Source organism: Chenopodium album, chromosome 2, assembly GCF_948465745.1.
Source record: "Chenopodium album chromosome 2, dcCheAlbu1.1, whole genome shotgun sequence".
In the NCBI taxonomy this organism is placed as follows: domain Eukaryota; kingdom Viridiplantae; phylum Streptophyta; class Magnoliopsida; order Caryophyllales; family Amaranthaceae; genus Chenopodium; species Chenopodium album.
Window position 1 is genome coordinate 62,241,572 of NC_137835.1, and position 144,179 is coordinate 62,385,750.

A 144,179-nucleotide genomic window follows, 5' to 3' on the forward strand; every position below is an offset into this window, starting at 1 on the left:
TATGTGCGCCACACTCTGTTTTGATATTTTATCTTTTTGGCTGATTTTCTCTATAAATAACGTATTAAAAACTCCGTTTTCAATAACCAGTTTTAATGAATTCTCTCTCATTCTCTTCAATAATCGCTCACCACCTCTCATCAAGATTCTCTAGATTACTCTCTCTCTCTCTTTTTTCTAAACTAGCTTCACTCAAATATAAAAATTCCGCATTCATTAGATTTAGAAACACCTAGCCATATTCGAAGTTGCCTTCGCCCTAGACGTGAAAGGTTTAATTTCTGAGGGTTTAGTCCCAAATCTCTCTTTCCATTATTTAATTTAATTGTTTGTTTATTATTTTCCTTGAAGTTACTAACGCATGTATTTTGTTATTAGAAAGAGGTACGAGGCATCAAAGTAAGTACTTTAATGGTTTTTATTGATGTTATGATATAGAAATCATGCTTAGATTGTTATTAGGATTCTTAGTATCATGTCTAGGGTAATTTTAATATCAAGTATGATTAAAATTACGATGATTCTTATGTTCTTCCTAATATTTATGATTGTTAGTATCATGTTAGGGTTAAAGGTTTGATTTTTATTGCTTAGTGACATGCTAGGGTTTGTTATTAATCTCGTTAGTATCATGCCTAGGATCTTGCTATTATTATGCTTTAACATTATTATATTATTTTTTTTATTATCATTATGTTGCTTGATGCTTATTTATTTTTTATTGCTTGATCACGCCTTTTATGCATGTTTAAAGGGAATTGGTACTTGTAATCACACTTAATAAGATAATTAATAATCTTGTTAGGTTTAATATGATTATAATTCAAGTGATCGCCAATAATAGATTTATTTGTGCATTATATTCAACCAACATAGATAAACAGGTTTAGGGTTAAACTTATTGATTGCATGTTAGTCAAAAAGCGCACATGAATACGATCAGAATAAAGTAGAGGCCTATTATTAGGGCATGTTCAATCTCTTTTAGGTTGGATTTATACCTTCATCCCCGAACCCTTATTTGGTTCAAGACCTTATGGAGTTGACGATCTCTTGGATCTTTAAGGGGTGTAACCTTCACCCTGTGAACGGTTTACAAGTTCCTAAAAAAACTTGTTGGCGACTCTTTTGCTCTATCTTCTTCTCTTTTAGACGCCACCGTACTTTAGTGTATGATCACAGTGGGGTTCAAGCTAGGGGATTAACGCTTGAAATTATTCCCTACAGATGATGAGTCGTTTCACCAACAATGACACATGTTCCACCATTCATCCTCAGCATCGAGACCCTAGGGACGACCTGGGTAGTGGCGGAGCAGGCCAGGGTACCCCCTAGCGATTGTTTAGCGTAGCTTCACTCTAGGATAGCTTCACATACTCTAGCATTGTGTGTGTGTGTGTGTAAAAAAATATAATTTCTTAGGTCGTTAATGAATTTATTTTAAACAAAAACTTGCTGCAGGTGTTCAGATTTTAAATCAATTTATACAAAACAAAAATAAAAATCTGAAATTGTGTTTTTGAAGAATTTTCGTTGGATTTAAGCATGCTTCTGATGGAAATAATCCGTCGCAACCTGCACAATATTCCGTTGGAAATAACAGCCGTTGTAAAATAGCGACAGAATTTGTCCCTCACAATTTTTCGACGGAAAAAATTCTATCGGAATTCTTACTGTTTCCAACGGAATATTCTGTCGGAAAAATATAAAATGATGTTTCTGGTGCTATATCAGGTTGTTTTGTCACTATATTGTTGTTGCTGCTATATTTGCTGCCATTTTTTTTTTCAGATGTTGTTATCCTAGTGTTTTTGCTGCCATCTTTTTTTTCTTTTTTAGATTATGAAGGAAATGTGCAATTATCGAGTGGGTTTATACAGCCACATGAAGTATTGTTTATTGAAACTGGTGTTAGATTTGAGGTAACATATACTACCAACCAATTCGAAAGGTATCATGAATGGCTTTTGATTTAACAAAATAAATCTATGTTTGTTATGATAATGTCAAAAATATGCTAAAATTGGAAGAGAAGCTCGTGCTTCTTTGGGTCATTTTCACACAAACGGTGCTACAAGCTTTGCTAATTCAATAGATTAATTTGTATGATACACAGGGCCGTAGCTGACCTAGGGTAACCGGGGCACCTGCCCAGGGCCCACGAATTGAGAGGCCCCAATTTTTAGGTTTTAATTCAATAAGAGTATGAATGTATGATATATATATATATGTATATATATATATATATGTATATATATATGTATATATATGTATATATATGTATATATATATGTATATATACATATATATATATATATACATATATATATATATATACATATATATATATATATACATATATATATATATATATATATATATATATATATATATATATATATATATATCTTTGTGATTTCTTTTGTGGCCTGGTGGTTGAATAACCTGCATGCAACTTGGCAGCTCAAGGGTTCGAAACTCAATACTTGTATTTTTTTCCTTTTTTTTTTTTTTTTTTTTTTTTTAAAATAACCCTTTTCCCTCATTACATACTCTAGTTATTTTTGTTGTTTAATATCAAACCAACCTCGTATCATTAATTCATTATAAACCATAAAAAAATGTATATACTTAAGTTTTAATTTTATTTATTCTTCATTTTATTGACAGGAGCACATTTTTTCTTCTTGTCTTATGAAATAGACATAGACCTAACTTATACTACCAAAGACCTACTAAAATTGGATATGAACTACAAAATATATTTTATAAACATTTGAGTTTATAAGGTAATTAAATTCATATTTCAAAACTACTTCTTTTCATATATTTTTCATTTAATAATTCATCATTTAAATACCGAAGAAAAATATAATTATAATTTTTCGCTCTATCATTTTAAATTGTTTGTATCACAATTTATTTTGGTTATAGAAAGTAGTAAGAATACTAAGATATTGGATCATGAAGAAGTTAGCGATCAATTCATTTATGGGAGAGGTACTTAATGTTATTTTATTTTTGGTAGATGAGGCATGTGTATCTACATAAAGTTGTTTGCAATAATAGATATTATGTATTTTACAACACTTAAATTTTTTACAAAATTGGTTATTACTATACTTTTAGTACTACAACATGTAAAATTAGATTATTTGTTCAAAAGCAATAAAAAATTAATATATTTCTTTTAAAAATTAAGTTACTATATAGGGCCCCAAAAATTTTTTTCGCCCCGGGCCTCCGAAATCTCAGAAACGACCCTGATGATACATATGCTTAAATCTTGTCTTTATATGTTATATGTGATCTTACAAACACTAATTGAAAATTATAATATGGTAGGAGGTTGAGCATGGAAGGGAGACCGGTGCTTTTGAGTTTTTTGATAAAACTCACAAACCAAAGGATGGATCTTATCCAAACAACACAAACACTGCAGAATTCATTGTATTCCTTCGTAACATATTTTATTCTACACCTTTAATTAGGGCTGGCAAAAGCTGACCCGACCCGACATTCTGACCCGAACCCAACCTTAAATAAATGGGTTTTAAAAGAGATTTTCAACCCGTTTATGTAATTGGGTCAACCCGAACCTAACCTGAAGTTAAATAGGTCGGGTTCAGGTTGGAAATCCAAACCCGAAACCAACCCGCCTAAACCCATTTAATTAATTGGGTTGGTTTCAGGTCGGGTCAACCCGAACCCAACCCACCTAAACCTGTTTACCAACCCTAATTTTAGTTATTTTACACCCTAACTTTTAAATATGGGCTAAGCCCAAATCATCTAACCACAAAATGAAAACCCTAAGCTCTGTTCTTTATTCACGCCGCTTCCCCAATTCCCGTCTTTAACTCATTCTGTTTCTCTCTCCTCTCTCTCTCTCTCTTTCATCTCTCTTCTCTCTTGTAGTCTTGTTTTCATATTTTTTCCATGAAAATTGTTGATTAAAGCTCCTGAATTTTCATCTCAACATTGTCAAAGGTAATTTGCTTGCTAATTAATTCTCTTTACTTAATTGTTCTATTTTTTATGCATTTTAGTTCTTCAATTTCATCTCAACATTCATTTGTTTTTATGTGTTTACTTGTTAGCGATTTAATTTCTTCAATTCACTTTTTTAATCTGATTTAAGCTCGTTTGTTATGAGTGTGTTTTGTGCATGTGATTTTTTTTACCGTCTAATTATGAGTGAGATTACTTGTTTATACAACTGTTTTTCATGAGTTTATGAGTGTGATTAAGTGATTTTGTTTGATTTTTTCATTTGATTATGCGATGCTAAGTCTGCATTTGACATTTGGTATTTTGATAAAGTTAGCCTACAGGTTAAGACGGGTCGGGCTCAGGTCAACCCGCTTAAAACCGGGTCCGGGTTGAATTTTCTTAACTGTTTAAGTAAACAGGTCAACCTGAACCCGACCCAACCCGACCTGTTTGCCAGCCCTACCTTTAATTATCTAACGTTATTACTATTATAATGCTTTTATGTAGAATACAGAAAAATCCAAGATAGAGTCAGCTATTACAAATTCATCATCGCTTGCTTTCATGTAGAATACAGCAAAATCCAAGATAGAGTCAACTATTACAAAATCATCATCATCAATGCCTCAAGTAGAGATAGAGAATGAAATCTTCAGTGAATTGATGTATGAAAAGGATAAAACCAACTAGAGACCGATAGTTCATGGAATTGGTGTGAAGCGAAATTATGTGTTTGGAGTACATGCATTATTGCGGAAAAGAGGGGTGACGACTGATAATGGAAACAATGAAGATTAAAATCTGAAAGTTGAGTTTGCAATGTATAAGAAGCATACCACAAAACTCCTTATGAGATGATGTTAGGTGCCGCGCGAAGTGGTAATATCTCAAATGAAATATTAGATGCTACTTGCTCAGCATTATGCTCGATAAGTGCTCAGGTCAGTGAATTTCTTGTTATTGATTTTATATAATTAATTCTTTTACATGCTCATGACCAATCAATATTTGGCAATGCTGCTTTCTTCCATCCTCCCTTCCTTGGACCTAGCAGGCCAATTGTTCCTAGCCCTCCCATACTCTGTTTATATCACACGAATTGAAGACATTTGTTTAAGCTTTCCCCATCTCTTCTTTTACGGGTTATAAGTTGACATTTAGGGACTGTTCTTTTTTAGTCTTTCATGTCAAGTCAATGGTTATTCACATGCTTTGTTCCACTTTATTATAGAATTCAATAGATTTTTTTTTAACAGCTCAGGTGGCTGCTACAAAAGTGATTTATATGTATATGGAAGTTTGTCCCTTTTTTTTTTTTGTTTATTTACAAAAATTATTTGCGTTTTTTTTTTTTATAGAATGGCGGGGCTTCAAATGAAGATATTGGCGATGAGGAAGACTCTGATGATTGACTTGGCTAACATGGAAAAATACTAGCACATATTTTGTTCATCTAATTGTTGTTGGCTATTGTATAAATAGATAGAGATGAAACAAAATTAGTTTTTGTTTAGACTTTTACTAAATCTCAATTACGTATATTTTACCTTTGGATATAATGGTACTTTGGATGACTTTTGGATGTAATGCTACTTTTGATGATTTTATAATATTATTATTCTATATTATATTATTATTATTTTAAGCAAAATGCATGTGACAAATAATTATTATCATTTATTTATTTTATTACAAGGTGATGATCTCTCAACATATAGTTCTTGACTAGACATGCAAAGGAAACTTTCCGACACTTCAAAATGTCATAAAAATTAGCGCCATATGTCTGGAAATTATCAACACTTTAAAGTGACAAAAAAAAATGAGGGAAATATATTTGGAATTTTCCTCCAAAATTTATCGACACTAAAAGTGTCGCTATGTTGTTTTCCGATTCTTTAATGCATAGGTACTGCCGATACATTAAAGTGTCGGTATTATTGACAAATTAAAGCGTTGAAAAATCTCGACGGGTGAAATTCCGATACTTTAGTAAAGCGTCGGTTCTAAATTTTTCGACGCTTTTATGTGTCGAAAAAACACGGAAAAAGTGTGGTAAAAGCAAGGGTTTTGTAGTAGTGATTAGGATTTTCTAATTTTGATTGTAACTCTTATAAGTCGACGAGGTCGTCGACAACTTGAGTAGAGGAGGATGTTAGAATCCAATTCCTTTTGATGTATTAGTTTACCTTTAGATGCTTTCTTAGAGTTTACTTTGTGTTTTCTAGGCCTAAGGTCCCACTGTTGTGTTACTATTAGTGCAATGTTCACTAATGATTCTCCTTGTGATCAAATTAAATCTCTTAAGAGGGTGAATGATTGAATGAAATTTTAAGCCTTCTACCAAGTGTTGCCTTGTTTTTATGCTTGTTTGTTGTTGACCTTTATAGATATTATGTCTTACTTGCATATTAGCTCCCCTCCAAACCAACTTGATTCACTAAGGACTCGTGGATCGGACCCACTTGTGCTCGCCTTGAACTACCGGTCGTCATAAGCCCCAACCACCCGCACTCCGTCGCCCAAATAGACGCGAGTGCTCCTAAGATTCTATTGTTCGCATGTGTTGCTTCGTGCTCACAAGACCCTCTTCCACTCAAGGCTAGCGTTCGTGCCACCAAAAGGCTAGAGTGCACCGCATGTTTCAGGGCCCAAACTCCTGGACCGTGACACCAAGGCTGGTGGCTATAAATTGAGCCTAACTTGTAATCAAAGCAGGCTACACATATATCTCAAGCATATTTGGTTTGAATTCAGTTTTCGGTTTTGAGAAGCCCGAGTCGACTTTAGACCGAAAAACCGAAATTTCAAAATTCTCAATCCAAACCACACCAAAATTTTTAAAAATATCTAAACCGAATTAATAATTCGATTTGGTTTGATATGGTTTTTAGTTTAAAAAAACTGCTCTCATTAATCTAAACTTTTCCTCGTCCGCCTATAATAATCCCTACTTTGGATTATTCACCATCACTCCCAACTTTAGGGGTATTAATTTCTATTGCACCTAAATGATCATCTAACTTAATGTAGTAGGTTACCTAGACACGTGCCAAGGTATGATTGGCTTAATTTTAAAAATAAAAAAAAACCCACAAACCACCCATGCCCAGCAGCCACCACCACAACCCCACCCCCACCCCTGCCCCCGCTAGAAAATCAGCCCTATCCCCGAAAACCCCTCCCCTGCTGTCGGAAACCGCCGCCCTGCCACCCCCTTCCTCGAAACCCATCCCTTCCCTTCCCCCACCCCAAAAAACCCCTCCCACGCTCCCAGAAACCGCCGCCTAACCCTCCACCTTCCCTCGAAACTCACCCATTCCCTTCCCCCACCCCCGAATACCCCTCCCCGTCGTTTCCATTACTGCCGTTTCCCCTCCCCGCCATTTATGCCCTCTTCTCCTTCGTTTCGGCCGCGAATCCGGCCTCTCTTCCTTTATCCTCCCCGAATCCGACTGCCATTAACGGTGGCTGCCGTTTTAGTTAGCTAGGTGTTATTATTTTTTTTTTTTACCATTCACGTAGTGACACTTGTACAAAAAATCTAATGCACACATGTTGATCGGATTAACCGGTTGCAGGTAAGTTGGGTGCAATAGAAATTAATGGGAGGCAAAGTTGGGAGTGATGGTGAATAATCAAAAGTATGGATTATTATGTTATACTACTAAGCAATAAAACAAAAATTACTTATCTCTTGATGCGTGAACCAAACTGACAATAGCCTCGTCGAGGAGAACCATTGACCTAAAAGACGAATCCGCGCTACCTCCCGCTGTAGTAGACTAGAAGCGGTCGCCCTCAAGGATAAGCACGGCGCCGGAGTTTATGTGCACTCACAAACCCGACTGGAATTCATAATACTTGCCCAGAAAACAAGAACAGTGTTTAGTATTTGAGAGAAGAGAGAAAGGTACGAATTGTTGTATGTTTTGGTTGAGAAAACCACTGAGTATATATAGGCAAAAGGGGGAAAATGGATAGCATAAAACGTGGGAAGAATGTGGCTAAGAAAGTGACCAGATTTATTTAGCCAGTCAAGCAGTAATTAAGGAATTGAATCAGTTAGCTGTAATCAAGGGATTAATAGTTGATTTAATTCCGTGATCCCAACAGTAAAAAAAAAAAATATATATATATTTTTTCTAACAAAGAAAGGAAATAAAATTTCTCCAAAAAGATAACAAGGACCTACGCCAACGCATCGCATTCCCCAAGACCCCAAGTCCCGAGGCCTAAGCCCGACCCGACTCAGCTCGGCGTGCGCGCATGTGTGTGTGGAGTAACACATACCTCCACTCACCTAACTAAGTAGTGTTAAGGAACTACAATATAAAAACAAGGCAAAACCTTTCCCCCCAACCAATGTAGGACTTCTCCCCTTTCATTTGTTTTTCTCTCTCTTGATTTTCCCCTACTCTCTTGTTTTATATCAAGAACTTCCAACAATCTCCCACAGGTTCGATGATATGAAAAAGAAAGGAAGGAAAAATGAATTCCAGGCAAAATAAAACAATTGCATAAGTGTCAATGTCTCGCGACTTGAATTAACACATAGTGGGCATCAAGATATGATCCCTCACCTACCAAGTGATTTTCGTCTTGAACTCAATAGGGAGTTAGGGACCCGTCACTTTGAGCCACATAATTGAACATGTATAATATTATGAAATTTCGCGAATAAAGATGACGCATTATACTGGCCATACATCCAGCCTGGATGCTCATAGGTTCTCTAGAGTATAAGCCCACGAAATACTCATAGGAAGCGACCACACTTCCACACTTAAGTAGGTTAACTCCATCAAGTGTGAGCTACAACACACCTCAAAAAATATGGATATGGATTCATTAAGAGCCGTTGCTCAACCTCCTTCTCATTTGTAGCTAAGCATAAACAAACATATAGAGATGGACAAATAAAATAAAAATGTGCTTCCGAATTATTACATAATGTTCCCCTTTGAACTCATGGTGAGTAGGAGTTCACTATTTCACAATTCATACAACGGGCTTTAGCCCCATCTCTTCCGATGTTTCCAAAACTAATTTTTTACATAGGCCTTTTGTTAACGGATCTACAATGTTCTTTTCGGACTTAGCATAGTCAAGTTATATCACCCCTTCAGACAACAAATTTCTGACGGCTTTATGCCTCAGACAGATATGTCTCTTCTTCCCATTGTAGGCATGGTTGTGTGCAACAGCAATTGCAGCTTGCGAATAACAATGAAGTGCAACAGAAAGAGCTGGCTTCCCCCACAGTGGGATATCTGCAAGCATGTTCCTCAACCATTCTGCCTCATGACCTACAAATTCACGAGCAATAAACTCAGATTCCATAGAAGACATAGCAGTACAAGATTGCTTACAAGATTTCCAGGATATGGCTCCACCCCCAAGGGTGAAGACATAGTCACTAGTGGAGTTAACTTCATCATTATCGGGTACCCAGTTGGCATCAAAAAAACCCTCCAAAACTCCAGGAAATTTGGCGTAGTGCAAACCCCAATCTGAAGTACCCTTAAGGTACCTAAGCAACCTCCTTAGAGCAATCCAATGATCATTGCTTGGGTTATGAGTGTACCTGCTCAACCTGCTAACATAATAAGCAATGTTAGGTCTAGTTGTAGTTCATTAAAAACATAACACTACCAATAATTCTAGCATACTCAGACTGATTAACTAGATCACCATTATTTTTCTTTAGGTGGAAACTTGGGTCATATGGAGTCTTAATTGGATCAACATTAAATGAGTCAAAATTTTTAAGAAATTTTTCAACATAGTGTGACAGATTAAGATAGATGCCTTTTGGAGTCCTTTTGATTTTTACTCCCAAAATCACATCTGCCTTTCCCATGTCTTCATTTCAAAATTCGAACTCAAAAACTGTTTTGTCTCATTTACTCGATCCAAGTCAGTCCCAAAAATCAACATATCATCCACATAAAGACAAATAATTACACAACCATGACTATCATGCTTAGAATAAACACAAGAGTCACCTTCATTAACATGAAAAACATTACCAGACATAGTCTTATCAAATTTGTCATGCCATTGCTTTGGAGCTTACTTAAGCCCATACAATGACTTACTAACTTACAAACCTTGTTCTCTTGGCCTAGAACAGCAAACCCTTCAGTGTAGACCAGATAAATCTCCTCATCCAAATCACCATTCAAAAATGCATTTTTAACATCCATTTGATGTTGAACAAGATCAAAACTGCAAGCAAGAGCAATTAAAGTCCTAATGGTTGCAATTTTAGTAATAGGGGAGTAAGTATCAAAATAATTAATGCCAAACTTTTGTGTAAAACCCCTTACCACTATTCTTGCCTTATACTTGTCTATGGATCCATCGGCCTTTAATTTTTTCCGAAAGATCCATTTACAAGTAATGGGCTTACAACCTCTAGGAAGTTCAACCAATTCCCAAGTGTTATTACTGAGAATTAATTGTAATTCACTATCAATTGCTTCTTTCCAAAAAAAAGGCATCAACTGATCTCATTGCCTCATCATAGGTCCCTGGATCATCTTCTAAAACAAATACATGCACAAAATCATCATCAATTAAGGAAGATTCATATAAATGAGAAGTAATAAAATCAGGACCAAAACTGTTTTCCTTTCATGCCCTTTTGCTTCTCCTTGGCTCCAAAACATAATCATTGTTAGTAATAGGAGCATTAGCAATAGGTAAACTAACAGAACTACTAGCAAGTAATTCACTATCATTAGAGGGAGATATTTTCCAAGGAAAAATGTTCTCAAAAAGTTCACCATCTCTAGCCTCAATGATATGGCCACCTGCATAAGAGTTGTTAGTACCTTTGACAAAGAAACGATAAGCTGCACTTTGATAAGCAAAGTGTAGGCGTCGTTTGAAGTGCGCCTACGTTAAAGCATGTTGTGAATATGCTTGGCACTCATAGGAAGTGGGAATTGACATATACGATTAGGGACAAAGCAAAGTAGGGAGCCGCCAACAAGTTTTAAGGAAATTGTAAACCGTTCACGGATCATTTAAGGCAACCACGATAAAAGGGACAACAAAAGGCAACAACGATTGACCCGTGAAGGTTACACCCCATTCATAATCCATGAGATTACTAACTCCATATGGTTCGGAACCACGAAAGGAGGATCGAGGATGATGGTACGAAGTGAGTCATGGAGTCACATTCGCCCGTATTGGCCTCTATTTGATTCTTATAGTGAAAAGTGAGTCCTGCGATCTCAAAGGCATACGAATAAAATATTCAATTTGCTCCAAATTATTATTAAGATAAATTGATTGAATATTAATGCAACATATAATTCTAAAATATTAGTGATCACTTTAATTAATAACAAGATTAAAAAGGAACCTAAACCGGTTGTTCAAATTATCTTAATAGGCGTGATTTTCAGTTACATATTCCCTTTAAACATGCAATATGGTGATCATAATAACAATAGAATAAACATTAATATTGGAAGCAACTTAACAATAATAGCATTAGTTAAATCAAATATAAAATAACCTAATCATGATACTAGCAATATTAAAATAAAATAAGTAATTAAATTAATTAATTACTCACATCTCGCGCTTTCCTTAAAATTTCTACATCATGAATAAATTGTTAGTAACTTCAATAAAAAATATAAAGCAAATTATAATTAAATTAAACAAATTTATATTTGATTTGGTCCAAACCCTCAGTTAATTATCACTTTCATGCCTTGGTTTAAGTATAGAACTTCAGGTATTGTATGGACTCCTTGGAATGCTTAGGGGAAATATTATGGAAGAATAGGGAGGCTAGTGTTTAGCCTAAAGAGGGAGAAGAGAGAATTATTATATGATCAAGATTGTTGATGATTGAAAAAAAGGGGAGATATGACCTTTATTTATAGAGAAAAAAGAAGGGTCGAAAAAACAAGATAATATCCGAATTAAATCGGAATAAAACTCGATAGACTGCAGTTTTGTGGTTTTTGTTTTTATCATATCTTTTGATCCAGAAATCAGAATAAGATAAATAAGATATCTTTGGAAATATCTTGAAGTCTAATTTCTACCCCAATTAGAATAAGATTTAAATATTTTGTAGAATAAAAGATATGGCCGAAATAGTGAGACGGTGTCAGTTTTGGATAGAGTTTGATATTTTAATCATATCTTTTCCGTTATAGCTCGGAATTGATATTATAATATATCATTGGAAAGATAATTTCAAGGGATATTCAACCATATAATATTTGGATAAAAACTATGAGGCACGAAAATAATATCTGTCTATCTTTGAACGTCTTTCAATTTGAATAGAATTAGAACTTTCAAAGAGAAAAGTTTTATTCAATTTTAAATTCTTTAATCTTATCTTTTCAAAAAGGATAATTAATATCTTTTAGAAACTTATAGAAGCTTCCAATTAATCTAATTGATTTAAGAATGGGATTAAATAATTTGCACCCTCCACATGATCATTGGGTCGTAGGTAAGATGGGCTTAGGTTCGGTTTGGGCTCAATTTAGTATTTTGGCCATAACTTATTCGATATAACTCGGATTTGGGCTTATAATATATCATTGGAAATCTCTTTTCAAACCCCATCCAAATATTCAATCATTGGACCTAGATTATAGACCAAAATAAAATGGACTAAACGTTTTTGTAAAAAGGACACGAGATGAATTATTTTGGGTTTAAAAGCACGAAAAGAGGAAAATAAGTTATGGTTTGGAGAAATGGGATAGGAGTTGGGTTGTTTTATGAAATGGAAATATGGATTTAAGCACTCCAAGATTAAATACTCAACCCGACCAATAATGGCGGTGAAAGGTTGTTCATCATCGGGTATGGTTTTGGGGAGACATTTTTAGGTGTCTACACATAGCCAATAAAAATATCATCAACAGTTTTAGGACCAATTTTTATCCCTCTTGAAACTGGGTATGCCTGAAGGATTTATGTCTTCGTCGTCTGCAATTACTAGATATATCAATGGATCAAATTATGGAGATAATTAAGTTCGGACATTTGGGTCATCGTTTTATCATAACTAGAGGTACTAACGATCTTTGGGCTAGTAAAATAGCCCAAATCCCAATCGGATGGATCCTATAAGGTCACACAAAGGGTCTAGATCGGGCACGAGAGGGCAAGGCCCATGATGGGCCTCATCCTCTAGTATGGCCGGCTATATGGAGTGAGTTTGAGAATTTTGGGCTTCCTAACCCTAGTCTAGTTATAATGTGATTATAAATAGACTAGGTGCCTAAGGTTTGCAGTACTTGAATTCAGTTGATCAGTGAGATCAAACCCGAATTACCAAACACCAGACCAACCCCTTTCAAACTCTCCTCTCTCTCACGGCTCTCTCTCCCTCGGCGCCAGTGTGGTGGTTCGTGGTGGTGGTGGATCGTGGTGGTCGGTTAGTCCATTAAAGGCCGTGATCGCAGTTTTCCTCTTTCACTCGACCAATCTAGTATTGGTGGATGGCTCGTTCTAAGCTCGTGGACTAAGTAGAGGAGCAACGCTTGGGGCTCTATTCTCTCCCTGATTTGTCAATCAAATAGCTACATGGAATTCATGCTTTAAAGGTATGATTATGTGTCTTGTGTGTTATGCATGTGTTCTTGGGGTTAGGTACTTTTATGAATATAATTCATGTTTTTCCGCTGCGTAGTACCTATAAACTCCTACAATGGTATCAGTTAGCCTCTTGCATGAACGTTTTTTATCATAACAATACTATTATTTGATGTCCATGTTAGTTTTATAATTAATTAAGAGGGAGAAACTAATTTAATTATGGTTCAATTGTTATATTTTATGTGATTAAACTTTTGGAATTAGTTAAATGTGATTTAATTATGCTCAAAATAGCCATGAAGAGGACCGAATTAAGCCCTATATTATTCGAAAATTTCAAACCCTAAAACCCTAGTTTCGGATTTTCGAAAACCTTAACACTAATTTTGAATTATTTCAAAAATTCCTAGCCCTAAAATGTGATTTTTGTTTTTGATTTTGATTTAATTCGAATTTTTTTTTATATTTCATAATTTTAATCGGATTGATTTATGCATAAAAATATTTTGTGTATGATCATCGATTTAATTTTAAGAGTTAGAATTAAATTGGGATTAATTTTATGATGAACCCTAATTTTAAATTAAATGTTGATTTAATTTTTATTTTTTGACTGATTTGATTTAATTTTAATAAAAGTTATTTTAATTAAATTGAAAACCAAAAACAAAAAAAAATTTGAGGCCAGCAGCCGCGTCCGGGTGGCGCAGCCACGGCGGCTGTCGACCAGATGGTGGTCCAAGAGGGAGGGGAAGGGAGGGCGGCGATCCAGGGTAGCTGAAGCAGCAACTGTGCAAGCGTTACATGCAGCTACCGTGGCTGCTTCTGCTGCAAAGCATCCAACCACCGTGGCTAGCCTCGGCTAGCCAACCACGGTGGCCAGCAACCGTGCAGTCACGGTTTTTCAAAAAAAAAATATGTTTTTGAAAAATATTTCAAGATAAATATGATTTATTTTGGGATAAAATAAATATTTTGAAAGATAAAATCGATTTTATTTGGATAAAACCTTTTGTTTTAGTATAAAATCAAACATTCAAAAGTTGTTATATTTTATATTATCCATATTTAAAGTTCTTAAATTGGTAATTATCCATAATTAAAGTTGTTAATTTTGGATAAGATTGATTCGGATATTCTGAGCATATTCGAAAAGGATAATCATTGAGTTAAATAATTTGATTATCCCATGATTAGATTAGGATATAATTGATTTTAAAATTACTTAATTGGCTAATAATTAGGATAGAATCTCCTAAAGTTGTTAGGATAATCATGAAAGATTAAATATGATTTATCTTTCTAGATTAAAATAAGATTTGATTCTATCTTATGCCTAAATTAAAATATATGATATTTTATGATTGGTCATGAATAATATATGATATTATCTAAGTATGATTAGAATATGAGATATTTTAGGAAATGTGTTGCCTTAATTATGAACATTCGATGTTGTAGTTTAGACAAGCATGTTGAGTTATTTATTATATGGCACTTTTATAATATATGATATTATGTTGCTGTATATAGACTAGTATGGCCCATAGATTCTAAAATACGATCTGCGCATTGTGATGTATTTTTGTAATCTAAATACGATCTGTGTACCGTTAAGTATGTTTGTAACTTTTATTTAAAGTAAATAGATTAGTTACTTAAATTGTGTTAGTCCAAAGAAGCCCATGAAGTGAAGGCCCAAAGGAGCAAGGTGGATGGAGATCCATGATGATTCAAGTGGATGCTTTTCATTTCTAGTTTTCTTAGGACTAAGGGGCCATACTATTTCATGTTTTATTGCATTAGTAGATTATGCATGTTAGATTTTATTTATGTTGATTGATGATGCGCTAGAGTTCACTAAATAAATCACAACATAAATGAATCTAGGTCCCAGTAATATTGAGATTGCTTTTCCAATTAGATACCCAACAATCCTTTAATAGTGAATGATGGGTCGGCCTCAGCAGAATGTCACTTGTTATTTTAGGTAATTTGGGGTGGATCACGTTCTACATATTTAATTGGTTATGCTCAACAAGGTTACCTAAAGCGTTTAGGACCTTGAAGCAAAGGGTAATAATTAAGCATGTGATGGTTAATTATTCAACCAAGAGTTACAAGAGTTGTAATCAGTAAAGAGTTTACTCACCTTGAAAATGTTATGCTTGATGGTAGGGCCTCAGTCCGGTCAACTATTACACAAATAAAGGATCTTGGAATTACTTATAGTTCAATTGGGATCAATTAATATTGAATAAAGTGCTTTAAAGTTACCTATATAAATCGTTTATGGTACATTTAAATTAAACATAATTATTAAACTTTGCCTTATTTTGACATAGATGGGTAGCCGTAACAATGATGACAGTAATTCTTTACCACCAACAATGAAAGAGTTCAAAGAGTTGAAGAGAATGATTATATTGTTGCTCATACCTATTGTAGTAAAGTTATATATCGATGAGTTTGAGACGAGCAACAAATGGATGTGGATAACACTACATCAGAGATGAAGGCATATGAAATCAGCTAATTTGATAAACCATGTGTTGAAGCAAGCTAATTCCACTAGCAAGGATTCTGTCGTCCCACTTGAATGAAAGACTTCAAAGAGTTGAAGAGAATGATTCTATTGTTGCTCATACCTATTGTAGGTTACTTGGGATCAAAACAAACAATTTGTTAAAATTCTGAGAAAAAGGTGGGTTCTTAAATTTTCCTATTGGAATGGTTGGAATCCATGCCTACAATTAAGCTTTGGATAAGTGTCAACTCAGTAAGTGGCTTAAGGCCAAGAAATCCAATATGGACTCTATGTCTGTAAAGATGTGTTAGTCCATGATAGTCTTACAAATAGAGTCAAACCTATTAGTTGTGTGAGCCTATTCGGATTCTTCTAGTGATTGCTAATTTCGATTACGAAGTTTAGCAATGGAGATCAAAATCACCTTCTTGAAATGTTCTTGATGGAGGATATGTATATGATACAACCTAAGAATTTTGAAATCCAGAATTCACATAAAGTTTTTCAAACTTCAGAAATTCATTTAATGGATTGAAGTAAGCATCAGGGAGTTGGAACATTCGTTTCGATTAGGCAATCAAAACAGTTTGATTTCCTCAAAGAGCGAAAAGGAATCTTGTAGAGAAAAGAAGTTAAGTGGGACCAATTGGTCTTCTTAGTCATGTATGTAGATGACATACAGTTCCCATGAAATGACATATCAATGCTTGAATCAGTCAAGCAGTGATTAGAAAGTTGTTTCTATATGAAAGACTTAGGAGATGTTGAGTACATATTGGGAATCAAGATCCATGAAGTGAATCTTGAAGAATAATTGGAATGAATCAATAGACTTATGTTTATAAGGTTTTTGACAAGTTCATGAAGCAAAACTCTAAGAGATGATATCTTCCCATGTTTCATGGTATTACACTCAGTAAAACTCAATGCCTTCAAGAGCTAGTAGAGTTGAGTTGTATGGATAATGTACCTCATGCTTTTGCAAAAGGGTCCATTATATATGCCATGATATGTACAAAGCAAGATATTACATATGACTTGTGCATGTGTAGCAGTTTTCAATTAAATTCAGAACAAGCATACTAAAAGTTGCAAAGAGAAAATCCTTGAGTACTTGAGAAGGACTAAAGGAATATTTCTAGCTAATGGTGTTAAAAGTAAATAAGTTGTCAAAGGTGTAAGTTTACCAAACAGGAAAGATGACTCTAAATGTTGATCTAGATGCATATTCATGTCTTTATGAAGAAGGACAATAAGCTTGAAAGAGTTTAAAGAAGAATGTTGTTGCATACCTGTAGGGAATAATTTCAAGCCTTTAAATCCCACTAGCTTGAACCCCACTGTGATCATACACTAAAGTACGGTGGCGTCCAAAAGGGAAGAAGATAGAGCAAAAGAGTCGCCAACAAGTTTTTTAAGGAACTTGTAAACCGTTCACGAGGTGAAGGTTACACCCCTTAACGATCCAAGAGATCTTCAACTCCATAAGATCTAGAACCAAATAAGGGTTCGGGGATGAAGGTACAAATCCAACCTAAAAGAGATTGAACCTGCCCTAATAATAGGCCTCTACTTTATTCTGATCGTATTCATGTGCGCTTTCTGACTAACATACAATCAATAGGATTAACCCTAAACCTGTTTAATCTATGTTGGTTGAATATTAATGCACAAATAAACTATTATTGGCGATCACTTGAATTATAATCATAATTAACCCTAACAAGATTATTAATTATCTTATTAAGCGTGATTACAAGTACCAATTCCCTTTAAACATGCATAAAAGGTGATCAAGCAATAAAGAATAAAAATCAAGCAACATAAGAAATAATCAATATCATGAATAATAATTATATAATCATAAAAATAATAATAATAATAATCATCATAAATCATAACAATTATAATCATAATCATGTTCATGTTAATATTAAAGCATAATAATAGCAAGATCCTAGGCATGATACTAGCAAGATTAATAACAAACCTTAGCATGACACTAAGCAATAAAAATCAAATCTTTAACCCTAACATGATACTAACAATCATAAATATTAGGAAGAACATAGGAAGCATCGCAGGAATCATATTTAATATTAAAAATACCCTAGACATGATACTAGGAATATCATGATAGCAATATAAACATGATTTCTACATCATAATATCAATTAAAACCAATTAAAGTACTTACTTTGATGCCTCGTACCTCTTTCTAATAACAAAATACACACGTTAGTAACTTCAAGGAAAATAATAAACAAAACAACTAAATTAAATAATTGAAAGAGAGATTTGGGACCAAACCCTCAGAAATTAAAACCTTTCACGTCTAGGGGGAAGGCAACTTCGAATATGGCTAGGTGTTTCTAGATCTTGTGAATGCGGAATTTTGTATGAGAAAAAAAAGGTTAGAAAGAATTGAATGATGAAGAGAGATGAATGATTTAGAGAATGCTAAAGAATTAATGATTGTTGATAATTAATGAAAACAATTGGTGAATGAATGTAGATGATGATAATTGGTGAATGAAAACGGAGTTTTTAATACGATATTTATAGAGAAAATCAGCCAAAAGATAAATTAACAAAACAGAGTCTAACGCTCAGAAAACAGGGCTGGCGCCAACCATGGCTAGCTGGCGCCAGGCACCAACACTAGCGCCAGGCCTGGTTCCAGGCGCCAAGGCCTGGGGTTAGGCGCCAAGCCTGATTCCAACGCGTTTTCGAAAATCCGATAAGTTTACCGTACTGGAGGATAAAATAATATAATTTCCTCAAAAATGCTATTTGATTTTGATTAAAACTCTGAAAAGTCAACGAAAGTCAATTTATCAATGCTAATTAAATTAGGAATGAAAAGAACCTTCTAGAAGAATCTAGAAGACTAAAACCATTCCTAATTGCATTAGGAATGATAAATCATATTAGGCCCTCCCCTAGATCATTGGGCCGTATATAAAGCTCAAACTGGGCCCAGTTTAGTAAATTGGCCATAATTTCCTCAATATTCATCAGAATTGGGCTTATAATATATCGTTGGAAAGGTCTTTGCAAGCCCCATCCAACTACACTACTATTGGACCCATATCATGGACAAACCAAACTGGATTGGCTATTTTCTTAAAATAAGTTTTCAAAAACAGAGAGGAGAGAAAAGAAATTAAAACTTATCCGCAACACTAGACTTTCCACACTTTCGCTTCATTCGATTATGGTTCGACGTGAAAGGTACTCATCACTGGGTTTGGTTTTGGGGAGACACAAATGGGTGTCTACAATACCCAATGTCAGAATCTATGCATGTAGCTACAGTAAGAGTAGTTAAGGAGGAAGTTTGAATAAAAAATTGTCTTGTGACTAAAAGGATACCTTTGCCAAAGGATTCAGGGTCACATCACAAATCCAAACAAGTAGATATGAGATATCACCTCATTTATGAGATCAATGACAAGCGGGATGTCGCGATCTGCAAAGTTTTATTATGAGTGAGAAATCACTAAACCCCTTCCATGACTAAGATATGAGAGTCATATCAAAGACTTGGATTGAAGCAAGTTATGTAATTCAAGTTGTATATGTTTTTAGAAAACATGTTACATAAGGAATGCATCAATTTGCAGGATTATGTTTAAAATAGAAATCTCATTTCTCTTATTTAATTATGGTTTTGGAAATTAAATAAAATGTCTAAAATAATTATGAATTGTTGGGCTCATCAGATTGATGACCTGGTGAATGAAACCCCACAAGTGAACAAAAATCATATATTATTTAAGTTCCTAGTTCGAAATCATTAAAGTGGACATAAATGATTTCAATAAATGAACTAGCATGTAAGATTGATTGGATAGCGCAGTTTTATGGGCTATAGGGGCATAGTGATGCTCGGTCAATCACTTGGATATGCATGAATGATGCATTACTCGAACTTATGACCTACTTTGAAGTTCAAGTGTAGAGCTTCCGGATATATTAGTGGATTCTTTTGACATGAGTGGAACATTAATTTCATTCAATGGATATTGTGATTGTGGTACACTCAAACGTCTGCCCGTAACTGGAGATTATAAAGTGTGTTTCCCAGTTATTTCAAAAGTTGAGTGGGAGCCTTGGTTGCCACAAGATTGGATAGAGTCTACTTATTAAATTAGGGAATGTGTCATGGTTGCTTGAAGAGGGAGAATTCAGAAAATACGTGGCCGCGTTCAAATGCATTACTCAGTAATCATTTGGTTTTGTAATTCTAACTCAGTTTTCAAGAAACGATTTGTAGCACTAGTAGAAAAATGCTCATTTGCGTCGCCTCATTTGCGTCACTCGCAAAAACAAATGACGCAAATAATATATTTTGGCTTCAATATAAGTCATTTGCGTCGGACAATAGCTATAAAGCGAAGCAAATGTCTGATATATTCCGGCTTACTTATATTTGTGTCGCTTTCATAAAATGAAACAACACAAATGATAATGTTATTTGCGTCGCTCATTTATTAACGAGTGACGCAAATAACTTCATGAGTAAATTGCGTCACTTCATTCTTTATTGAGTGACGCAAATGACTACTCTATTTAACCCACTTAGCGCTTCTTCCCCTTAAGTACTCCGTATAAAAAAACCTCTAGCTACCTTGCCGCTATTTGAACTTCAAAACCCTAGCAAATTCTACAATAAACCCCCAAATTTCAACAGCAAAAGTGCAAAACCTCCGGAAATTCAACCAACCTTACCGGAATTCGACCTAAAATCAACAAATTTGGCCACTAAGATAAAAACCCCCATCAAATCCAAGCCCAAACCCTCCATTTTCGAGCAAAAATCAACCCGAAACCCCCCACGAAATTTTGAATTTGTATAAAAATTGCAGATGTTCGAGAAAAAATACCCTAAATCGAACAAATAACGACTGAAAATCAAATGAAAAGCTGATATTAATTTTTCCCCCAAAAAACTGAATAAATTTGAGCAATAACGACTCGGTTCTCTTGCATTTAGACTCTACATTTGGTGAATTTGTGAAGTCGATTTTACCCAAGGTATGAGTTCTTATAAATTTATTTCTTCACTATTTTCATAGTAGATATAATTTAGGGATTGTTCTTGGTGGTGGAGGAGGTTTGGGTGCCGTTGCGGCAGTATATATGCGAGGAAAATGGGTGGTGGTTTGTGGTGATTGGTGAGTGCGGCGGTGTGGGGTAATTGGGTGGAGTGGCTTGTGGCTGAGGTTGTTGGTTGAAAAGTTGATGGAGTTCTAGCTTGCTCTATTTTGTTGAGTTCGATGGGCGAAAGAGGAGGACATTGAAAAGAAGATGGAGGTTCAATTTGTGAGTGAGTTTTTGAATAAATCGTTTTATGTAAACCTTGATCTCACTAAATTTATCACAATTTCATGGTATTTTGAGCAATTGTTCTTGTTTAATCGAGTGTTTGTATCTAGATATAATGTTAGATAGAATATAATTAGGGTTACATTACTTACATATAGCATAGGCTTGATAACATTGGTTAATTAATTTTCATGTGGTGAAATACTTGGTGCAGGTACAGCAGATGGTTGGTGGTTAGTGGCGGTGGTGTGGCTTGGTACAGCGGCAATTTGTTGCGGAGAGATTTTTTGTTGTTGAGGTGTTTGTGAATTGCAGGGGAGAAGGTAAAGGTTTCTCTCTCACATAGTTACATATACATATTAACTCTAATTACATAGTAACAAAAATACTTTGATGTTTTTATAGTGATATTCTTTCAATACATGTATTGGGTTATGAAAGTGTATGACATGAAGTTCTTGAAGACTAAGGTACAATGAGTATTTTGTTACATGTATAGTGATAAATAAAAACAATGGAGCTTGTGAAATAAATTCTTAACTGGGATGTATTTTTCCTTAAAATATGGTGAGAATGATTAGTATTCTTATTTTTCATGCCAAGTTTGCATCTTTTTTGAAATAATTTGTATGAGTGTCAACTGACTTTGTTGCTATGATGCGTGTAGTGTCATAAAAAAAATTGGGAGGATGTGAGATATGGATACTATGCCGTGTGCTATACGTTTGAAATAGTTCAACATCATCGTAGTAGTGAGGATCTATACGTGTTGTCACATTTTTCATTACTAATTCAATATATTTTAGATTTGCTACACTCTTGAAATGATTATTTTTTTTGTTTTGTGTTGTGTTAACAGGTATTTTTAGAACAATATCTTATACTGGGGAGGAGATAAATGTGGTTCAAGATATTTGGTCAGACGATTTTATGAGCAATGTTGAAATTTAGAATTTAACTTAGCTAACTCCATTTATGTGTTAGACTTTTTTGTTTAGTTCTTAGGCTTGAAATGAATGTAATTGGGTTACCAACATTTTGGGTTTGTCTTTGTTCTTGTGTTGGTTAATGATACCAATAATTTTGAGGTGTAAACTTTTTGACAGGATATTAGTGTATACATTGCCGTCATTCCCAAATTTATGGGTTGGCCAAAATACAAAGGAAACTCTGTCGAAATGTATACGTGATTTGATTAATTTATCATAATATAATTCTCTTACATTATAACATTACAATATCTTGATGGAAAAGTATAATAATGTTCTTTTAATATATTTGAAAAAAAAAAATCATTTGCATCACTGTTGAATAAATCCTCAAACCAATCAGTTGCATCACTCATTTATAAAACAAGTGACGCAAATAACTCTATTTTATACATTAGTTGAGTCATTTGCATCACTTTTTTAGCAAAGGAGTGATGCAAATAACTCTGTTTTATAACATTAGTTAATTCATTTGCGTCACTCCTTTAACAAACGAGTGACACAAATAACTCTTATTTGCGTCACACATTTGTAAACAAGCGACGCAAATAACACTCATTTGCGTCATTTCTATGAGCGAAGCAAATGACTCAAAAGTCATTTGCGACGCAACCGCTCGCGATGCTCATAGAAGCGACGCAAATACACCCTAAATGAGCGACGCAAATGAATGTTTTTGTACTAGTGTAGATTAATATGATCGCGTCATGTGATACAATTAAATTATCAAATCGACACATATTGACTTAAAAGAATTTGAATATTGCACACTTGTCTCAGACAAGTGGGAGATTGAAGAATTTATGTCTTCGTCATGTGCAATTACTAGATATATCAATGGATCAAATTATGGAGATAATTAAGTTCGGACATTTGGGTCGTCGTTTTATCATAACTAGAGGTACTAACGATCTTTGGGCTAGTAAAATAGCCCAAATCCTAATTGGACGGATCCTATAAGGTCACACAAAGGGTCTATAACGGGCACGAGAGGACAAGGCCCATGTTGGGCCTCATCCTCTAGTATGGCCGGCCATATGGAGTGAGTTTGAGGGTTTTGGGCTTCCTAACCCTAGTCTAGTTATAATGTGATTATAAATAGACTAGGTGCCTAAGGTTTGTAGTAAGTAACTTGAATTCAGTTGATCAGTGAGATCAAACCCGAATTAGTAGACACGAGACCAACCCCTCTCAAACTCTCCTCTCTCTCACGGCTCTCTCACGGCTCTCTCTCTCTCCCTCGGCGCCAGTGTGGTGGTTTGTGGTGGTCGGTTAGTCCATTAAAGGTGGTGATCGCGGTTTTCCTCTTTCACTCGACCAATCTAGTATTGGTGGACGGCTTGTTCGAAGCTCGTGGACTAAGTAGAGGAGCAACGCTTGGGGCTCTATTCTCTCCCTGATTTGTCAATCAAATGGCTAAGTGGAATTCACGCTTCAAAGGTATGATTTTGTGTCTTGTGTATTATGCATGTGTTCTTGGGATTAGGTACTTTTATGAATATGATTCATGTTTATCCACTTCGTAGTACCTATAAACTCCTACAATGCCTACTTTTGCTAGGCACCCCCACACTTTCAAGTATTTCAGGTTTGGTGCTCGACCCTTCCATATTTCGTATAGAGTCTTGTCAAGCTTCTTGTGAGGAAACTTGTTCAAAACATAACAATTAGAAAGAATGGCCTCCCCCACATGTTTATAGGAATCCTAGACCTAATAAGCATAAAATTCATCATATTCTGTAAAGTTCTATTTTTTCTTTCAGCTATACCGTTTGTTCGAGTGTAAAGGGAGCCGCTATCTCATGAACAATGCCAAGTTGCTCACAAAATGCCTTAAGAGTGCCAGGGCTGTACTCACCACCCCTGTCACCCCTAACCCTCTTAGTCTTTTTGTCCAATTGGTTTTCTACTTCAAATTTATATTTGAGGAACATTTCCTCAGCTTCGTCCTTAGACTTAAGAAGATAAACCATGCAAAAACATGAGCAATCATCAACAAAAGTAATGTAATACTTTTTACCCCCTCTACTTTCGTGATTATGAAAATCACCCAAGTCACTATGAACAAGTTCTAGTACTTCAGTCTCTCTATCTACTGATTTTAATGGCTTCTTTGTAAATTTGGCTTCCACATAAATTTGACATTTCAAAAAATCAGTGTTAGAAAAACTTGGAATCAAATTTAAGTTTTTAAGCCTTTTAATTGAATCAATATTAACGTGGCCTAATCTAGCATGCCATAAATCAATAGACTCAGCGATATAAGCAGACAAAGTACTAGCATTCTTATTCATAGTGTCAATTTAAACATCAAGAGTAAAAAGCCCCCCATTACAAAAGCCCTTCCCCACAAATTCCCCATTGCGAGTAAGAACTAATCTATCAGAATCAAAAGAGAGGTTCAGTCCAGCTTTCATGAGCAAACTTTCAGAAATTAAATTCCTACGCATTTCTGGAACATGCAAAACCTTAGTGAGAGTAAGCAATTTTCCAGAAGTGAGAGTGAGAACGATCTTCCCTTTGCCTTGGATGGAAGCAGAAGCTGCGTTTCCCATGAAAACATTTTCACCTTCAACCTTGTAACAGGTAGTGAACATGTCCTTGTTGGTGCAAATGTGTCTGGTAGCTCCAGTGTCAACAATCCACTCAGCAGCATTACCTGTAAAGTTAGCTTCTAAAACAACAACAACAATAACGTCAGAATCCTCAATAAGATTTGCTTGACTTTGCCCATTCTTCTTCTTCTTAACCCTGCAATCCTTAGCCTTGTGACCAATCAAACCACACTGAAACACAGGTACCCTTAAACTTGTACTTCTGAACCTTCCCTTTAGGCTTAAGAGAACTGTTATTGGCTTTTGACTGGTTGTTGTGTTTGGGTTCAACAAGATTGGCTTTGGCAGAAAAAGAGGAAGGAAAAACAAAAGGGCCTTTGTCTTTGATACGGTTTTCCTCCTCAATTTTGAAGTGTCCTACAAGGTCCTCTAAGGTTAGGTCTTTCTTTTTGTGCATCAATTGGTTATGAAAATCCTTCCAAGAGGGAGGGAGTTTCTCAATCAAAGTAATAGCAAGGGTAATATCACAAATAGACATACCTTCAGCAGCCATATTAATACACACATTCTCATAAGCATGAATCTGATCAATAATAGGCTTTTCATCAACAACTTGAAAACTCAACCACTTACTAACACAATAGCGTTTAGTACCAGCATCATCAGTCCCATATTTTTTCTCTAAAGCATCCCAAATATCCTTAGCATGATAAAAACCCATATAAATATCCAACAAATTATTTGACATATAATGCAACAACATGCCCTTACAGGTTCTATCATCCTTAGCAAACTTAACATTAATTTCAGACAAATCATCCTCATCAACAAGTTCAACAATATCATCAAGAACATATGAAAAATCAATTTGCTCCAAATAAAAACGCATCTTAACAGCCCAACATTTATAATTCTTTCCATCAAGAGGTTTTAACTTAGACATATCAGGAATCAGAAATTTTGAAGCCATAATCGTCTTTTAGATTGTTATACTACTAAGCAATAAAACATAAATTACTTATCTCTTGATGCGTGAACCAAACAAACAATAGCCGCGCCGTGGAGAACTACTAACCTAAAAGACGATTACGCGCTACCTCCCGGTGCAGTAGACTAGAAGCGGTCGCCCTCCAGGATAAGCACGACGCCGGAGTTTATGTGCACTCACAAACCCGACTGGAATTCAAAATACTTGCCCAAAAAACAAGAACAGTTTTAGTATTAGAGAGAAGAGAGAAAGATACGAATTGTTATGTTTTTTGGCTGGGAAAACCACTGAGTATATATAGGCAGAAGGAGGAAAACGGATAGCATAAAACATGGGAAGAATCTAGCTAAGAAAGTGACCAGATTAATTTAGTCAGTCAAGTAGTAATTAAGGAATTGAATAAGTCAGCTGTAATCAAGGGATTAATGGCTGATTTAATTCCGTAATCCCAACAGTAAAAAAAGAATAATCCCAACAGTAAAAAAAAGAATATTATGTTTAACAAAGAAAGGAAATAAAATTTCTCCATAAAGATAACAAGGACCCGCGCATCGCATTCCCCAAGTCTCGAGCACGACACAGCTTGGCATGCGCTCATGTGTGTGGAGTAATGCTTGTCCCTAAGCAAAGATCTCATCAATGAATCAATAAATATGCTTCACCCCAAAAAGTAAAAATCAAGCACAGACGATTCAGGGTAAATCAAATAAACATGCTTCAAAGTCAACCAATCAAATCCATCTAATTACCAATCTCCCTAACAATTGTCAAATAGAGCAAACCACAAGAGCATATAGAATTCAAGACTAGTGCTCACACACTCAACTCTCATTTATGTGGCGAGTAAAATATGTACTCGATCGCTCTCCATCCAACCCCCTTTAGGTGAACAATGCCCTCCCAACTCACACTCTCGTGTGTATAAACAATGAACACTCAATCCTACTAGTCGACTTGAAATATGCCAAGTCATAACTTGCATTGATAAACAACACTTTCACATTCATACAATTCTATGCACAAAGGTCGGAAGGTCTTTAAAGCTTGTAATGTAAGGCTAGGGTAAAGGGTAGGATAAATTTGGGAATAAGTGAGAGAAAAGCTATGCTTAAAGGAGTCATATCCTAATAAAACCCATGATCAAAATAACTAATGATCATACATCTCCTACATAACCAACTCTAACATCAACCAAATATACTCCAATCATAATGAATAAACCCAACTTCTTACAATTTCACTCATAAGATATAATAATGAAGAAGTAGAGTGAATAAACAAACTTTATTTTCCAAACTTGAATTTTTCATTGAGGCTCAAAATTATATTCCTTTGATCAACCTCCAACTAGAACATTTGAACATTTTTTGTCTTTTGAAGTTCACTTATTTTTTCACACTTTTTTTTTTCTTGAACTTCTCTTTTTTTTCTTCATAATATCATGCTTTATTTTTCAAGAAAAAATAACTCTCAAACTCATCAAAAAATAAACATGAATAACAACAAAACAACTTCTCAAAGTCCCACCCAAGTTGTGCAAATAATAAGCACACTACAAATTCCCTCACCTCACTCACTAATAGCTCCCCCAAGCCAAGCTTGGGACTAGTAACCAATGGGGCAAAATAGGTTTGTAATGCAGCTAATAAACAACAAAAAGTCAAGGCAACAACATGGGTAGCAAGAAAGGAACAAATGTATCTACAATATATGGAGGCTACCTAAAAGAACAAATGTCTTCGTCCTCCTCAATGTGCATAATAATGAATCATATAAATATTACTAATAGTTGCAAACCAATACTCAAATTCATTGACATACCAGGAACTATGGAACTATCACACATTCCTTACCAAATCAACTAGTCAAGTACTATATTCACAAGTAGTTGGACAAAGTTGACGCATGTTAAGGTTTCAAGGCAATCAAACATCAAATCATGATCAACTAATCCACAATGCCTATCATCAAATACCAAGAATCAAAACAATTTTCTCAAGTAAGGGGCACAGGGAAGCATAATTTATAATTCATTGGAACGTATTTTTGGATTTTTTTTTTTTTCAAATTTTTTTTTTTTTTTTTTTTTTTTTTGTATTTTATAAATAAGAAAGCAATAAAAACTATACTAGGAAAGCAATAAATAGAGAAAAATGAAAGAGGATTACCATATATACAAGAAATCTCCCCCCCCCAAGCCAAATCAAACAATGCCCTCATTGACTTGGGAGGGTAGCTAGGAAGAGCTACTCCTCATCGCCATCCATCCTCTCATATCCTCCTCCATGACTCGAGCCGGCACCACCCTGGCTTGGTCCAGCACCACCATTACCCGAACCACCTGCAAAGTAGTTAGGGTCCACATTCCCCCCCATACCCCCAAAAGGAGCATCACCCCCATATCCGTGGACCGAAGAGTAGTCCACATAAGTACCATACGCACTGGGGTGAGAATACCCTCCTAGGGGGTATTGGAACCAATCGGGAGTAAGTGAATCGGGAGGAATAGCCCCCCGACGGGCATAATCGTCATACATGGGGTATAGACCCCTCCCGAGGTTCCTCTCTATGTAACCAACCCGCCCATCTAAGGTGCTTAACCTAGAATCTAGGTTTTGCATCATACCCTCAACTCTCCCTTGCCCCGTCTCGATGCAGTCTAATTGGCTCCTAAAAGCCGAAAAGTCATAAGGGGCATTGGGTCGACGTTATAGTCGACCGAGGAAGTGGGTATGCCATAGGTGAAGGGTGGAGGTGGTTGGTAGTGTGGTGAATGGTGAGTGGGGGAATGGTCTAGGGGGGATTGGTGGGGTTGTGGTGAAGGGTGAGGTGGTTGAACCTCACCTTGACCATTAATCTCGAAAGTATAAGAAGGCTTCCCCTTCTCAAATTTGGTCAAGGCGGGGTTGGGTAAGGTAAAGGCTTGATCCCTCCTACCCGATTGTCGGTAGACTATCCACCAAGTATCACTCCCCACGAGTTGCACCCAGTTCAAACTCCCTAAATAGGCTAGGTCCATGAGGTTTGATCCTACAACTTTCCTATGCCCATCCGGGTTCCAACCTAGGTGTTTTCTAGCAATGTGGGTCACTAACCCCCCAAAATAAATAGGTGTCCTAGACCTACTAGCCTCGGCCGCATTGGCCGCCCTTTGGAAGTGATTGGCTATCCTATGGGGTATGTTCAATTTTTCGGCGGTAGGAATTATATAGGATGCCAAAAGTTCCAATTCATCTCTCCTAACATTTGCCGGTTCATGCCTCCCAAAAATAGTGAGGCCGGCAAATCTTTGCCAAAGTTTTGGGACGGGATGTTGAATCCACGTCCCTTTGGCATGCTGGAGGTTAACTAAATCCTCCCCAGTTAGCCTCTTATAGACCACGGCAGTGTGGTCTTGAGAGGGTTCAATCGGTTTATTCGATTTTAAATCAAACAACTTTCCGAATTCTTTAAAAGTTAGTCTCACATTGTTGTTTAATAATCGAAATTGTACATGAGTAATTAGTGCATTCATTTTAATAACATTAAAACTTGAAATGAATTCTAATGTTAAGTAGTCATACGTATCATGGCACATTTGAAAGAAACCACTCATGCCTATACCTTTGAACAATTTTTCCAAATATTTATCTAAGCCTAACCTAACTAGTGTGGGATGATGAATAAAACGGGTAGAGATTACCTGGCGATCGATGAGGTTTAGCATCCTAGCCCGTTGCTCCTCCGAGGTAATGACAACCTCCTCCCATCCCGGAATTTGAAGATCCGGGTTGACCGTTGGTTGTGGTGCCCTCGAACTCTCACCCCTTTGTGTCCTTGAATGTTTTGAGGCCATTATATGTGGAAAAATTTGATGCTTGGAGCTTTCTCTCTCTAGGGGTTTGAAGGAAGTATGAGAGAAAGTGGGAGAAAATAGGTGGGAAATGTAGAGGAAGATGTGAGGATTAATAATATGTAAGAATTTTGAGGTTTTGATGGATGAATTTGAGAAGATCTTGAAAAAGAAGTGAGTTTGAAGGTGTAAATATGGAGGTTTTAGAGAGAGAAAGTAATGGAGAAGAAGATGAAATAAGAAGAAAGTGAGGAAAGAAAGAAGAGGAAAAGTTTAAAGGGACGATCAAAATAGGCGCGCCCGATCGGGCGGATAAACTTGATTTCCAGACTCTCAGTTGCGCGCCCGATCGGACGAGCTCCGCCTGATCGGGCGCGAACACGAACGAAATTTTCGCCCTCTTACTCGCCCGATCGGGCGAGATTCGCCCGACATATCTTTTCCTTCACTCGATTTGCGCCCGATCGGGCGAAATTTGCTCCAATTTCAAGCTCTCCTTGCGCGCCCGATCGGGTAGCCTCGCCCGATCGGGAGAATTTAAGGCTGGTAATATGCCCTGCTTTCGCGCCCGATCGGGCCCGTGCCCAGTCAGTTTTCCTTAACTTTTCTTCGTCTTCAAATTTTTCTAAGTCTTTCGACCTCTTAAACCTATACCTGTACAAAAACACTTATAAACGGTAAAATTTCACTCTCCTCGCCTCTCGAAAATAAAATAAAAAATAAAAATAAATGAAAAGGAAAAGTAGTCTAGAAAGCAAGAAATACGAGTTACCTCCCGCAAAGCGCTGGTTTATCTAGGTCCCGCACGACCTTCTTACCAAGTACAATATCTAGGACCCTTAGCCTAACGCTTGATCGGGTGGTTTCTCACCCGGTCTAGCGGTGTTCAGGCTGCGATGCGGCTTTCTGACATACCTTGTGGGACACCAAATCACCTTATCTGGTGGATCCTCCTTGACTTGGACTGGGGGATCTTTAATGCTACGCACTAAAAATCCTTCTTCGATCGGAGGTTGCTTCAAATTGTCATTGCGTTCAACACTTGCAACTCGATCTGGCGGAACACTTACTGTAGGCTCGATTTGCACAACTTGCTCGATCGGTTCCACTTGTTCATCCTCGAAACCAAGACCAACATTGTAGAGTGCTCTTTCTATTGCATCGACTTCCTTCTGCCATTTGTCTATCTCATCTGAAAATGATGCAACACAAGATACCGCCTCCAAGGGATCTTTTTCAAGAGCTTGGGGCTTGTTAGAATAATTTACAACCACATTAACATTGAAACATTTCTCCTCAGTCATACAGCTTTTAGGGGGATTATTCAGATTAAAAACAACTTTATCATCCCCTACTGATAATGTTAACTTACCACTTCTTACATATATGACTCCTCCTGCAGTGTTAAGAAATGGTCTACCCAAAATAATTGGGGTTTGCATATCCTCAACCATATCAAGAACAACAAAATCTACAGGTATATAAAATTTACCTACTCTAACGGGGACATCCTCTAAAACACCTAAGGGGTATTTGAAAGAACGGTCGGCCATTTGTAGAGTTATATTGGTAGCTTTTAATTTACCCATATTCAACTTAGAACACACATATAATGGCATGACGCTAACACTAGCACCCAAATCACATAATGCATTATCAATCAAGAGATTTCCAATATGACAAGGGATAGAAAAACTACCGGGATCTTTTAATTTAGGTGGAGACTTATTTTGAAGTACGGCACTACACTCTGCAGTGAAAGCTATTGTCTCTACCTCACTAATAGACCTTTTTCTCGTCAATATTTCTTTCATAAATTTTTCATACGAGGGGATTTGTGTGATCAATTCAGTAAAGGGAACTGTTACCTTCAAATCTTTTACCACCTCCAGGAACTTACCAAATTGCTTATCCAAGTTTGTCTTCAATTGACGATTGGGGAAAGGAAGTTTGATAATTGGCTTTGGAGAATTATTACTCTTATCTGGAGTAGCCACCTTTTCTGGAGTTGTACCCTTCAATGTAGAATGAGATATGTTAGTATTATCCTTTGGCCCTGCAGGGCTATCAACTACATTGTTTGGTTTAACGGAATCAAGATTAGCATTATTTAATAAAACAGGTTCATCAACTCTGGTCATAGAGGGTCCTTCATAGTTTGAACCGCTCCTCATAGTAATTGCAAATGCTTGATCCGTAGGCCTAGTCGGCTGAGCCGGCAAAGCTCCTTGTTGGCGGGCTTGTAGAGTAGCGGAGAGTTGCGCAATTTGATTATCTACAATTTTATTATGCGCTAGAATTTGATCAATTGTCGCATCTCTGCTCTCCATGTGCTTTTGCATATTGGCCAACATTGCTCTAATTTCCACCCGAGAAGGGTAAGAAGATGAGGAGGGTTGTTGTGGTTGGTTCTTCTGGCTAGCGTTGGGATGATAATATATCTGCTGTTGTTGCTGCGGCGCCTGTGGTTCTTGTGGTGGTTGATTTTGAACATTAGTGCTCCGGTAGGAAAGGTATGGATGATTCCGATACCCAGGATTGTAAGTGTTGGAGTATGGGTTATTCTGCCTATAAGCTTGGAAGGCATTAACTTGCTCCACGAAACTCCTGCAATCCTGCTCCCAATGACCTACAATACCACAATTTTCACAGAAGGCCTCATTAGAATTATTATTAATAGCAGAAACATTAGCTATATTAGCAGTGCTCAGATTATCCAATTTTTGGCAAATAGAGGTTAATTGAGCTTGCAAAAAGGATATAGAGTCGACACTATGCTTCCCCTTGTTAGCAAATCCTCTAGAGTTCCCATATTGGGAATTATGTATCGCCATGTCTTCAATAACCTGACCTGCATCTTCAACATCAAGATTCATAAACCTCCCACCAGCTGCAGAGTCTAAAATTATTCGAGAAGAATTTCCAAGGCCATTATAGAAGGCTTGGATTAACTGCCATTGCGCTAAATTATGGTGAGGGCAATCTCTTTGTAGATCTTTGAACCTCTCCTTAGCCTCATATAAGGATTCATCGGCTTCTTGGGCAAAGTTCTGGATCGCACTCCGTAGTACGGCTGTTCTCTCTGCAGGATAATACTTGTTATAGAAATTTAAAACAAGAGTTTCCCAGTCAGTTATACCAAGTGTAGTTCTATTTAAGCCATTAAACCACAATTTAGCTTTTCCAGTTAAAGAGAAGGGAAAGAGAATCTCCCTGATTTGGTCTTGAGTGACCCCGGCTTGCCTGATGGTGTTGCAATATTGACCCTTGGCTCCACTGAATTGCTTCCTCTCTATCATCGTTATAAATTGAGGTTTAATTTCAAATTGAACCCCATCAAGAGGCGGAGTAGGGGTGAGATGTGGAAAATCCGTAAGCTTTGGTTGTGAATAATCACTAAGCTTCTTTGGAGCCGTCATCTCTGATTCTGCGTCTGATGATGCCTCTAAATCGCTAGAACCAGTCGGAGGATCGCGGTGATTATTGTTATTATCACTAGAATCCGCCAGGATTTGCTTGTAGAGATTTTTCTATCTATGGAAGGAACGTTCGATCTCAGGATCGAATGGGATGTACCCTGATCTGGAACACCTGGTCATAAACAAAAACTAGAACAAATGTGAGATTTGTCTCAGAGAACTAATGCTCTCTGAGACAAAAGGGAAATAATCTAGACTACAAAAACAATCAGAAATAAAAATAAAACCGTTTCCCCGGCAACGACACCAAATTTTGACAGGGTAAAGTCGTATCCCCTAATAAAAAATAATTCCTAAGTCCTCTAACTAAAGTAGATAGGGAAGTAGGGTCGATCTCCATAGGGAAACAAGTCTTTTTACTCCTAATTAATTATTATAATCTAAATTATCTAAGTAACCAATATTAATATTCGAACAAGAAACTAAACTACTAAGATTGAGAATAGAGAGAAAACAATATATGAAAGGATCTAGGGTATAGGTTCACCAATAAATAATACTTCAGGGTAAAACATAGTAATCAATCATAGATCTAACAGGCTTTCGCAATTTACTAGATCTAAGTTCTTATTGAAAATAGCCTTTAGTATCAAACCAACATCTGCTCGGTTCATCAATTTAATATTGCTATACTTTTACAAGCCGCAATTATAAAGAGTTAAAACAATTCAATAAGAAATTATCATGCAATACCAATAATCAATAATAGTCAATCATCAATGCATCAATTAACAGGAATGTAAACGGCTTTCGCTACGTATTACAATCACACAATTAATTTACCGGTATTTAATCTCATCTCTCGAATCTCGACTTAACCATTTATTAATTAATCTGCCTATTGAAACTAGACCTAAACATTAATTCTCATCTGTCGAATCTCGAATCAATGTTGTCAAACTCATGCATAAAAGATCAGGCCTAATCTAGTCACAGAGCATTAGTTCAATCAATAGGAAATTAATCTAGCATTGATAATCAACAACAATAAATTACCCCTTCATATTATTTATGGATCCCCATAAACCCTAGAAATAAAACTACTCACACATAGTAGAAATTAAACCAATCAAAGCAATAAAGCAAGACATGATAAAAAGAATAAAGTAAATAACTAAGATTAAGAGAAGAGAAATTGTTACCAAACTAATCTGTATTAATGGAAAATAATTAAGAACAAGAGTTGAGAGAAAAGTTAAGAGAGAGAAAAGATCCTAAGTAGAGAGAGAAAGTCTAAGAAAGAAGATCCACAAAAATCCGTACAAAATCGTATATAAACGTTTCCTAAAACAAAAATTAAAACTAATTAATCAGGTATCTTAAAAACGTGCGCCCGATCGGGCGAAGGGCCGCCCGATCGGGCGCGCCTTTTTCTTCGCGTTCCTTGCCAGCAGCATCGCCCGATCGTGCTAGATGCTCGCACGATCGGGCGCGCTTATGCACGCACAGCACCTGGCCTTGCCGCGCCCGATCGGGCCCTTGCTCCACTTTGAGGCTCGAACTTTGATTGGGCTTGATTTCTCGGCCTAATCCGGATTTCCTCCTCAGGTCTTGAATACTTGGTCCGAATACCTCGGGATCCCAATTACCGAGCCCTTAATCACCGGCTCTCACCGATCCTGGGCTCCAAAAGTGGTCGTGTCCTTCTAGCTTCCGTAGTTGATCCATAAAGCCCGGGAAAATGCTCTAAGAGTGCAATTTCCTGTAAAATACAACTAAAACTACGAAAACACTAGAAAACAAAAATTAGTAATAAAAGTGGCTCTAAAGAGCCAAAAACACTACTAATAACGACCAAGGGATGGGGGTAAAACACTATATAAAATTGACATATCAAGTAACACATACCTCCCACTCACCCAACTAAGTAGTGTTAAGGTACTACAATATATAGATAAGGCAAAACCTTTCCCCCCAACCAATGTGGGACTTTTCCCCTTTCATTTGTTTTTATCGCTCTCTTGATGTTCCCAACTCTCTTGTTTTATATCAAGAACTTCCAATATATTATTGACGGATGAGACAAAGTTTGGATTTTTCCTTTTGTTTTTATCAAAAGGAAAAAGGGCAATTTTTCTTTTTATTTTTAAGAAAATTTAACATGAGTGAACAAACCTTTGGTCGGTTCTCCAATATTGGACCAACCTTTAAATCTGCCCAAATTAAACTGAAATTTTTAATTTTTCTCCCAAAATGGACTGAACAGGTAACGTAACCTGTTGTAACCGGTTTAGGGATGACGTGGCACTTACCGTTGGGATTTCTTTTAATTATTTATTTCTTTTTAATTGTTTTGATTTAAAAAGCAACGGCCTGCCTCTATTGTTGAACAAAATTGCTCAATTAAAAATCTGTAAAAATCAATCCCTTGAATTAGTCATCAATGGAGAGGTCAAAGCATCAATTTGCAACATCAGGGTCTTCTTCTTCATCAAGGGGAGGGTCAATTGGCAAGATTAAATGTAATTGTGGAAGAGAAGCGATTGTGAGATCGGTGAAGAATGGTCCAAATGTGGGGTTGAAGTTCCATGGCTGTCCATTATGGCCTGTAAGAACCTAATTGGGGCATTAACCATCAAAATTATCCAATTTAAGTACATTGAATTATGCTTTAATTAACTAAATGTGGTGTAATGTGCAGGATACGGATTGTGGTTTTTTTTAAGTGGATAGATGGTGTGAGGGATGAAGTTGATGATTTACGATTTCAATTGTTTGAAAAAGAAACAACCATTGCCGAGTTAGAGATGCACAAGCAGATGCTAGAAGATAAGGCGAAGAGGGTGCAGCTTAAAAAAGAGAACTTAGAAGAAGATGTTCTAGAACTGAAGGGGGAAGCCAGTCAAATGCGAATTGAGTTGATGAAGAGTGCAAGGAATGAGAGGAATTTTTCTTTGGCTTTGATTTTGTCTTGGGTTTTGTTTGGGATAGTGATTATGTCAATGAAGTAGGAGGAGCATGATGTTGCATTGTTGTTGTTTGTTTGTAGTTGTTATGTGATGATGTTAAGAATGATTATTCAATAAAAAAAAATGGGTTCCATTTCCTTATGCTAATTTGTTTGTGCAATAATTGAAACCAAACACAAATGTGGGCAAACAGCTGCTAAAATAATAAGTCAAAGTTGATTTAAAGTACATCAACTTGATTTAGTTCACAGTTGATAAAAAAAAACACCAAATTGTTCATCAAAATAAACACATTGTTCTTGCCAAAAGCAACATCAATAAACATGTTCTTGCTAAAAAAAAGGCTGCATTAGAGCAAATTGTAGTGTCATACATCAAATGTGGCTTGTCTGAGTGGGGAGAACAACCTAGCTGACTTGTGAAGGACCCTGGTGTACATCAGACTGAGAAGGACCCTGATTTAGTACGAAATCATTTGCACCAAACAGGATTCCCACACCTCTTGAGCCCCTGCCACCCCTTGAGCCCCTGCCTCCCCTTGAACCCCTGCCTCCTCTTGATCCCCTTCCTTGTCCTGTTGTAAATGCACTGCTGCTCTCTCCACCAGAAGCTGAACCAGTCCTCCCCCCTCTAGAACCCCTCCTTCCTCTAATCATTCTCCCACCCCTCCCAAGTTGGCTTGGCTGTGCTGTAGCCTCCTGATGTGACTGACCAGTAACAGGTGTAGCTGCAGTTGCTTGCTTCTTAATGGGAGGCTGAGTGGTAGTGGAATTTGGTGCACCACACTTCCTTTTGTTGTGGCCCTTCCGATGGCAATTACTTCATGTCATCTCCATCCCTATTCTAGTGAGGTGACCTGGCTTAGATGGATTTTCAGATGGGTCTTTGTTCCTGTTTTTCCTAGGTCTGCCAGGCCCTATCTTAATAGGGGGAGGGTCCATAACCAACTGTACTCTAGGCCAGTGTCTCTCCCCTTCACAAGGTGGAATTGACCCTGCATGAAAAAAAACAAGTTAGATTAACATAGGTATAACCTAAACTCAGTGTTGCATATACAACTAAAATTCTTACCTGCATATGCTTGCAAATACACCTCCTTCCAATAACATCTATCAGCATAAGACTCAGCTTCTTTGTGCAAGAAAAAAATGCATGCCACTGCATGACAGCATGGTATTCCAACCATGTCCCACTTTCTACATGTGCAAGTTTTTGCTTCTAAATTAACAACTAGGGAATCCAACTTGTAGCTGACATTAAACAATGTCTCTGATGAAGGCATAACATCACAGTATGCATCCTTATTCTTCTCATTTTCTAACCTTTTCTGAATGTTTGGACACAGAAAAGAGCTGCATTTCCAGCCTTTTCAACACAAGCCTCTACATCAAGTTGGTCCTTATCTCTTCAAGCATGTAAATCAGATGCTTTGTTCTTGCATTGTTGATGTAGCCATTGAAGGTTTCTTCCATGTTGCTAGTGATTGCATCTGTTTTGACTTTTGTATCTAAGTGGGATCTGTTTAGGGTAAAAATACCCTAGACACGTGGACCAATGAGAGGAGGCCACATGTCGAGTTCCGGATGGCCCATGAGGCTTAATATCCCCTTGACACATGGCCCCCTTGGATAAATCTATGAAATGGCGGCCTTCAAGGGCCCAAATCCCAAGAAGCGTCGTAAAACGGCGCAGCCCACTAAAATCTAGGTTAAGTGACCTAAATGGGGGAACATTCTCTAACGACCCTATAAATAAGGAGATATTTCCCCATTTTGGGGACACATTCAATCATTTATTACACACACATTCTCTCTCATCAGAGAAAGACCTGAGCTTGAAATCCAAGCAGATCCCCACCTAAAATTCTGCAATCTTTATTCCCTTTCAATTTACTAACTTGATCGTCAGAGGCGGAGCTCCAACCACCCGGAGTCTCCGTTGTTTTGCAGGTATAACTCAGCCGGACCAGACTTCGTGACGTTACTCTCCCGAGGGACAAAAACACCCAAAACATTTGGCTTCGTCTGTGGGGAGAGTACCTCAAAGATGGTTCAAGAGTCTATACCACCCCCTAAGCATCTAGGCGATGACTCGGAAGTTTTTACAGACAAGGAGGATGAAGATCCTCAGGTTGAAACCTATACAGCCGATGATGGCTCTCTAATAACTAAGCGCATCCGGCACAGAGAAACTCTGGAGCGGGGTGCCACCTAGGCGGGTACAAATCGACCCCCTGGGCAGCGGAAAGGGGAAACCCACACAGCTGCTGGATCAGCTCCTGTCACCCGAGACGAACTCATGAGGTTCATGACAAGTTTCAAGGGTGAAATCAAAGATCTGATCACTAAGAGCCAGGCTGGCCCAAGTAGGGGTCAGTCGGCGAAGAAGACTCCTCTGGAAAAGGGGAAGTCAGTCAGAGATCGGCAGCCAACTCCTCATCCAAAGGAGAAGGCAGCCGGGACCATTGATTGGTCCAAAATTCTTCTGCCTAAGAGGAATACCAACAACACCCGCCGGACTCAACAACCGATGGGAAGCAAAAAATCAACTCTTGATGCTCGGGAGATCATCACCCGCAAGAGAAATCAACAGTTGTCTAAGTCGGCTTCTACGTCGAATTTCCAAGACAGCTTCAACAACACTTTTGCAGGGAATGCACTTTCCTTGCATGAGAGTCAGACAGGCGGTAATACTGTCCATTTTGGCCCTCAGATGATTGGGACTGCACCGTATGTACCTTCTCAGGTCTACGGCTAGTATCCACCTTACTTCATGCAGCCTTCGGAGGTCAGGCGGCATTTAACATTGTACAGCCACTGCACTGGCAGCTTCGTCTGCTCCGCCTGGGTGAACAACCTTCTGTGTTCACCCGGGAGATAACCGAGGCGGCATAGCCGGCCAAGGTTAAAAATGTGTTGGTAGGTACCTATGACGGTACCACCAACCCGGAAGATCACCTCATGGCATACACCAACCTCATGTACTTACAAGGGTTGGATGATGTCACTTGGTGTCGATGCTTCCCGGCTATGTTGAAGGGCATTGCCCAACAATGGTTTGGCAACCTGCCAGCCAGGTCTATCGATAGTTTCAGGAAGCTTGCCTTCCTGTTTGATTCCAACTTCTCAATGAACATCCCTGCTAAGAAAACAAGTCTTGACTTGAGCACCATTAAGCAGGGGGAGAGAGAAGGGTTGCGCTCCTATGTTAGGCGGTTCAATCTAATTAGAATTCAGATCCAAGGACTGTCTGATGAGGTAGCTTTTACAGACTTTTTCAAGGGTCTGAGAGACGGGTCAACTTTTAAGTTCAACCTAGTCAGAAAAGGGGCTTTCACTTTACAGGCGGCCCTAAGGGAGGCGGAAAGCTATATTCAAGCAACCGACCTCTGCTCGCCTGGTAATCCATCAGACTCCAAGAAGTCTGACAAACAGAAAGACAGCCGGCCTGCTCAGCCGGCCAAGAAGAAAGAAGAGAGCAAGAAAAGAAAAGAAATTTGGACGGTTAGTGATTCTGACCAGCCGTCTCAGAAGAAGAAGAAAGAATTTAAACCGTACGTTCCTAAGTACGAGTTTAATAAGGACTGCAACACCATCCTCATGGAAATTAAGGACTGGCTGTCCCTAGAGAAGCCGAATCCAATGAAAAGTTCCATTCAATCAAGGAACAAAAACAAATTCTGCCAATACCATGAGGAAGTTGGCCATGACACCAATGACTGCTTCAGCCTTCAACGGGCCTTGGACCGTCTGGCTGACAAGGGGATGTTAAAGTCCCACATTTCTAAGTCCAAGGGGACTAATAAGAATAATCTGGGGCAGTCGTCTAAGACACCCCAACCTACTAGTAGTTCGGACACTGGCAAAGAGCCGGTCTACACAATAGCAAGCGGGTTCTCATGCGGTGGCCCTACCATCCAGGGCACCAAGAGCCATCTTCGAAAGATGGACAAAGATGATGATGAGCATACATCTGCTAGCTCCTCCTTCCTAGACATCCTAATCACTGAGAAGGACAGGGGCAACGTCCGCCGTCCGCATGATGACCCGTTCGTCATTGAATGTAAGGTTGCCAACCAGCTGGTTGGACGGATCCTTATTGACACCGACAGCTCATCAGACATCATCAGCCTTCGGTGCCTGCAAAAGCTGAAATACAATGTCAGCAGCATGCATCCGGTTACCCACCCCTTGGTTGGTTTTGGGGGTGGAATAGTTTACCTAGTCGGAAGGGTTGATTTGCCAATCCGACTGGGTGAGAAAGGAAAAGGCCGACACCATGGCCGCCTGAGCCTTGCTCAAATAATGCATGTGAGCGAAGGCGAAGAAGCTTGAATTTATATTCTGGAGCTCGCAGGCGGCGATGTAACTTAGAATGTTCACCCACGAGTTGGGGGATGAGCTGTTGTAGACACCCATTTGTGTCACCCCAAAACCAAACCCGGTGATGAGTACCTTTCTCGTCGAATCATAATCGAATGAAGCGAAAGTGTGGAAAGTCTAGTGTTGCGAATAGTTTTAATTTATTTTCTCTTCTCTCTGTTTTTGAAAACTTATTTTAAGAAAACAGCCAATCAAGTTTGGTTGGTCCATGATATGGGTCCACTAGTAGTGTAGTTGGATGGGGCTTGACCAGAGCTTTCCAACGATATATTATAAACCCAATTCCGATGAATATTGAGGAAATTATAGCCAATTTACTAAACTGGGCCCGGTTTGAGCCTTACATGCGGCCCAATGATCTTAGGGAGGGCCTAATATGATTTATCATTCCTAATGCAATTAGGAATGGTTTTAGTCTTCTAGATTCTTCTAGAAGGTTCTTTTCATTCCTAATTCAACTAGCATTGATAAATTGACTTTTGTTGACTTTTCAGAGTTTTAATTAAAATCAAAGAGCATTTTTGAGGAAAATATACGATTTTATCCTCCTGTACGACAAAATATATCTGATTTTAGAAAACGCGTCAAAAACAGGTCTAGCGCCCAACGCCAGCCATTGGCGCCTGGAACCAAGCCTGGCGCCTCTTGGCGCCAATAAGTTGGTGCTGGCGCCAGCTCTGTTTTTTGTGCGCCAATACTCATTTTTGTTAATTTTATCTTTTTGGCTGATTTTCTCTATAAATAACGACGTAAAAACTCCGTTTTCATTCACCTACAATCAGTTTTCAATTCTCTCTCATTCTCCTTAATCATTCACTAATTCTCATCGAGATTTCCTTAATCATTCATCTCTCTCTTTCTCTTTTTCTAAACTAGTCTTTTACATACAAAATTCCGCATTCGCAAGATCTAGAAACACCTAGCCATATTCGAAGTTGTCTTCGCCCTAGACGTGAAAGGTTTAATTTCTGAGGGTTTGTTCCCAAATCTCTATTTCCATTATTTAACTTAATTGTTTGTTTATTATTTTCATTGAAGTTACTAACGTGTGTATTTTGTTATTAGAAAGAGGTACGAAGCATCAAAGTAAGTACTTTAATTGTTTTTATTGATATTATGATGTAGAAATCATGTTTATATTGTTATGATATTCCTAGTATCATGTCTAGGGTAATTTTAATATTAAATATGATTGTTACGAGGCTTCCTATGTTCTTCCTAATATTTATGATTGTTAGTATCATGTTAGGGTTAAAGATTTAATTTTTATTGCTTAGTGACATGCTAGGGTTTGTTATTAATCTTGTTAGTATCATGCCTAGGATCTTGCTATTATTATGCTTTAATATTAACATGAACATGATTATGATTATAATTGTTAAAATTTATGATGATTATGAATATTATTATTTTGATGGTGATTATTTTATTAATGATAATTATTTTAATTATTATTAATATGATGATTATTTTATTGATGATTATTATCATGATTATTTCAATTATAATTTATTTTTATGATTATAATTTTATTTATTTTATTTATTATTTATGTTGCTTGATATTTATTGTTATTGCTTGATCACACCTTTTACGCATGTTTAAAGGGAATTTGGTACTTGTAATCACGCTTAATAAGATAATTGATAATCTTGTTTAGGGTTAATGTGATTATAATTCAAGTGATCGCCAATAATAGTTTATTTGTGCATTAAATTCAACCAACATAGATAAACAGGTTTAGGGTTAATCCTATTGATTGCATGTTAGTCAGAAAGCGCACATGAATACGATCAGAATAAAGTAGAGGCCTATTATTAGGGCAGGTTCAATCTCTTTTAGGTTGAATTTGTACCTTCATCCCCCGAACCCTTATTTGGTTCTAGACCTTGTGGAGTTGACGATCTCTTGGATCGTTAAGGGGTGTAACCTTCACCTCGTGAACGGTTTACAAGTTCCTAAAAAAACTTGTTGGTGACTCTTTTGCTCTATCTTCTTTTCCTTTGGACGCCACCGTACTTTAGTGTATGATCATAGTGGGTTTCAAGCTAGGGGTTTAACGCTTGAAAATATTCCCTACAGCTGCCAAACTCCTAAATCGTACGTCTTCAGGATTTTCCTAATCCCGGGGTGAAGGGGGAACCGGAGGCCGGCTTTGATGACCGCCTCGTAGCAGACAAAGTAATGGTCTGAATTATCAATATCATCGCTCCAGGCCAACACTGCGTCAGCCGGCGGAACGATGATGTCCCAGCCCCTTCCAAAGGGGTGTTTCTCTTTAAAAGCCCTAAAGCCGCTCTTTAATAGGGAAATGTTATTCGACAGCATCCTAGTCCGTTTGGAGTTGGGGTTGTCGACGACCTTAGGCGGCTGCTGATAGGCAGCCGCAAAATTATCTTGGTCAGAGCCGGAAGATTCGGCCCTTGACCCTTCACCGGCCTCAACATCGCCGGCTTCATTAGAGGAGGCGGCTTCCTCGCCGCCTACCTCTCATACCCCCGAGCTCCCGGAAGTAGAGGGAGCCTCTTCGTCAGACCTACTCTCCTCCAAATCCCTCTATTCCCCGTCTGAAACAACCTCATCGGCTGTCACTGATATAGTGCACCGGCTCCTAGACCTTCTGGCCGTCTGTTTTGTTCTGGCCATTGTGTCCTGCACAGACACAGAGAGGGAGGAATTCGGAGATGAGCACATCGGTTCTGACAGTCCAGAAAAGGCACCCCCTATTCTAGACTCAGCCGTCCCGGGGGACCGGCTGAGTGTCCTAGGCAGTGCCGAGTGTGTGGATTGAAAACTCATTTATATTTTCTAAAACTATGTATTCAGGCGGAGAAAGAATGTATACAAGTTGGAAAAAAAGAAAAGCTAAAATGGTACAGGCGGTTACCTTACTTTAACTCTGAATAATCTGAAAACCGCTACAGCCGGTGAACCGGGTGTTGAACTGCTAGCACACGGAACCTCGAAAATACTCTGACGCTGACGGAGGCATAGAATTTCTCTCAAAAAGCTCTCTCTTTCTCTCTCTAAAAAAGTCAAATGAAAATAAGGTGAGAGAAAAAGGGGGGGTAAACTTCTATTTATAGAAGGTGAAAACGGGGAGAAAATTCTTGTTTGAAATTTAAATTTTACTATCCGTTATTGTTCACCTCTGATAGGTGGACACGTTTCACAGGCCCCACGTGATACGCACGTGAGCCCTGTGAGGGGCAAATGTTTAGGGTAAAAATACCCTAGACACGTGGACCAATGAGAGGAGGCCACGTGTCGAGTTTAGGATGGCCCATGAGACTTAATATCCCCTTGACACATGGCCCCCTTGGATAAATCTCTGAAATGGCGGCCTTCAAGGGCCCAAATCCCAAGAAGCGCCCGCAACCCACTAAAATCTAGGTCAAGTGACCTAGATGGGGGCACATTCTCCAACGACCCTATAAGTAGGGAGATATTTCCCCATTTTGGGGACACATTCAATCATTTATTACATACACATTCTCTCTCATCAGAGAAAGACCTGAGCTTGGAATCTAAGCAGATCCCCACCTAAAATTCCGCAATCTTTATTCCCTTTCAAGTTACTAACTTGATCGTCGGAGGCGGAGCTCCAACCACCCGGAGTCTCCGTTGTTTTGCAGGTACAACTCAGCCGGACCAGACTTCGTGACGTAACTCTCCCGAGGGACAAAAACACCCAAAACAGGATCTGCAAAACAATTTTGGATTGTATGATGTAAAAGCATTTGCTACATCAAGGTCCAGCTTCCTAAGTGATTCAAGGTTTTCATTGTAATCTGCCATGTTGTATGACTTGGCTATTTTTCAGAACATCAGCTTCAGTTCATCCCCTTTATAGGACTTGTGCTACTGAGCATATATATGCCTAGCACAATGCTTATGTTATGCCTCAGGAGAACATTTTTCACAGCATTTAAAATTGCCTAGTACACATCAAACAATCACAATGAAATCAACATCATACATTATCACATCCATGTCAATAATAGAATTCATCAAAAAAAAAAAAAAAAAAAATCTCACCATATGTTCATCAGATATGATGCAAACACCATCACCATCCCCTAGGCCAAAATTATTCTTCAGCTGCTCAAAAAACCATTCCCGTGATGAGTTGTTCTCCCCTTCTACAACTGCCCAAGCTATAGGGTACATTTGCTCATTCCCATCCTGTAGACACCCATTTGTGTCTCCCCAAAACCAAACCCAGTGATGAGTACCTTTCACGTCGAATCATAATCGAATGAAGTGAAAGTGTGGAAAGTCTAGCGTTGCGGATAGTTTTTATTTCTTTTCTCTTCTCTCTGTTTTTGGAAAACTTTATTTTAAGAAAACAGCCAATCCAGTTTGGATGGTCCATGATATGGGTCCAATAGTAGTGTAGTTGGATGGGGCTTGCAAAGACCTTTCCAATGATATATTATAAGCCCAATTCCGATGAATATTGAGGAAATTATGGCCAATTTACTAAACTGGGCCCGGTTTGAGCTTTATGTACGGCCCAATGATCTAGGGGAGGGCCTAATATGATTTATCATTCCTAATGCAATTAGGAATGGTTTTGGTCTTCTAGAATCTTCTAGAAGGTTCTTTTCATTCCTAATTCAATTAGCATTGATAAGTTGACTTTGTTGACTTTTCAGAGTTTTAATCAAAATCAAATAGCATTTTCGAAGAAATTATATTATTTTATCTTCCAGTACGGTAAATTTATCAGATTTTCGAAAACGCGTTGAAATCCAGTTTGGCGTCCAACCCCAGGCTTTGGCGCCTGGAACCAGGCTTGGCGCCAGGCGCTAGCCATTGGCGCCTGGCGCTAGCCAGGGTTGGCGCCAACCTTGTTTTGCGTGCGTCAGACTCTGTTTTGTTAAATTATCTTTTTTGGCTGATTTTCTCTATAAATATCGTATCAAAAACTCCGTTTTCATTCATCTACAATTCATGATCTACAATCATCATTCATCGTCTTTCATTCGCAAGCTCTCAACAAACATTAATTCTTTAGCATTCTTTCTTTCTTACTTTTTCATACAAAATTCCGCATTCGCAAGATCTAGAAACACCTAGCCATATTCGAAGTTGCCTTCGCCCTAGACGTGAAAGGTTTAATTTCTGAGGGTTTGGTCCCAAATCTCTCTTTCAATTATTTAATTTAATTGCTTTGTTTATTATTTTCCTTGAAGTTACTAACGTGTGTATTTTGTTATTAGAAAGAGGTACGAAGCATCAAAGTAAGTACTTTATTGATTTATTTATATTATGATGTAGATATCATGTTTAGATTGTTATTATGATATTCCTAGTATCATGTCTAGGTTAATTTTAATATTAAATATAATTGTTGCGATGCTTCCTATGTTCTTCCTAATATTTATGATTGTTAGTATCATGTTAGGGCTAAAGATTTGATTTTTAATGCTTAGTGACATGCTAGGGTTTGTTATTAATCTTGTTAGTATCATGCCTAGGATCTTGCTATGTTCATTGTGCTTTAATATTAATATGAGCATGATTTTGATTATGATTATGATTTATGATGATGATTATTATTATTATTATTTTCATGATGATTATTATAATTATTATAATTCACGTTTATTCATGATATTGATTATTTATTGATTATGTTGCTTGATTATTTATTTTTATTGCTTGATCACCTTTTATGCATGTTTAAAGGGAATTTTGTATTTGTAATCACGCTTAATAAGATAATTAATAATCTTGTTAGGGTTAATTTGATTATAATTCAAGTGATCACCAATAATAGTTTATTTGTGAATTAATATTCAACCAACATAGATTAAACAGGTTTAGGGTTAATCCTATTGATTGCATGTTAATCAGAAAGCGCACATGAATACGATCAGAATAAAGTAGAGGCCTATTATTAGGGCAGGTTCAATCTCTTTTAGGTTGGATTTGTACCTTCATCCCCGAACCCTTATTTGGTTCATAACCTTATGGAGTTGACGATCTCTTGGATCGTTAAGGGGTGTAACCTTCATCCTATGAACGGTTTACAAGTTCCTTAAAAACTTGTTGGCCACTCTTTTGCTCTATCTTCTTCCCTTTTGGACGCCACCGTACTTTAGTGTATGATCATAGTGGGGTTCGAGCTAGTGGGATTTAAAGGCTTGAAATTATTTCCTTACAGTTTTTGGCGACTCCACTGGGGAGGATTTCTATTTTAATTCCTGAATTTGTTTCGGCAATGATTTAGAATGAGTGGATGAGACTCGAAAAGTTCTAAGTATTTCATGTGCGTAATTTTGATTAACATTATTGTCATATGCATAAAAAAGATCTCATTGGAAAGACCATCCGTAATGAGTTAAAAACATAGGATTTTACACGTAGGAAATTTGAGGAATGTCTTTCACAACTAGGACTGAAATAACATCGCGCGAAACTGGAAGATTTTATCGAGCACAGAAAGCTGCTGAGGCATGTGGGAAGTAGCGTCAGGGGCCAGAGCTTGGCGCCAGACTTTTAGCCGTAGCGCCAGACGCCAGCATTGGCGCCAGGCGCTACAGTTAAAATCTGGCGCCAGGCTCTGTTTGTTGGCGCCAATTTCCCCCAATACCGAGCCAGAAATATGCGTTCTAATTTCGACCGGTTTTTCGTATTGTTTGCTCGATCCTACTTCCTGATTGAATTTTTTCTCACTTTTCTGAAACCCATATGTGTTCTACATATGGACATAACCCTCTGGGAATTCATGTTCCATCTACCCAATTGAACGCTCCGTGCAACAAAGGGTACATCTGAGATGTTGAAATTCACTAAACCATGGAAGCGAGTTTTTTCTAAAGCTTGCGGTGTCCCATCCACTCGCGCCAACCCTTCACGGTTAGGCTTCCGCGCGGTGCATCCGACAATTAACCATGGACCCTCTATTGACTAAACCATATCCCGAACTTTAGAGAACTAGAGCCATGGTTAGGTTGCAAACTCATTGCATCATATTGTGCCTACTTGACTAATTGTGCATTATTTGTTGTTCATATATATTCTATGTTTCTCTTAACCGTTTGTTGATTTGTGTTGAGAATAAATAAATTAATGACTTAAAGAACTTTGCCTAATTAATTAATTAATTAATTAATTTGAGTCAATAAAATCTAATTTTTCAATCGGAATTGACCTATTACAACTTTAGGCATACCCCAGTTGACAAATAACACCGAAAACAGTCCCGGACCGAAGCTCCACTATTGGCGCCAAGGTCTGAGCTGTAGCGCCACACTATGGAGTGTAGCGCCTGACGACAGCAATGTTGTCTGGCGCCAAGCTCCACAGTGTGACGCCAGTCCTGTCTCTTGGCCGACAGTTCGGATTATTAGTCGAGTCATCACCTAAGGTCTAATTAACCAGTTTGCTAATTAATTCGGTTAATTTCCGCTGTCAATAACACCTTGTCGAGTTATTAATCGAGTCTTGGTCACATAGTCTAGCCACATGGTCATGACACGAGTCTTAACGCACCATCTACACTCACTAGTCTTAGCACACACTTTGAGTATATGTCACCTTGACCATGTCTTAGGTTCATGCATGAGTCGGTCTTTTCCGTCATTTGAGTTGGGGGGTACATTCTATTCCTAATTCTTCATATCCCTCCATCTAAATCTTCTTTCACATTCTATTCCAATTTTTCTTCACTTCCTCCATCCATTGCATGTTGAATAAAGTTTGAGTCAAATAATTAACAATAAATATCCCCAATTTCCTTTTCCACAGTACTTGGTCGAGAAGAGAAGGGCGATTAATCAAGGACAACCTCTTTATTCAGGTCTAGCTTTTTGATAAACCGATTCGTCAAAAGAGGAAGGCTAAGAAGATAATGGCAACTCAAGAAGAAGTCAATGATCTTAAGAACCAACTGGCTACTGTGACTGAAACACTGAAGCTTCTCACACTTAAGGTCGATGATCCCGTGAAGCAACAACAGATGGATCTCATGCAAGAGAGTCTAAGCAAGCTATCTAGTGACTATAAATTTCAGGGCATGAGTTCACAAGAGGTCTCGCTGGACAAGGAACTTCTTCCGCATAAGTTCAACGCCACTGACATCCCAAAATTCAAGGCAACAGATAACCCTTACTTCCATCTAAGAGCTTTTGAGACTATAATGAGCATTAAGGGTATCGATAAGAAGGTTTTCCCCTCTCTGTTCCCACTATCTCTTGAAACCGTTTGCCAACAATGGTTCTTCTCCCTTGACAAGGAGAAAACCTCTACCTGGGAATCGATAGTAAACGCTTTCGTCGGTAGGTACAAGTGCAATATCCAAGTTGAAACCGACCATAGACAACTTGAGATGCTAAGACAAAAAGAGAATGAAGGCTTTACTTCTTTCTTTAATAAATGGAGGGAAACTTCCGCTAAGATGATTGAGGTCCCCACCGAAAAGGAATCTGTGAGGATGTTTATCAAGGATCTCCAAGAAAAGTATTCAAAGCACTTAAAATATCAACACAACTTGAATACTTTCAAGGCCGTTTATGACATCGGAATTGAAATCGAAGACGACCTCGCAAAGAAAAAAGCTACTAACAATAGTAACCACGGTGGCTGGAAAGGAAAGAAGAACGACAATCCTTCTTCTTCCGAAAACGCCCACTCTAGTAATAATGTTAGTACCTTTGACCATAATGGTGTCTTAGCCATAGATAATCAAGGATCTAAAAGGAAACCCAGGCGAGAGTTCACACCCATTGGAATGACCTACGATGCTGCTTTCGATCGTCTCTATGATCGAGGATTAATCAAACCTATTGGCCCTACCGAGGATCCAACACCAGAAAATCGATCTTCGAGATGGAATCCAAACTCCTATTGCAAGTACCATCGAGGGAACGGTCATACCACTGATGAATGCTACAGGTTTCAAAATCTCATTCAAGATCTCATAGAAGCAAACAAGATCCCATTGCCTCTAGCTAGCGAGAAGACTGGGTGATGATGAAGCGAACAAAACAAGACAAGAGGCGAGCTGCAACGATAAGATTTCGCGACCTCTTTTTTCTATTTCTTTTTTTATTTACCCTTTCCCCAAATAAGTCTAGCATAGGCACCCTTTTTATTCTCCTTAGATTTATTTTGTAGGATCGTTATTTATTTTCTTTTAATAAAATGAGCATTTATTTCCTCATATGTGATCATTTCATTTTATTGCATAAAAAAAAAAAAAAAAAAATCCATGTCGAATTAAGCACAAGGTATACTAATGATTTGAGGCACCCCTTGTAGCCACATCATATCTCCTTTCGCCCTTCAATTGTACAATCCTTTCTTCATAAACCACTTTGAGCTTCGTCTAACGATAGACCTTTCTTTTTTCAACCTACATCTACCTAACCTTGGGATGGGATGGTGTGTAACTTATGCAATTTTAAGAAGGCTTGAGTAATTCAAAAGATAGCAAAAATAGCAAAAAAATAAATAAAAGTGTACAAAAGGGTAAGTGTTCCAATGTCTTTGATGTGAAAATATCTTCAATAAGAACACGTCTCAGATTGCGTCTCTTATCGAGTGCTCGGTACCGTTCCTGAGAAACATGAATGCCAAGTGAGTGATAGGCCGCATGATCGGGATTGCCCACACTTATTAAAATAAAATAAATGCTAAAGCAAAAAAGAGAGCTAAAAAAGAGTAGAAACTCAAGCATAAAAATACAAAGATTCAGAAGCGAGGTTGCACACCTTGGGGGCTTGTCTAGGGTCTTGAGCCTTTATCCCCTTCTTCTATAACCTTTAGCCTAACCACGTTACAACCTTAAAAAGACCTTTTTAAGGTATACACACTTGTGCGAGGTTCGGCTAGAGCTACGTTCGGCCTGATTCCTAACGGATACGTAGGCAACCTCACATCGAGGTGCGGCCGTAATAAAAATGCATTCATATTCACATTCACACACTTACACCATGATCATATCAAGGGATCTCCAATGCTCATCCCTATTCATTTAGAGCTAGACTTGGGGGCTTGATCCCTACATCATTAGCTTACCTAGCCTAAGAGTCACCACTATTTGACTCTTTTCAATAATATATTTTTCCACACACTTAGCTCTTGTGGCCTAGATTTAGTGTCACTATCACACACATCACGCATACATGACCAAATATATTTCCCTTAGGAACCCTTTGTCATGAAATCTTAACGCTGAAGCATGCTTCGTCAAAATCACTCATAATTGTCATTGCATCACGAAGTATGAAGTGCTTAGCCTCCGTGCCTAAGTTACCCAAATGCTTTCATCATTGAGTCAACCATTGAGATAGCCTAGGATGGATTAATCCTTGCACCTTGAGAGATAGTATCAAACAACATTTGACTAAGCTTATTCAACATGCATTCGAAAACTTCGATTCTTTTTTCGCGTCTGTCTTTTTCGGGAGAAAGTCGGTACCCTCCACAAAAATGACGGAAAAATTTTGCTTTTCTGCATTTTCGAGTCGCACGATCACATTACAATGCACACACAAGTCATGTACACACTGAGTCATGTCGTGTCATATCACTTTGATTTGAGTCTAATACATGTGTCAAACACTTTGAGTCGAGTCAACCTCGAGTCAATCACAGCGAGTTAAGTTTATGCCTTGAGTCGTGTGAAATCGATGAGTCAAGCAATGCTAAACATTAGGTCAACCCTAAGATAATTAAAGAAATTGGCAAAGTTTTATAGTAAAAAATAAATACAGGTGCAGCAGAACAGGGAAGACCCTATCACAGCATTCGGCGCCAGAGATATCTCAGCAACGACAGAGCTCGAAGCCTCCCAGAAAGTTGATTTCGACCTCATGCAGCAATTTCGGGTTCCTTGGTACGCCAGTTAGCCCCTATAAGCAATTTGACATGATTAGTAGTCGGCTCGATTACAATCGTAGTAAGTGATTGACCTGACAAAAAATCGTCTCACTTAGCTTAAGCGCCTAAAACACTGGCTCATTACAATCGGTTCAAAAGCAAGCACTTAAACGACAATATTTCCAAATATGGATTGTCGCGCATTCTTATTAAACGACAAAGTTTTCCAAAAATTGGATTGTCATCCCCAACTGACAATATTTCCAAAAATGGATTGTCGTGTATCTTCTTCAAACGAAAATTTTTCCAAGATTGGATTGTCATCTCTGGCAAAGTTTCCAAGCGTGGATTGTCGTGCTCCTTCTTTGTTTGGCAATTTTTTCCAAGTTCGGATTGTCATCGCTGGCAAGTTTTCCGAAATTGGATTGTCATACACCCAGTTCCTTATAGCAAAATTTCCCAAAGGATTGTTGTAGGTTTCCATTCATCATAAATATCGGCAAAAGTTCCTCAACATGGATTGTTATTCATTTCAGTAAGTGGCAAATTTTCCCGAAGTAGATTGTCGGTCGACTCTTTTTTGCAAATGTTCCAAGACGCGGATTGTCAATAGTGGCAATATTTTCCCAAAAGGATTGTCGCACAGCGTTGGCAAATTTCCAAGGTGGATTGCTTTCAAGAGTTATATTCCAAGATGTGGATTGTCGATCGTAGCAAAGTTCTTATGAAAGATTGTTACGAAGCATTGGCAACTTTTTCAAAAATTGGATTTTGGCAAATTTTCTGAGATACGGATTGTCGCTTCATCGTGGCAACATTTCCAAGGATGGATTGTTACGTGGCATTGACAACTTTCCTTAAATCGGATTGTCATACATCATGCAAGAGTTGTGTTGGCAACTATTCCCAAATACAAGAGGATTGTCGACATACTGGTTCACAAGCAGCAAAGCGCCGACGTACTGGCATAGCAAATACTAAAAAGCAGTGATCTTTTCGAAGACTATCACAGCGGGAAAAAGAAGCTCTTTGTTCAGAACGTCAAAGCAGCAAGGTGGCATTCCCTAGATTGTGGAGAGTTGTCACAAACAACTGAAGGTAATTTCGGGCGAAGTTGTCTTCGATCATATTCCTTAGGCATGGAAGATGATCATAATGCGGATGAGGATTATTTCAAGAGAAATAATCATCGATGGTGTTCCCTAGGATGTGGAATATTATCATTACGGAGAGGATAGTTTCAGGCGAAGCAATATTCTAATTTGCAAGCAGTTACGGGCGTAGCGGTTTTTAAGCGGGATGGCATTCTCTAGCTTGCGGGAGGTCATCAAAACAGCGAAGCGGCAACAATCGGTTACTTTCAGAGACGTGTGCTCGACGGTGCAAGATACGCGTTTCTTGACTCTTTTATCAATTTAACTAATGTTGCTTTTGCATATATCGGTGTTACAAGAGTGATTTAGGATCCCAGAACGTTCTGAATCATTCTCCGTCCCTATCGATACTTTGACTTTTGTTTTCGAAACTTGCGTTTCTCCAAACTCAGTCAAAGTGGGGGCTTCTGTAGACACCCATTTGTGTCTCCCCAAAACCAAATCCAGTGATGAGTACCTTTCACGTCGAATCATAATCGAATGAAGTGAAAGTGTGGAAAGTCTAGCGTTGCGGATAGTTTTTATTTCTTTTCTCTTCTCTTTGTTTTTTGAAAACTTTATTTTAAGAAAACAGCCAATCCAGTTTGGTTGGTCCATGATATGGGTCCAATAGTAGTGTAGTTGGATGGGGCTTGCAAAGACCTTTCCAATGATATATTATAAGCCCAATTCCGATGAATATTGAGGAAATTATGGCCAATTTACTAAACTAGGCCCGGTTTGAGCTTTATGTACGGCCCAATGATCTAGGGGAGGGCCTAATATGATTTATCATTCCTAATGCAATTAGGAATGGTTTTGATCTTCTAGAATCTTCTAGAAGGTTCTTTTCATTCTTAATTCAATTAGCATTGATAAGTTGACTTTGTTGACTTTTCAGAGTTTTAATCAAAATCAAATAGCATTTTCGAAGAAATTATATTATTTTATCTTCCAGTACGGTAAATTTATCAGATTTTCGAAAACGCGTTGAAATCCAGTTTGGCGTCCAACCCTAGGCCTTGGCGCCTGGAACCAGGCTTGGCGCCTGGCGCTAGCCATTGGCGGCTGGCGCCAGCTAGCCAGGGTTGGCGCCAACCTTGTTTTGCGTGCGTCAGACTCTGTTTTGTTAAATTATCTTTTTTGGCTGATTTTCTCTATAAATATCGTATCAAAAACTCCGTTTTCATTCATCTACAATTCATGATCTACAATCATCATTCATCGTCTTTCATTCGCAAGCTCTCAACAAACATTAATTCTTTAGCATTCTTTCTTTCTTACTTTTTCATACAAAATTCCGCATTCGCAAGATCTAGAAACACCTAGCCATATTCGAAGTTGCCTTCGCCCTAGACGTGAAAGGTTTAATTTCTGAGGGTTTGGTCCCAAATCTCTCTTTCAATTATTTAATTTAATTGCTTTGTTTATTATTTTCCTTGAAGTTACTAACGTGTGTATTTTGTTATTAGAAAGAGGTACGAAGCATCAAAGTAAGTACTTTATTGATTTATTTATATTATGATGTAGATATCATGTTTAGATTGTTATTATGATATTCCTAGTATCATGTCTAGGTTAATTTTAATATTAAATATAATTGTTGCGATGCTTCCTATGTTCTTCCTAATATTTATGATTGTTAGTATCATGTTAGGGCTAAAGATTTGATTTTTAATGCTTAGTGACATGCTAGGGTTTGTTATTAATCTTGTTAGTATCATGCCTAGGATCTTGCTATGTTCATTGTGCTTTAATATTAATATGAGCATGATTTTGATTATGATTATGATTTATGATGATGATTATTATTATTATTATTTTCATGATGATTATTATAATTATTATAATTCACGTTTATTCATGATATTGATTATTTATTGATTATGTTGCTTGATTATTTATTTTTATTGCTTGATCACCTTTTATGCATGTTTAAAGGGAATTTTGTATTTGTAATCACGCTTAATAAGATAATTAATAATCTTGTTAGGGTTAATTTGATTATAATTCAAGTGATCACCAATAATAGTTTATTTGTGCATTAATATTCAACCAACATAGATTAAACAGGTTTAGGGTTAATCCTATTGATTGCATGTTAATCAGAAAGCGCACATGAATACGATCAGAATAAAGTAGAGGCCTATTATTAGGGCAGGTTCAAGAGAAGACGGTTAGCAAAACGAATAAGTGACCATTTCTCTTTTAGGTTGGATTTGTACCTTCATCCCCGAACCCTTATTTGGTTCATGGCCTTATGGAATTGACAATCTCTTGGATCATTAAGGGGTGTAACCTTCATCCTATGAACGGTTTACAAGTTCCTTAAAAACTTGTTGGCGACTCTTTTGCTCTATCTTCTTCCCTTTTGGACGCCACCGTACTTTAGTGTATGATCACAGTGGGGTTCGAGCTAGTGGGATTTAAAGGCTTGAAATTATTCCCTACACATCCCTACCAACAGCTGAGAGCAATTGCCCTCCTAAAAAGGTTTTCAAAAAACACCCATCCACACAAATCACCTTCCTACAGCCATCTACCCAACCCTTTTTCAGACCTTCAAAACAAGTAAACAACCTCTGAAATATGGGTGGTGCAGGCTGCTTGTTGAGTTTTGCTACTGTCACCAACTCAACACAGCTACAGGGCTGCTACCCTTCAAAGCTGCTATGTAACCTCCAACCTTTGCATAATGATCATGCATTGACCCATGAAGCATTCTATGAGCTGCATACTTGACCTTGTATGCAAATCCTCTCTGAACAACTACCTTAAAGGCCCTTCTGATAGTTTCAACAAGGGATTTCACAACAAAGGTTGCCCTCCTACTATCCCAAGCACCATACAAATAGAAAGCACAACCCTCCACACACTTCACACCTAATCTTTAATTTACTTTGATGTTGCTTATCTCATAAGTCAAATACCTTCCTTGTAAAATAGCATACTTAGATACAACATCTCTAAAAGCCTCCCTAGATGAAAACCTTTGCCCCACCTTCCAAGTGAAAACACTGAAATTAGTGTCTGCACTCACTGAATTCCCAGCCCTTTTCCTCCTTTGCTCTCTAGTTTCTTCCTCATCTCCATTGTTTGGTGGGGTTATTAAATCATATTCACTCTTATCATACTCACTACCATAACCCTCTGCAACTACTTCATGTTCTTTCCAACCCTCCCTATCAGCCTCACAACCTAGTTTACCCTCAGCAGCCTCTTTCTGTAGCTGATTTGCAATTTGCTGTAACTTGGCAGTACAAGTTCTCACTCTCTCCCTTGCTGTCAAAGCCTCCTCATCCACCTCAGAGTCATAACCATCAATACCATCAGTTAACAACTCACCATTTTGCTCTTCATCATCATCCAAATCAAAGCTACCATCAGATTCATTCCCTTCACCTTTTGACAAACTCACAATATTTTTCCCTTTATCAATAGCTGGATCATAAATGGGATCTTTCTCATCTCCACTCAAATCATCATTGAACCCTAGAATCTCCCCCCAATCCAAAGGACTTTCTGGTCTATTATCAACCCAAGCATCATCATCATTTAGGAGTGAGTTGTTTGAGGACAGATCTGGAAAGGGGGAGTTATCAATAAGAAGAGGGGCAGGCTAGTAGAAGGAAGCTAAAGGAAGAGTGTTTTGTTTTGCTTTGCCTTTGTTTTTTAGGAAAACAAAAATAGGTTGGGTGGTTGTATCTGTATTTGTGGAAGGACACAAAACAATTGATGTGAGACCATCTTTCTGTGAGGGAGCATCTTTTATCATTAAAGGTAATTGTGGGGCCCTCTTTATTGGTAGTTTATGCTTTGCAATGTCATGGGTCAAAGGTTCTGCTTGTTTTTTTTGTACTTGTGTTGGAATAGGATTTAACTTAGGTAATTCAACCCCTTTATGTACATATATCTCCACACACCTAAACTTCAACAGCATCTCCCTCATCCTATTCACTTCATTGTCAGAATAAACCTTCCTCAACCCACTCTCTAATGGCTCCCCTGGTTCCAAATACAGCAAAGACTCTACATTTTCAACCCCACACTGTTTTGCAAAATCCTCTAACCACCACCAACATAACTGATCAGGATCAATACTAAAAGTCCTACCAATTCCACCCTCATACACTAATGTACCATTACGAGAAGTTTTAAAACGCCCCCCATACCAGTACTTAAGAGTTACAACACCAAAAGGATCATCCATCTAGCATTAAGCATAAAATTACCATCTTTAAAACACAAATATAACAACAATAGCAATAACAATCCAATGCACAGCTAAACACTACAAAACGCAACCAAATGAGTGCAATTTACATCCAAAAAATTCATCAAAATTGACAAGTTAGCCCACAATCATGCACAAATCAACAAATTAAACACATTTAGGGTTTTGTCGAATACATACCATTGATAAATCGATGAAGCGAGGACACCAAGGCCTTTCCTAGCTGCTTTAACTTCAATTCAATGCTTCCACGAACCCAGTACAATTGCAGAGCCAATTTAGGAAAAAAAAAATTGGGGACCAGCAGTTCGCAGAAAAAAGAAAGGGGAGTACGGATTGAAAGCGAAAGAGAGAGTGAAATTTGGGTAAAAGAAGAAGAGGAGAGGGGTGCTTTTTTTCAGCATTAATGGCTGATTCGACACAGTTGGTTGAAGAGAGTAATGGCGCTTCAATTCGTTTGGGAGGGAAACTAACTCCCCAAAGGTCAACACGAGCTCTGTGGACTTCGCTAACCGGTTCCCAGTCACCTCAATCCATTTTGGGAGAAAAATTAAAATTTTCAGTTTAATTTGGGTAGATTTAAAGGTTGGTCCAATATTGGAGAACCGGCCAAATCACTCATGTTAAATCTTCCTTGTTTTTATCACTATTACTTTCATAGTTTCAACCCTGATAGTCTCCACGAAGTCACTCCACGCTTGAACCCCGTTTCCCTTTTTCATTCTCCCTTCCATTGAATCCTTACCTGAGTTCTCCATTGAATCGCCTTCTAACTTTCTCTACTCCATTGAAGCAGCTTCTCAAGTAAGAATTTTCCTTTTAATCACAAAATATCAATTTCACAATCTAGGGTATAGTTTCGCACTATCGGCTGCCCGCTTGCCCTTCCTGCCCTGTTCAGCGTCGAAGATGAAGGTGTTCGATGTTGAGGCTCACACACTTTCGCTCTTCCTCTTCGCTGACGTCACCAATTCAAAGTAATTCTACTCCCTCAATTTATATTTGCTTAATTTGTTTGTGTAATAAAACCTAAACCACTAATTCGAAATGTAATACTGTACAATATCACTTGAATGGATTGTTTAATTAAAATTAGAGCTTGAAATTTTACTAGAGTAGTAATGATTTAAATTACGGATGTTGATGCTTGATTTTTTTTTTTTTTTTTTTCTTTCTTTCTGTGATGAAAACGATGAAAGAGGAAGTTCTTGTTTAATTTATTACATATTATTTTATTTATTTGTAATTTATGACATATTAGTAATCTCAAAAAAAAAAAAAAAAAAAAACCCTACCCAAAAGTTGCAACTAGTATGTAACATGGTATTTGCCCAAATAATAGTATGTTACTCAGACTTGGTATTTGCCCAAAAATGTCATGTGGTTGTGTGAAAGTGATAATACCCTTGTCAAAATGTGTCGAGGACCCTGAGGTGAAATGAAGAGTTCAAGTATACAAATTATAATCAAGGTAAAAACAAAGGGGGTTGATGGTGTGGGAGAGTTGGATATGGTTGTGTTGGAAGTATGTCATGTAAATAATGAGCATAACTCTAAATAATAGTTGATAATGTGTTTAGCTAGAACCCGATATTGTTTAGCTAGTATAATGTGATTAGGCTCACGACTTAAATAAAACTAACTGTAGAGTCACACACAAATTAATTTGTAAGCTTTTGACTTAAATTAGACTACTAATCAATAGCGATTTCTAGCTAAATACATTTTACTCAATTAAAGTAATTAACAGAATTCCGTATTCTATCCAATAACTTTCAAAAGTTATTCATATTGTTTGAAGGACGTACTTCAAACAATTTCCCATTTGTCCTTTAGACGAGTGTACATATCCTTTCCTTTATCACTTATTGTCTAAGGTAATATTATCCGTCAGCCTTATCTAGCTTAAAATTATTTCTCGAGCTCATGAGTATTGCCGAGACAAACATAATCCATGTGAGTATGGTCATGCATTTCACACTTTACAGTTTTACACTCTTTGAGAGGCCCACAAGACAATGATCCTAATATAAGGTGGACAATCTGAAATCTTGTACATCCAATTGTATCTTATTTGATTTTTCTACTTGAATGGATGGGTTTCATTATGGTGGTTGATCCTCTTAGGACTATGTGCTTCACTGCTTTGGAGAATTTTAGCTTATTGAGTAAAGATTGCAAGATGAGATGTTTTACTACCTTTGCCTTTTCTGTTTTATGGGTCTTGATTTCAATTGGGCAAAACTATAGATGTTTTGGGGGGTTAAAATATAAATGGTTTACTAAACAATGGAGTTTAGTTCCTTTGCCTATATGGTGCTACAATTAAATGGAGTGAGCCTATAGATTATTTGAGGGTGTACCTGTTCAAAAGAAGATTTCTAGTTGTGATTTGATAATTTTATGTTGCCAAAGTCAAGCACTCTACTAGATTGTTGCCTGTTATTTCTTGATTTGGAAATGTGATCATGGGTAATTTTTTTAGCTTGATGGCTGTTTCACTCTCTTGTTGTCCTCTACGCATTGTGCTTTTGAAATGGTGAGCAGTTTTATTCTCTACATTTCATGCTTGATATGTGGATTACACCTTTGCAGTTATACCACCAATAATATCCCGAGGCCCTATCAAGGCACGTATTAGAATCAATTCCTGTTGAGACCACATCCTCTACCATTTCAAGATATTTCCCTAGGTCTTGAATTGATTTGCAGTGATTATTATTATTTAGGTTGATCAAGAGTATTGCTAGAGAAAGAATGAGATAAATATCAGTGTTACTGTTGTGCACGTGCACCACTTTGTCAATGTTCTTTGCTTTTGTTGTTGCCTCTTAATTTGCTTTTATTATCCTAAAGAATGCTAAATAAAAATAAAAATAAAAAATAAAAAAAACCTCAATCTGCATTGTATAATCTCCTATCTGTGGGACAAGATTAGCTGTGTTTCATTATTCTCTTGAATGGTTGACTTCAATTTTCTAACCTAAGTAGGTGAATATAAGGTTCTTAGATTACACTATAGTGAAGGGATTTCTATTACTTAATCCTTTTGTTCTCACTTCTTGATTATTAAATTGATCAGCTAACAAATGGATCAATATCCCCCTTTCACGGCCAACTTTAATTGGTTGTTCCCTGTTTTGTTGTTTGGCTTATGGTGGTTTTGGGGTGGTGGTTTAGGGTTAGGGAAGGCCGAAAATGGAAGGGGAGGGGGGTCGATTGCGGTGGGGGGAACGGGGCTGGGGGTGGATTCCGGTGGGGGAAGGGGAAAGGAGTGGTTTTGGTTTGGGGTGGGGGTCGGGCAGCGAGAGCGGTGAAGAGGGGTGGGTTCGCGCCGGCCGAAGCTCTGGGCGCCGGCCGCCGGTAGGGGGGAGGGAAGGGGGTGGCAGTTGAGGGGAGGGGTGACTGGGTTACTTTTTTTAAAAAAAATTTATTTTATTTTATTTTTTAATAAACTTAACGGATTCCGTTAAGTGGTAATGAAATTTTAATAATTTGATTTTAGGTGGTAGCAAAATAAAATAAAAAATTAAACGGGTAGCAAATGTAACATGAGGTACTTTCGCCGGTAGTAAATGTCAATTATTCCTTTATAAATAGTCTTTACATTCAATAAAATTTTGTAGAGAACTTTTGGACTTAATGCAAGCGGGAAACTTGGTGCCAGAAGTTGCTTTTCTTAATGCATCTCTTGTGAGTTCTCTAAAACTTTGCTTCTATTTTCTGTTTTGAGCAAGGTTAGCCTTATCTTTTTTTTTTTTTTTTTTTTTTTTTTTGATACAGATTCCTGATGCCTTCCCTGTTCTAGCAGCTGCCTATAAGGCTCTACTGTCTAAAGGACGGGAGACTCTCACGACAAGAACACTTCATTCTGAGCTAGTTTACAATTATTCAGGATCTAAACATGTAATTATCTTTTGTTGCTAATTAACACCTATGCCCCCCTTCCCTTCCCCCTTTTCCCCTTTGCTGCCTTCAATACAATGTTTTGGCTGGCTTTTGTTTATATTATGTTCATGTTTACAGATTACGGAATCTTTAAAAAGGTGTGGCATTTCTGATAGTTGTACCTATATCCTTGCTGCATGTTTTGATGCTTCAGCAAATGAGGTGAGCCATTACCTATCATTTTCCTGTTCATTGCTGGCTCTGAAACATCCGGCATATATAACCATGGATTTTGGAATGTATTTAGGTAAAAGCCATTCAAGACATTGTCAAGGGAAAGGAGATCGATTTGGAGGAGTTAGCAGGAAGAGCAAATCAAAGCCAGATTCTAAAGGTAGCATACTTGACACTTGATTTAATCACTTGATACTATACTTTATAAGCATGCCCTTGGTTAACACGTTTGATTAATATCCAGCATTACAAAATTTCCAGCTTGGAATTGGGATTAGGCTCTCTCGGGGATGCCATTACGTGTCGAATTGCTGCTCGTGATGCTTTATGATGAAAGGGACTTCTTAAACAGTTTTCATTTTGTGTTAAATTACGAATTACCCGAGTATGTTGTACATTACTTTAGTTTAAATTTTGACATTTTGTTGATGAAGATTTCGTATTTATGGTCAATGAATGTATTGTCCACCAATTTTGTGCGCTTAGTCTATATGAGCGAGCTTTTTGTCTGCTTTTGGGAGTCGGTTCTGATTAGACATTTTTTTTATTTTTTGGAATATTAGTTCCCGACTGGGACAAAAGGAAAATTGGTTTTAAAAATACTAAATTTTACCATTGGATGCTAAATAATATTCAAAAAAATTTTAAAAAATCTCTAGATATATCAGCTTTCGAATTACTTTGTGCCAAATGATATGCTGCTTTGCTTACCTTGATACTTTGATAGGCCTCGCTCACGTCACCTCATCTTTTATGAATTGAAATTATTTTTACTGAATTGAAATTAATTTTGTTGAATTTAAATTAATTTTATAATATTAAAATTAATTTTACTCAACTGAAATTATTTTTACTAATTTTCTATTATATTTCTTTTCAAAGTTATTGAACTGAACTTATATTTGCTGAACTTAAGAGCACTATGCCTATGTCCATTTATACTTTCATATTGTGTATACTCCGTCTCGGTCAAGTAAATTAAGCTCAGTTTAGTCGTAAACTTGTAATATTTTTATTATATGAGAGTGAGGTATAGTTCAAGTGGTTAGAGCTCTCCTTCCGATTTCAGGAGATATTGGGATCGATTCTCATCACACCTTTGTGACTCTATAAACATCGAGAGAAAATAAATAAATAAATAATTTTAAAAAAAAAAAAAACTTTATTATATAAGTCAAGACAAATGGGTGTGGTACCCCTTGTAATTACTAAAATATCCTCTTCCTTTGGATACAGAAGAGTGGTAATTACAAAAATATGTAATATGGCAAATGGCAATAGATTAATGACTAGCAGTTTAATAGCTTAGAACTTAAACCATATAATTAATAATTTTTTTTTTTTGTTTTTTTTTTTTTTTTTTGTAAAAGACTTGATATCCAAACATAAAGACTTGTCAATATGCTACTGCAGCATATAATTAATATTTTATGTGCATAAAATAATAGAATTTTTTTTTTTTTAAAGAAAAAATAAAAGCATTATTGAATGAGGAGGGAATAATAATTTAATAATTTTACATCAAGGATTGTGTCAATTTGATAGGAATAATCATTTTTTTTTGCTATAACCTTTAGGAGAAAAGAAAAAAAAAAAACTTTATTTACAAGTTTGCCATGAGATACGTTTCTTAAGAAAATGTCAATATTATTAAGGACGGAGTAGGAATTTCCCTTCAGTAATTGATGGCTAATAAATAAACAATGATAATGTAAACCATTAATTATTTCTTTTTGAAAGAATTTAAACCATTAATTCATCATCATATACATAGATATAGCACTGTCAAAACGGTTTGACAGTTCGGGTTCGGTTCGGTTTGAAATCGGTTCGGTATTAAATCAGGTCGGTTTGAAATCGGTTTAAGTGTCTCGTGGGTCGGTTTCGGTTTATTCTTGAGCGGTTTTAATTCGGTTCGGGTTGTAAATGGTTCGGAAAGTAAACGGTTCGGTGCAGCCGGGTTGCAGTTTGTTAACGGTTCGGTGTAAGCGTTTTTTATACCGGTTCAAACAGTTTCGGGTTGGAAACGGTTTCGAGTTAGAAACATTTCGGTTCTTTTTCGGTTCAGTTTTATTTTGGTTCGGTTTGTTAACGGGTTTGCCTTTTATACGATTTAACGATATTCGGATCAGTTCCATTTCACGTTTACTAAATTATGGTTCGGAACGGTTTTTTATTTCAAAAAGTCGGTTTTTAATCGGGTCGTTTGGATTCGGGCAGTTAAACGATTTTGGTTTGAAGTTTCATAGTACTTGCTAACCTTTTGCTGGTTAACAAGTTTTATATCAAGCCGAGACTTCATCACTTCATATTTAGGCATTAAGCATTATATTATATACAAATTCTCATCGACTTCAAAAATATATATCATGTTATTTCAAGTTTAGTCATACTGATCTTACTAGTTTATTACGAAGTAACGTAGATTATAAAAGTTTAGTGTATTAATGAATTATTATTGTTTTACTATCACATTATTAGCTGCTTCTTACTCAATCAACTAAGTGATGTGTCATAATCATGATTTGATGAGTTATTGTGACGTCGAAATTACAGTTTGATTTATAGACGGTTCGGTTTGTAAGTGGTTCGGTTTATAAACAATTCGGTGTAAACGGTTTTTATCTCGGTTCAAACGGTTTCGGGTTGGAAACAGTTTCGGGTTAGAAACGGTTCGGTTCCTTTTCGGTTCGGTTTGATTACAGTTCGGTTTAGAACTGGTTCGGTTTGTTAACGGGTTCGGTTCTTATACAGTTTGACATTATTCGGATCGGTTCGGTTTCGGGTTTACTTAAATTCGGTTCGGGTCGGTTTTCGGTTTTACAAAATCGGTTTTTAATCGGTTCGGTTCTCATTTGGGTCGGTCGATTTCGGGCAGTTAAACGGTTTCGGTTTGAAATTTGACAGCACTACATAGATATATTAATGGCTACTAAATGAACCGTGATAAAAATACCTTGCCTACACGTAGTCACCCTCATTGATATAACATAGCGCGGAATTACCAAAATATCCTGGGTGCACCTTGTTCCCGAGTGCGTATAATAATAGCTGGCCGACTCTGTCTCTACCTACAAAATCACGAGTCGCGCTCTCACACTAACAAGTGTTCTACCAAAAACTACTTAAAAAAAAAATAATGGAAAAACAAGAGAACCCCTCTACAAATTCCCCTCTTCTTAGAACAAAACTCAATGAAGAAACAGAAGAAGATATTCAGATTGAGAGAAACATATATGAATCTGAATATGATCAACTTATCAACTATGATGGTTTAAACAAAGAGAAATATCATCATTTAGGAAAGAATGATTTTAATAATTTGGACTTTTTAGAAGAAGCAAAGAGACAAGTATGGTTGGCAGGTCCATTGATATTAGTTGGTCTTTTGACATTTTCATCGCATATAACCTCTCTTATGATGGTCGGCCACCTCGGCGAGTTACCTCTCTCTGCAGCTTCTATGGCTACCTCTTTTGCTTATGTTACTGGCTTCAGCGTCCTGGTTAGTTGGTTTTCTCCATTATCCAAATTTAGTATTTTTTTTTAATATATACTTGTATGTCATATACTATTGATCAATATGATCAACTAAGCAAATCAAACATAGACTTTTCTACCTAGTTTGTGTGATATGAATATTGTGCACATATTATAAATTGAGATTACTACATAATCAATAACAATCGAAGCCTTAATCCCAAATATGGGCTCGACTTCATGAACCAAGATTTTATCTCTTGTACTCTAAATATACGAAGTAATACATTATTTATTGACAATCTCACATAAAACATGATCATATATATATATTCTATTTTGTAGCAGTAATCTATTAGTACCTTTTAGGAATGAGAGAATAAATTGGACAATCTCATATAACAATACAAGACAACAATACAAGACATACTTGTGTTTTAAAATGTATTTTTCATCTGTGTGAGCAGCTTGGAATGGCGAGTGCACTAGAGACTGTATGTGGCCAATCATATGGTGCAGAGCAATACAATATGGTGGGCATACACACACAGAGAGCCATGGTTTTTCTGATGTTGATAAGCATCCCCATTAGTGTAATATGGTCATATACCGAAACTATTCTGGTGACTTTGGGACAGGACCATGACATTGCAGCTGGAGCTGCTCTGTACGCCCGCTTTATGATTCCAAGTCTTTTTGCCTATAGTCTTCTTCAATGCCTTATCAGATTCTTTCAAACACAAAATATAGTCATTCCCATGATGCTGACCTCTGGAGTCACTACTTTGTGTCATATATTAATCTGCTGGTTATTGGTGTTCAAATTTGCCCTAGGAATCAAAGGAGCTGCCCTTGCAAATACTATATCATACTGGATTAATTGTCTTCTGTTAGCACTTTATGTAAAATTTTCTTCGTCGTGTTCAAGAACTTGGACCAGCAGCTTCTCCAAAGCATCATTTCAAGGTATCCCAGCTCTTCTGAGGCTCGCTATACCATCAGCTGTCATGGTCTGGTAAGGTTCCATTACATTCCTGTGGGAAGGACTTACTTTTGCAATGATTTTGGATGCTATAGAAAGCATTTGATATGTGCTATGATTTGGTATTTTATAGAACTTCCTTTTCTGTGATTGGAACAGCTTGGAAATGTGGTCTTTTGAGATGATTGTTCTCTTGTCTGGTCTTCTGCCGAATCCAGCATTAGAAACTTCAGTGCTTTCTATCAGGTTGGTCTTTGAACATTGCATTTTGTTGTTCAACTTAAGGATCATCTCTATGAAAAAATAAACTCTTCTGTTCTATTTAGATTATGACTTCATAACAATGAAACTATTATCTAAAAACATTTATTAGTCATAAAGATGAAAATGTAGTGAACTGTTCTTTATTTACAACATGTTAATATGATAACGCCGATATTAAGGGCCTCAAGGCACAGTTTGATACAGTGCTGAAAAAACCAAAAAAAGGATTGTTTTTAATTATACCTGAGCTCTGGTACTGAGCAATCCAGATTACTGTCTATACATGCAGTAGACTTGGCAGTTGGCGTGTTAATACTTTGCGATCTTTTTCCTTTAGGTGGGAGGGGAATTTTTTGAAATTTTTGATTTATATGATTATGAAAGGAGTTGTATTTATCTTGAAACTCAACTTCTTGCAGCCTCAATACTACCTCACTTGTTTGGGTTGTTCCTGAAGGTTTCAGTGGTGCTGTAAGGTAAGCTTTGGTTTATTCCCTTGCTTTCGGAAATATAGTAATTACTTATCTTCTTTCATGTTGCTTACTTGTTTGTCTTTCATAAACACTGCCAAAGCTCCTATGAACTGTCTTAGAGAATTGTTCTGATTAGAGAAGGGCATATACGATAAATATAGTAGTAGATTCTAAATTCTCTTTGGGGTTTTCTGTCCCCAGTACTAGGGTCTCCAATGAATTGGGAGCTGGGAATCCAGAAGCAGCAAGATTAGCAGTATATATTGTTCTATGTATGACAGTCTCCGAGAGCATTGTTGTGGGGTTGATCCTTCTATTGATACGAAATGCGTGGGGTTATGCTTACAGTAGCGAGGTGGAAGTGGTCAGATATCTTGCTTCCATGATGCCCCTGTTAGCAATAACAAATTTTGTTGATGGACTCACTTGCGTCTTATCTGGTAACACCCTTACATAATTGTTAATATCAACTTGAAACAGTTATGTTTTGGAACCTGCCAATTTGGTTACTAGTATATGTTTCTACTAAAACTGTGTGCTTAACTGAGGCATGCATGGTATATATATAGTTGTAGCAAATCAACAATAACAGTCTTTTCTAATTTTCTAAGGCATGCGTCTTATGTAGTGCACGGTATTTTCTAATTTCTGTAAACATTCAGGCACTGCTAGAGGATGTGGTTGGCAAAAGATTGGGGCATATATTAATCTAGGGTCATTTTATCTTGTGGGTCTTCCTGTTGCTATCCTGTTAGCATTTTTCATGCACATTGGAGGAAAGGTAATCATTCACCCCTTCACAGTATTAAAATGCCTCAACAATTGTTTATAAAATTTTTAACCATTCTTTCTGCCTTGAATAATCTCTTGTTAAAGGGTCTATGGTTAGGGATTTTATGCGCAATCACCCTTCAAGCTATCTCCTTCCTTGCTATTACTATGAAAACAAACTGGGAGGAAGAGGTAAAACCTTAACCAAATTTTTACATTCTTTGCAATTATCTTCATCTCCCATCTCCCTTTGATATCAATTTGACCATGATCTTGTGATTCTTCTTTAGGCCAAGAAAGCTACGGAGAGAGTCTTCGAATCCAAAGTTCCCAAAGAGATGGTTTTCTGAAGCTACAATGTTGGCAATGACAGAAAACAGCAATCTGTGATAGGAAATCAGCTTTTCAAACTAATCTATAATGCCTGGATCTTTTTACCAGAAGCAAAACTCTGTACTCCTTGGTACAAAATGAACATATGAGATGAATTTAACCTTTCTTGTCGCTATAAGGATCTTCCAGATTCCGGATCCTTTCAACGTTCAGGGCTAATGCATTTCAAGCTGGTGAATATTTCCTCCGTGAAATTAACCTCATTCTTTTAGAACTCATTTAAGAATTTTTTTTTTTTAAAATTTTTTTTTTTGTATATTTAAAAGCTGGTATACTGGTAGTAACTTCAAAATAATAATGGTAATAATAACTTTTCATTGAAAAATATGAAAATTAAAGATATATACAAAGATACATACAAAGATACAATTCTAATGTTTTCTTTGTTCAAGTGTTCACACCAATGCTGAGTTGCTGACAGTCACAAGAATCAGAGACCATGATTCTATATTGTAATGAATAGATAATTGACAATTGAGTTGTATTGTATGAACTATGAAGTAAATGGTACAGGTTTAAATAGTCTTCTTCCAAAATGAACAAGTTAGTTGATTGACACAGGCAACTTGAGCAAGGGAATGGCTTTCTTTATGTTGTCCAGGGCCTTCTCGAGAGTGGAAAGTGATTCTGCATATGAAATGCGAATGCAGTTGTCGTCCCCAAAAGCATCTCCTGGAACAAGTGCCACCTGAGAATGCCAACGCTAATTTTAAATATCCCTTTCCATTTTATTGTCATCGAACATCATTTGTTACAAGCACTAAGGAAAGAGAGTGACATTGATCAATTGCACTCTACAACAAATAAATCAGTACAAGCATACCTGAGCTTTGTCAAGTAAAAAGCGACAGAGGGATTCTGATCCATTTATGGCACCAAACCCTTCAGCTTCTGAACCATAATAAGAGCTGAAATCGAGAAACAGATAGAAAGCTCCCTGCAAAAAGTCCAGTCAATATAATTAGCTCCCAATACAGAAAGAAATTTAGGAGGGGGGGTCAACAGAAAGTACCTGAGGATCGGATATCTTTACACCTTCCAACTCACTGAAACCTTTAATTAAAAAATCACGTCTCTCTCTAAATGCTTTTACCATTGTTGCCACTGTCTCCCCACCAGCCTTACCCATTCCAAGAGCAGCAACCCCCGCTTTTTGGGATATACTGCAGGCACCTGAAGTTGACTAGAACAGAAGAACAAATAAACCAACTGCATTTCAGGGTTTGAATTTACATCTATGCTATGAATTTTAAATCACTTTGAGAATCAGTGTACACTTCAACTTCCATCAAGTTCTTTACACTATGTATTCCCCATATTTTATCGCATGAATGCTACACTTGTTAATTAAAAAAAATAAAAAATAAAAGTAATAAATAAAAAAAATATAAAAAAAACCATGATATTGTCATAATCATAACATGTCATCAGCCAGATAATTCGAGCTACCATTACGTTTTAATATTTGACATTCAAAACAATTTGATAAGTTTAAAGATCATCACTTGTTTAAGCTTATCAAAAATTTGAAATTAAAAACATTCAAATTGGTAGCTTTAAGTTCAGTAGTTATACCTGGCTCTGAATCTTTCCACAAGCAGCAACAAAATGTTTTGGACCAGCAAGATATCCAAGTCTCCAACCAGTCATAGCAAAGGCCTAAGATTGTCAAATAAAGTCAAAGAGTGAGAATAGAGCAGAAGTCAAACAGCATACTAATTCAAATTAATTTAATAGATTGTCATCCACAGATTCCACACTATAGAAGCAAAATGATCTAAAGGAGAGTAATCTGCATCAGCAAACTCAATAGCCTATCTGCAAATTACCTTGGAAAAGCCATTGACAGTCAAAGTCCTCTCCCACATACCAGGTAGTGAAGCAAAGCTAGTATGCTTAGCCGGTGAATAGATGATATGCTCATAAATCTCATCAGACAAGACCTAGAAAGAAAATCGTACTTTGACAGTTAGAACCGCAATGATATGTGTATATATGTAAGAAGACAGTCTGGTACTACCAGAAGTCGTGGGTGTCGTGCTACAATTGCAGCAATCTCTTCAAGGAGTTCCTTGGGATAAACAGAACCCGTTGGGTTGGATGGTGAGCATAAAATCAACAACCTTGACTTCTCATTAAGTTTTGACTCCAGATGCTTCGGGTCCATCAAAAAATTACGAGATATTCCAGTGTCAACAATCACAGGAGTTGCATCAGCCAACCTTGCCATTTCAGGGTAACTCACCCAATAAGGTGCAGGAATTACGACCTGAATTTGATTCATAGGCAAATCCATTGATACCAAGTGTGCAATAAAGTTAGCTATATAGAACAAGAAACATCACTAGTAAATAAATTTTCAAACCAATCAAGATCTCCCAAGCATATGTTAAAACACAAAGTCTTCCCAAGTGCAGGACTGCAGAGTGCAGATCCTTGTCGCTCAGAGGTCAGAGAGATAGTTAACAGGTTGATAGGCAAGGTAGGAAAATAATAACTGCCAAATAATACAGGAAAGAAAAGAATCCTTGCAGTTGCCTTAATTAGTTTAGTTATAATCCCGTTACAGAACATTGAATTTGGGGAGTGAGAGTTAGACGGGGCTTACATCACATGGATTGACTATAAAATTCCATTTCAAGAAATGGATAGAATTTAGTAGATATTAGAAAAAGGAATACAAGAATTTTATGGATGGTAGGAATGCTTCAGCTATGTTTCCTTAACCTTATTTCTAAATAACACATTAACTTACTCATCTGAAATTCAAAATAGATCTTACCACACCAGTCTAGATTTTTTATTTTTATTTTTTATTTTTTATTTTTTTTATGTATTGCTCATTACTAAAATTCTTATATCGCGTATTAATAAAAATTATGAAATAAAGATATACTTTATCCGTTTCTTTAAAATTGCAACACACTTTATCATGGTATTTACAAAAAAAAAAAAAAAAAAAAAAAAAAAAGAACCTCACATGATATAATACACTTAAAATGGGGTTAAGAGGTTGTTAGGAGTATAATCAAGTGGGCCATGAGCTTTACAAAAAGGTAATAGTACAATTTTCACCATAAAACCCTTCCTTTTATAGTGTGTTGCAACTTTAAATAAATTGAGGAAGTACGTAAATTACTAATAAAAGAATAGTCCAACAAGAATTTACAAGAAGATGTTTTTTGTTACTCCCTCCATTACAGATTAATTGCACTGCTATGACCAAAGCAAGATTTTACCAAAAAAAAAAAAAAAAAAAAAAAAAAAATGAATTCTTGGACTATGGGAGAATATATTAGCATAATCAAAACACTTGGTCAAATCAGGATAGATATAATAGATACTCCCTCTGTTCTTTTATGTCTTTAAGAAAATGTTGAAGAATGTGAGTGAGTGTAAAAAAAGTAGGATAAAGTAGAAGAGATAATGTAAATGGGTGGGTTTATATAAGAAAAAGGTGAATAAAGTAGGAGAAAGAATATGGAAAGGTGTAATTATTGTGAGGTTAAAGAGGGAATATGGTAAAATGGGTAAGCCAAAAATAGAATTAAGCAAATTGTAACATAAAAGAATGGACTTAAAAGTGGGTATAACTAAAAAGAATGGATGGAGTATTAGATAAGACCCAAATAATTTAGAATTACCGAACATACTATACAAGATCTTAGAAATTTCATATCAGTACTTATTTTGACACAACCTTAAAACAAGTGGCTCACAGGTAACTAAGGTGTCAAAGTTGTTTAGCACGTGACAATACATAGCCTTTAATAAGCATAAGAAAAGTTAACTCACGTCCACACATTCATTGGACAAAATTACAATAGTTTGAGGAAAAATTTTATTTTAAATTGAACTTTGATATGATGACATAGAAATATATAGCAAGTGTAATAGTTAGTTGGAAATTTTGTGTAGAACTACCCTAAAGATAGGGTCATTTGTGAATAACTATCCATTTCTTTTTTTTTAGAAGTACCCGCAAGTTTGGAAACATTTGATTAGCACTACCCACTAATGTTTTTCGTCCCATTAAAACGTTATTTTGGCCCAATTTTTAACTTTTATCAATTACAACGGCCAATTAATGCTAAAATAAGCAAAACCTCAATTCAATTAAACCCTCAAACCTTAGAAATCAAAATCCCCAAATAATGCTAAACTCATGAACCCTAAAATGAATTCTAATTAAAACCCTAATTAGGTTAATTAAGGTAATTAAAACCTTTTATAAATTGGGAGAGTTAATTGGGTGGTAAAAGTGAAAAAAGTGGGCTCCAATAACGTCTTAATTGGACGGAAAATGGTTAATGGGTAGTGCTACCCAAACGTTTTCAAACTTGTGGGTAGTTCTAAACAAATAGAAAAAAATGAGAGGTTGTTCACAAATGACCCTATCTTTAGGGTAGTTCTACACAAAATTTCCTAGTTAGTTTGATCGAGTAATACTCTCTAGCTTTCTCTCTCTCTCTAACTTTCTCTGCCATGGCGAGAAGAAGGGTAAGCAGAATTCGAAGGTTAGTGAAAATGGGTTTCTGGGTTCGAAAAATAGAGGGTCTGCTCTTCTCATCTGATTGATTCTGTTGATAGTATTAGGTCTGATTGAGTTGATAAACCTGTTTTGCAATTGACTATGGATGATATTGAGGGTGAATTGGATTATTGGAATTTGGGGATAGTTGCATTTACTATTGCCGCTAATCCTCATATTAAGACTTTTGAGGGGTTTTGTTGGAGAATTTGGGGAAAATCTAACATTGATAAGGTGATTCCATTGCAGAAGGGAGTGTTTCTAATTCGGTTTTTTTGAATGTTGAATCACGAGATAAAGCTTTAGCTCACCCGAATTTGTTGATGGATAAAAACATGTTTGTTTGAAACAATGGGAGGATGGGATGGAGTTAATGTGCATGATGTGACTAATATACCAATTTGGGTTCAACTTCATGATTTACCATTGAAGTATTGGGGAAAGGCTTGTTTAGAGAAGATAATAGGATTAATTGGGAAACCGATTAAACCTGATGCAGCAACTTTGGCTAGAGATAGGGTGGCTTATATGAGATATTTGGTAGAAATGGATTTGAAGCAGGACTTCCTGATAGCATTGAATTTATAGATGAGAAGGGATTGGAAACCTAAATGGTGTGTAACATGTGGGGGCTTGGGTCATTCTGAGGAATATTGTCATACTAAGAAGTTGAAGAAGGTTTGGAGACCTAAGGTGGTGCAAGTGGCTCCTAAAGAGTTTCCAGAGGTGAATTCTGAGAATGTTCTACCAGGATCCTGTTTTGTTCGTGCTGGCAACAAACAGGTGGGTCCTATTAGGCAGCCTAAACAAAATGGGGGGGTGGAAGTTAAAAATGCTTCTGGTTCCCTTGATAGTGATGAGGCAATGGTCTTTTTTTTGGAGATGTTCCTATAACTATGGAAACTTTAGGAGGTGGTGCTACTCCTGAAAAGGGGTATGGATAAAGCTATTGTGTGGAATATAAGGGGCTTAAATAGCCCTAATAAGCAACATGAGATCAAGAATTATTTGTTTCAAAATAATATTGGCCCCCTTGGTAGTGATGAGGCAATGGTTATTTTTTTGGAGAAGTTCTTGTAACTATGGAAACTTTGGGTGGTGGTGCTACTCCTGAAAAGGGGTATGGATAAAGCTATTGTGTGGAATATAAGGGGCTTAAATAGCCCTAATAAGCAACATGAGATCAAGAACTATTTGTTTCAAAATTTTCCAGCTGTTTATCATCTTGGATGGTGTGTGACTACGAACTTTAGTCAAGTTAAGGGTGGTGGAACCTTGATAGCATAGTTGCAAGATTTATTTAATGTGGATACTGTGTTTGCTGAGCCTCAAATCATTTATACAAAGATTGTTAATAAGACTTTGCAAAAAGGCTTCGATTGCCTTTTGTTTATGGTTCAAATGATGCTGATGTCAGAAGTGATCTTTGGAATCAGATTAGGTACTTTGCTAGCACCTCTGAATCCTGATGACAGAATAGGAAGACAAATAAGTTTTGGGGAGATGAGACCTTTTAGAGATAGTGTGGAGAGCTGTTTTAGGTGGGTGCTAAGTTTACGTGGACCAATATATAGTAGGATGAAGCAAGAGTCTATAGTAAGATAGACAGGACTTTAAATTCTGGTGGCTAACAGATTTCCCTGGGTCTTATGTGAATTATAATCCTGGCAATGGTCCTAACTATTATTTTGTTTGAGGAACAAGTGAGGTTTGGGCCTAAACCTTTCAAATTCTTTGATATGTGGGGTACCAATCCAGCTTTTGAAGAATTGGTAGGGATGCTTGGAGAGTAAGAGTGTATGGGAAGAAAATGTTTCAAGTTGTGAAAAAGTTGAAACAAGTGAAAGCTGCTCTTAAAGGTTTGAATAAAAGTGAATATTCTGAGGTGGGAGCCAGGTTTCTAAAAGTGAAGGAAGAATAGGGTAATATTCAGAAGCAGATTATGATTAATTACAATGATCATAGTCTACAGGAAAAGGAAACTGAAGTGCTCACTAGGTTCCATATTATAAGGAAGGATTATTTTTCTTTCTTACAGCAGAAAGTAAGATATCTTGGTTAAAAATGGGAGATGACAATACAAGTTTCTTTCATAGAAGCTTGAAATTTAGTGCTTATAGAAAAAGAGTGGTGGTTATTTCTGATATGAATGGGAATTGGTGTCCTTACAAAGATGATGTTGGTAAGGCCTTTGTGGAGTATTATCAATGGTTATTGGGGATTGAATATGTTAGTTCTGTTAAAGTGGATCCTAGCATTATTTCTCTGGGAAAAGACTGACTCGGGAGCAAGCTACCGCTTTGAGTGCCCCTTTTACTAAAGATGAGATAAGGAAAGCCTTGTTTGGGATTCCTGATCAAAGCCAAAGCCCCAATGGGTTTAATAGTTCCTTGTATAAGCTTAGTTGGAGTGTTGTGGGGGAAGATATTTGTGAAGTTGTCTGGTGGAAATTTGCTGAAGGAAATAAATTGTACAAATCTGGTTTTGCTTCCAAAATGTGATCAGCCGGTTTCCGTTACTGATTTTAGGCCAATAGCTAGTTGTAACATCGCGGTCGCGTTTGTGATAACGGACACGTGTCGCGGAAGCGGCTTGTAACGATCAAATAAAACGGATCGCGGATTTCGGGCGTGATTTTTTTCAAAAACTTCACATAAGCCATTTTTTGAGCTTTTAAATTCATTTTTTTTATAATTCACTATTTTTCCATAAGTACTTTAAATACAGCCCAATATATGAAATATGGCATTTATAAATTATTTTAATATTATTTGGGCTTTATTTTTTGCTACACTCAAATAGAATAAGAGCTACAGTCAGCATAATATAGTACTCCAAAGTCCAAACTAATTTTATTGAAAGAAAAAGAATTAAATAAAAAGAAAGAAAGAATTGAGAGAAGGCCACGTGATAACAAAGGTAAAAAGGTAGAAAAGAGAATACAAGCAAGGACCAGCCACACCAGGAAGGAGAGAGAAAATTGAACCTGTAAATAGCCACCATCGGGAAAGAAATATGGGCGGAGCGAAAACTTCTTTCAGCTCACCTAATTCCCACGACTTAAAGCCCCATTCTCTTTCTTCCTTTTATGGCTAGTCTAGTTGTTAATTAACAGATCTACGGTTTTATTTTCGAACCTTAGATCTAGAAATTAGGTTAAATATGGATCGATTTTGTGGGCATATATGGCTTTCTGTTCTTCGCAAACAGTGTGAAGATTGCTTTTCTATATTTAACGGCCGCTACAATTATAGAACGGTTATATAACGCCGTTCAACCGTCACGTAACGGCCGTCGCGGCGAGTTGGGTGTGATTTCCTATGCGCCGTTATATAACGGCTTTTTGCGGAAAGGTAAGTCTCAAACCCGTTACAAAGCGGCCGTTAAATAACGGAACGGCCGCTTTTTAATTCCATGGATAAGTCCATGGATAAGGTCATTACAAAGCTCCTTTGTTCCAGGTTGAAGAAAGGTTTGTAGTTGGGAGAAGAATTTGTCACAACATTTGTATTGTGCAAGATTTCACAAGGAGATGTAGAAGGAAGAGCTCTCCTGCTTATGATTCTGTGAATTGGGGCTTTCTGGAAGATATGTTGCATGGCCTTAACTTCCCTACTCACTTTGTAAGATTAATCATGGAGTGTGTTACTTCTCCTATTAATGGTGAAGTTAAAGGTTTTTTCCCTGGGACCTCTTTGTTTGTGATATGGAGTACTTATCAAGAATTTTTCAAGGAATTGGGAATGTTAAGGATTTTAATTTTCATCCAAGGTGTAGAGGGGTGAAATAGAATCATCTAGTGTTTGCAGATGATCTTTATACTCATAAGGATGATGAGAGATCTGCTTCTTTGATTATAAGAAGGTTGGCCACTTTTGCTGCAGCCTCAGGTTTAGTTGCTAATGGTGGAAAATCTGAAGTTATTTCTGCAATGTCAAGCTGGATGTGAAGCAGGAAATCATTGATACTTCAGGTTTTCAGGAAGGTTCCTTGCCTTTCAGGGGGTTAAGATAAATGCTAAAAAGCTTTCTCAGGATGACTGTCAAAAGCTTATTAGTAAGATTGTTGCAAATATAAGAATTTGGGTAGGGAGTACTCTGTCTTATGCTGCAAGAATAGTGCTGGTCAACTCTGTTTTGATGTCTATGCATACCTATTGGGCTAATATCTTTCTGTTACCCAAAAAGGTTATTGATGGGGTCATGGCTCTGCAGGAATTTCTTGTGGGATGGGAAAGTTGTGTATAGCAGAGCCCCCCCAATTGGTTAGGATATTGTGTGTAGGCCCAAGAATCAGGGTGGCTTAGGTGTTCATGATTGTGATATTTGGAACATAGCTGCTATTGGTAAATATATATGGGATATAGCAAATAAGAATGACAACTTATGGCTTAGATGGGTGAACCATCATTATGTCGGAGACAAGAACTGGAAGAGGCTTAGCTGCCGTACTCAGGCTAGCTGGCAATGGAAGCAAGTTTTGAAAGTCAAGGAAAAGATAAAGGATGGCTTTTCATGAAATATATAGAAACATAATGCTGCAGGTTATACTATTTCCAATGCTTATAGATGGCTGCAGATCTCTTATCCTGAAGTGAACTGGTGTAATAGGGTTTGGAATAGGTTTAACTTTCCCAAACATCGTTTCATTCTTTGGATGGCCATGTGGGGAAGACTCAGAATAAGGAAGAAGTGCAATGAGCCCGCAACCTCCCCTGTTACATTGGTGTATGGCAGACGTCAGAGAGGACAGAATCAGCAGAGCAGCCCTGCCCCAACACAAGCACAGGCCCAAGCAACAACGGCTAACACAAGGAAAAAGGACAGAGCCCTGGAATATTAGCTGTTACCTTTTAATTTCACTAGAGGACAAGAAGTAGTATTTGTAGCCTTGAAGGCATTTAGCCACGTAAGCACTAGTAGTAGAGTAGTATAAATAGAACAATCCTAAGAGAAGTAGGGTATCCAGAAATTTGTAATAGAATGTGGAGAGTGATGGCCTCAAGCCATTAAAACGCATTTTCGCAAGCTTCAAGCTTTATTCAATCGAAACTTCAACCTTTCGACCTAAATTGTTGTCTGAGTCACGCTGTTCGTTGCAGTTGGTATCAGAGCGAGAATGGCCCCGACGGCGCCAACAGAACGTGTAGCTGCCTTGGAGGAACGAGTGGAATCGATTCTTGAAAAAATCGGAGAAGGAGAAAACTCCCTTCAACAGGTCCTGCTTGAGAGGAGGAGGAAGAGACGCGAAGAAACAGAGAAGCCATAGACGAGGTGCGACAATTACTCGAAGGTCGTGTCGATCGGTTTCGCAATGACCTGAATCAGCAGAACGCGTTAATGAAGGCGAGCCAAAAGAAGTTCTTTGAGGAAGTTTGGGGGCTCACAAGGATCTGGGGAAGCAACCCAGGACGGCGGAAGACGAGACGGACCGTGCACAAGGTGGAGGGAACTTCAATGAGCCACCCTTCAACGCTGGGGTTCAACGGCCTCGGTGGCCTGAGAATTGGAACGTGGAGCCTCGGAGGAGGTGGCGTTCTGAACAATAACGACGGCAATGAAGGGAGAGGAAACTGGAAGTACCGGAAGTTGAATATGCCGGTGTTCGACGGCTCCGACCTCGACGGGTGGATATTACGGAGTGAGCAATATTTTCAGTTTTATCAGTGGGAGAGCCGACGCCGCCCTCTGATTGGGTGGGAAGACCTCAACAGCAGAGTACTTAATCAATTTCGACCCGTTAACTCAGGAACGTTACACGAACAATGTTTGGTTGTGACTCAGACTACGACGGTGGTGGAATATCGAAGAGCCTTCATAGAAAAGGCGTCGCCCTTGCCTGACATTCCTGAAAGTTTATAAATGGACTCAAGGAAGAAGTTAAGGCGGAGATCCGGATGTTAAACCCGTTAACCCTAGAAGATGCTATGGATCTGGCCTTACGGGTCGAGGAAAGGAATCACGTCAGCAGCCAAGAAACCGGGTGGGGCATTTGCAAAGCCGGGTCCTTACTCATATTTTAACAAGAGCCCAGCTACTACTTTGTTTGGTACTGGGCCGGCCAAACAACACACCTAAACAACGCAGCACACAACCTACCTAAAGCCTACCCACAAACATCCCAGTCACCACAAAGTTCGACTTCCTCGGTTAACCAACATACCACCCCTTACCAAAACCGATCCAACCCGCCAGGTTCAGCGGTGAGGTTAGGCGGCTAATGGAAAAGGAAATTCAAGAAAAAAGGGCTAAAGGCTTGTGTTTCAAGTGTGACGGTCGCTGGAGAGGACCCACCCATGTGTGCTCCGCGAAGGGGCTAAGCGTGTTGGTGGTTGAAGAAGAGGAGAACGAGGCCGGATTGGAGATCAATCCGGCCGCAATTTCGATGAATTCTCTGGTAGGGATATCTAACCCAAAAACTTTGAAACTCACCAGAGAAATTAAGGGGACCCCCGTGGTGGTGATGATTGACCCCGGGGCGACTCATAACTTTATATCACTCAAGGCTGTGGAGAGGTTGGGAATTCCGGTGACGGGAAGCGGCACGTTTGGGGTCTCCTTAGGTAACGGGGAGGCGATTAAGGGTCAAGGACAGTGTTTCGGGGTACGGCTAAGGCTCAGTGGCGACTTGGAGATAGAAGAAGAATTTCTTCCCCTTCAATTAGGAAACTCTGATGTGATATTGGGTGTGCAGTGGTTGGAGAAACTCGGGGAGGTGATAACCAATTGGAAGTTGCAGGAAATGAGCTTTGAAGCCGGGGGAGAAAAGGTGAGAATTCGAGGGGACCCGAGCCTTGCCCGAACTGGAATCACCTTAAAGGCTATGATTAAAACCCTCCAAAAGCAGAAAGAGGGGATGTTGATCGAGTGTAGTCGGTTGGAGGAGGGAAAGTCTCAAAATGAAGGTGAGGTGCCTGAGTTTCTGAAGGAGGTGCTGACTGATCAGGGAGGTGTTCAACGGCCCCAACGGGTCACCACCATAAAGGGGGCATGAGCACACCATTGTCCTCAAAGAAGGCAACAATCCAGTGAGTGTACGCCCGTATAGGTACCCCCAATTTCATTGAGAAGTTAATTGGGGAAATGCTTGAGGCAAGAATTATAAAGCCCTCCACGAGCCCGTTTTCAAGTCCGATTCTTTTAGTTAAAAAGGACGGCTCGTGACGGTTCTGTGTTGATTATCGGGCTTTGAACAAGGAGACAGTGCCCGATAAATACCCGATTCCTGTAATCGATGAGCTTTTAGATGAGTTACATGGGGCTCGAATTTTTTCCAAACTTGACCTTAAAGCCAGTTATCACCAAATCCTTGTTAAACCGGAGGACACACATAAAACTGCGTTTCGCACCCACGAGGGCCACTACGAGTTTTTAGTGATGCCTTTCGGGTTAACGAACGCCTCTACCACTTTCCAATCTCTTATGAACGATGTATTTCGCCCTTACTTACGCAAGTTTGTGCTTGTTTTCTTTGATGATATTCTTGTGTACAGTTCTAGCAGGGAAGAGCACGTGGAGCATTTGAAGGTGGTGCTGGCCACTCTCAAGGAACAAGCTCTGTTTGCAAATATGAAGAAATGTGAATTCGGCAAAGAGGTAGTGGCCTACTTGGGCCATATCATTTCAAAGGAGGGCGTGGCCGTGGATCAAGAGAAGATACGGGCCATGGTTAGTTGGCCCACCCCGAAATCTCTAAAGGGTTTTTTAGGACTTGCGGGCTATTACCGTAAGTTCATTCAACATTATGCACAGATTGCTCAACCTTTAACAAAGCAGTTGAAGAAGGACAATTATGGGTGGACAACGGCCACGGAGGAAGCGTTCTAGAGGTTGAAGGAAGCCATGACAACGACTCTTATATTGGTCATGCCGAATTTCAAGAAACCTTTTGTGATGGAGTCTGAGGGGTTTGGACTCGGGGCGGTACTAATGCAAGATGGCAGAGCGGTGGCCTTCTTTAGTAAGGTGTTGGGCCCCAACGGACGAAGCAAGTCAATATACGAGAAGGAACTCATGGCCGTGTGCTTAGCGGTGCAAAAGTGGAAACACTATCTTTTGGGCAGGAGGTTCATTGTACGGAGTGACCAACAAAGTTTGAAGTTCATCACTCAACAAAGGGAGGTAGGTATGGAGTATCAAAGGTGGGTGCGGAAGCTTATTGGGTTCGACTTCGAATTGCAATACAAACAGGAAGTGGCAAACCGAGTGGCCGACGCATAGTCAAGAAGGGGAGAGAGTGAAGATGGGACTGAATTAGGGGCTCCGGTCACGCTCCAAGGAGTGGACTAGGAAGCTTTAAAAAGAAGAGATCAAGAGGGATGCTGAGATTCAGAACAGAGGGCTGTTGAGAATGGAGAAGGGGGGCAGGGGTACACTGTAGAACAGGGGCTGTCCTTTATAAAGGGAGGCTGATTATACCCCGCAACTCTGGCATGAAAGGGGAATTAATCAAAGCATACCACGACTCCCCGGAAGGCGACCACACCGGAGACACCAAGACTTACCTCCGCATGGCTGGAGAATGGTTTTGGGTGGGCATGCGTCGAGATGTGGCAGAGTATGTCCGGAATTGTGTCGATTGTCAACGCAACAAGCACTCGCAACAGTCCCCGGCCGGGCTGCTACAACCCTTGCCTATACCGTTGAAGGTTTGGGATGACATCACGATGGACTTTGTACGACTACCGAAGTCGAAGGGGATTGACACAATCCTGGTTGTGGTGGACAGATTGTCGAAATATGCCCACTTTATCGGGCTCCGGCATCCTTTCACGGCTCAAGGGGTGGCTGAAATTTTTGTACGAAAGATAGTCGGGCTACATGGGGTGCCAAATAGCATAGTTACTAACAGGGACCGGATTTTTGTGAGTATTTTTTGGCGTGAACTATTTAGACTACAAGGAACCCAACTTCACTGGAGCACTTCTTACCAAGGATGCACGGGTACGCCGTAGGGTAGCCGTTTCCCGTACCGGGGACAGGTACGGTACGGGTACGGCCCGGATACGTCCCCATGGCGTACCCTCGAAAGGTGGTATGGGAAGCTATTTTGGGGACGGCTGGGAGGAGCTCCGGAAACGTTTCGGGGTCGGATCCTCTTCCAATTTGACGTCCCCAATACAAGCCCGACCCATTTTTTAAAAAAAAAAAACCCAAATTTTTCTCAATTGATTTTTCAAAAACCCTAGAAATTGATAAGCCAAAATTCCTTGGATTACTTGCCGACGACCACCTGCTGCGACCCACAAAGCCACGATTCCTCACCGGCGACCACCTGCGATCCACTTAGACACTTGCGATTCCTTCTACTTTTTTTTATTTTTTTGAAACACTTCTACTTCTATTTCTACTAACTACAGTTATACTTCTCATTTTTTTAATGTTATGTTTTTCGTTTTAATGGTTATCTTATTATTTGAATATTATTTTTTACTTTCCTCAGTTAGGGCCCCCAATAAGTCAGTAGGTTTGTCATTTAATTTGTGCTTTGTTTTTTTTTTCTTTTTTTTTTTTTTAAATGGTAATAATTATGTGTAAAAAAAAAAGGTTAAAATTATCTAACTATCATGTGATTAAAACATTACATTAAAGTGGTTTTTGTTTTAATTTGTTTTGTATGAATTTTTTTTCTAAATTTTTTTTTTTGTAACTTTTCATGTATTTATATTTTGCTAAATTATTTTTGCCGTACCCGTTTTTAGAAAATTTCATTTTTCCTTATCCCGTCCCCGTATCCGTTTACAGACGGGCAGTCGGAAGTGGTGAACAAACGGCTTGAGACATATTTGAGATGTTTTGCGGGAGAGCAGCCAAGGTCGTGGGCAGCATGGTTACCATGGGCAGAATATTCTTATAATACATCCTCTCACTCTTCAACTCAAGCAACCCCCTTCAAGATTATGTATGGAAGGGATCCCCCTAAGTTGCTGCGGATTGGATTGGGACAGACCACAGTGGATTCGGTTGAAGAAACACTGCAAACCAGGGACATCATGCTAGATGAGCTTAAGTTCAACTTAATTCGCGCCCAGCAGGTGATGAAGAACAATGCAGACAAGAGGAGAAGGGAGCTAGAATTTAAGGTGGGAGACCGGGTGTTCCTCAAACTCCAACCGTACCGGCAGCGCTCCTTAGCAAGGAGACCATTTGAAAAGCTCGCTGCCCGCTTCTATGGACCATTTGAGATCATAGAACGCGTGGGAAAAGTGGCCTACAAGTTGCTTCTTCCGGATGAATGCAAGCTCCACCCTGTTTTCCACATATCCCAGTTGAAGCAGGCACGGGAAGGTGTTCCTAGCTCACCAAATATACCACCACAACTGACCCCGGAGTTGGAATTAGTGGTGGAACCTGAAGATGTGCTTGACAGCAGACCAAAGCTTGGTCAGAGGGAAGGATTGGACGTGCTCATCAAGTGGCAAGGGCTGCCAGAGTTCGAGTCTACCTGGGAGGATGCAGCAGCCATCTCAGCTTGTTTCCCTCTTTTCCACCTTGAGGACAAGGTGGCACTTTTGGGGGCTGCCAGAGTTCGAGTCTACCTGGGAGGATGCAGCAGCCATCTCAGCTCGTTTCCCTCTTTTCCACCTTGAGGACAAGGTGGCACTTTTGGGGGCGGGTATTGCAATGAGCCCGCAACCTCCCCCTGTTACATTGGTGTATGGCAGACATCAGAGAGGACAGAATCAGCAGAGCAGCCCTGCCCCAACACAAGCACAGGCCCAAGCAACAACGGCTAACACAAGGAAAAAGGACAGAGCCCTGGAATATTAGCTGTTACCTTTTAATTTCACTAGAGGACAAGCAGTAGTATTTGTAGCCTTGAAGGCATTTAGCCACGTAAGCACTAGTAGTAGAGTAGTATAAATAGAACAATCCTAAGAGAAGTAGGGTATCCAGAAATTTGTAATAGAATGTGGAGAGTGATGGCCTCAAGCCATTAAAACGCATTTTCGCAAGCTTCAAGCTTTATTCAATCAAAACTTCAACCTTTCGACCTAATTTGTTGTCTGAGTCACGCTGTTCGTTGCAAGAAGCTGATGCAGTTTGGTTGTATTGATGTTGATTTGTGTCCTTTGTGTGAAAGAGCTTCTGAAACTATGGAGCATTTAATTTTGAATGTGATTATAGCCTGAAATTGTTGAATATTCTGCAAGGCGGGTTGCAGAATGTTATGCAGGTAAGGAGCCTTGAAGACTGTAATAATTGGTGTTGGAGTGCGAAGAATAGATTTCAGAAATGTGTGATGCAAAGTCTCTTTGCAGCCCTGGTTTATAGTGTTTGGCAGCATAGAAATGATGTTATCTGGAATGCCAAGTTGCAGAGGTCTGAATGCGTTGTGAATAGAATTTGTAAAGATGTTTACTATAGTATTAGTAATATAGTTTCCTGTAAAATGAGAGCTAGTGATATAGCTTGGATGAAGTGTAGATTGGTTAGGGGCTTAGATGCCTCTGTGTAATTGGTTTTTTGTGATTAATAAAAAAATTTACCTTCTCTCTCTCAAAAAAAAAAAAAAAAAGTTAGTTTGAAAGATCAACCAACTCACCTCATCTCCGGGTGAACAAACACCAAGCACTACTTGTAGAATAGATTGTTTGGCTCCATTACTCACTAAAATTTGGTCCGGAGAGTAAGCAAGTCCATTTTCCTCTGTACAAGAATGCTAAACTTTAGCTTCTTTTTCTTTCTTTTACTCAATCAGGATCCACAATAATCACACAAATAAAAGCAAAAAGACACTAACCTTTTAATTTGTGGCAAATAGCAGTCCGAAGTTCCATAGTACCAGCATTTGGAGTATACCTAGTATGACCTTCACGAATTGCATTAATGCCAGCCTATAGAGAGAAAAGTACAAATTTAGGAGATTTTTTAATAGTTCCTGGAAAAAGAGAGCATATAACATAGTAATATGAGACAAGTTCAATATCAAAAAGAAATCAACTGAACATGATGTGCAATTAGCAATAGGGGTGATATAAGACCTCAGCTATCACCAGTGGGGTATCAAAGTCGGGCTCACCAGCCGCCAACCTAATAACTGGAACACCAGCTTGTACAAGAGCAGTTGCTTGATCTGTTATCGCAACAGTTTTAGAGGGCTTAACAGAGTTAACCCTTGGACTCAATGAGACATCTAGTTCAATAGGATCAGAAGTACTTTGAGATCTCATCACCACTCTTAGTCTAGGAAAAAACTCTTCCCTGATGTTTGATGTTCTGGTAATACACAGCAAATGGATTAATTATAAAATTCATCAGGAAAAAAAAAAAAAGAAAAAAAAAAAGAAAAACAAGCATTTACCCAGAAGCAAGTTTATCAGCTACAACTTTGAACAAAATACACAAGATATAGGCTAAAATCCTAAGTGTTAGTATTAACTAGGATAAACAAGATATGTGTAAGCACCACAGTATTAAAAACAATATAAGCAATAGTAAAGCATGGATTTGTACCACCAATATGACTTAAATGTTCACTTTCAGTTTACATTTAGATGGAAAATGACACAAAAACAAATAGTGGTTGAAATATACAGATATTTTCTAAAAGTACAATGAACAAAAACTATAAATATACAATTGTTAACAACTACAAACATAAAAGGCAATATACCAATGATACTAAATAAGATTGAACATCACCAATTCATATTACATAAGGAAATATTCAGATTGAAATCAACATCTGGTCAAAACCTATGGACTGTAACCGTACAACATTAATAGAAACCAAATTAATCCACAATAATTGTCAAATATTTACCAATTAATGGAAATATTAGCTTATATTAGCACATGTTTCCAGTTATGCACAAGGCATAAAGGCACTGCCTGTGCTCCCTTTTTTTTTTCTTTTTTTTTTTTTTTTTTGTGCCTTGGTATGACTTTTGCACTATTAACATATACCATTTTAAGATTTTTAACCAATGTTTGGCTTCATTTCATACATACGATCATAGTCATATGGGTACTTGTTGAAATTGTCTCAATGTGTATAGTTTTCGAATATTAAATTTTCATAATTTATACAAAATGATAATTAGAGATATATTTGTCAAAGTTCTAGCAAACTCGGTTAAATTGAGGGGGTTAAAAATAATAGATATAGTAGGAAATAGTAACTTAACTACTTAAGTAATCACTTAGCCTATGTTTCTTTGACAATATACATGTTCCAAGATAATGTTTTTGTTAGGTTTGTAAAAATGATGGGATTCAATTTAAAAGAAGAAATGCCATGTTTTCTTGTCTACTCTTAACATCTTTATCTTTTTCCTTCCACTCCCATTTTCTTCTTCCGGTATAATTTTTCTTTTAACAAAACAAACAAAATAACTTATTTTTACAACTGTATTTTCCCTTGAAAAGGGTTTGCTATGGAAAATCATTTTCCCAAACATGTTTTCCATCAAACCAAACGGAGTCTTCAATAAACTAAAGTGAGAGCGTGAACAAAAGTTATAATAGATGACATTGCTCACCAAAATACACAGGGAAGAGGTTCATTTTCTTAACGATAGATGTTAGTCCAACAAGCCCACAGATAGAGCAATTGTAGTGGTTAACTCCTAATATTACGATCAAACAAATTCAGTTTACCTTTGCAGAGATTACAATGAATTTTTCCCGGTTTCAACATTTTAAGTTAATCATTATGAAATAGGTTTTTGATCAGTGAACTCCAAATAAGAAATAGTATAAATCATTGCAATCCCAATTCTTCAAACAATTTTTAATCATCAAAGTGCACACTAAAATTTCCACCGGCCAATAAATGAATTAATAAAAAAACAAAAAAAAAAAAAAAAAATAACAAATCAAAAGCAATGAATGTGAAAAAATTCACAAAGCAACTAAAAATTGATGATACCAATACAAAATAAAGAATTAGATACATAATTGAAACTACATTTTAAATTCGAATTGGATAATTGAGAAATGAGGAGAATGATACTTGAAAGAAATGCCGACGGGATGAGAAGAAAGCGAGAGAGGTCGACCGGAAGGATCTCCGACGAGTTGGCGACGGTGAGGTTGGTGGGAAAGAGTTGGTGAACAGGCGGCTTGGAGTTGCATAGTATTATTTGGTGTCTGAGTCCACGAGCTGGTGGGTAGGTGGGAAAAAGACTAATCAAAGTGGAGTGGGGATGTTAAAATTGAGGTTGGGTGGGGATTGGAATTTATCACGGTCACTTTGATGGAATAAATAAAATACCGCTATTTATAAACAATTCAAAATAGATCTACCTAAAGGATTCTAACTCTACCTCATACCTCTATAATCTCATACACACCTCTCGCTGACATTCACAATCCAAATAAATCCAAACAATTTTACACTAGTATGAGTTTTAAAATCTATATCTCTCAGGTTTCATACTAATCCATTCTAGTCTAATGAACCAAACACCCTCTAATTTAAGCCCGTGCAATGGTGAGAAGGCGGCTTGGAGTTGCATAGTATTAGTTGGTGGGAGGGAGTTGGTGAGCAGGTCACTTGGAGTAACATATTATTATTTTTAAATAAATTAAATTTTAATATCTGAAGATAACTTTATTTGAGAAAAAAAAAAAAAACAAACAAACAGGACAGATAATGCTCGCAATGCGCATGCTATATCTTAAACTCTTTTAGTTTGACCTTACATAACAAATTTAGTTGTGGCACCATTAATGAGAGAAAATATATTTAGGGGTAAATATGAATGCGCACCATTCTTAAGAGTTAAATTATCATTCATTCGGGTAAATAAGTCTTAATATTTAAATGGGTATAATTGTCTAACCACTATTTATTTGTTTTTTTTTAAATAAAAAAATAAAAAAATAAATAAATAAACTTTGTACGAGTACATATTAATGAGAATATGTATGTATAGCCTTAAAAAAAAAAAAAAAAAAAAAAAAAAAAAAAAAAGGAATATGTATGTATATACACATTTTGAAGTGTATAATTGACAACACATTATTCATAAGAGTGTCCTTATACTTTTCATAAGGTATAGAAAATAATAAATTTTAATTTGTAAAATAATTTAAATCTCACTATTCCTTGTTTCTACCTAGAAGGCAAAATTCTTTAAATTTTAATTTTTAAAATAATTTAAATCTCACTATTCATTGTTTCTATCTACAAGGTAAAATTCTTAAATGTCAATTATCACTTTTGCTTAGGTGGCAAGTAAACTTTTTAATTCTAAAATAAAATATAAGTCTAATTTTTAATTAATTAAAATAATTAAATTGCTTATGTAGCACACTGAATGATCTTAAAAAATACTTAGGGGTTGTTTGGTTGGGGGGTATTCAACAAAGGGAATGGGAATCAACTACCATGAATCCCTTTGCTGATGTTTGATAGATAAATTCAACCATTCCCTTTACCCCCTCCCATTCCCCCATTTTCCTCTATCTTCATCCCCCCCCCCCCCCAAGGGAATCACCCAAACCCCCAAATTCTTCTTCAGCCAACTACCTTGACTAACTTTCTAACTACCTTGACCACCCTTGAAAACACCAAGGGACCACTGACACCACCGCCCAGCCACCAAAAACATCGGCCAGACCCACCTCCCAACCGCCACCAGAATCACCGCCTAGCCACCAGAAACAAGCCCAATTAAACACTCACCACCGCACAACCACCATCCTTCCCCATCGAAACCACCCAAAACCACTAAGGGAAAAAACCCACCCACATCCAAAACCACCCTTCCCTATCGAAACCACCCAAAACCCACCCGGAAAAAATCCACCCTCCTCGAAACCACCCAAACCAACTTTAAAATAACTTAACACCCACCACGTTCGCCGCCTATTACCCTCACAAACCACCATGAAAACCAGCCAAAAAAACCCTAATTTTCTTCATAACCAACTCAAACCACCCCATAAACAACCTCAAACACCCAAATAAACAACCCTTAACACCTTAAAAACAAACAAACTACCAGATCTACGAAAAAAAAAGAGAGAGAGAAGAAGGATGGCATGGGTACGGCGGGGTGTCGGAGTCGGGCAGTGGGTGTCCGAGTTGGAGTCGGGCAGTGGGTGTCGGTGTTGGAGAGTTGAGGACTAGTAATGGTGGTGGTGGAGAACAATGGTGGTGGTGGAGAATGCTAGTGCCATACTGTAGGGAATATTTCAAGTCATCCCACACTTGAGCCCCACTGTGATCATACACTTAAGCATGGTGGCGTATAAAGGGAAGGAAGCTAGAGTAAAAGAGTCGCCAACAAGTTTTAGGAACTTGTAAACCGTTCACAGGGTGAAGGTTACACCCCTTAACGATCCAGGATATCGTTAACTCCAATAGGTCTGGAACCATGACTGGAAGTTCGGGGATGAAGGTACAAATCCAACCTAAAAGAGACTGAATCTGCCCTAATAATAGGCCTCTACTTTATTCTTCTCGTATTCATGTGCGCTTTCTGACTAACATACAATCAATAGATTAACCCTAAACCTATTTATTCTATGTTGGTTGAATATTAATGCACAAATAAGTCTATTATTGGAGATCACTTGAATTATAATCAAATTAACCTAAACAAGATTATTAATTATCTTATTAAGCGTGATTACAAGTACAAATTCCCTTTAAACATGCATAAAAGGCGTGATCAAGCAATAACAATAATAATCAAGCAACATAATAATCATAATAACAATCATCATAACAATAATAATTGAAATAATCATGTTAAAGCATAATATTAATAGCAAGATCATAGGCATGATACTAACAAGATTAATAACAAACCCTAGCATGTCACTAAGCATTAAAGATCAAAGCTTTAGCCCTAACATGATACTAACAAGACATTAGGAAAGAAATAAGAGGCATCATAATAATCGTACTTGATATTAGAAGTTTTAGTTATTACCCTAAACATGATACTAAGAATCAATAAAACATCCTAAGCATGATTTCTACATCAAAAGATCAATAAAACAATTAAAGTACTTACTTGGATGCCTCGTACCTCTTTCTAATAACAAAATACACACGTTAGTAACTTCAAGAAAAATAACAAATCAAAACAATTAAATAAATAATTGAAAGAGAGATTTGGGACCAAGCCCTCAGAAATATCAAACCTAGCTTTCACGTCTAGGGCGAAGGCAACTTCAAACTTGGCTAGGTGTTTCTAAAGCTAATGTAAAAGGAACTTTAAGAGAAGGAAGGTTTAGAAAATGAATAGAGAAAGAGAAAGCTTCTAGCTTTTAGAGAGAGAAAGAGAGAGAATTCTAGGTGTTGATGATTTGAAAACAGGGAGAAATGTCCCCTATTTATAAGAAAAATAGCACGAGATCAAAGAAGATCAAATTTGGAATAAAACTTCTCCCGTTGCAAACGACAGGAGCTAGCGCCAAACGACGAGCTCGTCTCCAGGCGACAAGGGCTAACGCCAGGCGACGAAGGTCAGCTCCTGGCGACGACTCCATCGTCTCGCGCTGGTCCAAAGTTAACGCGCTTTTCCACGCGTAATTACCTTAAATACCGGTTGTAGGTAATCATGCGTCCGAGTAGTTTTCAAAATCAGATTTAATATATTTTATTCTAAATAAAACATTTTTTAAAAATAATAGGCCCTCCTCTAGATCATCGGGCCACCTTTTAAAATCATTGGGCCTAATCTAATTAAATCCATAACTTCCTCATAAGTCATCGGAATTGGGCCTATAATATATCATTGGAAAGCTCTTTTCGAGCCCAATCCAACTACACTATTATAGGACCTTTAAAATGGACCAAACCAAATTGGACAGGCTATTTTTCATAAATAGGAGTATGAAAAGAAATATTTTTAGAAAACAGAAAGAGAAATATTTTAATAAAAACATCCTCATCATCAGACTTTCCACACTTTCACCTTGTTCGATAATTAAATGGCGCAAAAAGTATTCATCACCGGGTTTGGTTTTGGGGAGAAACATTTGGGTGTCTACAGAAGCCCCCACTTTAACTGAGTTTGGAGAAACTTATGTTTCGAAAACAAAAGTCAAAGTAACGATAGGGACGGAGAATGATTCAGAACGTTCTGCAATCCTAAATCATTCTTGTAATGCCGATACTTGTAAACTAGCGTTAGTTAAAACAGATAAGAGAGTTAAGAAACGTGCATCTTGCACCGTCGAGCACATGTCTCTATGGGTAACCAATTTGTTGCTGCATTTGGTGTTGTGACAACCTTCCACAAGCTAGGGAACGCTGTCTTGCTGCTTTGTTGATGTTCACTCGTCTCTTGAACAATGGAGCTTTTTTATATGTCCACGCGTCTCTGAACAAAGAGCTTCTTTTTTGTTTAACGATCCTCCTCAAGCTAGGGGATACCGCCTAAAGACTTCTACTCCCGTAACTGCCTCCAATTTCTGCCGTGATAGTCTTCTTCAAGCTAGAGAACACTATCAAAGATTGTTTCGCTCGAAACAATCTTCTATCGCCTTGTGACCATCTTCCGGAAGCCAGGGAACATGATCGAAGATTGCTTCGCCCGAAGTCACCCTCAGTTGTTGCGATAATAATCCAAAGAAAATTACCGAAAATCAACGCCCGTCGATCCTTAAAGCTCGCTTGAACTTTGCTGTCAGGATATTTGTTGAATTTTCCGCGGTGCTAGTATGTCGGTGCTTTTGCTGTTTGTGAACCATTACGTCAGTGCCTTTGCTGTTTATGAACCATTATGTTGGTGCCTTTGCGTTGAGCTAATGTTTAAGCGCTTTAAGCTAAGTAAGACGATCTGTCCACAGGTCGATCATTTAATGTGATTGTAATCGAGCCAATTACTTAATCATGTCAAATTGCTTATAGGGGCTAACTGGCGCACCAAGGAACCTGAAATTGCTACATAAGGTCCACATAGTTATTTATGATTTCCACGTGTTCTGTCGCCACACCAGCGCACGCTGGAAAGCATCGTCGCCGCATTTTCGCTTAGTCGCCTGGCGACAGAGTCGGGTTTTTGAAATAAAACCCCTTTCTTCCCCATTTGCCGTGAATGCTGCTGTTGCTATTCGTTTTCGCTCAGAACTTCAAATCACTCGTCCTCGCTCGTTTGTGCACCAAATTCACTCAAACTTGTTGCAAATCAAAGCCTGTTTCATCTATTTTTCGGATCCATGTAAGTTTTTCTCAAACATAACCCAATTTTGGCTGAATTCAGATGTGTTTCTTGCGCGGGTATTCGAAAATTTCGTACCCATTTTTGCTTAATTTACCTTGTTTATCAAATTTTATGCCTTGAAATTGCTAGACTATGTTTGTATATCATGTTTAGAGTGTTTTGAGACTTGTTTCACTCAATTTGGTGAAGAAACGAGCAATTTGCCATTGTTGACCCTCTTGAGTTTGTGAGAACAATGTGGCCTGTTCTTTGTGTTTTTGCTTGCCATCTTAATCAAAATTTGTCACAATATTTATCATAATATTGCAAGAAATTGTTTGATTGCTGAAATTTGCCATTTATACTCGGTTTGAAATTGTGCTCTATTTTAGTACTACGTACTCTGTTTTTGTGAGCATAGTATCTTGCGCCTAGGCAAACCTTAGATACTATCGAACCTTAATTTTGTGGCATTTTGCATGATATAGCATGGCTAGACAACGAGGCTCGGGTTCTCGTTCTCGTTCTAGGGAGACTCGTCGGGAGGATGACCCCGTAGGCACCTCCTCTTCTCTAGGGGAGTTTCTAGAGTGGGATGAGCACACTTTGTATTTCGTGTCGTTATTCCACATCTCGGAGCGTGTTGTTGAGGGATTCTTAGCGGGAGGGTCCATAGCCATGGTTCGGGCAACACAGCCATCAGCTCTCTGTACGATACCTATTTCCGTGACCACGTGGTTCTGCGTCATATGTGGGAGTCATATGGCCTGACTCCTTTGTTGCGAGTCACTCGGGCTATTTACTCTTTCGGACAAAGCAACCTTGTAGTCCGAGCTTTGGTGGAGTTCTTTTGGGACACCACCAACACTTTTCACTTTCCTTTGGGTGAGCTGACTGTTACCATACCGACTTCAGTTTAATTACGGGATTGGAAATCACTTATGTCCCTCTCCATGTCGCTAGCAACATCACTGTCCTCTCTCCGGAGGTGCTGGAGCTGTTGGGCCCTTTTACTATTCGGGCTCGTGCTGAGGCTGACCCGGCGCAGCTCAACACTAGATGCATCCACCGGAGCACGCTTGCTATTGCTTTTCAGGATCTTGCGACCACCCTAGAGCAGCGGATGCGCATTTTTGCTCTTATCCTTTTGTTAGGGACTTTTTCTCCTGACAGAGGTAGTCGAGTGCTGCTCTACTACCAACCTGCTGTTCGCGACCTCGCTTTACTCGGGTCGTATGATTGGGCCAGCTTGGCCTATGCTGACTTCCTGGTTGGACTGCAGCTTTCGAGCCATCACAACTCATTCGAGGGAGACATTGCACTTTCTAGCTTTTGGAGAGTCGTAGAGGTACATTTTATTCCTTATAAAGTTATCTCTAGACTTATTTTAGCATTTGTTGACACATCTTTTGCTTTCATAGATCTGGTTCTACGAGTACTTTCCATCTCTTGCGCCGGCGAGACCTTCGCCTCTTGAGCTCCCTGTTGCTGCTAGTTAGGGAGGTCGTCGCAGTGCAGAGGTCACTTCTAGGCGCATTCGAGAGTTGATCCTCTCGGTATGTTTCACTTTTTAGATGCTTTCTCTTTGTACCTTTAGTAGGATTTTGTCTCATGAGTATGCATTTTACAGGAGCCGGCCGTAGAGTTTTGGCCATGGGCCGATTTTGACATCCCTGCGCTTGCTGCGCAATACACCGCCCAGCGTCGCTATTTCCAGGGGACGTATGAGGCTGCGGTGTATCTTGGCGAGATAGTGGCTATTTAGCACTCCTTGGAGGCCTTTGTTGTTCCAACTCACCCACCTCGGCATATATTTGATAAGGCAAGGTTGAGGACTTTGGCGTGTAAGGCGCCAGAGGGCACGCCTTGGAAGACGCACGCTCGTACGGAGCTGTGCTATACGGAGGCCTTGCTGTCGCTTTTTGCTCCACCACCTATTTTGCTAAAGGGAGGAGAGGAGGTATTGCTTGTTTTGCGCATTTGTCTTTTGTCTAGCTTCCAAGTAAATGCTAACTACTCAGTTTATCTTGTAGGATGCGCACGCGGATTTTGTCGCTCCACCTGTGTCCATCACCTATCAGGGGGTGTATGGCCCTGTTGAGGAGATGATTCCTCTAGCTCCTCCGGATCTTCGTTTTATCGAGCAGTCAGTCGATACCACGACGTCAGACTTGGGTGAGTCATTTATTTGCCTTTTTTATTTGCATATATATTGTCGATCGCTACGGACTTGTCTTTTGACAGTTCTCCCGCAAGGTGGTGGCGATGATGGCTAGGGGCTTGGACGCCTTTCATCACCAGCTAGTGATATTGAGGGATCGAGCTTCTTGTCGTCGTGACGACGCTGCAGAGGTATCTTTCTTACTCTTAGTTTATGATTTGATTTATTCATTTTGCATCTAACATGACTTACTTTTGCAAGGGCAGCTTATTCCTCCTCATACTCTGCCGAGAACTGAGGCTAGGAGAGAGAGGTCCGGCTCGAGGCGTCGTCGTACCTCGTCCAGGGGTGAGGGTGGCCGGTCGGAGACGGCTCATTCTAAGAGATCGGATGGTTCGGGCTCTTCCTCTGAGAGTGCACAGACTAGGTCAGCAGGCCAGGGAGGCATGCTCATCATCTTGAGTTAAAGAATGACATGAGAAGTAAGCAGAAGAGGACATATTATTAAATTCTGAAATCATAACATCGAATAAAGAAACGTCCGTTGGGACTTTTATTGACTATCCTAGGAGAAGACATTAAAGAAGAAGAAGAGAGTGCTTGTAGACACCCATTTGTGTCTCCCCAAAACCAAACCCAGTGATGAATACCTTACGCGTCGAATCATAATCGAATGAAGTGAAATTGTGAAAAGTATAATGTTGCGGTTAGATTTTATAAAAAATCTTTCTTTATGTTTTCGAAAATCTGTTCTATTTTATTAAAATAGCTCGTGAAGTTCAGTTTGGTCCATGACAAGGGTCCAATAATGACGTAGTTGGATGGGACTCAAAAAGTGCTTTCCAACGATATATTATAAGCCCAATTCCGATGAATAATGAGGAAGTTATGGCCAAAATACTAAATTGGGCCCGGTTTGGTTCTTATATGCGGCCCAATGATCTAGAGGAGGGCCTATTATTAATTTGTCGGGGTTTGGTGAGTCCGACTCACCGCGGAAACAAACCCATAAACAAGACCGCACTCGCAATAAATAAAACCATAAACATAATTAAATTAATCACAAGATTAAGATAAAACGATTACCTTTTGGAGCGTGCTTCGCCCGACCGAATGGGCTCTTACTTGAAATCTAGCTCCGAAAACACGAAGCCTCCAACGTTGATCCACCCGCATCAACGAATACCGACAAGGTCCAATGTCATGGGGTTAGCAAGACCCGACCAATAAAACCCGAGTAATTGAGTTCAAAGGCTTTCACTAAATGTGATACCTTTTCCAACTCTTGAGTTCAAGGGTTTTCACTTACTTGTGATGCCCTTTACAACTATTACTCAAGCAAGTAATCCCAAGACATGCCTTGGCTATCTATAAGGAAAGTTTCCTTGTGAATTCCACTCATCTTTCAATGTGGGACTTTTCACAAAAATATCCCACATGGAAAGATTGATGAATTCAACCCTTAGTTAAATAAACCAAGGAATAAGTAACAAGTGTCACATGGTTAGGTGATGACCACTTTGTCACTTGGTCCCCAAGGCAACTCACATGCATTGTGAGCTAACCATGTGTCACCCAACCTTCAGCCCCAAGTTGGGTTCGGTTGGCCACTTTCTTTTGGCCCGTGTCCATGACCCTTCACCCGGGTCCACGGACCCCTTGCCGAAAGTCTTTCAAAGTCCTTCAATTCATGTTTAACACGGTAAACTCCTTTACACGTTCAAACATTTTATTAAGTCTATACAATAGAACTTAATACCCAATACGCACTAAGTATCGTCTTTTGTTTGGTCCATTGTCGAAAATACTTTCAAATCTAAGCATTTAGCGTTTGATAGTTATTTCACAACAGAGTTCGTAGAATTCTTATTGGACCTTTATATAATTTACTTTTGCTCCTACTAAAATTCTTATTCATAAGAATTTCTATGTTTCTCCATGAGTCAATCCTCTTATTAACTTCATGAGAAAACATGTTCCAATTCCTATATACAATGCTTCCTTAAATCCCATAACGGATTCCTTGAGCTTGCTTTCAAATCTAACATTATTTAGATTTTCAAAACCCTTAGACTATTTTCATAATCACTTCCAAAATTCTATTTTAGGAAGGCAGTTTTGGTAACTATTTTGCCATATTTCATATGTGCAATTTTGCTAGAACAATCACGAAAAGACTTGAGCATTCCGATTGGTGAGTAGGTTTTTTATTAAAATCAACTCCGTGAATTTAATTGTATCCTTTTCAACCAATCTAGCTATGTATGCATATACATTTCCACATTTTTTAGTTTTTTCCTTGAAAACTTATTTGCAATCGATGGGTCTTTCGCCCTTTATGCAAATTAATCAAGTTTTAAAACATGATTTTCAAACATGGAGTCTACTTCGGATTTTTATGGCCTCTAACCATTATTCGGAATTTAGATTTGTCGTAGCTATTTTAAAGGACATTATTCCCTTACTATCTAATAGTAAATAGTATGCTTGTAAGTCTTAGGTTTATTTCTAACTTAATAGAAAATTTATAGGATTCAATCCAAGCCTTTGGTGAATTCTATACCTATACGGGGTTATTGCATCAAACACTGAGTTTCAAGGCGCTTCCAAAACCCTTTGATTTTTTTTTTATCTTACTCCAACTTTTCAAAAGTTTTGTGAGAAATGAATTCTCTTTTAATGCACTTGTAAAGTCCTTTTGAGTATTCTTGATCAAGTATTCTCACGAAGCCCTTTTAAGGTCTTCCAAGATTCTCAGTTCTAGTTTGTTGCTAAGCTCGATGGTCATCGAGTTCATTTTCCCCCCACTTGTCGTTTTGGAAATGTGTTACTTTCTAGAAAGACACCACTTAGAGCAACAAACACCATGTTCTCAATTAGGTTATGGAGGTAATGCCCGTGGTCTCACTTGAATGCTTACAAAGAGACATGTATATTGTCTTTGGGTAAAAGTTCGTTGTAAAACAAACAGTTAGCTCCCACTTGAGCTATCTTAGCCTTTAATGAGTCATTAAGCTCCCACTAAACCACCTAGCTCTTGCTAAGCCGGTGAGCTCCCAGTGAGTCACTTAGATCCCACTGAGCAAGTGAACTCCCACTATGGCTAAGAGTTTTAGACATATACTTGAAAAGACATTTAGAAGTTAATTCTATCCATAATTGAATATGGCGTCCTTTCTTAGTTTTGACATTTTGTTTAGTGTAACATTAGTCCTTCGCGAAGACACACTATGTTCTTTGTGGATTTATTTATGAAAATTTCAATTTTCATAACTTTGTGATGGTCACACTTGGCTCAAGCAAACATCGCTCGATCTAAACTAGACGTTTTGATATCTTGCCAAGTCGATTCTGTACTTCACTGAACTCTTGAACTATTCAAGGTCAAGTTTGTTCACATTTGATAAATATAGCCATATTCTTTCAAATTCTTTGTGAAACGTTGAAGTAAATGAATCCTCTTTAGCTTCCGGAGTCAATTGTCTATACTAAGAACAATAGCTCTTTACTTTGTCGGTTTCAACAAGTAAGACTTACTTGTCTTAGAACAATTTCGAATCGATCAACTATCAGGAGCCTATCTAATAGAGCCTTGAGTACGTTCTTGTCGATGTGACATTGCTAAAGATGTTCGGAACGCAAATCATGCCCATGACTTTGAGCTTTTTCCAGTTTATCATGTTAAGAAAATGTTTGTTTATGATCAAGCATTCTTGACTCATGGTTTAGACAACCATGCCATTTAAATAAATTTGCAACTATTGCTCATTGCTTTTAATGTGAGTCTTTCCGTGTGTAAATAGATCAATTGCTGATTATGGAACACAATAACCATTTATTTGTTCCAGCCTTAGCTTAAAGGTCTTTAAACAAAGCATACAACCTTACAACTGATGTAGCACCACTTGCTTCATTCTAAGCTTGTAAGTCGATAACTTAGCTTATCTTCAATAGTTTGAGGTCACTTTCAAAGTGGAACACTCAAGCAGTATCCGATACTTTGTGAAGATAATGAGTTGCTAAGTGAACTACAATAACATGAATTCTTTAGTAAAATGGAATATTATTCCTTTTCTTTGTTCCTCGTTTCCTATATTTCTTATCATACTTTATCTCAGTTTACTTACTTAGTGCTTTAACTAAGGAAGAAGTAGCTGCTACTGTTTGCTAATCTTTAAGAACCATTTCCTTAAGAGTCGTTGACTTTTATACTTTGTTAGGCATAATTAAGCATCTAATGCGCCGTAAAACAAAGTTCCATCTTTTCCTTTAATTCACGCTTGAATTACTACATCAATGAGTCCTACTCATCTATGTAATAAGAGAAAAGATATGTTGGTTGTTAATATTGACAATTTGAGTTTGCAACTCAATACTTCATGTTTTATCAAAACTACCTAGTATTTTGAATACATGATGTCCAACTGTCATTTCGAACTTTGTTATAAAAGTCATTTATGAGAATTGTATTTTAGAAATGCTTTCCTTTTCTTTGAGAACCATTATCAAAGATTTCCTTTACCAATCATGAAAACAATACAGTTTGATTTGAAATTCTACAAATATAAGTGCAAAGTATAACAATTTATCAAGTAAATAACATAATAAGTTTGAAAATTAAAAGGTATTCATGCAAATTTTCAATCTTATTAAACGTCTTATCCACGCATTAATTTTGTCCCCATTTGGCAAGAATAAGTCAATTCTAAGATTTAAAGAAACAAAGAGTGGTTAATCATGCTTTCGCTTGTCTTAACACTCAATGTCCTAAGGTAAGCAACGCTTTTCTAATGGCTCCAAGCCACTCTTGGTTGAATAAATCGTCGCATCTAATGCTTTCTCAACAATTTATTCACTTTGCAATGACATGTTAGGACTCCATCACTCATATCGTTGAGTACAACCAAAACCAACTTGTATGTGATGTCTTGCTTTGGCAAACCCATCCACATACCTTATGTATCCTAGGGAATAATAGTGATGCCTCGCTTTGGCGTAGCCCATCACTACTCTCAATAGGTCGATAAGTGTTTTTTTGGAATGACAATTTTACTCAATATTCAAGGACCTAGGGTTTCTATGTTGTTGATTTAAGTGAACTTAATTAATCATCACAACATACGAAATCCTAAACATGCATCTAGCATATAATTCATATATAAATAATCATGAATATGTAAAGCATAAGCATTTTGATGCATACTGGCAACTAGTATGACCCCTTGAATTCTTCAAATCTTCAAAAGGTCTTCTTTTGCAACTTCATGGCTTTGTCTTCCAAGAACCTCCATCTTCAAGACTTGACCATAATTATGCAATACTAGTATCTACGATTAGGACTAATCTAAATATTAAGGTACAAAAATACTCAATGGTACTCAGACCGTATTTAGATTTACAAAAATACATCACGGATCGCAGTTCGTATTTTCTATTCTAATCGGGCCCCACTAGTTGCCATTTTATAAAATCTGTGAGAGTATACATTTCATTCATCCATTCACTATTTGTGAATGCCCCATGCATTTTTTAACAATAAACAAGTAACAATGCATAAACACGCGATAACTAGTGAAAGTTGTTTTAACCGATTATGTAAATAAGCGCAATTAATATTTGAAGCTCCCACTAAATTCCGCATCCATCTTAATTAATCCAATTAATTAAGCCGGTAAAACCCAATTATTTGCCAAAATAAAATTTTGCAAATGCCACTCATAAATAACCGAGGCCTAGCCTCCAAAATTTTAATTAAAATAAACAAGATTAATTAAAATAAATAAAACAGCTAAAATGCAAAGATTACGTAGTCTAAACTGCCCGTCTTGAGTATAATGTATGCATGATGTATGTTCTTAGGCTAGGAGGCTAAGGACAATTACATCATGTGACACGATAGATGAATGAACTTAGGTCATGGAGCTAAGCATCATATATGGTGTAAAGAAGCGATCTTGAACGTCACTTAGGTCTGGAAGCTAAGCACGTATATAGATGAAATGATTGATGAGTATTGCATAATGAATGTTGCTTAGGCCAAGGAGCTAAACACGATATGCGATGCATGAAACAATGAATTTTGCGCAGGTCAAGAAGCTAAGCAAGTATACAATGTTTCTTCTAATGAATGTTGTCTTGAAAGATGATGAAGCATGCACAGTGTTGAAACAAGATTTCATGAAAAAGGGTTCTTAAAGGGAAAGATCATATGGATATGGATATGGATGTGTGAGTGAAGTGTGTGAATGTGATACTAAGGCTGGCTGCAAGGGTTATGGTGATGGAAAAAGATGTGAAAAGAGTCAAAATGGTGACTCTTTAGGCTGGGTAGGCTAAATGATGTGGGATCAAGCCCCCAAGTCTAGCTCTAGATGGATAGGGTCATAGGATTAAGCATTGGATATTCTTTGACGCGATCATGCATATGAATGTGGCCGCACCTCAATGTAAGGTTGCCTACGTATCCGTTAGGAATCAGGCCAAACGTAGCTCTAACCGAACTTTGCACAAGTGTATGTACACCTCAAAAAGGTCTCTCAAGGGTTGTAATATGGTTAAGTTGATGGTTTAAAGAATAAAAGGGTACAAGTCTCAAGACCCGAGAGAATCCCCAAGATGTGTAATTGTGAATTTGAAAATTTTGAATTTTGCAAGTTTATTTTCAATATATATTTTTTTTCTTTTTTTTTTCATTCTTTTGAATCAATGTAGGCAATCTCAGATCATGCGGTCCATCACTCACTTAGAATTCATGTTTCTCAGGCACAGTACCAAGCACTCGATGAGAGACGCAATTTGAGACATGTTCATATCAAAGACATTGGAACATTTGCCTTTAGACATTGTTTTATTGTTGCTTTGCTGCTTTTTTTTACTTGCTTTTTGAATGTTATACAATTACACATCTTCCAATCCCAGGGTTAAGTGAATGTGGGTCGAAGAAATGAAGGCCAAACGTTAGACGAGGCTCAAAATGGTTGATGAAGAAATGGAATGTGATTGAACGGTTAACAAGGAATGACAGGATTGCAAAGGTGCCTCAAGTCATTGGTGTACCTTGGGTTTAGTTCGGTAATTGATTTTTTATTTTTTATTTTTTTTATTTTTATTTTTTTTTTAGAATGAATGAATGAAAAATTCTATGATCGAGATGTAAAGGAAAATTGCTCATTTTATTAATGGAAAAGGTGAACGAAACACATGAAACATATAAAAAAATTCAAAGTGGAAAACCTATGCTAGACATGAATGGGGGAATGGAGAAGAATGATAAAGAAAGAAATCATGAAATCTTGCACGAAGGATCTGTGTGCCTTGTATTCATTACTTCTTGCCGCCTGGAGGGACAGGAAGTTTGTTTGCATCCATCAAGTCTTGAATGACGTCCTTCAAATTCCAACATTGCTCCATAGTGTGGCCCCTTCCTTGATGGTACTTGCAATGGGCATTGGGATTCCATTTGGCGCTCCTTTCAACAGGTTTTGGCTCAGAAAATGGTCCAATAGGTGTGATCAAGCCTTGACCGTAAAGGCGATCAAAGGCCGCATCATAAGTCATTCCTAAATGAGTGTAAGTTCTTTTCTTCTTGGGCAATGGAGCATCAAGAGCTAACACTTCATTGATATCAACTTGGCTTATATTGTTGGTAGTATTTTCGTGCTTAGAAGACGAAGAAGAAGGATGGTCGTTCTTCTTGTTTTTTCAAGTGTTATTATTGTTACTACCAGCAGTCTTTATTAGCTCATCCTCAATATTGATGCCAATGTCGTATACAGCTTCGAAAGTGTTCAGTGGAAGAAATTTGAGATGTTCCCTATATTTATGAGTCAGATTTTGAATAAAGAGGCGAACCATCTATCTTTCTTTGGGAGGATCTACCAAGAGTGAAGCTGTTTCCCTCCACCCGTTCAGGTAAGCAGTGAAGCCTTCATTCTCTTTCTGTTTGAGAATGGAGAGTTCACGTTCAGAAGTTTTAGTTTGAATGTTACACTTGTAACGATTCATGAAACTGTCGGTGACATCTTGCCAAGTCGCAGTATGCTTCGCATCTAAGGAATAAAACCATTGTTGGCAAGCATGTTCTAAGGAGAGAGGGAACACCGTAGGGAAGAGTGTTACGTCCAATCCCTTAAGAGCCATGGTTGCAGAGAACGCCTTCAAATGGAATATTGGATTGTCAGTAGGCTTGAACTTTGGAATATCTGCAGTGGAGAACTTTTCAGGGAGTCTGTCCTTCACATCCAAAGGAGTGGGAGGCCGTTCCACATAAGTGAAATCCTCAGAAATCTTACTCATTTGTTCCTTCAGTTTGTCAAGGGTGGAAACAGTGACCTTGTTTTGTTCCATGGTAGTGACCCTAGTGGTAAGGGTTTGCATCATGGAAGACAGTGCCTCGATGGATTTGTTGATGTTCTCAATATCTTCTTTAGTGGCCATTGTAAGGTGATGAGTAATGGAGATGGAAAAGTTCTCTTTGAACGCCTATTAGATCTGAGAGATTGTTGCGGTAATGACTCGAACCGTATTAATCTATCCCTGTTCCTTGACCAAGTATTGTGAAATAAAATAATTCACTTAATTGTTTGACTCATTGCTCAAGATAGGAAATGAAGGGAAAAAAATAGACATTTGAAAACAGGTGAGAAAACTCCACTCATTTTTTTTTATTATGACGAAAAAAGGGTGCATGAACTTAATATACGATCATAAACGACCTGGTGCACGACTCGAGTCGGAACATAAAGAAAGTGTGTGGACTATACTTGACTCGTGAGTGACTAAGTGATGTTATAAGACTCGTGGTATGATCGTATGGCTAGACATGTGAACAATAACCAAAATGACTGACGCGAGGACCAAATTAACACGGAAGACTTGACTGATGCTTTTTTTTTTTTTTTTTTTTTTTTTTTTTTTTTTTGGAAAATCCACCGTGAAATTGCCGTGACACGGTGAACTTTCCCGTGCCACGGTAAACATTCCCGTGTCATGGTAGATGCTTATGTGGCACGAGATTTTCTTTTTTTTTTGGAAATCCACCGTGTAATGGTGGAAATTTGCCGTGACACGGTAGAGTTTCCCGTGGCGCGGCAAGATTTTTTTTTTTTTTTTTTTTCTGGAAATCCACCGTGTCACGGCGGAAATTTGCCGTGACACGGTAGAGTTTCCCGTGGCGCGGCAGACTTTTTACTTTTTTTTTTTTTGTTGCAGGTCCACCGCGCCACGGTGGACTGTGCCGTAACACGGTGGTCACTCCCGTGTCGCGGCATTCCTTCCCCCCTTTTTTTTTTTTTTTTTGCTAATTACTAAGTGAGTACGGTCCATTGGCAATCGTTAGTCATAAAATAATCCACCGTAGACAAAGAAAGATCGTTAAGGTTATGATCAAAACGACCAAACATAAAACATGTAGGCACAATGATGCAAAGAATAGTTCGCAACCTAAGGTCAAGTTCTATGTTCGACTATGGTCAAGTTTATTTGGTGTCAATAGGGTACCATGGTTAAGAGTTTGGACGCGTTAGCAAGGCAACCTCCCTTGAGGGTGTATGCCAACGGGCGGCTCCGCGAGTTCGTGATGAAATCGAACTCGACCCCATGGTTTGGGTGGATTTAATAACTCGGATGAACCCTTATTGCCATGAGCGTTTTTGGGTTGATAGAGCTTAAATCCCCCGGGGCTAAGACGTATGTAGAACACATACGTTTTTTCAGAAAAATCAAAGGAAGTTGACTGTGAGAAGAGAAAATAAGCCACCGGACTAATTTTAGGACTGCCGTGACACAACAAGGATTCTCGTGCCACGGTACGGCACACCGTCAGACGGTGCACTGTACCGTGACACGGCAGATTTTTCCGTGGCACGGCAGTCAGAAAATCTGACTGGTGCCCTGTTTTCCTTCATACGCAATCAAGTTGTTCAATTTTTCCTACGGGACAGACCTAAATGCGACGTTAAAACGTCTATGCATATGCAAAAATGCCAAATTAATCACAAGAATATTTTTCAAGAATCTTTCAAGTCTTATCCACTCATCTTAATTAAATATCGATCACTCAAATCGATAAATAACTAAGAATCCTCCCCAGTGGAGTCGCCAAATTGTAGGCGTCGTTCGAAGTGCGCCTACGTTAAAAGCATGTGTGAATATGCTTGACACTCATAGGAAGTGGGAATTGACGTATACGATTAGGGACAAGGAAAGTAGGGAGCCGCCAACAAGTTTTTAAGGAACTTGTAAACCGTTCACGGATCATAAAAGGCAACCACGAATAAAGGGACAACGAAGGCAACAACGATTGACCCGTGAAGGTTACACCCCATTCATAATCCATGAGATTACTAACTCCATATGGTTCGGAACCACGAAAGGAGGATCGGGGATGATAGTACGAAGTGAGTCATGGAGTCACATTCGCCCGTATTGGCCTCTACTCGATTCTTATATTGAAAAGCATTCCTGTGATCTCAAAGGCTTACAAACAAAATATTCAATTCGCTCCAAACTATTATTTAGCTAAATTGGTTGAATATTAATGCACACATTATTCTAAAATATTGGTGATCACTTCAATTAATAACAAGATTAAAAAGGAACCTAAACCGGTCCAAATTATCTTATTAGGCGTGATTTTCAATTACATATTCCCTTTAAACATGCAATATGGTGATCATAATAACAATAGAATAAACATTAATATTGGAAGCAATTTAACCATAATAGCGTTAGTCAAATCAAATATAAAATAACCTAATCATGATACTAGCAATATAAAATAAAATAAGAGTAATTAATTTAATTAATTACTTACATTCAGCACGTTCCTTTAAATTTCTACATCATGAATAAACTGTTAGTAACTTCAATAAAAAAATTTAAAGTAAATGAAAATTAAATTAAATAAAAAGTAGAGTTGATTTGGTCCAAACCCTCAGTTATTTGTACCTTTCACGCCTTGGTTTAAGGATGGAACCTCGGGTTAAATATAGACTCCTTGGAGTGCTTAGGGGAATTGTTATGAAAGAATAAGGAGGCTAGAAATTAGGTTAAAGAGGGAGAAGAGAATGATTTTTGGTGTAAGGTGAGAGAGAATGATTATTGGTGCCCCGAACTGCAGAAAGAGGGGTCCTATTTATAGGGAAAATGAGCAGAGGGAACACGCGGAACCCTAAAAAGATAGAAACCCTAAAAAATAATACCGTGTCATGGCAAAGAGCACCGTGACACGGTGGCAGGCACCGTCAAACGGGGGAAGATCCCGTGACACGGGGAAAAACTGAGTGACGCGGGAAATAATTAGGTTACGGGAAGTGAAAACGCGTTTAGGGAATACGCGGAGAAAACACGGAGCAATCCCGTGGCACGAGATGTGCACCGTGACACGGGAAGAAATGCCGTGACAAGGCATTGTCCACCGTGGCACAGTGCAGTATGCCGTGTCACGGTGTAAAAAGTACGCGGAAATTACACGGAATATCCCCGTGTCACGGAATGGGCACCGTGACACGGGAAATTGCACCATGACACGGTGCAAAATCCTGTGACACAGGAGAAAATTGTGCAGAATTACAAAAATGGGCACCGTGTCATGGGAATAAGTCCCGTGACACGACAGCTTTTGCCGCGTCGCGGCATTTTTGCTGCTGCGCGGTAATTTCAGTTTTTTACCCGTTTTTAAAATAATCATAACTTTTGATCCGTAACTCGGAATAAGGCATATAATATATCATTGAAAATTTTATCAAGTCTACTTTCCAACTCAATTAGAATCAAGTCAAAATGATAAGTAGAATTTAAGATATGGTCGTTTTAGTGGAAGGGTGTCGGTTTTAGGCCGAGTTTAGTGTTTTGCTCATATCTTTTTCGTTATAGCTCGGAATTGGGCTTATGATATATGGTTGGAAAGCTTATTTAAAGGCCTATCCAAAAAAATAATAACTGGATCAAAATTGTATAGCAATAAAATCAGTTTCTCTCAGTTTTGCGATGTGGACACGAAAAGTGGAAAATAGGTTATGGTTTAGGGAAATGAGCTAGAAATTGGATTGGTTCATGAAATATATTGGATAGAACATGGATTTAAGCACTCCAAAGATTAAATACTCAATTCGACCAATAATGGCGGTGAAAGGTGTTCATCAACGGGTTTGGTTTTGGGGAGACATTTTTAGGTGTCTATAATTATGATTTAAAAAAAAACGAGCGAGGCTCCGATACCGCTGTTAGGGTTTGGTGAGTCCGACTCACCGCAGAAACAAACCTAAAAACAAGACTGCACTCGCAATAAATATAACCATAAACATAATTAAATTAATCACAAGATTAAGATAAAACGATTACCTTTTGGAGCGTGCTTCGCCCGACCGAATGGGCTCTTACTTGAAAGCTAGCTCCGAAAACACGAAGCCTCCAACGTTGATCCACCCGCACCAACGAATACCGACAAGGTCCAATGTCATGGGGTTAGCAAGACCCGCCCAATAAAACCCGAGTAATTGAGATGAAAGGCTTTCACTAAATGTGATACCTTTTCCAACTCTTGAGTTCAAGGGTTTTCACTTACTTGTGATGCCCTTTACAAATCTTACTCAAGCAAGTAATCCCAAGCCATGCCTTGGCTATCTATAAGGAAAGCTTCCTTGTGAATTCCACTCATCTTTCAATGTGAGACTTTTCACAAAAATATCCCACATGGAAAGATTGATGAATTCAACCCTTAGTTAAATAAACCAAGGAATAAGTAAAAAGTGTCACATGGTTAGGTGAGGACCACTTTGTCACTTGGTCCCCAAGGCAACTCACATGCATTGTGAGCTAACCATGTGTCACCCAACCTTCAGCCCCAAGTTGGGTTCGGTTGGCCACTTTCTTTTGGCCCGTGTCCATGACCCGTCACGTTGCCACATGGCGCGCTGCCACGTGACGTGCTGCCACATAGCGCGCTACCACGTGACGTGCTGCCACATGGCGCGCTACCACGTGACGTGCTGCCACATGGCGCGCTGCCACGTGACATGCTTCCACGTGGCGCGCTGCCACGTGGCGCACTGCCACCTGGCGTGCTGCCACATGGCGCGCTGCCATGTGGCACACAGCCAGTTGGCACACTACCAACGTGGCGCGCGCCACTTGGTGGCTGCCACGTGTGCTGCCACATGGCGTGCTGCTATATGTGCTACCACGTGGCACACTCCTATTAGGTGTGCTTCCCTTGTTTTTGCGTGGCTAGGGTTTTTGCTTGTTACTTCAAGAATTTTCCCGTCTCGCCAATTCCTAAATTTTTGCTCGACATTTGAGATTCTCCGACGCTCGAAGCTCGAATTTCCGACGTCTAAATATAAATTACTCGGTCGACTCATTAATTCTTTCCGAATTAATTTGTCGCTTCGGCTCGTTTGGTTGCTTGGGTGTGATTCGAAGGGTTCAGTCAAGATTAAGCTGTAATATTAATTATGCATTAATAATACTGATCGGAAGCGGCCTCCACCCAGGCATTCCGATCACTTGACCTTACTGAATGCATTAGCTTTCTAATAATTCTGAATCCACTATCAGAATAATACACTTGTTCAAAGGACACTATTCCTTTCATAATTATCATTCTAAAGCTATTAGGATTGATTATACTTTTCTAGAATCATCTAGAAGGTTCTTTTTTTATCCTAGTAGGATTTGGATTGATGATTGTGTATATGAGTTTTACTTGGAATAAAATAAGTGTTTTATATGAAAATACGGTTTTAGCCTTCGTACAGATTTTACGACTCAATTTTATCGAGAAGTGGATTTTGCGTTGAAAACGCGTTGAAAATCACTGCATCGCCTGACGACAGGTTCTGTCGTTGGCGATAGGGTGTAGTTTTATTTCTTTTTGAACTCTTATTCTTTTCTATCAATTCCGGACAATTTTCTTATACTACCTCCGTTACATATTATTTGCAACGATTTGACATAAAGTAGAGAGGAAAAATGTCTAATCGTTGCAAATAATATGTAACGGAGGTAGTAAATAGGGTCCTTGGACCTTCATTTTTGAATAACCAGAATTATCTAATTCTTCTCTCTCTCTAAGCTTAAGCTTATTCTCTCTCCCTCTTTCTAGCATAACCTTTTAGAAACACAATTCCTCATACATTAGCACTAGACACCTAGCCAAGTTTGAAGTTACCTTCGCCCTAGACGTGAAAGGTTTGATATTTCTGAGCGTTTGATCCCTAATCTCTTCTTCAATTATTTAATTTAATTGTTTGTTTTATTATTTTCCTTGAAGTTACTAACGCGTGTATTTTGTTATTAGAAAGAGATACGAGACATCCAAGTAAGTAATTTAATTATTTTATTGATATTTTGATCTAGAAATCATGCTTAGATTATTTTATTGATTCCTAGTATCATGTTAGGGTGTTTTGATCTTCCTAGTATCATATTTAGGGTAATAACTAAAATTTCTTATATCAAGTATGATTGTTATGATGTTTCATATTTCTTTCCTAATATCATGTTAGTATCATGTTAGAGCTAAAGTTTTGATATTTAATGTTTAGTGACATGTTAGGGTTTGTTATTAATTTTGTTAGTATCATGCCTAAGATCTTGCTAATATTATTATGCTTTATTGTTAACTTGATTATTTTTGTAATTGTTATAATTATTATTATGATGATGATTATTATTGTGTCGAATTATATAATTTAACGTACTTTGTTAATTAGCGAATTGTTTCACGTAATTTGTTAATTTACGAATTGTTTTATGTAATTTTGTTAATTTACGGATTGTTTCACATAATTTGTTAATTTACGAATCGGCTATTTCACCAAATGCCACTGAGTAATTTAAAAATTCACTAAATGCCATTGGACTTTTCAGAATTCACCAAATGCCACCCAGTTTTTTAAAAATTCACCGAGTGCCATTAATGACCAACGGCCGTTAACTCCGTTAGTCATTAGGGTTTAATCATGACACATGTCATGATATGATTGGACTATTTATCTTAATTCATAAAAATTTAAAAAAAAAACAAAAAATAAAAAAAGGGAAATTCTTTTTGGTAGACCTCTAATAATAAACATTCTCACTGGTAAAATGCAAAAAAAGTTATTATACTTGGTGAACGATATTTTAAAAAGTTTATTTATGTATTTTATTATTATTTTTAACTTAAAAAAAAAGGCCTCTCCTCTCTCTACTGACCGAACACCAACCCCGACAACCACCAACGCCCAAACCACATACCACCACCAAGGCCCTAACCACTACACCACCACTGACGCCAAAGCCACACCACCATTGACGCCAAAAACACCGCCTATACCACCACCAACGCCCTTAATTTACATGCTAACCACCTTCCCCGCCCTTAATTTCGACCTTCACCTTCAATCGCTAACTTCTTTTTTCGATCAATTCGCATCCGATTCGACCTCCTCTCTCTTCGTCGAGATTGATGGGTGGTTTCTTTGCTGTCGATCTTCCAAATTGGGAGTTGCTAGAGAGAAATTGGGGATTATATTAGGATTAGGGTTTTGGGTAGAAATCGAGATTCGGGGAATCAGTGAAGGGGATTCCGGCAAGGGAGAGAATAGGGGGTCGCAAGCTAGGGAAGGGGTTATAGGTGGTTGTGGTTGCGTGGAAAGAGGAGAGAGAGAGAGGGGACGGTTGTGGTTTGAGGTTTAGGGTTGGTGGTGGTTGAGGAGGGTGGTGGCTGGTTGGTGGGGGAAAGGGTGATCGATATTCGAGGTTCTAGGTTGCAGTTGTATGCTTGCGATCTGGGTGGTCGTTTAAGGGTGAAGGGGACACCGGCGCGGAGAGGGCCTGGGTGCCGGCGTGGGTGAAGGCGGGGAGTGGTGGCTTGTTGGTGAGGGAAGGGGTGGCTATTTTTTTTGTTAAAAAAAAAATATTTTGTATTAAATTTAAAAATAATAATAAAATACATAAATAAACTAACTATAGTTAAAGAAATGCCTAATTACCTTGCTTAATGTTACCAATGACTAAACTTTTTAAAATATGGTTCACCAAGGATAATAACTTTTTTTGCATTTTACCACTGAGAATGTTTATTATTAGAGGTCTACTAAAGAGAATTTCCAAAAAAAAAAAAAAAACCAAAATTTCCCAGTCACCTACACACCACTGCCAAACCCTAGCCCCTCCCCTTATCTCGCTCGAAAACGGCCGGTCACCACCTTAACCACCAACAATCGGCCGGCCGACCCTTAAGCGCCCCACCTGACCCACCGCCGACCCTCAAAACCTCCCACACAAACTGCCCCGACCCCATAAACCACCAACATTGAAATCCGCCGCCTTACCTCCGTCACCAAAATCGCCAAAATCAAGCACCCTCTCCTTACCTCATTCGCCAAAATCGCCGCTCCTCCCTTTCCCACCCTCGAAATCGGTCGTTTCGACGGTGGGAGAAGGGAGGAGGGGCGTTTTATTGGTGGTTTTTAGGGTCGGGGCGACTGTACGTGTGGGTGGTTTTTGGGGTCGAGGCGGGCAGCGTGGGTGGTTTTAGGGGTCGGCGGTGGGTCAGGTGGGGGCTAAAGGGCCGACCGACCGATATTTGGTGGTTAAGGTGGTGGCCGGCCGTTTCCCGACAAGGTAAGGGGTGGGGCTAGGGTTTGGCGGTGGTGGGGATGGCTGGGAAAATTTTGTGGTTTTTTTTTTAATTTTTTTGTTTTTTTTAATTTTTAATTTTTTTGTTTTTGTTTTTTTTTTTTTAAATTTTTATGAATTAAGATAAATTAACCAATTATATCATGACATGTGTCATGATTAACCCCTAATGACTAACGGAGTTAACGGGCGTTGGTCATTAATGACACTCGGTGAATTTTTAAAAAACTGGGTGGCATTTGGTGAATTCTGAAAAGTCCGATGACATATGGTGAATTTTTAAATTACTTAGTGGCATTTGGTGAAATAGGCGTTTACGAATTATATCATTTTATTTGTTATTTTACATATAATTTATGATTATTATCATGTTGCTTGATATATTATTATTGTTATTGCTTGATCACACCTTTTCTGCATGTTTAAAGGGAATTTGTATTAAAAATCACGCTTAATAAGATAGTTAATAATCTTGTTTGGACTAATATGATTATAATTCAAGTGATCGCCAATAATAGTTTTGTTGTGCATTAATATTCAACCAACATAGATAAACAGGTTTAGGGTTAATCATATTGATTGTATGTTAGTCAGAAAGCGCACATGAATACGAGAAGAATAAAGTAGAGGCCTATTTTATAGGGCGAGTTCTTTCTCTTTTAGATTGGATTCGTACCCTCATCCCCGAACACCAGTCATGGTTCCAGACCTATTGGAGATCTTACGGATCGTTAAGGGGTGTAACCTTCACCCTGTGAATGGTTTACAAGTTCCTAAAACCTTGTTGGCGACTCTTTTGCTCTTGTTTCCTTCCCTTTAGAAGCCACCATACTTAAGTGTATGATCAGAGTGGGGCTCAAGTTTGGGGTTATGCTTGACCCTACAGTTTTTGGCGACTCCACTGGGGAGGATTTCTATTTTAATTCCTAAAATTTATTTTGGCAATGATTTAGAATGAGTGGATGAGACTCGAAAAGTTCTAAGTATTTCATGTGCGTAATTTTGATTGACATTATTGGCATTAGCATAAAAAGGTTCTCATTGGAAAGACCATCCGTAATGAGTAAAAAACATAGGATTTTTACACGTAGGAAATTTGAGAAATATCTTTCACAACTAGAATCGAAATAATACTGCGAAAACTGGAAAATTCTAAGAACACAGAAAGATGCTGAGGCATGTGGGAACTAGCGCTGAGAAAACAGAGTTCGTCGCCCGAGAAAAAGCCTTGTCGCCTGGCGACGGAGTTATTTTCTGGCGACAAACTCTGTTGTCTTGCGCCGTGTTCCTCCAATATCACTACCACAAAATGTGGAATAAGCAACACACAATACACAACGGTTAAGTTACATGGGCGATCTCTAGAATTATACAGAGCGCCTATGTATGATAAGCGTTTTGTATGTTAAAACTTATAGATCGCTTATCTAAGTTAACCGTTCTATTTGATATATCCAAATTTACACCATACTATATAGATCGCTCTTCTAACTTAGGCGTTCCATAAGTATTAAAATTATTTGAAAAAAAAAAAACTCAATTGAAGCCCATATAGCAGCTCGCCAATACATAACCCTAAATATTATAACTACTGAATGAGAGCCGCCCCCCCTTATCTTCTCTATTCTCTCTCTCCTCTTCCCCTTAGCTTCATATCCCTTCATCTATTCTTTGTTCATCTCCTTCTCTATCTTCTTCCATGTATAAGTGTTTCCTCCACCTCCCTCTTTCTCTTTTTTAAAATTCCAATGTCGAGCGAATTCAATTCGCAAGCCCAGGACATTTCATCACCGAGCCACTTTCGCAAGCTCGTGTTACCGTCGAGCCCGTTTCGCAAGACCATGTCACCACCGAGCCACCTAATCTCCACCGTCAAGCCACAACCTGTTGCACTTCCACCCCGATGTAGTTGTTATGTCGCAAGCCATCATCGAGCCACCACCTCAAGCCCATGAGCATTAATTGTACAAGGTTTTTCATTTGTAGATCTGATTTTTATTTTAATTTAAGTTAAAATCTCAGATTCATTCTAGTTAGTATTATTTTGATTCAATTGTAATTTTTATTATAATAATTTTAATTTATAGTGTTGAGATAATTGTTTATTTGTAAGTTTGGATTATAACTATTTGTTTGATTATACGGTATAATATTTGTTTTTTTTGTTGATTTTGTAAGTTGTCGTGGGTGGTCGTTGATGGCCGTGGGTTTTGAATCTGGGTGGGAGTAGTGGATAAATTCATTGTATTGTACTAATATTGTTCTTCGTAGTTCTATCTTCAAAAAATTGATGTCGAATTATTATTATTACTATTATTAATATTAACAATAATAATAATATTATTTTTATTTAAAAAAAAGGAAAAGAGAGCGCCTATCTATGTTAGGCGTTCTCTATTTTAATAGTTATAGAGCGCTTAACTTTAGATGACCGCTCTTTTTTCCTAGTTTTTTATTTAATTTATACCTAGAATATGAAGCGCCTATCTTAGATAGGCGATCTATATACTGTTAGATATAGAACGCCTCACAGATGCGTTCTGTAGACTTTATAAGGCACCCCACTAGAAGAACGCCTTTGAGGCGTTCTATATTGCTTGTTTTAGTCGTTCTGTATTCCCATTTTTGTAGTAGTGTATCGAGCTAGATTTCTGCCTTCTTGTTTTAACTGGTTCTAGCACTGTTGGCTCGATTCTACTTCCTGATTGAGTTTTTCTCTCTTTTATGAAACCCATATGTAATCTACATATGGACATAACCCTATAGGAATTCATGCTCCATCTACCCAATCGAACGCTCCCGGAAATGAAGGGTACATACGAGATTGTTGAATTCACCAAACCATGGAAGCGAGTTTAACTCGCGGGGTCCCATCCACACGTGCCAACCCTTCCAAAGGTAAGGCTTCCGTGCGGTGAATCCTGACTCATAACCATGGACCCTCTTTTACTAACCCATATCCTTGAACTTTAGAGAAGTAGAGCCATGGTTAGGTTGCAAACTCATTGCATCATATTGTGACTACATGACTACTTGTGCATTCTTTGCTTTTGCATAACCTATGTGTGCTTACACTAACCGTTTGTTTGACTTGTGATTGAGCTTAAATAAACTAATTAATGACTAAAAGGACTTTGGCTAATTAATTAATTAATTAACTTGACTAATTAAAGGCTAATGAATGAATCAAACCAACTTAGTATGATTATAGACATGTCCCTTTAGAGTAAAAATACTGAAAACAGTCCCAGATCGATGTTCCAGCAATGACGCAAAGATTTAGGCTGTGGCGCCAAATGCTGCTGTGCAACGCCGGCGCCGGGCGACAACCCTATCGTCTGGCGTTGTACTTTAGTGTGCGGTGACAGTTCTATTGTTTTGGCGACAGTTTAGTTTATTGCTTGAGTCATCATGACGAGTCTAATTAAACAGTTTATTAATAAGTTTGATCAGTTTGTTAATGGCAGTGCCATATTTAGTCCTTAATTGAGTCTAAGCACTTAGTTCCATGGTCATACACAAGAGTCAAAGCATGTCACTTGCACTCACTAATAAAGAACACACTAATATGTATGTACACTTTGACCATGTCTAGAGAGTCTTGTATGCGGGTATTTTCCGTCATTTTTTTAGGGGGGTAAGTTGGATATTAATCCTCCAATTAAACCACACTTGTTTGAACCCACATACTTGATTCCCAAAAAATATACACCCTATTTTTGGTTTTTTTTTTTAATTTTTTTTTTATAAACCAGTAAAGTTAAAGTCAATTTGAGTCAAGTCATTAAAACAAATAAAATGGTTTAATTTACAGCGCGTGGTCAAGAAAAGAAGGGCGTTTAATCAAGGACAACACCTTCGTTCAAGTCCAACTTTTTGATAAACCAGTCAGTTGGAAAAGAAAAGCTAAAAAGATAATGGCAAGTCAAGAAGTAGTCAATGAGCTTCAGAAAAAAATGGCCTGGCTAGCATGACTGAGGTGTTGAAGGCTTTAACCCTTCAAATCAATGACCTTGTGAAACAAAAACAAATGGAGCTCATGCAAGAGAGATTGAGCAAAATATACAATGACTATAGATTCCAGGGCATTAGCTCGCAAGGGGTCTCGATGGACAAGGAGCTTCTTCCGCAGAAATTCAATGCCAACGACATCCTTAGGTTCAAGGGAACAGACAATCCTTATTTCCACTTAAGAGCTTTCGAGACAATAATGAACATTAAGGGGATTGATAGGAAAGTCTTTCATTTCTTGTTTTCTTTATCTCTTGAAACCGTTTGTCAATAATGGTTCTTTTCCCTTGACAAAGAGAAAACCTCTACTTGGGAATCTATTGTAAATGATTTCATTGATGGGTATAAATGTAATATTCAAGTTGAAACTAATCATAGGGAACTTTAAATACTTAAGAAAAAAGAGAATGAAGGTTTCATTTCTTTCTTTAATAAGTGGAGGGAAACTTCCGCTATGATGATTGAGGTACCTAGTGAAAAGGAATCTGTGAGGATGTTCATTAAAAACCTCCAAGAAAAGTACTCTAAACATCTTAAGTATCAAAACAACTTGCATACCTTTAAGGCCGTCTATGACATTGGAATTAACATTGAAGACGACCTTGCTAAACAAAAAGCTGCTAATAATAACTCTAACAGTGGCAGGAAAGGAAAGAAGAACGACAATCCTTCTTCTTCCAAAACCACCCACTCAAACAATGTTAGCATTTTTAATTTGAGTGAAGTCCTCGCCATGAACAATCAAGGACAAAAGAAACCATTTAGGAGGAACTTTACTCCTATTGGTATGAGTTATGACACCGCATTTGCCCGATTACATGCAAAAGGTCTTTTAACTCCCATTAGACCGTTTGGGGATCCACCAGTCGAAAAGAGGACGACTAGCTGGAATCCCAACGCACATTGCAAGTATCATCAAGGCAGGAGGAAGACCATGTTGACCCCTCATCCCTCATCAAAATAGTCAAAGAGATTCATGCTATCGAAGAAGAGGAGGAAACCTTTTTCGATGCCATGAGTGATTTCCCTCCCAGACAAAAACCCGCAACTAGAGAAGAAGTATGGATTCTCATACTATCAATGAGGGAAGGAATGGACTTGTTACGCGAAGCTCTCGAATTCGCAAAGAAACGAGAAAAGATGGTCCAAAGCAAACATGTCAACAACAAAGTTCCATCTATAGAGAGGATGCCATTTTCTCTCAATGTAATTGACACACCTAAAAAGAGTAATAAGCCTTACACTCCAATTGGGACTGCCTATGCAAACATGTTCAAAATGCTCTCTAAGAGTGGTAAGATTAAACCTCTCGAACCGTGACCATTTGAATAATTAAAGAGGATAGATAGGTTCTACTGCCCATATCATCAATCAGGAGGACATACCATAGAACATTTCTTTAAATTTAAAAATTTAATCCAAAAACTGATTGATAATAAGAAGCTAGTCCAAATTCCACAAGAATAAGATGCTAGCATCAATGGAGTTTGGGACAGCAATGACGAGGACGTCTATCTAAAGGATATGGAAGATCCCCCACTTTTAGTGATATATCCAGTAAGTGACTTTTGGGATGAAGAAGATTCACCCATAGATGTTCTCACAAGATCTGGGAGAATGCAACCTCCCATCACCGCACAACCTATTCCTACTACTCAACAGGTTCCCATACCAATTATAGAAGACAACGATGTTGTTAAGCAATTTAAAAAGATCAAGGTCGAGATGAATGTATGGAAACTTCTAGCTACATCCCGAGAACATAGGTTGTAAGTAATGAATGCTTTGGACAAGATAGGAATAGACTCTGAAACCACTCCAAAGGGGTTGGATAACTTTCTCACAAGTGATCTTCCTAGTCTCATCAACTTGATCACCTTTTCTGACAAGAATCTACCTCCGGAAGGTGACAAACATTACAAGGCTATAAACATCACAGTAATATGCAAGAGAATGAATGTCCCAATGACTCTTGTAGATAATGGATCGACAATAAATGTTTCTCCACTTAGAACTGCGAGGATGTTGGGAATAAGGGATGAAGATTTATCCCCATCAACGCAAGGAATAAGAGCCTACGACAACACTCGTCGCCAAGCTCTTGGAAAAATTACCATGAATATAACGGCGGGAGTGATAGAGCATGCCACTACCCTCAAAGTAGTGGATATTAAGGCTTCCTTCAACTTATTGTTGGGATGCCCTTGGCTTCATGACCTTAAGGTCGTCCCTTCATCAACAAGTAAAGGCTATAGTTGGAGGGATCCCTATTACAATCAATGCTTCACCAATGAGAATCAAAGATGTTAAAAATCCAATTATTAATGTGGAGCACGATGAGAATGATGAAGATCTGTGGGGCTTTAATGAAGAGGTCTCCTTAATCGAGGAAGATGAAATGACCCCTCTTTGCTATGACCTCCACTCTAACATGACAATAAATGCTATTCTCAGAAAACAGGGACACTTTCCTAGAATGACTCTTGGAAAGAAAAAGGAGATGGCAAAACAAATGGAACTACCTGGCCTCCCTAAACTAGATACTTTCGGACTTGGTTTCGAACCAACTCTAGAAGATCTAAAGCGAGCCCAGGAAAAGGCGCGTAGGAACGCTCGTAACCCAAAAGAAAGCAATCCCAATGGACCAATATCCTCTTACTCTTAATGGACAATTTATAAGAGAAGGATAGGACTATCCATGCCACAAATTTCCCGAACCCTTTGTTGTAAATGGCATAAGGCAACCTGGGTTCAAAATCTTTCTGGATTGCTACTTTTTAGATGAGATCCCAAATCCTATCCACTAGGAGAAAGCACCCCCATGCTTTAACTTTAATGTCATGGGACTCCTCTTTTGGCGCGAGAAGAATGAGACAAAATATATAGAGGACAACTCCTCGCTCATTCAAACAGTCCTACAAAGTGAAAAATTCGATCCTTCGAAGCTCATCACTCCAGCAGAGGGTTCAGTGCAGGAATGGTGCAAAATAGTAAAGGTAACTACTCCAAGTGGAAGAAAGATCTCCATAACAACTGGACAAGGACCAATGTTTGAAGAGTCGTCTGAGTCAGAGTCCGAGTCCGAGTCTTCCCCTATCGAGTCTTCTAAGTCCTTAGCCGTAGCACCTTCTCCCTCTAATTCTTCTATTTTAGCACCTACTCCTAGGATAGTTAGTAGTCAAGTCCTAGAAGAAATTTCCTTATTTGATGTAATGATTTCCGAATTCAATAATATGTCTTCTTCCCCTTACTCCTAGTGTTACTCTCTAACCCAAGATGAAGAGCATTGCTTAACTAACAATGAAAATGACAAAGAAATCATTAAAGCAATGGAAACACTTGAAAATAAAACACCTCTAATTGAGGAGAATGAAACAGTTGATATCTCAAAAAATCCAACCATTAAAAGAGAAGTTAAAATCAGATTAACACTTAATAAAGAAGAAAGAACCGATTTAATCAATCTACTTAAAGAATTTATCGATTTATTTGCTTGGTCATATGAAGATATGCCAGGTATTAATAGAGAAATAACTCAACACACTTTACCACTAATTCCAGGAATAAACCTGTAAAACAAAAGTTGCGTCGAATGAAACCCGACGTAGCTCTCAAAATAAAAGAAGTTTAAAAACAAATAACTACAGGTTTTATCTGGGTATCCAAATACCCCGAATGGGTTGCAAATGTGGTCCCAGTTCCAAAGAAGGATGGAAGGGTAAGAATGTTTGTCGACTATCGAGATCTAAATAAGGCAAGTCCAAAGGGCGACTTCCCTTTAACACACATCGACATCTTAGTAAATAATACAACAAATCACTCGCTTCTCTCATTTATGGATGGGTACGTAGGGTACAACCAGATTCTCATGGAAGAAGAAGACATGGAGAAAACAACGTTTATAACACCCTGGATACTTACTGTTACACGGTAATACCATCCGGGTTGAAAAACGCGGGTGCCACTTACCATCGAGCAGTAACTGCCCTACTCCATGACATGATGCACAAAGAGGTTGAAGTCTATGTGGATGATATGATTGTGAAATCAAAAGATCGCCCAGGACATCAAGTAGCCTTAAGAAAATTCTTCGAAAAGCTAAGGAAATACAACATGAGGTTGAATCTATCCAAGTGCGCTTTTGTAGTCACCTCAGGCAAACTCTTGGGATATGTCATAAGCTCTAGAAGAATAGAGATAGACCCAACCAAGATCAAAGCAATTATGTCAACGCCGCCGCCCAAAACCGAGAAACAAATTTGAGGATTTATTAGCCGGTTGCAATATATAAGTAGGTTCATATCCAAGCTAACAACAATATATGAACCAATATTCAAGAAACTCAAAAAGAATGTGCCAGTAATATGGGACGATGAGTGTCAAAATGCCTTTGAAAAGATCAAAGCCTATCTCGCAAATCCTCCCGTATTAGCACCAGCGTTTCTAGGGATTCCTCTTAGGTTGTACTTGACAGTCACCAAAGAGACAATGGGGACTATGCTTGCAAAAGAATTAGAAGGAAAAGAAAACGCCATCTACTACCTAAGCAAGAAAATGCTCGAGTATGAAGTATGCTACACACCACTTGAGAAATTGTGCCTCGCATTAGTGTGGGCCACAACCAAGTTGAGACATTATGCTCGTGCATACAGTCTTTGTAGTATCTCGAATGGATCCACTCAAGTACTTATTTGAAAAATCTACACTTAATAGGCGCATATCAAGATGGATAGTCAACCTAGCCCAATTTGATGTAAGGTTCATGCTTCAAAAGGCTATTAAAGGATCCGTGGTCTCGGACTTCTTAGCGGATTTTCCAATAGAAGATTCGACGCCAATACATGACAACGAATTTCCAGATGAAGACATAATGGTCACAGAAGATGATACTTGGACCTTATACTTTGACGGAGCCTCAAACCAAAAGGGATGTGGCGTTGGAGTATTATTAGTATCACCTAAAGAAGAACATGTTCCAATCTCCATAATGTTAGATTTCGATGTTACCAACAACGCTGCAGAATACGAAGCATGTGTGGTAGGGGACAAGAGGAAAATGTAGGTCGTTATCTACCTCTCCTTATAGCCAAACCTAATTTGTAAACACTCAACCAACCTAATACGAGTATATGGTAAGTCAAGGGTCGAACCCAAATGAATGAGTAGGTGCATGCTATAGCCTATGTCAAGCTAATTCGAAGAATATAAATGGTTGTGGTTGGTAACTTAGGTATCAAGAAACTAGATAAATCGAGAAATTCAATATGCTAAACACTAGGGATATATGTTCCACATGCAAGCTCACTGATTATGCTAATTGATAGATCACTCAATTGATTCAAACATTACAAGGGACAAACAATAGTTACAATCAAAGAAATCCAAAAGCTATCTCCTATAAGCCAAGCTAGGGTTCACTATGAATGGCTAACAAGGAAAATCATAATCAAATTCAATCAATTAAAGCAATTATCAAATCAAGGTTTCATGTCATTGAAATTTGCAATGCAATCTTGATTAATCTTATAAGTTGATCACTCCTAGTCTAATTAATCACATGCACAACTATGTCAGCCAATTTAATTGCAACAATTCAATCAATCAATGATCATCAACTAGCAGAAATCATCAGTAGTCAAGCATGCTTCCCCTTCTCCCTAGCAACTAATCTACTCACTAATCATGGTGAAATTGAAAGACAAAACAAATTCAATCACAAACATATTCATTTCTAGTTTAATCAAGAAGGAATTCAATCATTCAACAATTTCTCAAACCTAAACCAAAATTCAAATCAAACATTCAAACGTTAAAGGAAATTGCAATAAAAGTAAATTCAAAGGAAAGAAATCTAACAAACTTTCATTGATATGAAGAAGAAATCCAAACTTGATTGAAGCAATGTTGTAATACAAATCAAAATCCAAGAATTTCTTTCTCTACTTTCTCTCTAACTTCTCTCTAGTTTCTCTCTCTAAAAACTAAGCAAATGAAAAATTATTCAAAATTTAGCTTTGAAAAGGAATTACAAGAGTATTTATAGACAAAGAAGAAAATCTGATAGGCCGCACCCTCTCTAAAAATATCCCGCGGGCGCGGAAAAATGGGTACGGAACCCATAACTAACTCTGCGGGCAATCAAGGCAACACCCGCGCCCGCGGGTACTGTAGCCCGTGCCTGCGGCAAAGACCCCCGGGCTCGCAGCTAAAGGCGCAGCAAATGCCTTGTTCCCAAGTGTAATCAGGGGCCCGCGGTCTCTCCAAAACATCCGCTTCCGCGGCTAGACCGCGACCAGGGCGCGGAGAGTTCCTGCCAAAAATCTCCATTTTCTTGCACTTTTACCGCGCCCGCGGCCTTCCAGACCCGCACCCACGACCTTTGGCAAAGGTTGTGTGCCCTCTCCAAGCCCTTTCCAAGAAGCTTGCTTCTTCTTTGCTTATCCCTTTTGTCTCTTATTGATCCTTTTGCAAAGCCAACTCCTTAAGCACCTACAAAAGTAAACAAAGAGAGAAAATAAAAGAGAAAAAGAGCCAAATAAAAGAGGAACACAAAGAAAACCACATAAAGGAAAGTAAAACACGAAGAAAGAAAGAAATAGAGAAACTAAAGGAGAAAAGACCAAAATAATAAAAGAAAGCTATGAAAATAGGGTGAAAACAACCTAAAAGACTACCCTATGAGTGCCATAAATGACACTCATAAAATTCCCCCAAGCTAGACTTTTGCTCGTCCCGAGCAAAAAAAAAGCTAAAAAGGAATAAGAAGGGTTTATTTAGAAAAGAAAAGGAAAAAGAGAGAAAAAGAATATACCCTAAGACTCACTAACGTAGGAATCACGGTTGTTTTTAGCTACAACAAGCCCTTGAAACCCCAAAGTCGCCTATGAGGACGAGTGAGGTCTCGTAAAGGTTTCCTAAGAGCTTAACCCATAACTTTTTGAAATAAAACGAGGAAAAATCATTTAAAAGAAAAGAAGGTAAATAAAAAATTCAAACAAATAGCTCTTGATAAGGACCATCACAAACGGTCAAATGCAAGTGAATGAACACTTTTCTATATGATAGGGGTATGCATGCTTCAAGATATCCACGATTGATTGAAACATAAGGTATGCTAAGCGTAGAGAACTAATGAGGCGCAATCCACTTTCATCCCAACCAATCTAACCACGTTCTCCCAATGGCTTCAAATCTTCCCTTAGTAAGCGTCTCTATGGTTCCTCGAAGGAACCGGAAAGGAATAAAATTTGAGGGTTCTCGATATCTTGGCCTTGCATCCCTTTTTCCTTAGGCTTTAACTCATAATGCCCTCCCTCGGTATATGACTTAACCACAAGGTTGAAAGGACTTTCCCAAAGGTTGTAACGTAAGGGAAAAAGCTTAGGGGTAGGCCTAAAATTTAGAATTTGGTGGTACACATAGGTTATGAAGCAAAGATTGGACAAACCTCGACACCAAAACCAAGAAGTCACCAAACACAAAGCTATGCTACATAAAACAAGGCGAAAGAGCACCTTTACGAATCGCCGAAATCCAAAGCATAAGCAATAGAGAAAGGTGATAAATAAAGGATTATATACAATGAAAATTGTTAGTTACTTTAATACAAAAGAAAAGAAGAAAAGAGAAAATAAAATGCATGAAAATAAAGAAAAAGCAAGTAATAATAGCAATAGGAATATAATCAAATGAGTATAGGAAGAAGAATCATCAGACTGAAACAGTATCAGGAGACAAGATATCAAACAATCATCATCAGGTTTCATCATAACAGAGACATAGAGAAACACAGCAGACAGCGATCAGCGAAACAAATAACAAAACCAATAACCGGGTAGAGAAATCAGCAAAAGTACATCATCATCATCATAAAAAAGACACAAATATCGATACCAGAAGCATATGAGACCAGGAATGAACTACAAAAGCAAGGGGCGGAAACGGTGAAGCACAACAACAAACGACATAAAACATCCCAAGCTTAAAATTGACTACCCCCTAACTCTAAACCTAAAAACATATAGGCAACAGAGAAACATCATATACAACACATAAGAAGGGGGGTAGCCATGGTAGTATCACTTCGCACTATGGTAAGGGGTAGAATGAGAACTCCCCTCACCAGTCTCCATCATATGACTAGAGCTAGCTATCTCGCTCACCTACATTGGAGCCTTACCCCTTAACCTACCTTCCCTCATAGCTCTATCAACCTCAAAATAATGAGACCAATCATCTAAGACCGGCTCACCCGACCTACCCCACCTACCAAAAGTCTTCGGATAGGGCGAAGGATTAGCCGGATCATATGTATAATCACAACCACCAGGCCGCCTATAGTCGTAAGTGGCCGGGGTGGTGCCTATGATAGAACTAGGGTGAACATGAGGGCCTTCCCAATAAGGGTATTAAGGCCTAGGACCCACGGTAGGATCAAAAGACTCCCATTGAGGGATAGGTCCTTGTTGAACCGGGAGATATGGGTAATTCACATAGGGCTCGATTTCCCCCCTCCGAACATGTAAACCGTACAATTGATTTGTATTATAGTCATAACCAAGATAAAGCTTTTGCATCGAAGGCATAGAGTATAACACATTAGCAATAGAATCAAGCCTAGCATGAATGGTTGAAAAATCAAAAGTGCAAGGAGTGGGAGAGGGGGAAGGAATAAGCGTACCTCCCGGTTCAACCGGGGGGGAAGAGTATGATCATTCGATGAGAAGGCATTGGTTGAGCGATTTCTTGTATGGTTTGTCCTTCGTCAAATAGAAGGATCAATATCTCGCACCGCGGGCCTCCAAGACAAGGAATCTTTCTCCTTAGGTCAGGTAGTTACCTCTTTACATGGGATTAGGAACCATCCCTTAATCCGGGAAACTTTCCAAATGAAAACATCATCCTTTCTAGTGCGATCGAGGAACTTTTGGTTCACAAGGGCGGAGATGTTGAGGAAATGAGAAGAAGATTTTTCTCGAGGATCGATAATTGGGGGAAGCTCATTTAACAAAGTCTTATAGTCTTCATTGATGCAAAGAGCTAGGATAGAAATCATCCCTCCCAATTGGATGCTCCCCGATAGGCTAGCTCCATCACGGATATCCAAAAATCGATTGATCAAATGCTCTGTAAAATCCACTAGCTCAATCTCAAAGTCGTTTTGGTCGGCTATCCACAACCAACAAAGCTCCTCTCGGGAGATAGCTCCCAAAGAGTCCTTAGAGCAAAAAGCGTAAATGAGGATACGGTTGAAATACCGCATAGCCGGATGATTCATGGAAGCGGTCTTGGAATTTTGAGGCTCATACTTTCCTTCCTTCGAGATACTTCTCCACCAACGTTACTTATTATATCCATGGTCACTTGCCATTCTACTATGTGCCGGATAGATACAATGATCCGCATCTGCGGCCCATGGAAACTTGAAGTAAGAACATAGTTGAGAATCCGTCAATGTGTGATCATTGTTGAAAAGTTGGAAAGTCAAAATCCTTGAGGAATTTTCACCCAGTTCTCGGACTACTTTAAGAGAAGAAAGAACTTTATAGGTCACCCTAGCATAAGTAGGGCGCTCAAATCCAAAAACTCTAAAAGATCAAGGCCCTTTGAAAGAAGGCAAAAGTCCTCTTCTATTCCGAGAAACTTGGTTGTTGCTTGATCGTAGAATCTTGTTGGTCTTAGCTTCCTCTTGGATAGACTCTTGAAACGATCCTAATGTGATTCTTTAGAAAATTCAATGTCGTATGTTTCTTCAACCTCGGGTAGAGGTGGAACAACATGCCTTGGTTTGCTTGAAATTGATCTTGCCCGCTTCTTTTGACGTATTGGAGCCATCTACAAGAAGGAAAATAACTCATGAGAAAAACTTAACATTTGTCATATTTCAAGAATAAGCATAAGTAATTGCTCAAGAATCAAGCACAAATGCAATTGATCCGTGGCATTTATAGCACCATTAGGCTATGTTTTCTTTATATTTCTATGATTTTTTTAGTCGTTTATGTCGTGTTTTTAGAGAATAATGCTTGATTTGTGTGTTTTTGTGTTAGTTTAGAGAAATGCGTGCTTTTAATGGCTTTCTTATCATTTTATTCATTTCTCGGCTATATCTCTCGCTTCTCCGTTTCTTTGTCTTGTTTTGTAGGTACGTCGAGTTCCCGCGGATTTAATAATCAAGAAGGGAGCTCAAGTGCATTCAAGGAATTTAATGGAGCCAAGTTAGGGAAGCCAAGCACGCAAGTCAATCCAATCCAAGAAACAAAGGAAAATGAAGGCTTGCAAAGTATCAAAAAGGACCTTTGTGCATTGTTTCAGCCATATCTCGAGTTCTACAGATCGAATTGAGGTGATTCAAGTTGATTTGGAAACTATACTTGAAGAGATTTCTAATGATAGGTTGCAAGCCTTCATAAAATTCCTATATTGTGAGTTACATCCTTCCAAAGTTGGCCCTGCAAATCTGCCGCGGGCTGTCCACGAGCGCGGGCTACATTAACTGCAGGCGCGGGCTACAGTACCCACGGGCGCGGGATTGCCACAACCTATTTCTGCCCATTTTTGACCAGGAACTTGGAGAGGGCTAGCTGCGGGCACCCCGCGGGCGCGACCGATTTCTCCGCAGGCGCGGCTTTGTGGGTTTTACCTGCGATTTCATTTATTTCCTCCTTTTGTATATATAGTGTATGGCCTTCTTTATTCTTCATACATGAAATAATTTTAGTTTAGGATAGTTTTTCTCTCCTCTAAGGAGAATTAGCTTAGATTAGGAGGTTCTCTCTCTAGATTAGGAGTAGTTTTAGAGAGAGAAAGTGAAGGATTTCAATGGTGATCGAGAGATTGAAGATACAAGTGTGACAATTGTGTTCAAGATTTTCTCTATTATCAATGAGCATTCTTAACTCTATCTCACCTTATTGATATATTCAATTTCATGTTTGTTTGAATTGATTTTGATGTTTGATGCTTTTTTAGTGTAATTGTTCTTGATATTTTGTGAGTTCTTGATTTCTTTAGTTGATTAGATGATGATGTTAGAGTAGTTGTTGGCTAGGAATTGGGTGAAACTTGTATGATTGATTAATTGTGACTAATTTGGGAATTGTGTTGATAAATTGTTGAGATTAAAGTGATTAATGAAGGTTTGCATGTGTGTAATTCGATTAGGCCTCGAGAATTATGCTAGATTGCATTGTAATTGCTAATGATACGAACAATTGATTTAGTAATTGCAATTATCGATTGGTTTTGATTGTGATTCTCTTAGTTTGTTATTCATAGTGAACCCTAGCTTAACAATTAGGAGATAGCTCTTTGATTCCATTTATTGCTCTTATCATTAGTCTTCACAACCTTTGATTGACTTGATCTTTCCAAGTTGTTGCAATTGACATGATTACTTATTGATCCCCGTTCCTAGTGTTTTATCTCCTTGGTTGCTTGTTTTGTTAGTTGTTAGTATTCTCTCTTACCTACGTCTTCGACCTAGCTTAGGCGCATAATTTAAAGTGCTTGAACATTACCGTTCCTTTGGGTTCAACCCTTGACTTGCCTCTATACTCGTATTAGGGTTTGTTAAGTGTTTATAAATTTAGTTTGATCGAGGGAAGATTAGATAACGACCTAGTTTTCCCCTCGTCAGCAATTATCTCAAAATAGAAGCAAAAGATGGCTACATATGAACTATGCCATTAATATAAAATCATGAATTTGAAGCAAGTAAGCATGGATTAAAGGCAAAATTGAACACAAGAGACCAAATCATGAATCAAATTGAGCAAAATAGTATCAAGCATTGAATTATCAAAGAAATAAAACCATCATAAAGAATACCCCATGAGAGAGGAAATGACCAACAATGGTGATTCAAGTATTCAATCAAATTATACAAATTCATCATGAAAAAGCTTCAATTCAACACTGAATGACATCATTCAACATAAATTACAAGTTAAAAGAACTAACAATGGAGTTCTACCATGAAAGCAAAAACAAGGGTTTCAAGCTTGAACAACGAGGAATAAGATGACTAGAAAATAAGAAATTATACCTCAATGAAGCCTTGAATTACTTGCAAATTGCCCAAAATGAAGATTTAAGAACAAATGGAACACCCAAAGACAAGTTCCAAACCTCAACTCAAAGCTTCAAGATTCGAAAAAGCCCCAAAATTTTCGAATTTGGGTTCAAAAATCTGGATTTTTTTGGTTAAAATTCGAAATTTTAATGTGTGAATTGTAATTTGATGCTAAAATGAAAATAAAAGAGGTGAATTGGTTTGATTTTGCAAAAAAGTATGAAGGGTTTAATGAGTGAATTAATGTGGGAAAGTATGGGAAAATCGGGGAGAGAGAAAGGAGAAATAAGGGGGGTGCGCTTTTGGGGTTATAAGGGGTTTACGCACCTAGTGGCTGGTGCCTAGTGCGCAGCACCAGCTGGAGCTGCTAGGGGGAGAATTTCGCATGAAATCCCTGACCCTTGTGGTGCGTGCGCGCAGGGCCTGGTGCGTGCGCACCACATGCAACTTGGGGAGGGCTCTAAAATTCACTACCAAATGCTAAAAATTATGCCAAAATCTCTGACCCCTATGGTGTATGCGCAAGGGTGGGGCGTGCGTGCACATCATAGGGTGATATAACCCCAATGAACTCCTTCACCTAAGCTTAACTAAAGCTCATGAATTCTTGAAGTAACACCAAAATTGTTGGAAATTTTCTTCGATCTAATCTCATTGTTACCAAAATCATCATTACTATCCGGAAAAGCATGAGGGCAATTACAAGCATCATGATCATATGAACCACACACATCACAAAACAAACAACCACTAGGCATGTTATTAGAAGAAGGAGGGGGACGAGAGTTAGAAGATGTACCTCTCCCCTTAAATTGGGAGGGAAGATTTGAAGCTTGGGAAGAAGAACTCTCCAATTTTCCCTTTATCACAATTGTTTCCTTCCCCAAGTTTATCATTTGTGAGGAGAGATTGTTGATTGCATTTAAATGATCAAACGAGTACACCGAAGAGCTACTCTTGCTAGTTGAATCCCTCTCACCATCTTGCCATTCTCTATAGTACCTCACCACATCCTCAATGATGTCTACCACTTCTTCTTCTGTCGTATTCATGATGGGACCTCTGGCTCCCCCATCAAGGCATGACTTGCCTTGGGGACTTAGGCCTCCATAGAAAATTTGAGTAATTTGATAGGTTGGAATACCGTGGTGAGGACACTCCTTTTGACACTCTTTATATCTCTCCCATGCTTCATAGAGGCTCTCACTTAGCTTTTGTTTGAAACCTTGATTCAAAGCTCTTGCCTCCGTCGTTTTCTTTTGTGGATAGAAACGGGATATAAATTCCTTGGTAACCTCGTCCCATGTCCTTAAAGAATTTGGCTTAACCTCCTTGTGTAGCCATTCCAAAGCACGCCCTATGAGAGAAAAGGGAAAGAGCTTGAGGCGGATGAATTCTAATGAAACTCCGTTTACCTTGATAGTATTGCAATATTTTTCGAATTCCTTGAGATGATTTTGTGGACTTTCATGCTTGGACCCACTAAATTTTCGCCTCTCTAACAAAGTGATCATTGTCGGCCTTATTTCAAAATCATTTTCCGGTGTTGTAGGTCGAGCAATCCCACTCTCAAATCTATATGCACCGGGAATCCCCAAAGAGCTTAAAGATCGTCTATCAACCCTTAATCTTGTAATAGTCCTCTCAATCTCCGGATCAAATGGCACTAGTGAATGACCACATGCTCTATGCATACAAATTCAAAAGAAATGATTAGTAGCATGGCTACAAGTGTAGCCTAAAAGTGGAAAATCTTTTTGTTTTTTTTTTCAATTAAGAATGAAATAAACTCAACAACTAAAATTAAGCACCAATATCATTCCCCGGAAACAGCGCCATTTTGACAAGAGGAAAATGTAGGTTGTTATCTACCTCTCCTTAGAGCCAAACCTACTTTGTAAACACTCGACCAACCTAATACGAGTATATGGTAAGTCAAGGGTCGAACCTAAAGGAATGAGTAGGTGCAAGCTATAGCCTATGTCAAGCTAATTCGAAGAATATAAATGGTTGTGGTTGGTAACTAAGGTATCAAGAAACTAGATAAATTGAGAAATTCAATATGCTAAACACTAGGGATATAGGTTCCACATGCAAGCTCAATAATTATGCTAATTGATAGATCACTCAATTGATTCAAACATTACAAGGGACAAACAATAGTTGCAATCAAAGGAATCCAAAAGCTATCTCCTATAAGCCAAGCTAGGGTTCACTATGAATGGCTAACAAGGAAAATCATAATCAAATTCAATCAATTAAAGCAATTATCAAATCAAGGTTTCATGTCATTGAAATTTGCAATGCAATCTTGATTAATCTTATAAGTTGATCACTCCTAGTCTAATTAATCACATGCACAACTATGTCAGCCAATTTAATTGCAACAATTCAATCAATCAATGATCATCAACTAGCAAAAATCATCAATCAAGCATGCATCCCCTTCTCCCTAGCAACTAATCTACTCACTAATCATGGTGAAATTGAAAGACAAAACAAATTCAATCACAAACATATTCATTTCAAGTTTAATCAAGAAGGAATTTAATCATTCAACAATTTCTCAAACCTAAACATAAATTCAAATAAAACATTCAAGCATTAAAGGAAATTGCAATAAAAGTAAATTCAAAGGAAATAAATCTCACAAACTTTCATTGATATGAAGAAGAAATCCAAACTTGATTGAAGCAATGTTCTAATATAAATCAAAATCCAAGATTTCTATCTCTACTTTCTCTCTAACTTCTCTCTAGTTTCTCTCTCTAAAAACTAAGCAAATGAAATATTATCTAAAAGTTAGCTTTGAAAATCTGATCGGCCGCGCCCTATCAGACAATATCCCGCGGGCGCGGAAAAATGGGTACGCCATAACTAACTCCGCGGGCAATCTAGGCAACACCCGCGCCCGTGGGTACTGTAGCCCGCACCCGCGACGAAGACCCCCGCGCCCGCGGCTAAAGGCATGACAAATGCCCTTTTCCCAAGTGTAATCAGGGGCCCGTGGTCTCTCCAAAAAAAGCGGTCTTTCCAAAACATCTGCTCCCGCGGCTAGACCGCAGAGAGTTCCTGCCAAAAATCTCCATTTTCTTGCACTTTTACCGCGTCCGCGGCCTTCAAGACCCGCACCCGTGGCCATTGGCAAAGGCTGTGTGCCTTCTCCAAGCCCTCTCCAAGAAGCTTGCTTCTTCTTTGCTTATCCCTTTTGGCTCTTCTTGATCCTTTTGCAAAGCCAACTCCTTAAGCACCTACAAAAGTAAATAAAGAGAGAAAATAGAAGAGAAAAAGAGCTAAATAAAAGAGGAACACAAAGAAAACCACATACAGGAAAGTAAAACACGAAGAAAAAAAGAAATAGAGAAACTAAAGGAGAAAAGACCAAAATAATAAAAGAAAGCTATGAAAATAGGGTGAAAACATCCTAAAAGACTACCCTATGAGTGCCATAAATGACACTCATCAATAGGCCTCGAAACAACTTTGGCATTGGGAGTAAAGAAACTTCGAATATTCCGAGATTCTTCTTTGATCATCAATCAAATCTCCAAAGATGGAAAGTAAGGAGTGAAAGTTTAGCCCCTTACCAAAATTATCTAGAAACTCTCACCAACCAATTGGAAAAGGTAGAATACACATATCTACCTAGAGAGGAAAACCAATTTGCTGATGCCTTGGAAAGACTAGCCTCAATGGTTAGGATTCCTACGGAAATTGAGCAAATGCCTTTAACCATAGAGAAAAGTCATGAACCGGCCTACATTCAAGCCATAGAAGACGATAAAGTGGTCCAAGACGAAGAAGAAGAAGAACCATGGTATACAGACATACCTAACTATGTCACCAAAGGAGAATATCCTCCTCATGCTGACAAAAGAGCAAAACGAGCATTAAGACTCTTGGCTTCCCAATATGTACTCATAGAAAACCAGTTACACAAAAGGGTACCTAAGGGTCGAGCTCTCTTATGCGTAGGCAAAAAGGAATCCCAAAGAGCTATGAGGATAGTCCACGAAGGCGTATGTGGAACTCATGTTAATGGCAAAATGCTAGTCTAAAAGATAATGCGAGAAGGATATTATTGGACTACCATGAATAGGGATTGTGATCAATACATAAAAAGATTCCCTAAACGCCAAATATACGCTAACTTGCAACATGTTCCTCCATCTCTACTCTACACCTACACATCTCCATGGCCATTTTCAACATGGGGAATTGATATCATCAGAAAACTTACCCCTCCTGGGACAGGAAGTCACGAATACATTCTAGTAGCAATCGATACTTCACGAAGTGGGTTGAAGCACATTTATATACTAAACTCACCGTAAAACATGTAGCATTCTTTATCGAAAGGAACATTATTTGTCGATATGGAGTCCCACATGAGATGATAAGTGACAATGGAACTCACTTTCAAGCAGAATGTGAAGAATTGCTACAAAAGTATGGTATTCAACACCATCATTCTTCTCCTTATAGACCTCAAGCAAATGGAGTAGTTGGGACAGCTAACAAGAATTTAAAGACTATTATCGAGAAAATGACAAAAAATTAAAAGGATTGGCTTAACAAACTCTATTTTGCGCTTTGGGGTTAGCGCACGTCAATTCGTACATCAACAGGAAATATGCCATTCTCCTTAGTCTATGGAATGGATGCCATACAACCTGTAGAGCTAGAGATACCTTCTCTACGCATTGCGTTGGAAAGTAAACTCGATGAAGTCAAATGGACTAGGGCAAGATATGAAGAGCTAATTCTACTCGATGAAAAGCGACTAGAAGCTTTACATCATGCTCAATGCTATCAAACCCATATGGCTAGACACTTTAATAAGAAGGTCAAGACAAGAAACATCAAAGTAGGAGACTTGGTATTAAAAGCGCTAAGGAAAAATGTTTTGGATCCAAGAGGCAAATTTAGGCCTAATTGGTCCGGACCGTATATCGTCAAAACCATCCTGTCAGGAGTTGCAGCAAAACTAACTGATATGGATGGTAATGAGTTCTCAAACATAAAAAACCTTGACCAACTTAAAAAGTACTACCCATAATTACTTGAGTAGGATACTCAAGAGAGCTACGTTTGACCTGATTCCTTAGGAAAGGATACGTAGGCAACCCTCCACAGGTTGTGGCCACTTTAATTTTCACAAATCTCGTATCCCAACATCAACAAAAATTCGCTCAGCATCAACACAAAGTAAAATGTCTGTCGCCAAACGATAGACTACAGCGCCAGGCAACGAGGTGCAGCGTCTGGTGACAAAAGCAGCGTCTGGCGACAGACTTAAAATCACGCCGCCAAATTTCTGTGAATATCTGGGGAAATTTCGGTGTATTTCGGAAAATTTTCGACTTCCGTACTCGAGAAATTTTCTAGAAAATAATTTAAGTTGTTTTCATTGCTTTAATAAATTAAATGTAAAAGTTGATTTAATTAAAAAGCTGAAAATTGCATTAATAAAATAAAGTAAAATTACATTATTGATGGAATTTAAATAAAAGCTTAATAAAGTGAATTGACTTAAAAGTTAAACTTGTCTAATAAATTGGAAGTTAAGCAATGCTTCAATCTTTCTTCTCTTTCTTTGCTCTTTTCCAATTCTTGTCAGCTTCTTCCTCATCATCCGTCACTATAGCTAGTGAGCATCCTTTAGAGGACCTACATTCAATCTTGGAGTAAATAGTTTCTCCTTTTTCTAGGACACCATGTTTCTTATCCACCCAAACTTTCTTTTCTAAAGAGTCAGCTTTTCTTTTCTCTTTGCCTAAGCATTCCTTAACAAAAGTTATCTTGTCCCCTAGATGATTCTTCACATTGGTTCTGCTTTGATCCTTCTTCTTGTCCTTTTTAGGCTTATTAAGAAGCCAATTATTTACATCATTGGACAAAGAAGGAGGAACCTATTTGGTAATCACTTCCCATAAAGGCCTAGCACTCCAATAAGTGTCAAACCTTTCTACTTCTTGAGAAACAGGGAATTCATAGGGACGATAAAGATCTCCAGAAGGAATTATTTGAATAAGACCGTACTGCCTTTTTACCCTGCAGGAATAATAAAAAGTCATCTTGGTTAAGCTTGGAAGACGGCTGAAGGGTTGCTTGTTGACACCAACCATCTTCTCAATTTTCCACCATGGGATGATTCACTTGATAGCAAAATCACGGGAGGCGAATATTCTGTTCCACTCATGGTGACCCATCTTTATAGAGAAACGCTTCTTTCGCCCCACAAAGCAGTTTAGAGTGTATTTTTCAATATTTTCAGGAGGACTAATTAATTCTAGTCTCTCCATTAGCCAAATCTGCAAAGATTCAAGGCAAATAATTAGTATTACTATACAAAAATATATATTTTGATTTCTGTAATTAAAAATATTATTTTTCTACCTGTAATAAAATTGGAGAGCCTCGAAAAGGTGCTTTTGGATTTTTCTTTTATGCATCTAGACTAAGCATAGTCTCTCCAACAATTAATGGCATTGGATTCCTTCCAGATTCAATTTGTTCCAAGACAGATATTATAATTGCTTGACCCTCATTATTTCTACGACTAGTGAGAAGATATAGGTTAAGCATGCAAAAAATAAAAGCCCTTCTTCTATAAAAATGAAAAGACTTAAAACATGGTCTATCAAAGTAGTGGCGTGCAAACTCTTTTAGATTAACTGTGCTACCATCTACAATGTTTGTTACATCTCTGTCTTTTAGATTAAAGAAGCGCTCAAAATCCTTATAATAATACTCACTCACTCTAGGAATTACTGCAAGATCTAATGAAGGAAAGCCTAGATTGGCACCAAATTCTTCCGATAAAGGGCTAATTTTATCATAGCCTAGTCTAAAGTAATGTGTGTCTGGATCCCAATATTCTAAGGCGGTATGAATAAAATCTATGTCAATATTTACCCCCTTAATACAATAAATACCTCCCAAGTGGAAAAATTCAAGTTCTTTTATCTCCTTAGCGGTCAAAGACCGACATCACTCACGAGTAAAATCGCTAAAACTCTTAGTGACTAAAGACATGATTACTTGTTGAGAAACTAAGGTTATAATATTAATCTGTTCGAATTATACAGAAATCGACAGATTAGGGGGCTATTTATGCACAAAACTGTACAGTTCGACTCCTAAAAGGATTCGCAAGAAAACGCTGCAGTGCCAGACGACAAATTTGTCGCTTGGCGACAGGAGCAACGCCAGACGACGACATGCAGCGCCCAACGATGAAGAGGCGGTGCAACGCCAGCTCAACGCGCTATGCATACCGAGTTTTTTCTGACTATGATTCGAAATTGTACAATGACTTTACAATTACGCCCCTTGTTCAATCACCCTATACACAAAATTCAATATATTTTTCCTTTTTTACTTGTATTTAATCGAGCTTAATTAAATTTAGGCTTATACTAAATTATTTTTCATTTTTTCTTTTTGGGGGAGTAAGTCGGATTACCCTCCATCGATAATGAAAATGACGGAAATTTTTGCGCAAAATTATTCACACAAATTTTTGCACACACGCATATGCACATAAAATGAAAAATAAAAGGCGAAGATAATACAAACATAATAAATAATAGTTTGTATATACAATATGTTTAAATTGTAAGTCATATAATACAAAACGGCACAATCCTACAAAGTCAATAAAAAGTACAGGTACAACTATTGTGCCGGAGGACGAAGATGAGGAGGCACGTTCATCATATCAAAGAACATCGCAGACCAAGGAGTATGCTCCTCACCAGCTCCAGACCCGCTAGTAGGCGGGAACCTCAAATCAGGGCCAATCCACCCAGGCTCACCCCAGTACTCGACCAGTAAAGGCTGAGGCTATTGTTGCTGCTGCAACGACGAGACAAACCTCGTACGTCCTACCACCCATTGAAGGAGCCGATGTCGCGCCTCCTTGGCCCATCGATGAAAAAACCCAAACCCTCCAATGTCTCGGTACGAGTAGCATCAGATCGGCCACCCCGGCCACCAGAAGCAATGCGGCGATGCCTCGAGCCAGGCCTGGACGGCTCTCTCCTAGCCTCGGGTCTTGTCCGAGTACATGGTGAAGGAATCGGCTGTCCCCGCAAAATTAAACCAATTTAGATGCAAAGAAATATGAAAATAAACAATGCAAAATAAAGAAAAAGAGATACCTCCTCAACAACGTTGTCACGACGACAGGTAGTTTGGTTCCTCATCCCCACCAGCTCACTACGAAAGGCGTTTATACACCTCGCCATCGCTGTCACCACTGATATGTCCATTTTATATAGTGTTTTACCCCCATCCCTTGGTCGTTATTAGTAGTGTTTTTGGCTCTTTCGGGCCACTTTTATTACTAATTTGTGTGTTCTAGTTTTTTCGTAGTTTTAGTTGTATTTTACAGGAAATTGCACTCTTGGAGCATTTTCCCGGGCTTTATGGATCAACTACGGAAGCTAGAAGGACACGACCACTTTTGGAGCCCAGGATCGGTGAGAGCCGGTGATTAAGGGCTCGGTAATTGGAATCCTGAGGCATTTGGACCAAGTATTCAAGACCCGAGGAGGAAATCCGGATTGGGCCGAGAAATCAAGCCCAATCGAAGTCCAAGCACAAGGAGAAGCAACCGCCCGATCGGGCAACCTCTAGCACGATCGGGCGCGGCAAGACCATTGTGTTGTGCGTGCTAAGGCACGCCCGATCGTGCGAGCATCTAGCACGATCGGGCGACGCTGATGGGAAGGAACGCGAAGAAAAAGGCGCGCCCGATCGGGCGGCCATTCGCCTGATCGGGCGCGCGTTTTTTAGCGGACCTGATTAAGTTTAGTTTTAATTCTTGTTTTAGAAAACGTTTAAGTACGATTTTGTACGGAATTTTTAGATTACCTTCTTTCTTAGACTTTCTCTCTCTACTTAGTATTTTTCTCTCTCTTAAATTCTCTCTCAACTTTTGTTCTTAATTATTCCATTAATTCCAGAATTCTTTTTGGTAACAATTTCTTCCCTTTTAATTTCAGTTATTTTATTTGCTTCCTTGATTATGCTTTTACTTATTTACTTGATTGGTTTAGTTATGATGATGCGTGAGTAGTTTCATTCTAGGGTTTATTGGGATCCATAATTAATATGAAGGCATAGTTTGTTAATATTGATTATTGATATTGCATGATAATTTCTTGTTGAATTGTTTTAATTCTTTGCAATTAGATTATGAATCGAGCAGATGTAATTTGATTGTGAATGTTTAGCTATATTGAATTGATGAATCGAGCAGATGTTAATTTAATATCAAAGGTTATTTTCAATAAGAACTTAGATCTAGTAAATTGCGAGAGCCTGTTAGATCTATGTTGATTAATAAATTGCGAGAGCCTGTTAATCATGTTATTTGTGCATTGTTAATTATTAATTACTTCGTTCTATCCCGGAATATTAATTGTTGGTGAACCTGTGACCCTAGGCTTCCTTATTATTGTTTCTTTTCTCCATAAACTTATTCTTCGTAGTATAGAATTTATTCCCAAAAATATTGGTTACTTAGATAATTTAGATTATAATAACTAATTAGGAATAAAAAGACTTGTTTCCCTGTGGAGTTCGACCCTACTTCCCTATCTACTTTAGTTAGAGGACTTAGGTATTTACTTTTGATTAGGGGATACGACTTTACCCTGTCAAAATTTGGCGTCGTTGCCGGGGAGACGGTTTTATTTTTGTTTTCTGATTATATTTTTGTAGTCTAGATTATCCCCTTTTTGCCTCAGAGAACATAAGTTCTTTGAGGCAATTCTCATATTTGTCTTTAGTTCTTTGTTTATGCCCAGGTGTTCCAGATCAGGTTACATCCCTTTTGACCCTGAGATCGAGCGTTCTTTTCATAGGCAAAGGAAACTCTATAGACAAATTCTGGCGGGTTCTGAGGAGGACAACAATCGAAGAGATCCTCCCCCTGATTCTATTGACATAGATATTCCTTCAGATTCAGGATCAGAGATGACGGCCCAGAAGAAACTCAGTGACTACTCGCAACCAAAGCTCAGAGATTTCCCGCACCTTACTCCCACTCCGGCTCTATATGGAGTTCAATTTGAGATCAAGGCCCAATTTATCACTATGATAGAGAGGAAGCAGTTCAGCGGAGCTAAGGGTGAAGATCCTAATCTTCACATCGCAGATTTCTGCCAATATTGTAACACCATTAGACAAGCCGGGGTCACGCAAGACCAAATCAGGGAGATTCTTTTTCCCTTTTCATTATGTGGCAAAGCAAAATTATGGTTTAATGGTTTGAATAGAACTGCACTTGGTATTACTGACTGGGAAACTCTTGCTTTGAATTTCTATAATAAATATTATCCTGCAGAGAGAACAGCGGTGCTAAGGAGTGCTATTCAGAACTTCGCTCAAGAGGCCGACGAAACGTTATATGAGGCTTGGGAGAGGTTCAAGTATCTACAGAGAGAGTGCCCCCACATCAATCAAGGACCATAAAGCCGCGCGCAACTATTGTTCTTGCGCGCGGCTTTATGGTAAAATTCGATTTTATACTTTCCGTATTGTAGACACCCATTTGTGTCTTCCCAAAACCAAACCCAGTGATGAGTACCTTTCACGTCGAATCACAATCGAATGAAGCGAAAGTGTGGAAAGTTTAGTGTTGCGGATAGTTTTAATTTCTTTTCTCTTCTCTCTGTTTTTGAAAACTTATTTTAAGAAAACAGCCAATCCTGTTTGGTTGGTCCATGATATGGGTCTAATAGTAGTGTAGTTGGATGGGGCTTGACAAGAGCTTTCGAACGATATATTATAAGCCCAATTCCGATGAATATTGAGGAAGTTATGGCCAATTTACTTAACTGAGCCCGGTTTGAGCCTTATATACGGCCCAATGATCTAGGGAGGACCTAATATGATTTATCATTCCTAATGCAATTAGGAATGGTTTTAGTCTTCTAGATTCTTCTAGAACGTTCTTTTCATTCCTAATTCAATTAGCATTGATATATTGACTTTTGTTGACTTTTCAGAGTTTTAATTAAAATCAAAGAGAATTTTTAAGGAAAAGATACAATTTTATCCTCCTGTACGGCAAAATTTATCAGATTTTAGAAAACGCGTCAAAAACAAGATTGGTGCCTAACGTCAGGCATTGGCGCCTGGCGCTGACGTTGGCGCCTGGCGCCAATCTCGTTTTGCGTGCGCCAGACTCTGTTTTGTTAATTTATCTTTTTGGCTGATTTCTCTATAAATAACGTATTAAAAACTCCGTTTTCGATAACCAGATTTCATCAATTCTTATTTTAAAACCAATTTTCAATTCTCTCTTATTCTCTCAATTCACCAATTCTCATCAACATTCATCTTCATTCACCTACAACCAGTTTTCAATTCTCTTTCATTCTCTTTAATCATTCGCGAATTCTCATCAAGATTTCCTTAATCATTCATTCATCCTGTTTATTTCTCTTTTCTAAACTAGCTTTTAAATACAAAATTTCGCATTCGCAAAATCTAGAAACACCTAGCCATATTCGAAGTTGCCTTCGCCCTAGACGTGAAAAATTTAATTTCTGAGGGTTTGGTCCCAAATCTCTCTTTCAATCATTTAATTTAATTGTTTTAATTATTATTTTCCTTGAATTTACTAACGTGTGTATTTTGTTATTAGAAAGAGGTACGAGGCATTGAAGTAAGTACTTTAATGATTTTTTTTTAATTGATATTATGATGTAGAAATCATGTTTATATTGTTATTATGATATTCCTAGTATCATGTCTAGGGTAATTTTAATATTAAATATGATTGTCACGATGCCTCCTATGTTCTTCCTAATATTCATGATTGTTAGTATCATGTTAGGGCTAAAGATTTGATTTTTATTGCTTAGTGACATGCTAGGGTTTGTTATTAATCTTGTTAGTATCATGCCTAGGATCTTGCTATTATTATTATGCTTTAATATTAACATGATCATGATTATGATTATAATTGTTATAATTTATTATGATCATGATTATTATTATTATTAATATGATTGTTATTATGATTATTTTTTATGATTGTTATAATTATTGTGATGATGATTATTTTATTATTATTATTTATTATGTTGCTTGATATTTTTTGTTATTGCTTGATCACGCCTTTTATGCATGTTTAAAGGGAATTGGTACTTGTAATCACGCTTAATAAGATAATTAATAATCTTGTTTAGGGTTAATGTGATTATAATTTCAAGTGATCGCCAATAATAGTTTATTTATGAATTAAATTCAACCAACATAGATAAACAAGTTCAGGGTTAAACCTATTGATTGCATGTTAGTCAGAAAGCGCACATGACTACGATCTGAATAAAGTAGAGGCCTATTATTAGGGCAGATTCAATCTCTTTTAGGTTGGATTTGTACCTTCATCCCCGAACTCTTATTTGGTTCAAGACCTTATGGAGTTGACGATCTCTTGGATCGTTAAGGGGTGTAACCTTCACCTCGTGAACGGTTTACAAGTTCCTAAAACTTGTTGGCGACTCTTTTGCTCTATCTTCTTCCCTTTTGGACGCCACCGTACTTTAGTGTATGATCACAGTGGGGTTCAAGTTAGGGGTTAACGCTTGAAATTATTCCCTACACGTATAAATTACGAATAATTACAAATCTTCTGCAGCGCAACTCTGGAAGTTGCACTGGGTTTCGCGCGCAACTGAAATAGTTGCGCGCGTCAGCCCTGCGCGACTTAGTGAGTTGCGTGCGGCTTTTTCTGCGGCAGCACTAAGTTTTAACCTAGGCGCTCCTAAATCCGTCATTCTTAGGGCTTAAGCATGGGCTTAAGCCTAATTATGATCGGGTTTAGTTAATTGGACCTTTGTTTTAGCTTTTTCTTTAATTTGGGCTAGTCTTTTGTGTTTTGTGGCTTAACCAGTTATCCATAAGTATTCTTCACTTTGATCCAACACGAAGATTGCTTTATTTATCGTCATTGCACTTTTTGTCGGGACAGGAGGCCAAAAGTAGATGTCTATAGTTAGCCCCCACTTTGATCGAGTCTAGAATAGACGATGATCAAAGTAGTCAAGGAAAAAGATCCGAGACTCATTCTGTGAAGTTCTCTAAGGATAGCAAATCTTTCAGTAATGTTTAAGGATGTCGAAACAATCCTTGGTTCGCTAAGTGTTTAAAACAAGTAGCTATTAAGGCTAGAAAAAGTCCTTCCTAGTCTTAACGCGCTTAAGAATTTAGATTGATCCTTTGCAATTGTAGAATGCTCTTACAAGTAAAAGTATTTTGGGTGATGTCAGGTCATGAAAAGATATCGCTTTTAAAAGAATAAAAGGGGAGGATTTCCTCTCAATCGTGTCATTGTTGGTCTAAAGTCCCTCGATATGTCATTAAAACTTTAGTCTGACTTTAACAAAGTAAAAGATGAAAAAAGGGTTTTCAGTATTCGAGCCGAAATGGTCCGGTATTCGAGCCGGGTCCGATATTCGAGCCGGATGTCCACAAGATAGAAATACATGTCTCAAGACTGGAGGCATATATCCAAATTCAGTGAGAGGGAAGAAAGTCATCAACTCTCTCATCAGTTTTGTCCACAAGATGAGTACACGTGTCTCATGACTGGGGGCACGTGACTATATAGGCGTGACATCGTCTCGTCGATTCTTTATACAGGGGGCGGATCCGACACCCTAACTGTCCGGTAAGTTAGTAAGCGCACTAACTACCGTATTTGCTCCTATTCAAGAAGTGCCTATTCCTGAAGGTTCGGCACACCTGTCGAATAGTTAAGCTGACGCCTACAGTAATTCTCTACCTATTAGTTCCGAGAGGTAGATCTCGCAAAGCTTGGTCTGAGTGAAATTTTACGCATCACCTATGCCGTACAATTTTTCGCTGTACGATACGCCATTTGCATTTTTACGCTGCATGAAAACGCCTTCCTTTTTGCATCGGAGGTGAAAAAAGAAGAAAACCCGGACATTTGTAACGTCAGTACAGTAAAATGACAAACTTGTCTATGGGTGCTTTTATGTAAAGCACCACCACGGAACGTCATAAGGCACTCTTACGAAAAACGTTCAAAACGTATGCTTGGGGAAGGCACAAAGCACGGTGTGCATGCAAGAATGATGCAAAAAACTAACAAAGAAGAAAACAAACTACAATATGCAAAGCAATTTAAAAAGATTTTGATAATTTGTGCGCCATTACGTCTAATAACGAGCAAAAACCGTTGAAAAATGATCAAACAGATCAAATCTAGATACCGGTTATTTTAGTGACCAATATCCGCGCGCAACTCAGTGGGTCGCGCTGGCCAGCTGCGCGCATCGTTCTGAGTTGCGCTGGTCTGTCAGGCTCAACTAATTCAGTTGCGCGCGACATTTAAGTCAGCAAAAAGAGAATTGCTGAGCGCGATTTTTCATTTCTCTTTCTTTCTCCTTCCTTCACGATTTTCGCTTCTTTCTCTCTCTAAAGAGCTTAGATTTTATTTTTTTTTCAAAGCTAAAGGAAGTAGATCTCGTCCCTTATTCATATTTGCCATATTTCGCTCATTCTTGGCTAAATTTGGCGATTTTCGAATCGTTAAACCCCAAATTTTTAATTTGGAGGTTTTTTATTCGACTTGTTTTCATGAATATGTTTGTTTGTCGTTGTGACATGTTTAAGAAACATATTGCAAAAAATTTCATGTAAATTGACAAAGTATTGATCCTGTATGAGCATGCCAAACATATATATATATATATATATATATATATATATATATATATATATATATATATATATATATATATATATATATATATATATATATATATATATATATTTTGTTCTAATTTTGACTTTGTGCTTGAACTTTATTGCTCGCATACTATACTTGTTAATTTTAATGTAAATTGAAGTGTTTAGAACAATAATTATGCATTAGAATTATCAATGAAATTTTGAACTTTTATAATAGCATGAATTTGTTTTTGCGACTCATGTTTATTATTATATATTTTTTTTCATGCGTAAGTTGCAAAATTGGTTTTATCAATGATAAAAATAACTAATGGTTATTATTATTCACTTATAAAACTGTGATTTCAAGATTTGCACAAAACTAGTTAGTTTAGGAAATTCTTGAAGAGATCATCGAACTGGTGTAGCTTGGTTATATTTCGGGTTCATAAGACCCCATTTTACATTTTCGAATGTTGTAGCCCCCAGTCCTGGGTGACTTCGACGATTTGCTTGTTGTCAATAATTAGACCCTTTCATGTTGCTTGAAATGAGTATACAAATCCCGTGTTTCGTCTTATTATGATAACAACTAGGATCTTGGAAACGATTAAACTAGTGTGTTTAAACCGTTTTTTGACCATTGATAGTTTTAACAAAGAAATTTGCTAATTTTAGTAATATTGGTCATTCATTAGAACAAGTAAGGGTAAGATGAAATGTTGTTCAAATTTTTTGTCTATTCTTGCTACATTTGAATTCTTTCTTTTAAGTTCAAATTTTGTCACTGTTTTGAATCTCGAGAAAGTAGAAGTTATCCTCCTTGCGAAATTTCGAAGTGTGCAACAATGGAGAATAGTTTTATATGAAGGCTCCTTAATTTAGAATTTAGGAGTCTTTTGTTTACATTCTAACTCATGAATTGTTTGTTTTATGTTAATAAAGTGTCTTGCGCTTTTGTTTCTTTTGCTCTATACTAGTCATACTCTCTAATCTCTAGAGTAAATTGAAGTATTGAAACAACAATTATGCACTAAGATTAGTTTTTTGAAGTTGATCTTGAAAATGGCTCGAGTATGTAACCTGTTTAATGGCCAAGTTCAGCTGCAAACTTAGTTTTCAAAGGAACAACAAGATTATTATATCATTTTGATTCATTTGAAAATTATAAGGCTCGAGATCTACGTAAACCATTTGTTGTTTAGGCGATTCTCGAAAGTAGCTCGAATGGCATGAATATCTCATTTTGTTTTTTTTTTTTGTTGATATTGGAGCCCCCATGTGTCGGGTTATTCGCATTCTTGCTATTTCGCAAGTCTTGAAGCCCCCAATTGGGGGTAAATTCTAATGACTTGCTATTGTTTAGGCCATTCATATGATATTGAGATGGACCTGTGTACATATCCTATTTTTGTTTTTAAAATATTTAGAGAAGTGATATGGCTTCACATTTTAGTTAAAGTTATTTTCAAGAAAGCAAGTTAGTTTTTTGCTTGTTTATAAACCAAAAACAATTGCGTTTAAGGTTTAGTAATCTTACCTAATGTCTAAACGTTTGTAAAGATCATTTTGGTGATTTTATTCTTCAAAGTTGATTTAGAACATCAAATATTTTCTTTGTTCTTGTTAATCTTTGATTTTGGTCTTGTAGGTGGTTCGTTTACCATCCCTTAGTCAATAAGCGAGAACAAGTTCGAGTCAAGAAGAAGTCGAATCTTAATTCATTCCTTTTAGAAATATTTATGTATATACATGTATTATCCAAACGGTTATTGAGAATATGAAAATTTATTTATTTTGAGAAAACAAAAATTCAGAAAGGAAATTTTGAATACTTTTTTTATTAGAAACATGTTGTTTCAAATAAGAATTCAAAATTTGAAAAGGGTCCAATAGTTTGTTTTGAAAAGTAACTTTTTCTAGTAGGCAAAAATCATAATCATATTACTTTCAAAACTGGACCCAAAATGGAAAGAAAAGTCTAGCTCGTAATTGAGTGTGACTTTTTTTGTCCAAGATTGATGAAGGTAAATCTTAATTCGCAACTTATTTCAACGAAGATATGAAAATGTGAGCAAACTTTTGTATATCTAATTTTGTTTATGTTCTACTTTTTAGTGTTTGTCATCATTGTGATATTTTGCTAATTGAAAGTGAAGTTATTTCAATTAAATAAGCACCATAGTCTGAAAATGAATGTTTATCAAACTTAGGTTTGGTGGAGTATTAGAATAATTTATAAAATTGTTCTAATCACTTTCCAAAATATAGTCTCATTTTAAAATGAAATTTAATGTGAGACTTTTATTTTAATTTGAAGCCCCCAAGTGTAGACTTAAGTGACTTTTGGAATTCAGGTATACACATGCTAGGGGATGTTTCTCATGTTTATTTAAGGCCCCAAGATTTGCATTTTCAATTTGCGGAATATTACATATGTTTATCATAAATTGTTTGATCAAGTAACATAATTAATTATCTTGGTCAAATAATAAGAAGTGGTATTATTCCCTTTGTCATTTAAAGTTATTAAGATGGTTCGTAATAAGCTTTTCATAATATTGATTTCGCAGCATAAATAGCGTATTCAAATATGTAAATAGAGAGAAGTGGGGATGTCCTGGCTTTTTTAAGCCCCCAATTTGAGGCAAAGAGCGGAAAAATTATACTATTTCCGAGTATTTTAGTTGCCAAATGGGAGGGATAATCCCGACTTACCCCCTAAAAAAGAAATGAACAAAAAGACGGATTTATATAAAAATGAAGGGGAATCCAACTTTCCCATAGAAGAATAAAGAAAGAAAATTAAACATGTTTCCGAAAAGCAAGGATTATTTACTTAATATTTGAATCATCGTGATGACTTGGCAGTGAGGTATACGTGTAATAGTGATAACGATCATTTTTTTTTTCATGTAGCAATCATGTTCAATCAATGTTCCTTGCTTGGAGAAGATGGAGATATCCCATGTAGGCGGACATATTAGTTGCTCATGATAAGTGAGAAGACCAATGCTCAAGAGTTGTAAAAGGCATCTAAAGTTGACGTCAAGGCTGTCGATACATCAAATCAATTTATTGTGTTAACTCTTTTTCTTTCTAGGCAATGTATATAGAACCTGAATTACCTTGGTAATAAATAGCCCTATTATTAAAAGAAAATAAGATGATTGTGTTTTTTTTTTTTAAAAGTGATAGTCATCTCATTTTTCTTTGGCAAAGGATATGGGAAACATTGAATTTAGTTTGATTTGATTGCTTTACTAACATGATGTAATCAAGCCAATGGCTATCAAATCATCCAAATCATTTGATTTTTTTTTATATGATCTTGTAATCATAACTCAACACTTCATGCATTTTATATATGGGCATGACTACGTAATAGTAGGTCCATATGTGCAAAGGCCTAAGATTGGCCATATTTTCTTGAAATAATGATTTTGGTATATGGTTATGGTCTACCTCAAGGAGGGCCTTTCCAAGGTCGTAACGTGGCTAGGCTTGGGGTTATGAACAATAGACAGGCTCAAGTATACTCCCAAAATCCCTTGCTTTTGGTGCTACTCAAATTTACACCTATCTTCTTTGTGTGGCAACTTCTGACATTAGGTGCCTTTTCCTTGTCATTTCTCCTTTAATTTCTTTTTTTTTTTTGACAAGTTTTGTTTTGGGTTTAGAACGATT

The 144,179-nt window shown here is 37.9% G+C and overlaps 3 protein-coding genes, 2 long non-coding RNA genes, 1 other non-coding gene and 1 pseudogene across 7 annotated transcripts; 6 read left to right on the forward strand and 1 right to left on the reverse strand.

The window, feature by feature from the left end:
• Positions 1 to 3,817: 3,817 nt before the first annotated feature.
• On the forward strand, positions 3,818 to 5,621 carry LOC145586277 (uncharacterized). Its single transcript, XR_014100876.1, has 3 exons — positions 3,818 to 3,990; positions 4,501 to 4,934; positions 5,352 to 5,621. It is a non-coding gene; the product is annotated as an uncharacterized LOC145586277 (long non-coding RNA).
• A 15,038-nt stretch (positions 5,622 to 20,659) lies between these two features.
• Positions 20,660 to 22,641, forward strand: LOC145586285 (uncharacterized). The gene is made up of 3 exons (XR_014100880.1): positions 20,660 to 21,151; positions 21,657 to 21,765; positions 22,302 to 22,641. It is a non-coding gene; the product is annotated as an uncharacterized LOC145586285 (long non-coding RNA).
• A 10,129-nt stretch (positions 22,642 to 32,770) lies between these two features.
• On the forward strand, positions 32,771 to 32,877 carry LOC145608277 (small nucleolar RNA R71). Its single transcript, XR_014105774.1, has one exon. It is a non-coding gene; the product is annotated as a small nucleolar RNA R71 (small nucleolar RNA).
• A 24,549-nt stretch (positions 32,878 to 57,426) lies between these two features.
• On the forward strand, positions 57,427 to 61,366 carry LOC145586292 (uncharacterized). Its single transcript, XM_081643080.1, has 6 exons — positions 57,427 to 57,753; positions 60,403 to 60,469; positions 60,560 to 60,682; positions 60,803 to 60,886; positions 60,972 to 61,058; positions 61,143 to 61,366. Exons 1-6 carry the CDS (start codon positions 57,686 to 57,688, stop codon positions 61,227 to 61,229), a joined length of 516 nt encoding a protein of 171 aa, XP_081499206.1. The 5' UTR covers positions 57,427 to 57,685; the 3' UTR covers positions 61,230 to 61,366.
• Positions 61,367 to 63,822: 2,456 nt separating this feature from the next.
• On the forward strand, positions 63,823 to 67,494 carry LOC145599229 (protein DETOXIFICATION 16-like). 2 transcript variants are annotated; one of them, XM_081655635.1, is made up of 8 exons: positions 63,823 to 64,403; positions 64,846 to 65,393; positions 65,520 to 65,606; positions 66,044 to 66,100; positions 66,299 to 66,537; positions 66,760 to 66,878; positions 66,974 to 67,060; positions 67,159 to 67,494. In XM_081655635.1, the coding sequence occupies exons 1-8, from the start codon at positions 64,038 to 64,040 to the stop codon at positions 67,216 to 67,218; spliced, it is 1,563 nt and encodes a 520-aa protein (XP_081511761.1). In that variant the 5' UTR covers positions 63,823 to 64,037; the 3' UTR covers positions 67,219 to 67,494. The 2 variants fall into 2 exon arrangements, with proteins under 2 accessions (XP_081511761.1, XP_081511765.1); XM_081655639.1 differs by lacking the exon at positions 65,520 to 65,606.
• A 48-nt stretch (positions 67,495 to 67,542) lies between these two features.
• Positions 67,543 to 85,994, reverse strand: LOC145599241 (bifunctional aspartate aminotransferase and glutamate/aspartate-prephenate aminotransferase-like). Its single transcript, XM_081655646.1, has 10 exons — positions 85,749 to 85,994; positions 83,776 to 84,010; positions 83,535 to 83,628; positions 83,337 to 83,440; positions 69,282 to 69,530; positions 69,091 to 69,204; positions 68,837 to 68,920; positions 68,274 to 68,444; positions 68,085 to 68,198; positions 67,543 to 67,949 (listed from the first exon to the last, which is right to left on the reverse strand). The coding sequence occupies exons 1-10, from the start codon at positions 85,868 to 85,870 to the stop codon at positions 67,806 to 67,808; spliced, it is 1,431 nt and encodes a 476-aa protein (XP_081511772.1). The 5' UTR covers positions 85,871 to 85,994; the 3' UTR covers positions 67,543 to 67,805.
• A 40,917-nt stretch (positions 85,995 to 126,911) lies between these two features.
• LOC145607688 (small nucleolar RNA R71) lies at positions 126,912 to 127,011 on the forward strand (annotated as a pseudogene).
• Positions 127,012 to 144,179: the final 17,168 nt, after the last annotated feature.

Coding starts and splice junctions, on each gene's coding strand:
- LOC145599229 (XM_081655635.1), top strand. CDS start 64,038: ATGGAAAAACAAGAGAACCCCTCTACAAATTCCCCTCTTCTTAGAACA. Junction 65,607..66,043: donor ACTTCAGTGCTTTCTATCAG/GTTGGTCTTTGA, acceptor AACTTCTTGCAG/CCTCAATACTACCTCACTTG. Junction 66,538..66,759: donor ACTCACTTGCGTCTTATCTG/GTAACACCCTTA, acceptor GTAAACATTCAG/GCACTGCTAGAGGATGTGGT.
- LOC145586292 (XM_081643080.1), top strand. CDS start 57,686: ATGAAGGTGTTCGATGTTGAGGCTCACACACTTTCGCTCTTCCTCTTC. Junction 57,754..60,402: donor GCTGACGTCACCAATTCAAA/GTAATTCTACTC, acceptor AAAATTTTGTAG/AGAACTTTTGGACTTAATGC. Junction 60,683..60,802: donor ATTATTCAGGATCTAAACAT/GTAATTATCTTT, acceptor TCATGTTTACAG/ATTACGGAATCTTTAAAAAG.
- LOC145599241 (XM_081655646.1), bottom strand. CDS start 85,870: ATGCAACTCCAAGCCGCCTGTTCACCAACTCTTTCCCACCAACCTCAC. Junction 69,531..83,336: donor TTTGTTCACCCGGAGATGAG/GTGAGTTGGTTG, acceptor AATCAAATTCAG/GTCGTAATTCCTGCACCTTA. Junction 68,445..68,836: donor GTGGAAAGATTCAGAGCCAG/GTATAACTACTG, acceptor CTTCTGTTCTAG/TCAACTTCAGGTGCCTGCAG.